This window comes from Pipistrellus hanaki (assembly GCF_964339955.1).
Source record: "Pipistrellus hanaki genome assembly, chromosome: X".
In the NCBI taxonomy this organism is placed as follows: Eukaryota; Metazoa; Chordata; class Mammalia; order Chiroptera; family Vespertilionidae; genus Pipistrellus; species Pipistrellus hanaki.
In genome coordinates this window covers 10,202,416-10,337,042 of record NC_140524.1, presented here as the reverse complement: position 1 = coordinate 10,337,042, position 134,627 = coordinate 10,202,416, and the positions used below count along the sequence as shown (strand labels likewise).

Sequence of the window (134,627 nt, the reverse complement as noted above, 5' to 3'; positions counted from 1 at the left end):
CCAATTAAGCCGACCAGGCCCTTTTCCCCATGGGGGCCTGGTGTGCAATGGCTGCAAACAGCAGCATCCTTGGTAGTGTACGCAACCTGTTGCTTAGTATGGGTTGCCCTAAGGGACCTTGGATACAGCCCTTTCTGGTGGGCATTCGTGTCTGAACTCACGCTGCCCTCCATCTAGGCTCCAAACGGGGATGCGGGGTGCCTTTGGAAAGCCCCAGGGCACAGTGGCCAGAGTCCACATTGGCCAAGTCATCATGTCCATCCGCACCAAGCTGCAGAACAAGGAGCATGTGATTGAGGCCCTGCGCAGAGCCAAGTTCAAGTTCCCTGGCCGCCAGAAGGTAAGAAGTGCAGCCACCTTTGGTCCCTCCTTCCCTTGCCCAGGACCCACCCCCCCAATATGTAGACTCAATTCTTTGTTTTTTCCCCCCCAGATCCACATCTCCAAGAAGTGGGGCTTCACGAAATTTAACGCGGATGAGTTTGAAGACATGGTGGCCGAGAAGCGCCTCATCCCCGATGGCTGTGGGGTCAAATATATCCCTAATCGTGGTCCCCTGGACAAATGGCGAGCCCTGCACTCCTGAGAGTCTCGGTGCTGCCCCCCACCTTACACCCACCAATAAATCAGTTTTCCATCCATGTCTTTGCGTTTGGATTCATGGGGGATGGGGGGCCTCTGGGAACCCTAGGGTCGCTGTCCTTGTCCTCCAGGGAACAAATCAGCGCAGCAGCAGGTACCCCAGTTTTCCCCCTTTGAAATGTGCCACAGGGCCTGGCAAGAGCTGACCTTTGGGCAAATAATGTGCAGCCCCAGACCATAAGCATGACCTCAACTTGAACTTGCCCCTAATGTCTTGCTAGCTGTTCTAAATTATTGACTTATTGAGAGGCATATCAATTGATTGCTCTACTGATCTAAGCGTTCACTGGTTGATTCTTAACAGGTCCCCTCGCCTGCTATCCAACCTACAATCTCATTGGGGTGGTACTCTAACCAGTTGGGCTCCTGACCAGGGCACTTTTTACTGCTCTGTTCTCTGGAGAACAGCAGTCCTGGAGTTAGGCCCCTCTCTGATGTGTGTCCTGTTTGTGGCCTCACGCTATCACAAAGGAAACATGCTTAAGTTCACAACTTATTACAGTTGCAACTATCCCATGAGAGCTGGCACATGCATTTTCTGCATCTGTATCCTTGGTAGCCACTCCCTGGGGCTACACACAGGATCTGCAGGACACTGGGAAGGCCAGCCCCACTGAATGCTAGCTGCCCTAGGAAGTTGTGTGTGTGTGTGGGGGGGGGGGGGGGAACACTGGCTGCTGAGGGCCAGAAGTGGCATGGTATGTTGATGGCCTGGGGACCTGGGAACCCTAGCTGGTTTGGCCAGCGTTGACCTGTAGCCTGAAGACTCCTGCATTTGATTCCAGTTAAAGGCACATGCCCAGGTTACTGGCTCTATCCCCAGTGGGTGTGCAGAAAGCAGCCAATCAGTGGTTCTCTTGATGTTTCTATCATTCTTCTGAAATCAATAAAAATAGATTTTTTAAAAACCCCTGGACCCTGGCTGGTTTGGTTCGGTGGATAGAACTTTGCTGAAAGGTCCCAGGTTCGATTCCCGGTCAAGTATGCATACCCGAGTTGTGGGCTCGATCCCCAGTGGGGGTGTGCAAGAGGCAGCTAATCAATGATTCTCATCAGTGATGTTTCTCCCTTCCTCTGAATCAAAAAACATATTCGAAAACAAAAAGACCTGGGAGAAAACGGTGCTGTCCCCACCCACACTACCCATTTCACAGAGGAAGAGTCTCAGGCCGATGATGGGAGGAACTTGCTCCATGTCTCTGCACCTGTGTCCCTCCATGTCCCCTTCTCTGGGACAGGCCTGGGCCAGGCAGGGCTGGGTGGGGCTGTGGCTCCTGGTCCTCAGAGAGCAGTTTCCCTACAGTGACCAACCTACCCGAACTAAGGGGTCCAGCACCTCCTCCCTGGCTACCTTGCCCAGCGTCAGCCTCTGGGCGTTGAAGGCACAGATGCGAAAGGCCTGGGCCACCCCCGCCAGGACCAGGAGCAGGAGCAGGAGCACAGCTGGGCAGCGCATGGCTGTGTGGGCCGGTGGCACCCTCTGCAGGAACCCAAGGTGGCGGCGTCCCAGCCGCGCCAGCGGTGGTTCCAGAAGGACCTGGGCTGTGGACAGAGAAAGGGATGCTCAGCCTGCTGCCCAGCGCCAGCCCCAGAGCTGCCAGCCCTGAAGATGGCTGCCTTTTCCCTCTGCGGGCACCTGATGTGGGCACACGGCGGGGCCTCACTCTCCTCATGGCGATAAAATACACAGGGCGTGGAACTGAGCTTCTTCACCAGGCGAGTGGCTTCAAACACATTCATATTGTGCAACCATCACCACCATCCAAACCCAGGACTTTCTCAGCTTCTAAATGGAAACTGTCCACATGAAACACTAACCCCGCCCCCCCCGCCCCCCGTTTCCCTCCAGAGCACATGTGTCAAACACAAGGCCCGCGGGCCAAATCCAGCCCGCCAGGCCTTGCAATGTGGCCCGCACCGCGCTGTCATCACTGCACTCCGCTGTCAGTTTATGACATTGTCAGTTTATGACTGTTCAGTAAACCATTCGGCCCGCGATTTAGGCTGGATTTTAGATTTTGGCCCCTTCTCTGATTGAGTTCGACACCCCTACTCCAGAGCCTTGGCACCAGCCACCCTCCTTCCTGTCTCTCTGAGCTTTGCTTCTCCAGGCACCTCACAGAATGGAATCAGTGTCCTTTTGTCTGGCTTATTTCACGTAGTATAATGTCCTCAAGGTTCATCCATGTTGTAATGTGTGTCAAAATGTCCCTCTTTTAAAAAAAAATATATATTTTATTGATTTTTTACAGAGAGGAAGGGAGAGGTATAGAGAGCTAGAAACATCGATGAGAGAGAAACATCAACCAGCTGCCTCTTGCACACCCCCTACTGGGGATGCGCCCGCAACCAACGTACATGCCCTTGACCAGAATCGAACCTGGGACCTGTCAGTCCGCAGACCGACGCTCTATCCACTGAGCCAAACCGGTTTCAGTGTGCCCCTCCTTTTTTTAAGAATATATTTTATTGATTTTTTATAGAGAGGAAAGGAGAGTGATAGTTAGAAACATCAATGAGAGAGAAACATCGAGGCAGCTGCCTCTTGCACACTCCCCACTGGGGATGTGCCCGCAACCAAAGTACATGCCCTTGACCAGAATCGAACCTGGGACCTTTCAGTCCGCAGGACGGTGCTCTATCCACTGAGCCAAACTAGTTAGGTCTTTCTCTCTTTTATTTTTTAACGCGTTAAGTGCCTAGTCAGGTGACTGACACTATACTTTCTGTCCGGAAGACAAAACAGGCTGGGCGCTTAACGTGTTAAGCCCACAGAACCCAGTATTCCCAGGTGGTCTCCCATCCAACTACTAACCAGGCCTGACCCTGCTTAGCTTAGACCCGTGGTCGGCAAACTGCGGCTCACAAGCCACATGTGGCTCTTTGGCCCCTTGAGTGTGGTTCTTCCACAAAATACCACGGCCTGGGTGAGTCTATTTTGAAGAAGTGGCGTTAGAAGAAGTTTAAGTTTAAACAATGTGGCTCTCCAAAGAAATTTCAATCGTTATACTGTTGGTATTTGGCTCTGTTGACTAATGAGTTTGCCGACCACTGGCTTAGAAGGTCAGAGGAGAGAGGAGTGCTCAGGGTGGTATGGTCATAGACAAAGTCTCCTTCCTCGTTAAGGCTGACCGATATTCCGCTGCATGGCTAGCCCCGTGCTGCTCGCCCATTCCTCTGTGAGTGGACACTGGGTGCGACCACGTTCTGGTACTGTGCGTGCTGCTGCCGTGAGCATGGAGAACAGGTATCTTTCAAGTTCCTCCTTTTGGTCCTTTTGGGTAAGAACCCAGAAGTGGAATTTCTGAGACTTATGGGAATGCTGCTTAGTTGGTGGAGGAAGTGGCCTACTGTCTTCCATAGCAGCTGCACGGCGTCCATTCCTGGCAGCTGTGCACAAGGTGCAATCTCAGGGGTGACCCCAGCTTTTCACCACCATTACAAGCACCGTCACAAACACCCTAGTCCACTCCTTTTTTTAAAAAATATATATATTTTTTTTTATTGATCTCAGAGAGGAAGGGAGAAATAGAAACATCAATGATGAGAGAGAACCATTGATTGGCTGCCTTCTGTACACCCCCTACTGGGGATGGAGCCCACAACCCAGGCTTGTGCCCTGACCGAGAATCGACCTCCTGGTCCATAGATTAAAGCTCACCCACTGTACCACACCAACTGGGGTGTTTTAAAAAAATTTTTTTATTGATTTTGGAGAGAGAGAAACCTTGATTTACTGTTCCACTTCTTTATGCATTCATTGGTTGGTTCCTGTATGTGCCCTGACTGGGGATCGAACCTGCAACCGTGGCCTATCAGGATGATGCTCTAACCAACTGCGCTACCTAGCCAGGGCACTAACTGCTTTTACTGAGCTCTGTTCCCTCTCTGACGTCATGTCCTCTGCAGGTCACCTGTGTACGCCCTCCCACATTGACTGAAGGACTGTCCTAACATACCCCAAGAAAACCTGGGTGTTCCATTTGTGGGCTTGTAACACAGGGACACAGTGATGTGTCCACAAAGCAAACATCATGCTTACAAAGCAGAATTTCTTACAGTGAATTTCTGTCATTACATGACAGCCGGTTCATATATGTTCTGTGCATCCGTAGCCTTGGTAACCACTCTGCTCGGGGCCACACCCTATGAATGTGCCAACGTGGGCTGCCTGCACCTCATGGGCTTTGCCACAGGCGTTGGGTGTGTTTGCAGAGTTCCAATGCATCTGCCATTGTTTTCGAGTGTGTGTGTGTGTGTGTGTGTGTGTGAACTGCGTATCTCCATTTTTGTATCTACTGGGATCTTCACGCTAATTCACGTGGATCCCATGTGCATACAGGTGCCCCAGTGACATATCTGTTCCACACATGTAGTGTCCTCCTATCTAGCTTTTTGTTCTCAGTTTGTGTTTCCTTTTTGTCATAATTGTTCATGTGTTGTGATTCCCTTTGCGAAGCCCCTTTCCCCTCCCCCAGCCTCGGGCCCCTGCCTTCCTCTTACACATCCTCACGCCAGGTACAGGCCCAGCAGAAGAACACAAGCCAAACCGAGGAAAGGCAGAGGGGTGCAGTCCAATAGGGCAGGGCTGGCTAGGACCAGGTTGGGCAAGACAGAGCAGGGCTGGGTTGGGCAGGACGGGGCAGGGCTGGGTTGGGTAGGACTGGGCAGGGCCCAGCTGGGCAGGACAGGGCAGGGCAGGACGGGACAGGGCAGGGCAGGATGGGACAGGGCAGGGCAGGACGGGGCAGGGCAGAGCAAGGCCGGGCAGGGCTGGGCAGGGCCAGGCTGGGCTGCAGTCGAAGCCCTTCAGGAGTCGCTTTGGCCCAGGGCACAGAGCCTGGAGAGGCAGGGGTTTGAGTCCTAAGGGCAGTGCTGTCAGTCATCACGTCTTGGGCAGCAGACACCAGGGTGGGTGAGGCTCAGGCCCCCAGGCCCAGCTGTGGGGACAGGAGCAGCAGGAGCAGCAGCTGGGACAGCAACAGAGCAGCCAGGCTGAGGGGCCGGGCCCCGTGCCCCGCCCGGCTCAGCTTCAGGTTCAGCTCCACCTCCACGGGGTAGTGGTCACTGACGTTGAGGGCCTGGGGTGGACAGAAAGACAGTGTCAGGGCCCAGGGACTTCCCCGCGGCCATTCCCGCTGCCTCACTTTACCTGCTCCTCGGTGAGCCGGAAGCTCCGGGGGAAATTGAAGGCAGAGGCCGCGTGCAGCAGCCTCCGGCAGCGCTCCCCGTGCAGCACGATGCGGTCGTAGGCGCAGTGGGTGCTGGCGCGCACCGTGGTGTCCTCGCCATCGGGGATCGCCCAGTAGAAACCGGCCTTAGTGCGCAGCATCAGCTCCCCCAGGCGCTTCTTGGCCAGGGAGCCGCAGTCAGCATTGAAGTCCCCCAGCAGGATGATGTCCTGGAGAGGGCGCGGCTGTTGTCAGGCCACATGCCAGCCATCCGGGTCCCCCTCTCTCCCATGCCACCTGCTAGGCCCTACCTCGCTCTGCCAGCGCCGGGAGGCATCCAGAAACACGTCATACAGGGCGTTCAGCTCCTGCTCCACGGTCTTCGGAGAGGTGTGTAGGGGGACCAACACCAAGCTGGGAAGGTCTGCAAGGCCCCAGGGGTAGAGGGCTCCCACCCGCTCCTGGCTCTTCTCCCCGCGGCCCCCTCTGGGTGACCCACCCCCCAGGGGAGCCAGCCAGCCCCCCCTTCCCGCTGCCCACAGCCTTCTTCCCCTCTCACCCTTGCTGGGCAGCGTGAACTTGGCCACAAAGGGCTCCCGGGTAAAGAGGTCATCATCCTGGTCATCGTACAGGTAGGAGTCCTGGATCTGCATCTTGTGGGGCCTGGGGGACCGAGGGATAGGAAGCAGCGTGCCCACATCACTGATTCTGGTTTGCAAGTGCCACATTGGAGCTGGCACTCAGGGAGGGGGCCTCTGCCAGCAGCTCTGTTCCATATGGGCACAGCCCCCCCCCCCAGCCTTTTTCCCCCCCCTCTCTTCCTAGCCTTTTTCCTAGAATTTTATTGAGAGAAAATTCAAACCATAAGCCCGGCCGGTGTGGCTCAGTGGTTGAGCGTTGACCTATGGCCCAGATCCTGGTTGGATTCTTGCTGGCCTCAATTCCCAGAAGGGGGCATGAAGGAGGCAGCCGATCAATGGCTCTCTCTCATGATTGATGTTTCTGTTTCTCCCTCTCCTTTCCTCTCTGAAATCAATAAAATATCTTTTAAAAAATTCACATACCGCCAAAACCGGTTTGGCTCAGTGGATAGAGCATAGGCCTGCGGACTGAAGGGTCCCAGGTTCGATTCTGGTCAAGGGCATGTACCTTGGTTGCGGGCACATCCCCAGCAGGGGGTGTGCAAGAGGCAGCTGGTCGATGATTCTCTCTCATCGATGTTTCTAACTCTCTATCCCTCTCTCTTCCTCTCTGTAAAAAAATAAAAATTAAAAAAAAAAATTCACATACCATAAAATTCCAGTGGCGTTTGTTACACTCACACTGTGGTAGAGCCCTCGCCACAATCAGTTTTAGAACAATACAGTTATCATCCTCAAAAGAAATTGTATCCATTAGCATCCACTTAACCACTCTTCTCCCCCCGGAACCCCTGGCAGCCAGCCACTCATCTCTTTTCTGTCTCTGGATTCAATCAACTCATATATGGTCTGGCCCTGGCCAGTGTGGCTCAGTGGTTGACCATCATCCCATGCACCAGGAGGTTGCTGGTTTGATTCCTGATCAGGGCCCATGCCTGGGTTTAGGGCTCAATTCCCAGTATGGGGTGTGCAGGAGGCAACTGATTGATCTTTCTCTTTGTCTCCTTCTCCCTTCCTCTCTCTCTAAAATCAATACAAAGATATTTTTAAAAACGTAATATGTGGCTCTAACCGGTTTGACTCGGTGGATAGAGCATCGGCCTGGGGACTCAAGGGTCCCAGGTTTGATTCCGGTCAAGGGCATGTACGTTGGTTGCGGGCACATCCCCAGTAGGGGGTGTGTGCAGGAGGCAGCCGGTCAATGTTTCTCTCTCATCGATGTTTCTAACTATCTATCCCTCTCCCTTCCTCTCTATAAAGAAATAAATAAAATATGTCTTAAAATAAATTAATAAATAATATGTGGTTTTCTGTATCTGGCTTCTTTCCCTTAGCATCAACTCCAATGTTCACCCATGTTGGAGCATGGGCCAGTATTTCATTCCCTCATATGGCTGAATCATATTCTTTTTTTAAAAAAAAATTTAAAAATATATTTTATTGATTTTTTATAGAGAGGAAGGGAGAGAGATAGAGAGCTAGAAACATCGATGGGAGAGAAACATCAATCAGCCGCCTCCTGCACACCCCTCACTGGGGAGGTGCCTACAACCAAGGCACATGCCCTTGACCGGAATCAAACCCGGGACCCTTCCGTCCGCAGGTGGATGCTCTATCCACTGAGCCAAACCGGTTCAGGCTGAATCATATTCTGTTGGAGAGAGAGACCGCCTTTTATTTGTCCAGCCATCAGCTGAGGGACACTTGGGTCATTTCCACTGAGGTGTTATGACTGATGCTGCTATGAGCATTCCTGTGTGGACATTGTTCCTCCATTATTATTACTTTAAAAAAATATTTTATTGCCCTAACTGGTTTGGCTCAGTGGATAGAGTGTGGGTTCCAGGTTCGATTCTGGTCAAGGGCATGTACCTTGGTTGCGGGCTCATCCCCAGTAGGGGGTGTGCAGGAGGCAGCTGATCGATGACTCTCTCTCATCAATGTTTCTAACTCTCTATCCCTCTCCCTTCTTCTCTGTAAAAAAACAATAATGTATATATTGATTTCAGAGAGGAAGAGAGAGGGAGAGAGAGAGAAACATCAATGATGAGAGAGAATCATTGATTGGCTGCCTCCTGTACACCCCACACTAGGGATTGAGCTCACAAGCAGGACATGTGCCCTGACTGGGAATCGAACTGTGGCTTCCTGGTTCATGGGTTGATGCTCAACTGCTGAGCCATGCCAGCCGGGCACCCCTTTTATTTTGGAGTGAATTCTAGACATTATATACTTCCATCTATATAAAGAAATAGGTGCTCCGCCGGTGTGGCTCAGTGGTTGAGCATCCACCTATGAACCATTAAGTCATGGTTCGATTCCCGGTCAGGGCACATGCCCAGGTTGTGGGCTCGATCCCCAGTGTGGGGCGTGCAAAAGGCAGCCAATGAATGATTCTCCTTATGGATGTTTCTCTCTCCCTCTCCCTTCCTCTCTCTGAAATCAATAAAAACATATAACAGCCCTGACTGGTTTGGCTCAATGGATAGAGCGTCGGCCTGTGGACTCAAGGGTCCCAGGTTCAATTCTGGTCAAGGGCATGTACCTTGGTTGCGGGCACATCCTCAGTACGGGGTGTGCAGAAGGCAGCTGATCTATGTTTTTCTCTCATTGATGTTTCTAACTATCTCTCTCCCTTCCTTTCTGTAAAAATTCAATAAAATATATTTTTAAAATATTGGGTCGGCAACTAAGTAATTGCGGGTTTCACACATATATGGCTTCAGTTGAATTTTTAGGTTTGCAGACGTAGTACAAATGTAAAACACATTTTGTTATTTGATAGTTGGCTATTCAGCTGTTAATCAGTAAAAAAAGTTTTTGATCTGTTATGTAGTTTTCGTTTGGCGTTCGTTAAAAAATGGAAAATCAAAAGGAACATTTTCGTCATATTTTGCTTTTTTATTTCCTCAAAAGGAAAAACGCATCGCAAGCTCATAAAAAGTTATGTGCTGTTTATGGTGACGAAGCCTTAAAAGAACGGCAGTGTCAAAATTGGTTTGCCAAATTTCGTTCTGGTGATTTTTCACTCAAAGATGAAAAACGCTCTGGTCGTCCAGTTGAAATTGATGACGCCCTAATCAAAGCAATAATCAATTCGGACTGTCACAGTACAACACGTGAGATTGCAGAGAAGCTTCATGTATCACATACATGCATTGAAAATCACTTAAAACAACTTGGCTATGTTTAAAAACTCGATACATGGGTTCCTCACGAACTGAAAGAATCACAGTTAACGCAACGCATTAGCAGCTGCGATTTGCTAAAGAAACATAATGAAAATGATCCATTTTTAAAACGACTGATAACTGGCAATGAAAAATGGGTTGTTTACAACAATATCAAGCGGAAAAGATCGTGGAGCAGGCCAGGTGAACCAACTCAAACAACATCAAAAGCTGATATTCATCAAAAGAAGGTTTTGTTATCAGTTTGGTGGGATTACAAAGGAATTGTCTACTTTGAACTCTTACCACCCAACCGAACGATCAATTCTGATGTCTACATTGAACAACTAACGAAATTAATGCAGTTGAAGAAAAGTGGCCCGAATTGACAAATCGAAAAGGTGTTGTATTCCATCATGACAATGCAAGGCCACACACATCTTTGGTCACTTGGCAAAAATTAATGGAGCTTGGTTGGGATGTTTTGCCACATCCACCATATAGTCCTGACCTTGCACCATCTGATTACTTTTTGTTTCGATCTTTACAAAACTCCTTGAATGGTAAAAATTTCAATAATGATGATGATGTCAAATCGTACCTGATTCAGTTTTTTGCTAATAAAAACCAGAAGTTTTTTGAACGTGGGATTATGATGCTGCCTGAAAGATGGCAAAAGGTCATTGATCAAAATGGGCAATACATTACAGAATAAAGTTATTTAGTTCCATGAAAAAATTGTCTTTGATTTTCTTTAAAAAATCCGCAATTACTTAGCTGCCGACCCAATATGTAACAATATTAAAAAAAAAAATAGGTCTCTTCCCTGGCAGTCCCCCTTGCCCTCTCGATCCTGACCCTGAGGCTGTCCTCCCAGGATCCGAGGGCTGTTTCTGGAACCCGTGTCAGAAGCTGCAGTCAGCCATCTCACAGCGGGCCAAGTGCCAAGTCCGCCCCGGCCACCGTGTGTACTTACCTGTAGATGTACACATACTTCTCCACGTATGTGCTGCGCCCCAGGAAGGGGCTGCTCAGGAATGTGTAGGGCCCGGAGTTATCAAATCTGCCAGGAAAGGGGAGCCCAGAGTCAGGGACCCCAAGGCTCAAGGGGGTCCCCGGGTTAGACCCCCAGAGCCCAGCTCACCGGTTGAGTTCTCGGATCAGAAGGGAGATGGCGCTGCCAGTAGAGTCCACCAGCTCCTGCAGCACCGTGATGTCGCAGCGAGCCAGGATCTGCAGGACACCAGCAAGGCCGGCCCACTCAGTGCCAGCTGCCCCAGGAGGGGGAAAGCCCCTGAGAAACTGGCACTGGCCACTGATGTGGGCCAGAGTGGCATGGTGTGCTGGCTGTGGCCCACAGAAGTGGGCCCAGAAAAGACCTGGGTGGGCCTGGCCAGCGTGCCTCAATGGCTCCATGGTGAAGCGTCGACCTATGAACCAGGAGGTCACTGTTCCATTCCCTGTCAGGGCACATACCCAGGTTGTGGGCTCGATCCTCAGTATGGGGCCTGCAGGAGGCAGCCAATCAGTGATTCTCTCTCATCGTTGATGTTTCTCTCTCCCTCTCCCTTCCTCTCTGAAATCAATAAAAATACACTGAGTGGTCAGATTATTATGATCTCTGAACACATAATAATCTGGCCACTCAGTGTGTGTGTGTGTGTGTGTGTGTGTGTGTGTGTGTGTGTGTGTGTTTGAGGCCCGGTGCATGAATTTATGCATGGATGGGGTCTGGCCAGCCTGGCCATGGTGAAGGGACATGGGTGGTTGGCCGGCCTGCCTGCTGGTCGAACTCCTGGTGGAGGGGACAATTTGCATATTAGCCTTTTATTATATAGGATATACACTGACTGGCCAATTATGAGTTCAGAGATCATAATAATGTGGCCACTCAGTGTACATGAAAGAAACAAAAAGACCTAGGAATGTGTTCCATGTCTCTGCACCCTTGTTTCTTGATGTCCCTTTAAAAAAAAAAATCTGTTTTTATTGACTTCAGAGTGGAAGAGAGAGGGAGAGAGAGACAGAAACATCAATGATGAATCATTGATTGGCATGACCTCCACCGGGGATCGAGCCCGCAACCCAGGCATGTGATCTGACCAGGAATCGAACCGTGACCTCCTGGTTCATAGGTCAACACTCAACCACAGAGCCACGCCAGCTGGGCTTTCTTGATGTCCCCTTCTCTGGGACAGGCCCTGGGTCAGGCAGGGCTGGGTGGGGCTGTGGCTCCTGGTCCTCAGAGAGCAGTTTCCCTAGTGACCAACCTACCCGAACTAAGGGGTCCAGCACCTCCTCCCTGGCCACCTTGCCCAGCGTCAGCCTCTGGGCGTTGAAGGCGCAGATGCGAAAGGCCTGGGCCACCCCCGCCAGGACCAGGAGCAGGAGCGGGAGCACAGCTGGGCAGCGCATGGCTGTGTGGGCCGGTGGCACCCTCTGCAGGAACCCAAGGTGGCGGCGTCCCAGCCGCGCCAGCGGTGGTTCCAGAAGGACCTGGGCTGTGGACAGAGAAAGGGATGCTCAGCCTGCTGCCCAGCGCCAGCCCCAGAGCTGCCAGCCCTGAAGATGGCTGCCTTTTCCCTCTGCGGGCACCTGATGTGGGCACACGGCTGGGCGTCACTCTCCTCATGGCGATAAAATACACAGGGCGTGGAACTGAGCTTCTTCACCAGGCGAGTGGCGTCAAACACGTTCATATTGTGCAACCATCACCACCATCCAAACCCAGGACTTTCTCAGCTTCTAAACCATGGTTCTCAACCTTCCTAATGCCTCAACCCTTTATTTATTTATTTATTTATTTATTTATTTATTATTATTTTTTAAATATATTTTATTGATTTTTCAGAGAGAGGGATAGCAAGTTAGAAACATTGATGAGAGAGAGAGTCTTCGATCAGCTGCCTCCTGCACACCCCTACTGGGGATGTGCCTGCAACCAAGGTACATGCTCTTGACCGGAACCGAACCCAGGACCTTTCAGTCCGCAGGCTGATGCTCTATCCACTGAGCCAAACCGGTTTCGGCCAGGTTCCTCCTTTCGGTCCTTTTGGGTAAGCACACAGAAGTGGAATTGCTGAGCCTCATGGGAACGCTGCTTAGTTGGTGGAGGAAGTGGCCTATTATCTTCCATAGCAGCTGCACGGCGTCAATTCCCGGCAGCTGTGCACAAGGTGCAACCTCAGGCTTTTCACCGCCATTACGAGCAGCATTTTCATGAACATCTCTCTCTCTCCACTTCTGAGCTTTTTTTTTTTAAGTGTATAGTTACCTTTATTATAATTTATAAATGCATTAGAGATGGATTTTTAAAATGACAATTAAGCTCTCTTGAGCTTCTGCTTTCTGTTCATTCAGCTATGCCCTAGCCGGTTTGGCTCAGTGTATAAAGCGTCGGCCTGCGGACTGAAGGGTCCCAGGTTCGATTCCTCATCAGGGCACATGCCAGGGTTGTGGGCTCCATCTCCAGTAGGGGGTGTGCAGGAGGCACCCGATCAATCATTGATGTTTCTATTTCTCCCTTCCTCTCCGAAATCAATAAGAACATATTAAATGGAGCCAAAACAGGTTTGGCTCAGTGGATAGAGCGTCGGTCTGTGGACTGAAAGGTCCCGGGTTAGATTCTGGTCAAGGGCAAGTACATGGGTTGCAGGCACATCCCCAGTGGGGGGTGTGTAGGAGGCAGCTTGTCGATGATTCTCTCTCATTGAAGTTTCTAGCTCTCTATCCCTCTCCCTTCCTCTTTGTAAAAAATCAATAAAATATATTTTTTCAAAAGAGCATATAAAACGTAAAATAAAATGATCTCAGATACACCAATCACCCCAATGCAGTGTGTGATGGCCCCTATCCCATTCCCTCACTGGTGAGCTCTCTTGTTCGTCTTATCAGCTCAGCCCTCTTCCTCCCGAGGGTCTCCGTGTATTTTTGTCCTAGACTCACCCAGACTTCGCTCTCTCGGGTTCAGCTCCTTGATCCACCCTGTTCATGTGGCTCTCACTCAGTGACATTGTAAGTCCTTCTACTTCTGTCTGCCTGCTCCCTTCTGTCACCTTCCCCCTGGTTCTTTCCAAAAATAGGGACTTTTTAAAAACTCCACGGGACGCGGGACAAATTGTTAAAAATCAGGACTGTCCCGCCCAAAGCGGGACGTCTGGTCACCTTACGCTTGGGGCTCACTTTCTGCCTCTCTCAGGCTCTTCCTGCTTCTGTTTTTCTTGGCCTCTCTGTTTTAAAAAAATTATTGATTTTTTTTTTTACAGAGAGGAAGGGAGAGGGAAAGAGTTAGAAACATCAAAGAGAGAGAAACATCCATCATCTGCCTATTAGGGATGTGCCCGCAACCAAGGTACATGCCCTTGACCGGAATCGAATCTGGGACCCTTGAGTCCACGCACACTCTATCCACTGAGCCAAACCGGTTAGGGCTTCTTGGTTTCTCTTGTTCGTTCATCTCTCATGGCTTCTCTGCATATCTCCACTCTCCTGGCTGGGCATGGTGCCTGTTCCTCCCTGTCACCTGCTCTGTCACTCATTCTAGTTTGGGTCTCCCGCCCTGGTGCCTATTCTGGGACGGATGTGTGTGGAAGGCAGCCCTGGGCTGGCAAGGGCAGGCTTGGAGGCTGTAGGGCCAGAGGCCCCCAGGAGGGTCCAGGACAGGAAGAACCAGAGTGACTGTACACCTGGCAACAGCCCAAAGCCCAGCCTGGGCTCCCAACACCTGGCGTTGGCCCCAGCCTTGGGGGTTCCCTTCCCCTCTCACAACCCTCCCCCTCGGGGGTAACATTGTCCCTCCCTCTGCCCAGAGGGCTTCCATACCTGCGCAGAACAGCTTGTCTACACACCTGCCTCAGCTGTAAGCGGATCGGGACGCCCCACGGAATCGCAGCAGCTGCCTCTCAGGGACCGGAGAGAAGAGGAACAGGATGTGGGTCCGCCCACTCATGCAGGCCCCGGCCGGCCGGTCCCTGCCCCGCCCGAGCGCCTGCAAGCAGGGCGGGCTCCTGGCCCGGGACAGCGGACCGCCCGCCCACTTTCCCACCAGGCCCCGCCTTCCCGCTGCGGGCGTGGGACCGAGCGGGGCGGAGGCCCCAGGCTGCGGGCAGATGTCACATCTGTGAGTCAGAGATCAAGCCACAGCAGCTCATTAACGAATGGTTGCCTGTGCCTTGGGCGGGGAAATGCTGGCGCCTGAGTGCAAACCCCTAGGTGCATTCTCCCAGGCCGGGCGCTCGGCCCCAGGGCTTTCCCAGGCGGCATCTGCGGAGGGAAGATGCAATGGCTGGAGCTGGTGCCCGACTGGGGGGGCGCGAGAGCTTTTTCTCCACGTCCTCCCGCCGGGTCCTCTGTGGCTGCACAGAGCGGGCTGAGGACCGTCCAGAGAGAAGGGGATGTGAGAGCTGCTAGCTCAGCACCGCGTGGGGGCCGGCCCTGTCCCTGTCGGAACAACTGGGGGACCCCGGCGGCGTCTAGGGTAGGAGGCGGGTCTGCCTTGGCTGGTTGTGGAGCGGTCATCAGGACAGTGTCGCCGTCGCCAGGATTGGGGGTGGTGATGAGCAGGCTGGAAAACAATTTTACATCAATAAAATGATTTAAAATAAGAGACAGACCGCTTGAGGGGTACAGGGCTTTCCTTTGGGGGTTATCATGTTTTGGAACTAGTTTGACGTGATGGTTGCCAACACTGTAAATGTATCAAGTGATATACTATGTATATATTGCTACATATGTTACATCACATGTTACATTGTATATCAGATACATGCATACAGGTATCTGTAATATTGTAATTATGTAGGAGCACATGTGTAACAACGTGTATGTTGTATATATAAAATATACAATTTAAAATATTATAGCCCTAATCGGTTTGGCTCAGTGAATAAAGCGTCGGCCTGCAGACTGAAGGGTCCCAGGTTTGATTCCAGTCAAGGGCATGTACCTTGGCTGCGGGCACATTCCCAGTATGGGGTGTGAGGAGGCAGCTGATCAATATTTCTAACTCTCTATCCCTGTCCCTTCCTCTCTGTAAAAAGTCAATAAAATATATTTTTAAAAATAAAATATTAGCCGAAACTGGTTTGGTTCAGTGGATAGAGCGTCGGTCTGCGGACTGAAAGGTCCCAGGTTCGATTCCGGGCAAGGGCATGTACATTGGTTGCGGGCACATCCCCGGTAAAGGGTGTGCAGGAGGCAGCTGGTCGATGCTTCTCTCTCATCGATGTTTCTAGCTCTCTATTCCTCTCCCTTCCTCTCTGTAAAAAATCAATAAAATCTATTTTTTAAAAATAAAATATTATAAAATACCATAGCCCTAGCTGGTTTTCGATTCCGTCCTAGGGCACATGCCCGGGTTGCGGGATCTACCCCCCGCCAGCAGGGGACGTGCGGAGGCGGCCAATCAATGATTCTCATGGATGTTTCTATCTATCTATCCCTCTCCCTTCCTCTCTGAAATAAAAAATAAAAAATAAAAAATAAATAATAAGGCTTTAAACATAATAAAAAATAAAATACCATAAAACGGTTTAATTGTATGTTGTATGAATTCTACCTCAATAAAAATAAAGGGGGGGGGGACACGAAAGTAGAAATGCTCCGCTAGCCCGGACCGTGAGCGGTGTCAGGTACTGCCGCGGTGCAGCCCACGATTTTCCTGGGGAGGAACTGAGACAAAAGGAGCGCAGCGGGCGGCGCCGGGCACTGAGGCTGCGCCGGGCTGGGCGGGGCCGGGGGCGGGGCCTGGGCCGGGCCCGGGGGCGGGGCGTCGCTGCCGTCAAGCGGCCCAGCGCGTTTGCGACAGGCAGCGGCGGTGGAACGTGGGGACTTGACCGCTTCGCTTTCCCCCGGGTGGGCGGGGGGCGCGTGGTTTCCAGCTCCCTGTCGTTCCTCGCCGCGATCCCCGACTCCTGATCACGGTGGGCTGGCCGGTGACGAGGGGGGCCGGCCGGCCTCTGGCCGCCCCGCGAGGTGACCTTGTTCGAGTCCCCTGTCGCGCTGAGACGCGGCGCGAGTTGCTGGCGTAGACCTGTTAGTCACCCGGCTGTGGGGCAGTTGAGGACACCCCAGCAGCTGCCCCGGGGCAGGGGAACGGCCGGGCCGCCGGGAGCGGTGGAGTGTGTGTGGGGGATGCCCCTTCATGTGAAATGGCCGTTCCCCGCCGTGCCGCCGGTCACCTGGACCCTGGCCAGCAGTGTCGTCATGGGCCTGGTGGGCACCTACAGCTGCTTCTGGACCAGTGAGTGGGCTTGGCTGGGGGGGAGCCCTGGGCCTCAGGAGAGGAGGAGGCCAAGACCCCCACGCTTTTCTCTCCCCGCCAGAGTGCATGAACCGCCTCACCGTCCACAACAAGGAAGTGCTGTATGAGCTCATCGAGAACCGCGGCCCGGCCACGCCCCTCATCACCGTCTCCAATCACCAGTCCTGCATGGATGACCCTCATCTCTGGGGTACACGGGCCAGTGTGCTGGGCACAGGGAGGCAGGGAGAGAACCCCGGCAAGGGCCAACCAGAAGCAGAACAAGCTCACTTCCCGCTGGGCTCTTCAGAGCTCCGGGACTAGTTTCGGGGAAATCCAGCCCCCGTGTGACCCCTCCAGCATCTTCTCAGGGAAGGTGATTTTTGGAGAGACCCTCAGAAGTTTGGAGGGAATGAGGAAGCGAGGAAATGGCCACAGGGCAAGGTCTGACCATTTGCTCTGTTGCAGCAGGCCTGGGGAGCCTGTTTTCTAAATCATGGAAGGTCCCACAGAGTCTTGGAACCTTGGGAACAAATCCGAGGACCCGTCAAGGAAACTCTGGGTTAGGGGCTGAGAGACCTGTATCCTGGTTCCAGGTTTGCCCCAGGCTGAGTTTGTACCCTTCAGCCAACCTTATTTGGGAGCCCCACCTACAAGTTCCTGCCCTGCTGACTTCACAGGGACTTGCTTTCACTGCTGAATGCAGGAGGTTAGACTCTCTTACAGCTCAGGGGCAACCACCTGGATAAATCAGCCTTTCAGAATTCATTCTGGCTGCTGCTAGGCAGAGAATGGTCTGAGTGCCACTGCCAGATTCCAGGAGGCTTTATATATATATATATACACACACACACACACACACACACACACACTGAGTGGCCAGATAATTATGATCTCTGAATGCATAATAATCTGGCCACTCAGTGTATATCCTATATAATAAAAGGCTAATATGCAAATTGTCCCCTCAACCAGGAGTTCGACCAGCAGGCAAGGCTGGCCAACCGCCCATGTCCCCTCCCCTTGGCCAGGCTGGCCGGACCCCACCCATGCACAAATTCATGCACCAGGCCTCTAGTATTATGATGTTCAGAGATCATAATAACCTGGCTACTCAGTGTATATTTGTATTTATTTCAGAGAGGACGAGAGAGAAAGAACATCAATGATGTGAGAGAATCATCAATCGGCTGCCTCCTGCATGCCTTACACAGCGGACTGAGCCTGCAACCTGAGCATGTGCCCTTGACTGGGAATCGAACCATGACCTCCTGGTTCACAGTTGATGCTCAACTCCTGAGACACTCCAGCTGGGCAGGAGGGAGGCGCAGTGGTTACCAACCGGTGCTCCATGGACCACTGGTGGTCTGTGCGGTCCGAAAGGTTGGCGACCGCTGGAGAGCATTCTAGTAGTCTGGACTATGGTGATGGTGGTGAAACTGGAGAGAGAAGGTATAGAATAGGCAGCATCAAAATATATTGGGGAGGTAGGCAGACCAGACATGGTGACTGATAAAACATGGGGAGTGGGACAGATCAAGGAGCCAGTGAGAACTTGGGAGTCCGGCCCAAGGTTCCATTTCAGGCCATCGGGAACTGGTAGTGACCCTTGTCCCTCCTTCCCCGAAGTGGGGTGACAGAACAAGGTGCTTCCAGGAACAAGGTAAGTGGAGGCATGAAAGCTTTCCTCTCCTCCTCCAGGGATCCTGAAACTCCGCCACATCTGGAATCTGAAGTTGATGCGTTGGTGAGAAGGAATGAGCCCCTCTCAATGGGCCCGGCAGGACCCACCCGGCTCTGCCCAGATTTGCCTTCCTCCTGCTCTGACCAGGAGGCGGCAGCCAGCAGCCCAGGCAGGGCATGGGGTGGGGCGCCGCAGGTCCTCTGTGCCTGCGGTTCACATCGCTGATGGTGCCAGGCAGCACGCGGGGGGCGGGGAGGGGCGGGAAGCAGGGCGCGGGGGAGGCGGACATGACTGTGTCTGTCCCCACCCCAGGACCCCCGCGGCTGCAGACATCTGCTTCACCAAGGAGCTGCATTCTCACTTTTTCAGCCTGGGCAAGTGCGTGCCTGTTTGCCGAGGTGAGTTACTCCTCCGGGAGGGCTGGTGGGCTGGTGGGGGCAGGGAGACGCTTCTGCGGGTTTCTCTGGCTTGGGCTTGGAGCAGGTAGCCTGGTGGCCAGTGACTCTGGCTTGGAAACACTGGGAGTGGAGGGATGCAGGTGAGACAGGCAGCCTGGGAGAGGGAGGCCAGGGAGCCAGCGAGTGCTGCCCGCTAGCCTGAGGCCCAGCTCCATCGCTGGAGGGGTGCCGGCTCCTCAGAGAGAGAGCTCCATTCTCTGCGCAGGCCTGAGGATTGTGCCAACCTGGGGCTCTGGCGTTAGAAGTCAGGGAGGCATGCCCTGGTCGGTTTGGCTCAGTGGATAGAGCCGTGGTCGGCAAACTGCGGCTCGAGAGCCACATGCGGCTCTTTGGCCCCTTGAGTGTGGCTCTTCCACAAAATACCACGACCTGGGCGATTCTGTGTTGAAGAAGTGGCGTTAGAAGAAGTTTAAGTTTAAAAAATGTGGCTCTCCAAAGAAATTTCAGTCATTGTCCTGTTGATATTTGGCTCTGTTGACTGATGAGTTTGCCGACCACTGGGATAGAGCATCGGCCCATCAAGGGCATGTACCTCTGTTGCAGGCTCGATCCTCGCCGCTGGTTGGGGCACGTGTGGGAGGCAACCAATCGATGTGTCTCTCTCACATCGATGTTTCTCTCTCTGTGTCACTCCCCCTCCCTTCCACTCTCTCTAAAAATCAATGGAAAAAAATATCCTCAGGTGAGGATTAACAAACAAACAAACAAAAAAAGGAGTCACTGGTGGCAGTGTGTTATCTGTGGTGCCGGTGGCTGGTGCTGCAGGCTGCAGGGAAAACGGACTTGTGGAGGGAGGTGTGTACCATTGAATGATTACTGGGCACCTCTGAAGAGCCTCGGGAGGTCGGGGCCATTCTGGTATCCATTCTCCACATACGGAAGGATTGAGCTGCTGGCCCAAGGTCATTGGCGAGATGTGGCAAAGCCAGGATTCAGATCCAGGGTGCTCTTTTCTCTGGGGAAATAGAATATTTCCCGACAGAGTGTGAAAGGAAAAGCATTCTAGTTGCATGTGCCAGGCGCTACAGAGGTCATCGATAAGGGTAGAAAATGCAGGCTGGCTCCCGCTGCAGGCCTGGCTCAGTGGTTGAGCATTGACCTATGAACCAGGAAAGTCACGGTTGGATTCCTGATCAGGGCTCGATCCCCAGTAGGGGGTGTGCAGGAGGCAGCTGATCAGTGTTTCTCTCATCATCATTGATGTTTCTCTCTCTCTCTCCCTTCCTCTCTGAAATCAATAAGAATAGCTGAGATCGGTTTGGCTCAATGGATAGAGCGTCGGCTTGGGGACTGAAGGGTCCCGGGTTCGATTCCGGTCAGGGGCATGTACCTTGGTTGCGGGCATATCCCCAGTAGGGGGTGTGCAAGAGGCAGCTTATCGATGACTCTCTCTCATCGATGTTTCTAACTCTCTACCTCTCTCCCTTCCTCTCTGTACAAAATCAATAAAATATATTAAAAAAAAAATGAAATCAATAAGAATATATACTTAAAAAAAAAAAAAAAAGAACAGTTGGGAATAAAGATACTGGAGACTCAACCACAAACTCACAAACATAGAGGCGAGATTGTGGAGGGGAAGAGACGGGAGAGAGCAGGGACCCAGGATAGCACCTCAGAGCACAGAAGGAAAGAGAGTCTGTGAGGCAGCAGGAAGCAGTGGCCACAGAGGAAGTTATTGTAGCAAAGCCGCAGGAGCTTCTGGGACTGGAGAGGGGGAAGGGAAACGGCAGTGGTGGCCACTTCTTCCAGAGCTTGGTGGTGAGGCAGAAAGAGGAAGAAGTAACCAATGGCCCTGGCCAGGAGGCTCAGTTAGTTGGAGCGTCATCCCATACACCAAAAGGTTGCAGGTTCGATTCCCAGTCACGCCACATACCTAGGTTGTGGGTTTGATCCCTGATCATTGCAGAAGGCAATCGATCAATGTTTCTGTCTTACACTGATGTTTCTCTCTCTCCCTTCCTCTCTCTCTCTCCCTTCCTCTCTCTCTCTCTCTTTCTCTCTCTCTCTCAATAAAAATGGCCCTAGCCAGTTTGGCTCAGTGGAGAGAGCGTTGGACTGTGGACTGAAGGGTCCCGGGTTCAATGCCAGTCAAGGGCACATGCCTGGGTTGTGGCATTGATTCCCAGTGGGGGGGCGTGAAGGAGGCAGCCCATCAATGATTCTCATCATTGATGCTTCTCTCTCTCCCTCCTTCCTTCCTCTCTGCAATCATTAAAAATTGATTTAAAAAAATAAAAGCAGCCGAAACCGGTTTGGCTTAGTGGTAGAGCGTCGGTCTGGGGACTGAAGGGTCCCGGGTTCGATTCCGGTCAAGGGCATGTACATTGGTTGCGGGCACATCCCCGGTGGGGGGTGTGCAAGAGGCAGCTAGTCGATGTTTCTCTCTCATCGACGTTTCTAGCTCTCTATCTCTCTCCCTTCCTCTCTGTAAAAATCAATAAAATATATTAAAAAAAGATAAATTCAATAAAAATGTATCCTTGGGTGAGTAAGTAAAAAAAGGCCTACCTGGTATGGCCAAGTGGTTGAGCATCAACCTGTGAACCAAGAGGTCACTGGTTTGATTCCTGGTTGGGGCACATGCCCAGGTTGCAGGCTTGATCCCCAGTAGGTAGGCATGTAGGAGGCAGCCAATGGATGGTGATTTTTTTCTCATCGATATTTCCATCTCTATCCCTCTCCCTTCCTCTCTCTCTGAAAAATCAATAAAAATAGTCTGGCTGGCGTGGCTCAGTGGTTGAGCAACAACCTACAATCCAAGAGGTCATGGTTCGATTCCTGGTCAAGGGCTCATTTCCGGGTTATGGACTCAATAAAAGGCAGATCAATGGTTCTCTGTCATCATTGATGTTTCTATTTCCCTCTCCCTTCTCTGAAATCAAGAAAAAATATTTTTTAAAGAAATAAAAAATAAAAATTTTAGAGAATTAATAACACATTTTTTTTTTTTTTTTTTTTTTTTTTTACAAAAAGAAGAACCAAAAGGTGTTAATGGTGTTAAGGGGGAGGTTTTATTTTATTTTATTTTTAATATATTTTTATTGATTTCAGAGAGGAAAGGAGAGAGAGAAAGAGATCGAAACAATCAATGATGAGAGAGAATTATTGATCGGCTGCTTCCTGCACGCCCCACACTGGGGATGGAGACTGCAACGCAGGCACATGCCCTTGCCTAGAATTGAACCCAGGACCCTTCAGTCCAAAGGCTGATGCTGTATCCACTAAGCCAAATCAGCTAGGGCAAGGGGTAGTTTTTTTTTTGTTTTAGTTTTTAAAAAAATATATTTTATTGATTTTTTTTTTAACAGAAAGGAAAGGAGAGGGATAGAGAGTTAGAAACATTGATGAGAGAGAACCATCGATCAGCTGCCTCTTGCACACCTCCTTCTGGGGATGTGCCCCCAACCAAGGTACGTGACCTTGACCAGAATCGAACCTGGGACCTTTCAGTCCACAGGCTGATGCTCTATCCACTGAGCCAAACTGGTTTCAGCAAGGAGTAGTTTTTTGTTTTTGTTTTTTTAATCATTATTTCTAGTTGGTCAAAAGAAAGCATGGTAAAGTCCAATAAAATACCTCAAATAATTGAAAATGAAAAGCTGCAGCACCCATGCCTCCAAATCCGCAGATGACTTATTCCCCAGAGACAGTGCCTATAATCCTTTCTCATTTGGCTGCTTTGGGCGGCTGTCTCTTTTCTCTAAGGCACAAGCAGACGCTACAGTGTCATGGCTGGTGACCATGGAGCTGTCTGTCATGCAGTTTTCAGATGGGGACTCTGCTCTAACACCCCGTCCCCGAGTCTCAGTTCCCTCCCTTCTCAACCTCAGACAGAAGCAGCCCGGGTCCACTTCCTGTCTCTTTGACCTGCATCTAAGAGATATTGCACAGTTGAAATCAGAAAGCAAAAAAACCCCTAAAAAACAGAAAGCAAAATCTTAATCCTCGCGGAAACCAGTTTGGCTCAGTGGATAGAACGTTGGCCTGCAGACTGAAAGGTTCCAGGTTCGATTCCGGTCAAGGGCACGTACCTTGGTTGCAGGCACATCCCCAGTGGGAGGTGTGCAGGAGGCAGGGAGAGGGATAGAGAGTTAGAAACATTGATGAGAGAGAAACATCGACCAGCTGCCTCCTGCACACCCCCTACTGGGGATGTGCCCGCAACCAAGGTACATGCCCTTGACCGGAATCGAACCTGGGACCTTTCAGTCTGCAGACTGATGCTCTACCACTGAGCCAAACCGGTTTCGGCTCGGCTAAAATATATTTTAAAAAATCTTAATCCTAAGCACCTTCAGTGAGAAAGTGGGCAGGGACAAGCCTTTCATCAAATGCATTTGATGGACAGCAGAGATGTAACGTGTTGAAGCAAAGGAACTATCTGGCATACCTTGCTTCTGTGTTCCAAAAAAATTCCCTTTTCCTCCAAGCATAGGCCTTGTGATATGCATGAAGTATCGGAGCGATCTTGCACAAGCTCTACAAGTGAGTAGAAAGACCATTTGCAAAAGCTAAACACTATGAAGAGTTGCACCCAACGCATAGCATTATTTTGTATTATTTTTTAAATATATTTGTATTGATTTCAGAGAGGAAGGGAGAAGGAGAGAGAGAGAGAGAGAATCATCAGTGATGAGAGAGAATCACCGATTGGCTGCTTCCTGCACATCCCGCACTGGGGACTGCGCCCGCAACCATGATCACAGAATCGAACCACGACTTCCCGGTTCCTAGGTTGATGCTCAGCCACCGAGCCACGGTCGCCTGGCTAGAGGAGATGCTTTAACAAGGGGTGTCAAGGACCGCGAAGTGGTGCAGTCGGGACTGAGCGGGCTTGGGAGAGAGTCATCGGAGGGTGTCTGTGTGGACCGTGCAGGGAGGAGGAGGGCTGTCCTGAGCTGCCGCTTCGTTCTGTTCCGCGGGAGAGGGGCCGACAGGCCCGGGAGAGTGGGGACTGATGGGGACAGGCCTTTCCTCGGCAGGAGACGGTGTCTACCAGAAGGGAATGGACTTCATTTTGGAGAAGCTCAACCATGGGGATTGGGTGCACATCTTCCCGGAAGGTCAGTGGGGCCGGCGGCGGGGCAGTGCTCCCGGGAATATGGACGAGGCCCCGCCCCCTCCAAAGCTTCCCCTCTGTCTCGTCCCTCCCAGGAAAAGTGAACATGAGCTCCGAGTTCCTGCGCTTCAAGTGGGGTAAGGGCTGCTGGCCCTCTGGGTAACAGCGGCCAGGGGCCAGGGGCTGAGCCAAGGGCTGGCCCAGGGGAGCCGGTGTGAACTGGGGCGGGCAGGGTGGCCCCCGCTGCAGGCCAGCCCTGAAAGCTTCGCCCAACATTCCTGTCTCCCTCCGGGCAGGAATCGGGCGCCTGATTGCCGAGTGTCATCTCGACCCCGTCATCCTGCCGCTGTGGCATGTGGGTAAGCGTCCCTCTGGGGCGGGCCTGGGCCTGGGGCTGGGGGCAGGGGGAGGGGCTTTCCGAGGGGCCAGGCTGGGGCCCGGGGCTTCCCCGCTACCCCCACGCCTGCTGCCAGCCTTTTGTTCCCTGTGCCACAGGAATGAACGATGTCCTTCCTAATAAACCACCATATGTTCCCCGGATCGGACAGGTAGGTAGGGGCTGCTGGCCTTTGTCTGTCTGTCTGTCTGCCTGCCACCTGGCCCTTGGCTGCCACTCAGCATTCCGGGAGCCAGGTTCAGGAGGAGCTGAGCTTGAGGCTGAGGCCCAAGTGGGACATGGACAGGGCCTTCCTATAGGGCACCAAGCCCCAGAGAGGGAGAGCGAAAGAAATCAGGCCGTGGCAGGGGTGGGCCCTGGGGTTAGTACAAGGCAGGACTCTAGAGCATGGACCCTGGGACTGAGATGGCTCTTGCAAGCCATTGAGCCCCGTCCTAAAGAGGGAGAGTGGCCCGGCCAGCATGGCTCAGTGGTTGAGCTTTGACCTATGAACCAGGAGGTCACGGTTCCATTCTTGGTCAGGGCACATGCCCTGGTTGTGGGCTCGATCCCCAGTAGGGGGTGTGCAGGAGGCAGCTGATCAATGATGCACTCTCATCATTGGTGTTTCTCTCTCTCTCCCTCTCCCTTCCTCTCTGAAATCAATTAAAATATCATTAAAAATAAATAAAAATGAAGAGGGAGAGTAGCCAGAGGGAGCACCTAGCAAGTTTAGGGGCAGGACTCCAGGTCCCCCAGGGCAGTTGGGCTGGGGCTGTGGGCGCTCCCCCTGTTCTGATCACCCCGTGGCCGGTGTCCCTGCAGAAAATCACTGTGCTGATAGGCAAGCCCTTCAGCGTCCTGCCTGTGCTCGAGCGGCTCCGGGCAGAGAATAAGTCCACGGTGAGTTTCCCAGCCTGCCCCTGGCTGGCCTTCGCCCCTCGGCTTCCCATGGCCTCTGGGCGCAGCTCCCGGAGGCCTCCCGCTCAGCCTGGTCCTTCCCCGCAGGTGGAGATGCGCAAAACCTTGACCGACTTCATCCAGCAGGAATTTCAGGGCCTGAAGACCCAGGCGGAGCATCTCCACAACCACCTGCAGCCTGACAGATAGGCCCTGCCCTGCGCAGATCCTGCCCGGCTGGCTCACAGTCCCATGAGGTCCCCCGAGGCCTGGGGAAGAGGCAGCCCCAGGACCTGGTCCCCAGCGGCCAGGTGCCCAGTGCACACGGCTGGGCTGGGCTGCACCGAAGCCTGGAGCTCAGATGGAGTTTTTAGACAGAGTTCATCACCCTTACACCCTTAAAGGGCACCCTCCCCTAGCTGGTGAGCGTTCCAGCTCATCTGTGGTTTTTGCAGTTGAACAGGGTTGCTTGGCCACCAAGGGAGGGAAAAGTGTAGGCAGTGGCTGGTGTCCGGAGGGAAAGCAGTTGAAGGGGGGATGGGCGAGTAGACTGGGGCTTACGGAGGGCCCACAAGGCCATTGGCCTTGAGCTGGTCACCACCTCATCAGGGACAGTCTTTGGCCAGTGCTTCCTTCTGCCCAGGCTTCCGACAGGCCCGGGAGCTTCGGGCAGCCACCCCCACTCCCACCCCCCACTGTAGCAGGAGAGCAGCCCACTGCCACAAGCGGGGCCTGCAGCAAGGGCCCCGGATCTGGCCAGTCGTCCCATGCTGGGGCCCACCAACTTATTCCTTCCTGTGTCCCGGACATCACTCAGGCCCCCTGAGGCTGGATTTCTATGTTTTATAAAAAATAAAGTATCTGTGTTGTGCTGTTTTACCCCTGGCCTCTCTGTACGGGTGGGGATGGGAGGTCAGCCGCTGGGCAGGGAGGGGGCGTGCAGGAGGCAGCTCATTAATGATTCTCTCTCATTACTGATGGAGCCTCAGAGCCCCGGGCGCAGCCAGAGCACGGGAACAGATGGTGTCGAGCTCCCCGTGTGCACCAGCCACTGACTCCAGTCATCCCCATGACAACCTTGTGGAAGTAGGAATTAATCTCCTTTTGCAAAGGAGGCGGAGCAAGGCTGAGCGAGTTGCTTCAAAGCCCATAGCAAAGTAGGGAGAAGCAAGGAGCAGCTCAGTCCTCCCCTCTGCTGCCCAGGAAGGAGGAGGCTGCTGGGGGGCCCAGCGGGCCTTCATTTGCAGCATGTGCTATGTTGAGACATGGGAAAGGGCCCAGCCAGTGTGGCTCAGTGGTTGAGTGTCAACGTATGAATCAGGTCATGCTTCGATTCCCGGTCAAGGCCCATACCCAATTGTGGGCTTGATCCCCAGTGTGGGGCATGCAGGAGGCAGCCGATCCACGATTCTCTCTCATCATTGATGTTACTCTCACTCCATCTCCCTTCCTCTCTGAAATCAGTAAGAATATATTAAGAGAGAGGTTGGGTGAGACCTGTTTGGCTCAGTGGATAGACCGTCAGCCTATGGACTGAAAGGTCCTGGTTTCAGTTCCGGTCAAGGGCATGTACCTTGGTTGCAGGCACATCCCCAGTAGGGGGTGTGCAAGAGGCAGCTGATCGATGATTCTCTCTCATCGATGTTTCTAACTCTCTATCCCTCTCTCTTCCTCTCTGTAAAAAATCAATAAAATATATATTTTTTTTAAAAATAAATAAAAGAGAGAGGTTGGGACCATGGGTGGGAATAGCCGATCCAGGGTGGTGGCACTCCTGGCAGAAGCAGAAAGCAAATCCTCTCTAGAGAAAAGCAAGCTCTGCCCTAGCTGGTTTGGCTCAGTGGATAGAGTGTCGGCCTGCAGACTCAAGGGTCCCAGGTTCGATTCTGGTCAAGGGCATGTACCTTGGTTGTGGGCACATCCCCAGGGAATGTGCAGGAGGCAGCTGATTGATGTTTCTCTCTCATTGATGTTTCTAACTCTATCCCTCTCCCTCTCTGTAAAAAAAAAAAAAAATCAATAAAAGCTGAAACCGGTTTGGCTCAGTGGACAGAGCGTCATCCTGCAGAATGAAGGGTCCCAGGCTTGATTCCAGTCAAGGGCATGTACCTTGGTTGTGGGCACTTGACCAGAATCAAACCTGGGACCCTTCAGTCCGAAGGTGGATGCTCTATCCACTGAGCCAAACTAGTTAGGGCAAGAAGAGAAGATTTAAAGATGGTCAGAACTGCAACTGTGTAGTTTTAAACAAAAAGCTTTTAAAATTACCAGAAGGGGAAAAAAATAACTTCAGTGTAAAAAAAGGAAACACTTGTAAATAAATATAGATAAAAACAGACAGTTGGTCAGTATGCATGTATACGTGCAAGTGTAACATATGCTGTGATAGCATGTTGCATATTTTCATCTTATGTTTCAACTACATACTAATTTCCATAATTTTGTTTTGCATGCTTTTATTTTTAATTTTATTTTTTAAAGAATTTACTTTCTTTTAAAAATATATATTTTTTTTTATTGATTTCAGAGACGAAGAGAGAGGGAGAGATAGGAACATCAATGATGAGAGAATCATCAATTGGCTTCCTCCGATATGGCCCCTACTGGAGACCCAGGCATGTGCCTTGACCCGGAATCAAACCGTGATCTCCTGGTTTATTTATTTTATTTATTTTATTTATTTATTTATTTAAAATATATTTTATTGATTTTTGTACAGAGTGGAAGGGAGAGAGATAGAGAGTTCGAAACATCAATGAGAGAGAGTCATCGATCAGCTGCCTCTTGCACACCCCCTACTGGGGATATGCCCGCAACCAAGGTATATGCCCTTGACCGGAATCGAACCCGGGGCCCTTCAGTCCCCAAGCCGACGCTCTATCCATTGAGCCAAACCGGTCCTGGCATCCTGGTTTATAGGTCAATGCTACATCACTGAGTCATGATGGCCAGCCCCAAGGAAGTTTTCTATCCTCATCTTACCTGCTTCCTGGCAGCAGTGGACACTGACTTTGTTCGTCATAGAGTCCTTGAAACCAAGCTTCTCCTTGGGTTTTCCCCTCCTCTTTGATGCTTCTCCCATTTCTCTTCTGGACCTTCCTCCCTGCTCATTGTACATGGAGCATGTCAAACTCGAAGGCTAACACGGGTCAAATAAACAAGGATGAAATGTATGCGGGCCACAAAAAAAAACACACAAAAGCTTTCATTTTCATAGAAACGTAGGTTTATTTTGATAGAGACATGCTGAATACAAAGGGCTGAAATAAACGAGTCATCACTGACATAAAATATCAGAACATTTTGCTGAAACCAGTTTGGCTCAATGGGTAGAGCTTCGGCTTGGGGACTGAAGGGTCCCGGGTTCGATTCCGGTCAAGGGCATGTACCTTGGTTGCGGGCATATCCCCAGTAGGGGGTGTGCAAGAGGCAGCTGATCGATGACTCTCTCTCATCGACGTTTCTAGCTCTCTATCTCTCTCCCTTCCTCTCTGTAAAAAATCAATAAAATATCTTTAAAAAATATCAGAATATTTTAACAAAAATTAATATTTTTTCTTGAACATTCACTTATCAGACACAGAATAACTGCACAAATTAAATAATGTCACACAAATAAACCTATTTTTCTTGTTCTCCGAAAGCGAAATATTTCCTATTGTGCACGCCAAACAAGTCAGTCCAAGACTAATGACGTGGCCATGGGCTGCTTAACTATTTGCTGCTGGTATGAGTGGAGAGAAAGGGAAATGAATGCAACACGATTATAGTTGCCTCTTGCACACCCGCTACTGGAAATGTGCCCGCAACCAAGGTACATGCCCCTGACCAGAATCGATCCTGGGACTTTCAGTCCACAGGCTGAAGCTCTATCCACTGAGCCACACCAGTTTCGGCTGCAATTTTTTTTTTCATAGAACAGACTTTATTACTCAGAGAACATTTTAGTGCTGGTAACCCTGCCCAAGTAGCAGGGATGCCCCCCAGGAGAGGAGCCCTGAAATTATGACACTGAGAACTCATGTAGCATTTCTGGCACATCTGCCATCCAAGATATATATGCACACACACCTCATCTTTACTCTGGAATTAAGCAAATCCTCCCCAGGGAGGGGGCAGGCATCTCTAGGTTTATTACCATAAATGTAAGCTAAAAGCAAATCTCTAGAAAGATGAAGGGAATTTTTAATGATTTTGGAAAGTCTCCAGGAAGGGAGGCTTATATTTATCATAGCTTATCAATTTTCTTTGCTAAGAAGGCCCTAGCCCTAGCCCTAGCCGGTTTTGCTCAGTGGATAGAGCCTCAGCCTGCAGATTGAAGGGTCCCAGATTTGATTCTGGTCAAGGGCACGTAATTTGGGTGCAAGGCTTGACCCCCATCCTAGGCCTGGTTGCCAGAGGCAACCAACTGAGATGCGTCTCTCACATCGATGTTTCTCTTTCTCTGTCTCTCCCCCTCCCTTTAAAAATCAATGAAAAAATAGCCTCAGATGAGGATTTAAAAAAAAAAAAAAGCCCTAGCTGGTTTGTTCTGGTGCTGGCCTATGGACTGAAGGGTCCTGGGTTTGATTCCTGTCAAGGGCACGTGCCTCGCTTGCAGGCTCCTCCCCAGCCCGGGCCCTGGTCTGGGCTCACGCAGGAGGCAACCGATTGATGTGTCTCTCTCACATCGATGTTTCTCTGTCTTTCCCTCTCCCTAAAGAACCAATGAAAAAATGTCCTCAGTTGAGGAAAAAAAATAAAAGCCCCAACGGTGCAGGGAACACCAAGAAAACCAGGGAGAATTGTCTCTTAACACATGGTAATATAAATAGGGGATATTTATTTTTTATTTATTATTTTTAAATATATATATATATATTTTATTGATTTTGTGCAGAGAGGAAGGGAGAGAGATAGTTAGAAACATCAATAAGAGAGAGTCATCGATCAGCTGCCTCTTACACACCCCCTACTGGTGATATGCCCGCAACCAAGGTACATGCCCTTGACCAGAATCGAACCCGGGACCTTTCAGTTCCCAAGCCGACGCTCTATCCACTGAGCCAAACCAGTTTCGGCTAAATAGGGGATATTTAATGTGAAAATTACTAAGTAATAATAAAAGAGTAACTTTATTTATTTTTATCTTTTCTAAAATCCTGTTTTTCATTTTTTCATTTTTTACTGATTAAGGCATATCTTCGTAGATAGCAGCCTAGGTTTGGCTCAGTGGATAGCGTGTCAGCCTGGGGACTGACAGGACCTGGGTTCAATTCTGGTCAAGGGCACATATCTTTTTAAAATATATATATATATATATATATATATATATATATATATATATATATATATATATATATATTTATATATATTATTGATTTTTTACAGAGAGGAAGGGAGAGAGATAGAGAGCCAGAAACGTCGATGAGAGAGAAACATCCACCAGCCACCTCCTGCACACCCCCCACCGGGGATGTGCCCGCACCCAACATACATGCCCTTGATCGGAATCGAACCCGGGATCTTTCAGTCCGCAGACCGACGCTCTACCACTGAGCCAAACCGGTTTCGGCAAGGGCACATATCTTGGTTACATGCAGGAGGCAGTCAATGAGATTCTCTCTCATCATTGATGTTTCTCTCTCCCTCTCCCTCTCTGAAATCAATATAAATATATATTTTAAAATGTACTTCCAGCCCTAACTGGTTTGGCTCAGTGGATAGAGCGCCTGCCTGCGGACTCAAAAGTCCCAGGTTCTATTCCTATCAAGGGCATGTACCAAGGGCAGCTGATTGATGTTTCTCTCTCATTGATGTTTCTAACTCTCTCCCTTCCTCTCTGTAAAAAAAAAAATCAATTAAAAATATTTTTAAAAAATGTACTTCCAGACCTTTGGTTGGTATAAGTTTAATGACTGGTTCACACAGTCACCAGACCTGCTGTGGTTGATGGGTGGGCACCCAGGCTGCTGGGCAGGCACCGCTGGAACTGGGAGCTGGAGAGGCCCTCTCCCGCTGGAACTCAGCACACTGCTGGGCACAGTTTGAGCCAGAGTGTCTTTGAGTGGCCAGAGTGGCTCTGGGTGGCCAGCCCCACAGGACCTTCGGCATGTGCGCTTCCAGGGCTGAGGGCTGAGGAGATGGCGACGGAAGCAGTGGCCTGCGCTGGGGTGCGGACTAGAGTTGTCTGGGACCCTTGTACTCCCAGCTGCTGTGTGAGCTGAAAGCTGAAGACAGTGTGGTGAAAACTCTGACTGGCAGGCTTGGCACTGAAGAAAATCATGCAGGTGAGCAGCAAAGAGAGCTTTTCCTTTCCTTTTCTTTCCTTTTTTTTTTTTTTTTTTAATATTTTTATTGATTTCAGAGAGGGAGAGGGAGAGATAGAAACATCAATGACGAGAAAGAATCATTGATCGGGTGCCTCCTGCATGCCCCGCACTAGGGATCGAGCCTGAAACCCAGGCATGTGCCCTTGACTAGAATCAAACCTGGGACCTTTCAGTCTACAGGCCGATGCTCTATCCACTGAGCCAAACCAGCTAGGGCAGAGCCTTTCCTTTTTAATGTTATCCCCTGTCCTCTGCAGAGCCCTGCCTTTTTAATGTTATCCCCTGTCCTCTGCAAACAAAGCTTGTATCACTCTTGCGGTGCAGAAGGAAAGTTTGAATGTGTACTAATAGTAATACAGTTGCCACTTTTTAGCAACTTTTGGAACTCCCGTGCTCGCAGATCATTCCAACAGCTCTGCTACATTGTTGCGTCTCCCTCAAAGAAAGTATCTCAAGGCTTCTCTCGGGCACATCTGAATGGCTGGCATCGCCCCTCTTGCACAACTCAGGAACGGCCTGATGGAAGCGATGCACAGGGCAAAGTATGGGGAAGGGGCGCGGCGCCCCCGAGCCCCTTCTCCCAGCCCCCCAGGCACCCCACTCTCCCTGGTCTCCACTGCCGCTTGCAATCTGAAGCAGAAGATGAAACCTGGGCCAAGCCTTGGGCGTGGGGACCTGTGGAGCGGAGCCCGCCTCGCTCAGCCTGTCCTATCCTGTCAGTGCCAGCTGTACCTACTGGGTGGCAGTGAAACTGACCGAGCTCCTCCAGGCTGTCCCAGCCCCGCAAGGAGCGTGCGCGCCGGAGAAGCGATTGGCCAATCAGGGCACAGGAGCGGCCGTGAGTGGCATGAGCTTCCTTCAATCTTTTGAAGCCCTGGCCCCGGGCCTGCTTCCTGGCCAATGGGCGCGCGGGGGCGGAGCCCGGGCGGGGGCGAAGATCACCTGATCTGCGGCGGCGGCGGTGGCCGAGGCCGTGGTGACTGAAGCTGTGATGGCGGCGACAGCGGCGGCTCCGGGCCTGGCGGGGACGCTCAGGGCCCCAGCGTTTTGTCAAATGAAGTGGCTGCCGGTGCTGCTGGCAGCGGCGGCGGCGGCGGTGGCGGAGCAGCAGGTGCCGCTGGTGCTCTGGTCAAGCGATCGGTGAGCGGGGCGATGGGCTGGGGCGGGCTGGGTGGCGGTTGGGGTGCCCTCGCTCTGCTCCTGGGTTGTTCTCGGCGAGAAGCTGCGAGGCCTAGAGGGGACTGATCCTTGCTTGGCGGCCTACGGCGAATCGGCCGGATCGGAACCTCCGGGACCCACACATCAAACTGGGAGCCCGTGGGTTTCGGATCGTAAACCTTGCGTCCCCACTTGACAGCACCTTTTCTGTCCACAGGGACTTGTGGGTTCCTGCGGCCGACACCCATGAGGGCCACATCACCAGCGACATGCAGCTCTCGACTTACTTAGACCCCGCCCTGGAGCTGGGCCCCCGCAACGTGCTGCTGTTCCTGCAGGACAAGGTGCGCCTGTCCCAGCCCTCTGTCCCTCAGTCATCAGGAGGCAGGCGGGCCCCTCCCCCCAGGATAAGGAAACCCCTTCCCCAAGGGAAGCTTCAGTGACCTTGTCCCAACTGCAGGGAGGTGTGGCTCTTCTCTTGGGAAGGCCCGTCGGAGAAGGCTCAGTGGGACTAGACTGAGGGCCCAGAAATGGCACCAGCTTGACTGGGGGGAGAAAGTGGTCAGAGGCTGGAAGTCTACAGAGTACCATGAACTTGTCTGACCTGCTCTATATGGTGGGGCTGATTGTTGGCGGATGAGAAGACAGATGCCCAAGGAGGGGAAGTGACTGGCTCAAGGTCACACAGCTAATGGGTGGCTGAGTTGTGATTCTAGTGGTAACGATCATAATAGAGAGAGAGAAAAAAATGACCACTTACTGAGTGCTTCGTGGGCACTGTGCTGAGCTGATGTCATTGTCTTGGTTTTACTACCAAGGAAACTAAGGCTTGCGGAGGTGCAGTGATTGGCTGGGTTGTGCACACCACAGTTGGTTCCAGCCTGAGTCTGTCAGACCCTACCTGCGCTCCCCCTCCTGCCCCAGGCCAGTTTGTGCTCATAACTGGGTTTGTGCTCCCTCCCTTCCAGATCTGTCTGCCTCCAACTAGGCACTCAGCCCATGAAAAGACTCGAGGGCCCTGTAGGTTTGACGTTTGGGAAGTGATTGAGCTTCTGCTTGTCCCTTCCTTGTATGGTTCATTCCCCTCATGGTCTTGTTCCATCATTGTGGGTAGCCTGTGGCGGGCATGCGCTCCTGTAGCCCTTCCAGGAGGCGGTAACTAATGTAGTCAGACTGGAACTCAATTCTAGTTCTACTACTTCCTGGCCTTTGGTCTGCAAATGCCTGTTTCTGCATCGGTAAAATTCAGATACTGCCTCATAAGAATGGTGAGGAGCAATTCTGAAAATCCACGGAACACACCTCGCTGGATCCCTGTCTGATGGCATTCACCCATGTAGCAAATATGAACTATCTACTCTGTGCCAGTTATTAAGTGTTGGGGACATAGCAATGAGCAGAATAACCCGAGCCCCTACCCTGAGGAAGCTGATAGTCATGGGAGCATGACAAGTCAATGCTGAGTTCTTACAATATGCCATCATGTCAGTGCTATTGTGTTTAGAGAAGAAAGAAATGGGCTAACCCTATTGTGGTGTGCACAAATGCAGCCAATCATTGCCAGAGGGACTGGCAAGCCTATTTAAGGGAAAGCTGACCAGGCAAGGCTCACTGAGCAGAGACCTGAATGGAGGTCCCTACTGGGCCAGGGAGCTATGCGGTGAAGGATGTTTCTGGAAGAAGGTATAGCATGTGCTAAGGCCCTGGGCAAGACGGAAGAGCTGCTGTCTCTGGAGTATACAGTAGTGAGTGAGAGTAAGGGGGAGGGGATGGTTAGGCAGGCAGCCAGGAGATGAGGAGGAAAAAGGTTGGTTGCAGTTCTAAATGAAGGTGACCAGACGTCCCGCTTTTGGCGGGACAGTCCCGATTTTTAAACAAAGATTCTTTCCAAAAATCGGGACTGTCCCGCCAAAAGCGGGACGCCTGATCACCTTATTCTAAATGAAGCCTCGGGTGACTTCAAAGCAGGAGGTGCCTCGAGGAGAAAGAGAGAGTGGTGGTTTCTGGGCTTTGCGAAGGAGAGCCCAGGTGTCCAAACAAGGTCAGGATTCCTGCCCAGGAGGGAGAGGAAGCTGGCCAAGTGTGTATACTAAACAGAAGCTGATTAAGATCGCCTCCGGCCCTGATGGGGAAAAGCCGGAGAAAGCCGGCGATGGGGTGGAGGGGAAGGAGTTGAAGGGCATCTCTAGGTTGGGGAGGAAAAGGGGTGTGCTTCCAGTTACTGTGGTCTGGAGGCCTCAGAAGACTTTCAGTGCTTTCTCCAGCATGTTCGAGATCTTCACCTGTTTCTCCCCTTCCACCAAAACCAGGTGAGGAGGGGGACTTCTCACACTCCTTTACAAAGGTGCCATCCATGCCCAGCCAGTATGGCTCAATGGGTGAGCATCCACCTATGAACCAGGAGGTCATGGTTCGATTGCTGGTCAGGGCACTTGCCCAGGTTGCGGGCTTGATCCCCAATGGGGGGGTGTGCAGGAGGCAGCCGATCGATGATTCTCATCATTGATGTTTCTCTCTCTCTCCCTCTCCCTTCCTCTGTGAAATGAAAAATATGTTTTAAAAAAGTCCTGTTGGTTCTAGCTGTTGCAACTGGTATGCAGGTTCTCCTTTTTTTTTTTTTTTTTTTTACTTTCCTTGAGGGGGGTGGGCATGCAGTAAATGCTTCTAACTGCCACAACCCCTCCCCTAGCTTCCCTTTTCCTTACCCAGTTCCTGTTGTCAAAGGCAGGCAGCTGACTCTTACTCCTGAAGTTACCACAAGTCAGCTGCCCGCACATATCCTCCCAGCCCCATGACTGCCTTCCATGTTTTCTCACCCTCACCCTGCCAGGAGGGTGCTACAGAAAAGAAAGAGCCCTATCCCACTTGTCGGCAAACTCATTAGTAACAGAGCCAAATATCAACAGTACGATTGAAATTTCTTTTATTTTTAATATATATTTTATTAATTTTTTACAGAGAGGAAAAGAGAGGGATAGAGAGTTAGAAACATCGATGAGAGAGAATCATCGACCAGCTGCCTCTTGCACACCCCCTACTGGGGATGTGCCTGCAACCAAGGTACATGCCCTTGACTGGAATCGAACCCAGGACCCTTCAGTCGGCAGGCCGACGCTCTATCCACTGAGCCAAACCGGTCTCAGCTGAAATTTCTTTTGAGAGCCACATTTTTAAAACTTAAACTTCTTCTAGAGCCCTAACCGGATGGGCTCGGTGGATAGAGTGTCAGCTTGTGGACTGAAGGGTCCCATGTTCGATTTTGGTCAAGGGCACGTAGTATGGTTGCAGGCTACTCCCCGGGCCAGGTCCAGGTCTGGGCGAATGTAGGAGGCAACCAATCGATATGTTTCTCACACATCGATGTTTCTCTCTGTCTTTTCCTCTCTCTTTCACTCTCTTTAAAAAAACACACAAAACTTGCTGAAACCGATTTGGCTCAATGGATAGACCGTTGGCCTGTGGACTGAAAGGTCCCAGGTTCGATTCCGGCCAAGGGCACGTACCTTGGTTGCCGGCACATCCCCAGTAGAGGTTATGCAAGAGGTAGATAATAGATGATTCTCCCTCATCGATGTTTCTAACTCTCTATCCCTCTCTCTTCCTCTCTTTAAAAAATCAATAAAATATATTTTAAAAAAACACACACACACTCAAAACTTGCCCTAGTTGATAGAGCATTGGCCTGCCCACTAAAGGGTCCCAGGTTCCATTCCTGCAAGGACACATGCCCTGGTTGCAGGCTCCATCCCCAGTAGGGGGTGTGCAGGAGGCAGCTGATCAGTGATTCTCTCATCATTGGTGTTTCTATCTCTCTCTCCTTCTCCCTTCTTCTCTGAAATCAATAAAATATATTTTTAAAAAAAACCTCAATGGAAAAATATCCTCGGTTGAGAATAAAAAATATACATATATATATCCTATATAATAAAAGCCTAATATGCAAATTGCCCCCTTGGATAGTCATTAGACCAGGAGTTGGACCAGGATACTGGGAGTTGGACTGCTCACTGTGATGTGTGCTGACCACCAGGGGGCAGCACAGAACATGGCCGGTGTAACAGGGACAGGGACAGGGACAGAGGAGGTATGGTGAGAATGCAGGGTATCCGCTGAGCTGGCTTTCACTCCGTGGGTGCCAGGGCTCGCACGCCCCAGGTGCCGGGCACCCATGAGGAGCCTGCTCTACACCTGTGCGGCCTCTTCCGGGTGAGCTGGGCTGCAGGCACTGGGACCATAGGGGCCTGTTGGGTTCCCCATGGGTTCGCACAGGAACTGGTCTGCGAGGCCAGCTGGGAGAGAGTGCACTGCCTGCTTGGCTTCCGTGAGAGGCCCACACTGTGCCCTGGCCCATGGCATCTTTGTATGGGGACTTGGGCACTGTGACTTAGGCAGAGGAGGACACATGGGGGCCTGAGGGCCCAGGTGCTGCCCAGGGCCCAGACGTCAGTGAGACCTGCCCTTCCACGCGAGACGCTTGCACTTTGATCGCTGTGGGGAGCGGGCCTAAGCTGGCAGTCGGACATCCCCCAAGGTTTCCCGGACTGAGGGCCCAGGCTGGACTGAGCGACTCCCACCAAGTGCACGAATTTTGTGCACTGGGCCTCTAATATATGAAAGAACCTTCTATCCTCATCCCCCACCCCCAAACTTGCCCTTGCTTGCTTTTCTGATCAGACCAAATCTGACTCCAAGTGAGATTTTGCTGGCCCTGCAAATGCACGGGGAAGGGGTCTGCCCCCTGCCCTGGCCACTTCTGAGGCTGTCTTCCTTGCTTCCCTACTAGCTGAGCATTGAGGACTTCACGGCATATGGTGGTGTGTTTGGAAACAAGCAGGACAGCACCTTTTCGAACCTGGAGGTAAGAGTCCCCTCCCAGCTGCGGGCACGGGGGCTGTCCCACCCCCACCCCATAGCACACTAAAGAACTGTTTCACCAACCTCAGGGTGGGGCGTGCTCGAGGCAGCTGGTCAGTGACCCTCTCTAATTGATGTTTCTATCTCTCTATCCCACTCCCTTCCTCTCTCTCTAAAAATAAAACAAACAAAAAACAGCCCTGGCTGGCATGGCTCAGTGGCTAGAGTGTCAGCCTGCACACCAGAGGGTTGCAGGTTCGATTCCCAGTTAAGGGCATGTACCTGGTTGCAGGTTCAGTCCCCACCCCATCAGGGTATGTGCGGGAAGCAATCAATTGATGTGTCTCTTTCTACATCTCTCTTTCTCTCCATCCCTACTCTCTCCCTTCCATTCTCTCTAAAAATCAATGGGAAAAAATATCCTCACTCCTCAGGTGAGGATTAAAAAAAAAGAGTAAAAAAATTTTTTAAAAAATCCTAGCTGGTTTGGCTCAATGGATAAAGTACTGGACCATGGACTGAAGGGTCCTGGGTTCGATTCTAGTCAAGGGCACATAACTTGGTTGCAGGTTCAATCCCTGACCCATGCGGGAGGCAACTAATCTATGTGTATCTCTCCCATCGATGTTTCTCTCTGTCTCTCCCAATCCTTTCCACTCTCTAAAAGTCAATGGAAAAATATTCTCGGGTGAGGGGTAAGCAAAAAACAAAATATATATATATAAAAGCACACACACAACCTGTTTCCTTAGGAACCAGAGCTGCTGGCTTTGGGGGTAGAAAGGCGTAAGTGTCAGGGGCCAGGGGTGCGGGGCATTTTCCTTCTGACCCTGAATGAGACTCAATCCTGTGGGTGTGGGTGCGGCTTGCAGGGGAGGGCTGCCAGAGCGGTGTGAGGGGCTGGCCCAGGCCAGGTCCCTTTTGCTAACTCATCCTCCACGTCTCCTTTGTGCCCAGAATGCCCTGGACTTGGCCCCGTCCTCTCTCGTGCTTCCTGCTGTTGACTGGTATGCAGTGAGCACTCTGACCACGTACCTGCAGGAGAAGCTGGGGGCCAGCCCCTTGCACGTGGACCTGGCGACCCTTCGGGAGCTGAAGCTCAATGCCAGCCTCCCGGCGCTGCTGCTCATCCGCTTGCCCTACACAGCCAGGTACGGCCCGGCTAGCAGCCCAGGGCTCTGGGCTCTGCGAGCACAACCCAGTCAACGATGACAGTCCTTCCGGTCAGAACCCTGAAGCCCTTCCGGAAGGCGCCCTGTATCTCCAGAAGAGACCGGAAGGGCCTCTGGCCGGGCTGTGATTCACTGAACTGGGCCTCCAGAGACAAGGTGGACGTAGGCACTGGTGGCAGGGACAGGAGAGGGACCGTGAAGTGGGGGGTGCAGGGAGGGGCAAGGGATTCCAGGCAGGGCCTTGAGGTGAGCAAAAATGTAGAGGGATCCCAGCCGGTGTGGCTCAGTGGTGGAGCGTCGACCTATGAACCAGGAGGTCACAGTTCCATTCCTGGTCAGGGCACATGCCCAGGTTGCGGGCTCCGTCCCCAGTGTGGGGATGTACTGTAGGCAGCTGTTCAATGATTCTCTCTCATCATTGATGTTTCTCTCTCTCCCTCTTCCTTCCTCTCTGAAATCAATAAAAGTATATATATTAAAAAAACCCCCAAGAGATATGGAGGGGGAGGCGGAGTGCTAGGCTCATGGGGCTCATGGGAGAGGACGCGGCATTGAGTGGAGGACACAGTGGGGGAGCTATTTGGACTGTGGGGCGCTAACGCTCTGTCTTTTCCGTAGCTCGGGTCTGATGGCACCACGGGAAGTCCTCACAGGCAATGGTGAGTGGCTCAGGGAGGGAGCACGTTCTCCAGTCCTCCCCATCCCTCCCTGCAGAGTGGTCCTCCGCTCCTTGGCTCCTCCTCCCCCCCAGCGTGGCTTCCTGCTTCTTGGAGCAGCTGGCAGCTGATCAGGGAAATGCTGGCCCTCGGGCCTCATCCGCTGGGCCTGCCTCGTGGAGATTTGGGGATGTCTAAGCGTCCTCTCTGCGGGAGCCTGGGAGCCAGTTTCCACGGAGGCAGCCTGAATCCTTTAGGGTGGGTTTAAGAGGCCAGCAGCATTTCAAAAATCAGTTCCGAATACTTGTCATCTTCTTTCTTAATCTTTCTGTATTGATTTCAGAGCGGAAGGGAGAGAGAGACAGAAACATCAGTGATGAGAGCGAATCATTGATCAGCTGCCTCCTGTACTCCCCACACTGGAGATCTAGCCTGCAACCCAGGCACATGCCCTGACTGGGAATCGAACCCTGACCTCCTGGTTCCTAGGTCGATGCCCAACCACTGAGCCACACTGGCCAGGCATCACTTGTCTTCTTTTTGCGATAACGGACAGTCATTCCCATTGGGAAGGTCACTGGAAACCTTCCACTGGGTGGGTTCGAAATTGCATATACCTTTGTGTTTTCTTGGTCCCTTTAGTTAGGCCTGGGCATCAGGGAGCTGACAGCGGAGGCCGCAGGTGGCCCAGGGGAGGCTGGGGGTGGGCAGGATGAACAGCAGCTGCTGCCAGGGACCATGAATGGAAATTTTAAACACTATTGAAGGCTGACGGGAGCCGACTGACTCATCAGGGGTCTCAGTTGGTTTCTGGGGGCGGGAAGACGTCACAGTGCAGACCCCTGGGGGTCGCCACCTCGGTGAGAGGGTCTCCCTGAGCTCCATTAGGAGGGCACTGATGGGTGTGCAAGGGCAGGCGGTGGGCAGCGTTGCTCTCGGTGTCCACCTGTGACCGGTTCTCTGCTCTCCCCGTTGCCCCTCAGATGAGGTCATCGGGCAGGTGCTGAGCATGCTCAAGTCGGAAGATGTCCCGTACACAGCGGCGCTCACAGCGGTCCGCCCCTCCAGGGTATGTGCCCTGCCGCAGGGGCCCTGGGAGGTGCGGGCAGAGGCCGCGTGGTGCATGGGCCTGGAGGGGGGTGTGGCTCCGATGGCCTCAGTGGGGGCCAGCTTCACCCCTGGGCCCACGTCAGGGGGGACGAATACAAACCTGCTTATTCCTGCCAGCTGCAGGTTTCTGAATGCCCTGCCAGTCTTCCGGGCTGGCAAATGCTCAATTGAGTCCAGATGTTCCCTAATTGGTGGGACTAGGACCATCCCTGAGGTTTAGGGGCCAGCCGTAGAGAGCTTCCCGGAGGAAAGGCCTCTGAGTACGACCGGTGGGACCACAGATGGGGGAGAGGGCCAGCGAGGGCAGGCCACTTGGTCTGGGCCCGCTCCCAGGGCTGCTGAGAGAAGGCTTGTGGGCTGTCTCTGCAGGTGGCCCGCGATGCAGCCCTGGTGGCCGGGGGGCTAGGCCGGCAGCTGCTACAGACGACGCCCAAACAGCCCGTGTCCGTTGTGGTCCACCCCCCTGTGAGCTATAACGACACTGCGCCCCGGATCCTGTTCTGGGCCCAGAACTTCTCAGTGGCTTATAGGGACAGCTGGGAAGACCTGACCGGCAGGACCTTTGACACCCCGTCTCTCAATATGACCGGCTCTTTCTGGAATGACTCCGTCGCCAGGTGAGGGCAAAGGACCTGTCACTTGGGATGGGTATATGTGCCGGTGGTGTGTGTTCACCATGGGAATGCTGGGGGGGGGGGGTGCTATTGGAGGGCCCTTGAAGTGGGGGTTGCTCAGAGTTCTGCTCCCCCATGCCTTCTAGTCCTTGACTGGGACCTTGTCAGCTAGGAACCTGACACCTCCCCCTTGAATGGCCTCAAGGCGATTGCACTATGGTGCATACCATGCCCGAGCAAGTTCTGGGGTTCCCATACCTTCCCTGTGCAGTGAGAGAGATCACCCTCACTCCCAAAACCCAACCTGGGCACCTCAACAACCCCAAGGGGAGGGTCTTAAAGGAGGAGGGGCAGTGGGTTCAGGGGAGCCAGAGGAAGGAGCCCTCAGCTGGAGGTGGGGGACCCGCATGCTGGTTCCTGACCTAGAATATGACAGGGCCTCAGTTTTCCCATCTGTCAAATGGGGGCATTGCCTCTTCAGGTGGCTGCAAGGACCCAGGCAGCTTCCGTAGGAGCAGACTTGAGCAACGTGGTCTAAGCTGCTCAAGGCCCTTTCAGAGCCTGACTTGCCTCTCACTCTGGCCCTACAGGCTTTCGCTGACCTATGAACAACTCTTTGGTGCCACGGTGACATTTAAGTGAGTCCGAGGGGCGGTGGAGGTGTGGGTGGACTGGTGTGGCTCTGGCTTCCTCAGCTACCTGACGCCCTTGTGGTCTTCCCCAGGTTCACTCTGGTGAACCGCTTCTATCCAGTGTCGGCCCGGCACTGGTTTACCATGGAGCGCCTGGAAATCCACAGCAATGGCTCTGTGGCCTACTTCAACGTCTCCCAGATCACAGGGCCCAGCATCTACTCTTTCCACTGCCAGTACGTCAGCAGTCTTAGCAGCCAGGGCAGCATCCTTGTGCCTGACACACAGCCCTTCCTCTGGCAGATGACGCTTGAGGATTTCCAGGTAGGAAGCAGGGAGGAGCCCAGCCTGGAAGTAGCAGGGTCTGGGTAGAGCGGAGGAAGCAGAGGCCTGAAGTCTTAAAAAAATAAATAAATAAATAAATAAATATATATATAGATATTTATAATCCTATATAATAAGAGGCTAATATGCAAATTGTCCCCTCAACTGGGAGTTTGACAGAGGGGTGGGGGGGGGTAGGGCCAGCCCACCAACCTCGAGGCCCCTCAGCTGGCCCAATCAGCTCTGATGGGGGCAGGCCAGCCAGACCCATGAATTCGTGCACTGGGCCTCTAATATTTATATAAAATATATTCTTTAAAAAAAAAAAAATATATATATATATATATATATATATATATATATATATATATTTAATTGATTTTTTACAGAGAGGAAGAGAGAGAGATAGAGATTTAGAAACATCAATGAGAGACATCATTGATCAGCTGCCTCCTGCACACCCCTTAATGGGGATGTGCCTACAACCAAGGTACATGCCCTTGACCAGAATCGAACCAGGGACCTTTCAGTCCACAGGCCGACGTTCCATCATCCACTGAGCCAAACCGGTTCAGGCTATAAAATATATTCTTATTGATTTCAATAGAGGAAGGGAGAGAAAGAGAGAAAAACATCAATGATGAGAGAGAATGATGAGAGAGAATCATTGATCGGCTGCCTCCCGCACATCCCTGGGGATCGAGCCCGCAACCTGGGCATGTGCCTTGACTGGGAATCGAACCATGACCTCCTGGTTCATAGGTCAATGCTCAACCACTGAGCCACGCCAGGTTGACACCCTTTGGGCTTGGGCTCAGGAATGTAGTCGAGAGCCCTGTCCCCATGAAGCTCCCTTCCCACTGACTTGGGAACCTCAGCTCTTACTGGGCCTCCCTCTCCGTGGGGCCACGTGGTCCTTTCTGTCCCCCAGATCCAGGCCTTCAACGTGACAGGCGAGCAGTTCTCCTACGCCACCGACTGCGCGGGCTTCTTCTCCCCGGCCATCTGGATGGGGCTGCTCACCTCCTTGTTCATGCTCTTCATCTTCACCTATGGCCTGCACATGATCCTCAGCCTCAAGACCATGGACCGCTTTGACGACCACAAGGGCCCCACCATCACTTTGACCCAGATTGTGTGATCCTGTGCCCGCGGGGGGTTATGGGTGTGATGGTGTCCAGGTTGTCACTTTCTCACCTCGAGGCATGCTGGACCGAAGGACTTCCTTCTCTTCCTACCGTAGCATGAACCCCCAACTCCCCTCAGTCTGTTTTGCTCCTATTCAACCCTGTGAGGGGCTTCCCTCAGGCTGCCCCCCCTCCGCCCCCCATCTTTATCAACAGGTGTACATATTCTGCGTAGATAGTAGACAAATCTCCCAGGATTGGTGATTATAAAGGGAGGGGACATGAATTCCAGAGCCTCTCTAACTTCCCCCCTTTCCTTATTTATTTTCATATCTCCACCTTCAGCCCTTGCTGTTTATAGTGCTTTTGTGTAGCCAGTGCTTTGTGGGGTTCCCTGCAGCAGCCAGGAGCTGGATATTCTCTGAGTTGGGGGGGTGGGGTGGGGTCAAAGTACCATTTAACCGTCCTGCTTGGCTAGTGTTGTTTTTAGTGATGTGCTTCCCGTACGCAGTGCACCGGTTTATTCTTTGTGGCCTGCGAAGGAAGGGACCTCCCCGGCAGGTGGGCTGGGCGCGCTCACTGGGTTTCTGGCAGGCTTGGTGGGTTTCCTTCCTAATAAAATAAAGATGGGTCACCGTGCTTCGGCCTCCTGTCGCTCATTTCTGCACTGGACACGCGGGATGTGCTTGGCTGAGGGCTTCCGGGGAGGCGCCCAGGTGTAGCTGTAGCCAAATGAGGTTGGGTTTTGGGGGGATGGGGGGCGGGCGGGAAGGGCTGCAGGAGCCCGGGAGGAAGATGCAGAGGGTCTTTAGCAAGCTGGACCCCTGAGTAGCAGTGCAGGGAGGGGGCTGCAGTGCACCTGCTGGAAGGGCCAGGGCGATCGGAGCCTGGAGATGACAGCTGTGACAATGGCAGCCCTCCAGTCCCCGGGGACCCGGGCTGCAGCAGGGGTGTGTGCTGGACCGCGCTGAGCATCCCACAGGGCGGGGCCGCGCCCCGGCTCCCGCGCACGGATCCCCATCCCCGGTCGCAGCACCGCCGCCGGCAGCCCCGCCCGCCCCGCCCCGCCCCGCTCCCCTCCCTCCGGGGCTTTCGGGGAGCGGCGCCGCCCGCGGAGCCCGCGCCGGTGCAGAGGCCAGGGCCCCGGCAGCCCTCCCGGGAGGGGCCCCGGGGAGGCGGGGGCCCCGCCGTGCGCGGCGGAGCGCGGGGAGGGACGGACTCTTTGACGCGGCGGAGGGATCGCGGGGGGGGGGGGGGCGGCCGCCGCGCCGCCATCTTTGGTCCAGTGCTGCGGCAGCGGCGGCGGCGGTGGTGAAGCAGGAGGAGGAGCCCCCGGCGCTGGCACCCAGGCCCGACCATGGATGAAGAATACGATGTGATCGTGCTGGGCACCGGCCTCACCGTAAGTGCGGCCCCGGGCGCCCCGAGCCCCGCATCGCCCCATCCATCCTCCCCGCAGTGCTGCCGCCCCCGACCCATCCTGTCACTGCCATCAGCGGCGCTGCCCGCCCCGGCTGGCTCTCTGGTCCCCGAAAAAAACAGCCCCGTGCCCATCCCCGCGATGTCGCCTCTACCCACTGCCGTGGCTCCGTCTCTAAGAAATGGCCCCCGTTTTCCCTGCCCCTTCAACTCCCCGGGTCCCGACAGCCGGCCCCTTCTGCCCTCCCCATCCCAGCCTACACCCCGACTCGACCCTATACTCCCCAGAGCCCCCGCCCTATACCCCCCACTCAGCCCTATACCCCCCAGAGCCCCTCGCCCCGACACCGGCCCGTTCAGCATCCTCTCTCATCTTGCGCTAATCCTGATGAGGATGAAATATAAGGACCTTGGTCAGGGGCCCTCGGCCAGGGTGGACCCTCATCTTGCCTTCTCAGCTTTTTAGGGGGCCTGGGGACCCAGGGAATGTTCCAGAAGGAGCAGTTGTGGGGGCAGTGGCCACATTCCCGCTACTCCTCCTATCCTCCCCTCCCCCCCCCCCCAGTTTCCCATGGATACCTCAGGCTGACTAGTGTCGGCAGCCTTTGTCTTTGGGTTAGTGACAGTGACAGTGAACGGTGGGGTGTTCATCTCCCCCCTTCCCCAAACCCCGTTGGGCTGCTCCTCAGAGAGACATTTCCCTCGGTGGTGGCGCAGGAGCCCCTCCCCTGGGGGGAAGACTCCAGGCCAGGGGCCACTCGGAGGACCCAGCAGCCCAGGGTGGGGTCTGCGATTCCTGGATCTTGCTAAGCCTTTCTTCCCTTCCCTTACGGGGGTCCATCCAGCTGGGTCTCCCCTGTGGCTCATGGTATCTCACCTGTCTTTTCTTGCAGCTCTGGGTAGAGAGCTGGTGTAGCTAGATGCGTCTCTCGGTGGGAGTTGCTGAATAGCCCATCTGTGTGCCTGCTGGCTCCCCTCTCCTGCTCTGCTCCCATTCTTTCTTTCTCTCTCTGCCCTGCAAGGTTATAAAGGAGACTGTGGTCAGATCAAACCATTGCCCCCTCATTTTAGGCCACTCGGCCAGCAGGGGGTGGTGGTGGTGGTGGTGGTGGTGATGGTGGTGGTGGTGGTGGTGGTGTTGATGGTGGTGGTGGTGGTGGTGGTGATGGTGATGGTGAAAGGAGCTGTCCATTGGTGCGGAGTCTTTCTAGCTTTGCCGTCCTCTCCCGTTTGGGGTGGGGAACCAGTAAGGGCTGCTGGTGGGAATGGGGGCAGGTGGGAGCACAGCCAATGCCACCCCTTCTGCAGGAATGCATCCTGTCGGGCATCATGTCTGTGAATGGGAAGAAGGTGCTGCATATGGACCGGAACCCCTACTATGGGGGCGAGAGCTCCTCCATCACACCCCTGGAGGAGGTGAGGCCACCGAGCCGGGCCCATCCCTTGCTACCCTCTTGCTTAGAGTGCTACGGCGGCTCCTTAGGGTTTCTGGGCAGGAGGGGCAGGGGCGGGAGGGGTGGTCTTAGAGGTGCCTCTCTTTCTCTCCTCCCTGCTTACAGCTGTATAAGCGTTTTCAGTTGCTGGAGGGGCCACCGGAGTCGATGGGCCGGGGCCGAGACTGGAATGTTGATCTGATCCCCAAATTCCTCATGGCCAATGGTGAGGGAGACGCAGGACGTATTGCGGGGGGTGGTGACTGGGACAACCAGAGAGGGCTCAGGCTCCAAAGGAGGGGCAGCCAGAGCTGCTGAGGGAGCCATGTTGATACTGTTGCCTTTCCTTCCGCACCCTGCAGGGCAGCTGGTAAAGATGTTACTGTACACAGAAGTGACTCGCTACTTGGACTTCAAGGTGGTGGAAGGCAGCTTCGTCTACAAGGGGGGCAAGATCTACAAAGTGCCGTCCACCGAGACCGAAGCCTTGGCTTCCAGTGAGTCCGGGTCCCCTGAGCCAGAGGATCTTGGGGGTGGGGGCAGCCATCCAGAACAGGGAGTCCCCCACCCAAGGTCACATTCCAGAAGTCCCTTGCTCTGTCTCTTCTCTCCCGCCCTGGGCTGACCCTCACACTGATTGCCAGGAGGGAAGTCCGTGTACACGGGGGATGTGGAGGGCGGACTCCATGAAAGATGTTAGCCTTTTAAAACAATGTCAGAGAGAGATAGAAATAGCAATGATGAGAGCGAATCATAATCATGGATTGGCTGCCTCCTGCACCTCCCCCCCCCCCAGGAGATCAAGCCCACAACCCGGGCATGTGCTCTGACCGGGATTCGAACCATGACCTCCTGGTTCACAGGTACATGCTCAGCCACACTGAGCCACACTGGCTGGGCAGACTTCAGCTTTTGTTAGGGGCTGCACCTGAACAGTGAAACATCTTCCAGTGTCAGAGCCAGGAGGGCCCTCACAGCCTTTCCGGATGGGAAACTGAGGCTGAGAAGGGCAGAGGGGTTCATCGAAGGTCACATGGCAGTGAGCAAGATAACTCAGCCGGGAGCTAGGGACCCTGCTTCCTTGGCCTGCCTGGCGGGAAGGAGAGCTTTATGTTCTGTGATGTGAAGGCTTTTCTCGCATCATCTCTGCAGATCTGATGGGGATGTTTGAGAAAAGGCGCTTCCGCAAGTTCCTGGTGTTTGTGGCAAACTTTGATGAGAACGACCCCAAGACCTTTGAGGGCGTCGACCCCCAGAGCACCAGCATGCGCGAAGTCTACCGGAAGTTTGACTTGGGCCAGGACGTCATTGACTTCACTGGCCACGCCCTGGCGCTCTACCGCACCGATGAGTGAGGAGAAGCTGTCATGGCGCCCTGCACCGCACCTGGCCTGAGCCCTGCTCCCCACCCCTGCCTACCGCTCCCTCGGTCCAGTGTGCACATCCCCCATCCTCAGCCTCACCCTCACCTGTTGCTTTTCCACTCCTTCCCCGTGTTTAACCCCTAAGTTTCCCCAGGCCAATGAGGGCAGGGGATGCTAGCCTGGCGCCTGGGTGGGGGTGAGCTGGGGGTTCTGTTGAGCCTCTTCTTCTGACCTTGTCCCCCTCCCCCCCAGCTACTTGGACCAGCCTTGTCTCGAGACCATCAACCGCATCAAGTTGTACAGCGAGTCCCTGGCCCGGTATGGCAAGAGCCCATATTTATACCCACTCTATGGCCTTGGAGAGCTGCCTCAGGGCTTTGCAAGGTGAGACCACAGCTTCTTTCCGTTGGCAGTACTGAACAGCACTAAGGCTAAGAATGGGAATGGCCCTTGAGCATTTTCCTGGCATCCTGTACTCTGCCCTCTTGGGCTTCACTTACTTTGCATCTTCCTCGGGTGCCAGGGTGCCAGGGTGCCACAGCAATGTGTGGAAGTGCAGAGTGGAAGGGGCAGGCCCCTGCAGCTGGGGCTTGCTCGGCTCCTGCCCGTCAGGTGGCGGGAGGACTGGGCCGGGGTCCTTGGAACCTTGAGTCAGGGCTTGCTCAGAGCCTTTAGACTTGTTCCTCAGACCAGCTATGCCCCCATGCCACCCTTAACACTAGCCGTTTACAGGATATTCTGGGTGGGTCCTCACTATGACTCTCCCCACCGTAGGTTGAGTGCCATCTATGGGGGGACATATATGCTGAACAAACCTGTGGATGACATCATCATGGAGAATGGCAAGGTGGTGGGTGTGAAGTCTGAGGGAGAGGTAAGCCTTTCCTGTGGCGCAGTCCTGATGGCGTGGGCGGAATCTGTTCTTCTTAGAGGTTCTCTTCCCCATGGCCCTGGCTCTGCTGGGTCTGCTGCTGCTCAGCTCTGGGGGCCTTGGGTTGGGCACTGGAGCTCCAGGAGTCTACATAGCCATCCTGTTGGCAAGAGGTATCTCTCCAGGCCCATGGGCTGTGCCAGTGGTCTGGGGAGTGTTCTTGATCAGTGTCAGCAAGGGGGGTCGCCCAGCTCGGCATCGCGGGCGTACTTACCTGAGACGCAGGATGAAGCTGTTTGCTACATACAGGAGGGGCAGTGGCTACATAGGAGCTGCCAGCCCTAGCCGTGGGCCCATCTCCATGACCACCGAGGGGAGTGTCGGGTAGGGACAAGGCCTTTCGGTGCTTTCACAGGTGGCCCGCTGCAAGCAGCTGATCTGTGACCCCAGCTACATTCCAGACCGTGTGCGGAAGGCTGGCCAGGTTATCCGAATCATCTGCATCCTCAGCCACCCCATCAAGAACACCAACGATGCCAACTCCTGCCAAATCATCATCCCCCAGAACCAGGTCAACAGGAAGTCAGGTGGGCGAAGCTCCACGTGACTTCCTCCAGGGTGTTGTCTTTGGGTGACTCTGCCTGATCCCTCCACGGAAGAATAGAGACCCGCATCACAGTCCCCATGACCTGGGGCCCTAGGGACCGGGGGACTTGGACTCTTCCCCTTCGTGAAGGTGGCAGCTTGGATGCTGCCTGCCGTGTGGAGCTGGGGAGGGTCAGGCGGGCCCAAAGTGAGCCAGCCCCCGAGCGCCCTTTGCGTGCTCACGTTAATGGAGCGTTTCCTGCGGACAGACATCTACGTGTGCATGATCTCCTACGCACACAACGTGGCTGCTCAGGGCAAGTACATCGCCATCGCCAGCACCACGGTGGAGACCTCGGAGCCCGAAAAGGAGGTTGAGCCGGCCCTGGAGCTACTGGAGCCCATTGACCAGAAGTGAGGGGCTGGGGCGGGGAGGACACGGAGCCGAGGGGCTGGGGGGCTAGGGGACGGGTACCGTGGAGGGCAGGGCTGTTGGTGAGACCTGTCCCCTCCCCTCCATCTGCCCTTCAGGTTTGTGGCCATCAGTGACTTGTACGAGCCCATCGACGATGGTTCTGAGAGCCAGGTGAGCAGCCTGTCCTGGCCCCAGCCCCTGGCTGCTTGCCCAGGGCCCCTACCCAACTCACCCTGGGCCCCGGCTCTGGCTGTTTTCAGGTGTTCTGTTCCTGCTCCTATGACGCCACCACACACTTTGAGACAACCTGCAACGACATCAAAGACATCTACAAGCGTATGGCAGGCTCCGCCTTTGACTTTGAGAACATGAAGCGCAAACAGAACGATGTCTTTGGAGAAGCTGACCAGTGATTGCTGACCCTCCCCCGGCCCCAGATGCCCCTCCCCTGTTCTCCTCCAGGGCTCGGGAGACGGGCATGGCTGGGCACCCCCCCCCCCCGTTTCCAGCATCCTCTGCTTCCCCCACCGCATTCCTGTCACCCACCTCATTGATTCACTGACCAAATCCTTAATCTTAGTGATGGTTTGGGAGATGGGCGGGGGGTGGCTAGCATCGTCTTTCTGGGCCCTTCCTTATCCTGGGAAAAGAGGGTTCCTCTCCTTGTCTGTGTTTCTTCCTCCCGACCCCGAATTCTTCTGTTCCGTCCGGGAAGAACACGGAGGGAAAGCTGACTTCTGCCCCCACTGCTCTTACTCCCACTGTAGTGGCCTTTGGAGACCCCCCTGCCTCCCCCCACCACCTCTTGTGTGTTGGAGAGAAGGGGCCCTCCGAGCACAAAGCTTCATCCTTCATCCCTCCCCTCCCCGTTAATTTATTCTAATTTATTAACTTCCGCCTCCCCTGTCTGAGAAGAGAGTTCTGTGTCCCCCCCCTCGCAGTCCTGGGGCGGCCTCGGGCTGTGGAGCAGCCCCGGCTCCCTGGGCGGCCTGGGATGGGGAAGGGCTTGGGCGTGGCCCCGTTGGAGGGTGACCGTGCTATTTTTGTTTGTGTCTTTGTATTTGTGTTCTTTGTTCCCGAGAGAAATGTGAGCAAAGCAGAAGGAGGTGGGAAAACGGATCTAGACCCCCAGTGTGCCCTGCCCCCACCCTTTCCCTTAGTGGTGGGAAACCCCTATCTTTCAAAGTGAATGTGTGCCCTTCCCCAACCTCTAGTGTATTTCACAGGAAACAAAACCTCCCAATAAAACTGTGTGGAAACCTGAGCCCAGGTCTTCGGCATCCTTTCCCCCAAACTGGGCACCGGGTAGGGCCTCGGCTTTCCTGGGTGGCATGCGGTCCCCGTGAGTTTGGGACTCTGGCTGAGGTTGGCTCCAGATGGCTACAAACAGGTCGCTGTCTTCATCAGGGAAGGAACCAGCTCCTGGACTGAAGGCACCTGCGCAGAGGAAACGGGTCACAGAAACCTTCCCTGGGGGTCAATGTGAAAGGACCTGGGACAGGGGTCTGGCCTGAGGCGGGGTTGGAGCAGGGTCCTTGCCTCCCAGTCAAGAAAGAGGAGGCAGACGGGACCCAGGTCTGGGGAAATGGGGGACTGGGGTCCAGTCTTGGGTGCCTGTCGAACAGGTGGAAGCACGGGAAATGGGCTGCCTGGGGCAGCAAGGGGGAGTCACCTTGGGCCAGATCATCAGAGAAGTGGGGTTCTCAGAGGGCTGGGGGTGGTGCTGAGCCTTGGGATAAACAGGAGGAAGTAGGACCGGGAAACCCAGCCTTGGGTCTGGGGTTCACGTCGAGGAACGGACTGGGAACCGCGGGGGTGGGCCTCCGGGGGTCACGTGGTGGGGTGGCTGGCGCTGCTGCTCTGGGCGTGGCGGGGCGCCCGTGCGTTCTGAGTTGGGCGACGTCACAGCGCGCAGGCGTCTGCTGATTGCCAGGCAGCCGGAGGCTTTGCCAGGCGACTGTCGCTGTCTTCGCTGCTGCCGCTGCCACAATGGCTCAGTACAAGGGCGCTGCGAGCGAGGCGGGCCGCGCCATGCACCTGATGAAAAAGCGGGAGAAGCAGCGGGAGCAGATGGAGCAGATGAAGCAGCGGATCACCGAGGTGCGGGCTGGGCGGGGCCGCCACAGAGCATGCGCGCTACGCACTGCCCCCCCCCCCCCCCCCCCGGCTCCCTGGGGCCCCTGGCGACCCCGGGAGGGAGACCCTTGCTTGCTGACCTCCGGCAAGGGTTAGAAGCTCATCTGTATAGTGCGCCCAGAAAGCTGAGACGACCTTGCTTGTGACAAGCCTCCAACAGGCAGTGGTTCATATTGGTCACATTGGGGAGCCCCTCGCAGGCACAGAGCATCCTGGCTCTGGCCCCTGTGCCCTGACAGTTAGGTCTGTGCCCTGAGCCAATGGATCCCAGGAAGGGCAGGCCCCGCAGGTCCAGGCCAACCCACCAGAGCCCTTTGCCCTGCAACCTTTGTCCAACTGATGCTGGGGTGCTAGCAGGTGCCAAAGGCCTTCAGGAGTGGGATGTCAGGAAGGAAGAAGTTGTTCTCCCCCCCCCCCCCCTTGGGCCTTTGCAGTAGACTCTTCCTTTGGAATTCAGGACATGAGGGGCAAGCAGGCTCCTACCTATGTACCATGGGAGCCGGGCCCAAGCAAAAACCCTTATGCTGAGGCCTCTGTTCACGCGCCACTCAGTGCTGACTCTGGCCAGCCAGAGGTACAGCATCTGGAGCTAAGAGAGAGCCATATTGCTCAGTGAGGGACTAGGTCTCTTGGCCACTCCTCACTCCTGTCACCCCTTGACTTGGGTCTCCAGAGCTTCTTCTTAAAAGCTGGGTATTGCCCGGGCAGTGTAGCTCAGTGGCTGAGCGTCGACCTATGAACCAGGAGGTCACGGTTCCATTCACGGTCAGGGCACATTCCAGGTTGCTTGATCCCCAGTGTGGGGAGTGTAGGAGGCAGCCAATCAATGATTCTCTCTCATCATTGATGTTTTTCTATTTCTACCCTGAAATCATTAAAATAAATATATATATATTCAAGCTGGGTATAGCCCTGGCTGGTGTGGCTCAGTTGGTTTGAGCATTGCCCTGTACACCAAAAGGTGGGGGGTTCGATTCCTGGACAGGGCACATACCTAGATTGAGGGTTTGACTCCTGGTCAGGGCACATGCAGCAGGCAACTAATCCATGTTTCTCTCTCTCTTTCCTTCCCTCTCTCTAAAATTAAAAAAAGGGCCGAAACTGGTTTGGCTCAGTGGTAGAGCATCAGTCTGCGGACTGGAAGGTCCCAGGTTCGATTCCAGTCAAGGGCATGTACCTTGGTTGCGGGCACATCCCCGGTAGGGGGTGTGCAGGAGGCAGCTGATCGGTGATTCTCTCTCATCGATGTTTCTAACTCTCTATCCCTCTCCCTTCCTCTCTGTAAAAAATCAATAAAATATATTTTAAAATAAAATTAAATAAAAAAAGGCAGGTAGAACCCATGGATCTAGGGTGCTGAGGAAACTCTGGGACCCAAGGGGAGGTCTGGAGGGGCCAGAGCAGCTCAGAGGTCACAGGAAAACAAGCCCATGTAACTCCCTCAGCACTGAGAGAGCCCCTCGCAGCCCTGTGGAAAGTTCCATCCACTGAGGAAAGGGGACCTGTTTCTGCCAAGAGCAGTATAGGCCAGGAGCAGATCTGGGGCTGGAACGCAGACCCAGGTCCCCACTTCCACTGTGGCTTGGTGGGCGGCCCTCACTGCCGCTCTCCCTCCCTTACAGGAGAACATCATGAAATCCAACATTGACAAGAAGTTCTCTGCGCACTACGATGCGGTGGAGGCAGAGCTCAAGTCTAGCACCGTGGGTAAGCAGCACACGCGTGTCACCCTCTCCTGGACCCAAAACCGTTGTTTTGCTGGCTCTGGGTGGCCGATCCTTAATCCTGTGTCTCCTGGCCTCGCAGGACTGGTGACCCTGAATGACATGAAGGCCAAGCAGGAGGCACTGGTGAAGGAACGCGAGAAGCAGCTGGCCAAGAAGGAGCAGTCAAAGGAGCTGCAGCTGTGAGTCCTCTGCGCTGGCAGCCCCCCGCCAAGGGGTAGCTAGTGCATGGAATTGGGTCATGCTGGCTCCTGCCTCTTGAACAGGGACCCTTGTGTCCTAATCAGAGCACTGCCCATGAACTTGAAGTGACCCATGGCAGTAGGACTCCTCAGGGTCTGTACCCCATGGGCCTACCCTGAGCCCATAAGTGGCTCTGGTCCATGGAGGGGGCCTCGGGTGAGGATGTGGTAATGATGGCTATCCATGCCTCGCAGGAAGCTGGAGAAGCTGCGAGAGAAGGAGCGCAAGAAGGAGGCCAAGAGGAAGATCTCCAGCCTGTCTTTCACCCTGGAGGAAGAGGAGGAATTGGAGGAAGAGGAGGAAGAGGAGACCATGGATGAGGAGGAGTTGGAAAGAGAAGGTGAGGGCAGGCTAGGGGCACCACTCTGTCCCAGGTTTCTAGCTCTAGAGGAGTGGTTGGCAAATTCATTAGTCAACAGAGTGGCAAACCGAGCCACAGTTTGCCGACCACTGCTCTCGAGTGAAGTAGCACATCCATCACCCAGCCTCCATTGCCCGCTGTGTTTATGGTCCCGAACTTTACATGTCAGGGCAGGAGAGAAAGAGCCAAGTCTGCACTGTGTATAGAGCCCTAGCTTGCTCGGTTCAGTGGGTAGAGCATCAACTTGCGGACTGAAGGGTCCCAGGTTCAATTCCAATCAAGGGCACATGCCTGGGATATAGGCCTGAGAGAGGCAGCTGGTCAGTGATTCTCATCATTGATGTTTCTCTCTCTCTCCCTCTCCCTTCTTCTCGGAAATCAATTTAAAAAATATATTTTATTTTATTGTTATTTTTTAAAAAATATATATTTCATTGATTTTTTTTACAGAGAGGAAAAGAGAGGGATAGAGAGAAACATCGATGAGAGAGAAACATTGACCAGCTGCCTCTTGCACACCCCTACTGGGGATGTGCCCGAAACCAAGGTACATGCCCTTGACTGGAATCAAACCTGGGGACCTTTCAGTCCACAGACCGACTCTCTATCCGCTGAGCCAAACCGGTTTCGGCAGAACCACCATTTTAGTTCACGTACCAGTTGGGGAGTCTAAGTCCCAGCATCCAGGACATTGGCAAAGCTGGACTTTCCTTCCCTTCTCCCAGTTGGCCGTGAATGGGAAAATAGAATATCATGCACTTTGGGGGCTGTTGTGAGGATTAGATGAGACAGCAGATATGTGGCTGTGGGACCTGGCCAGGTAGCTCAGTTGGTGAGAGTGACATCTCAATACACCAAGCTTGTGGGCTCAGTGCCCTATCAGGGCACATACAGGAATCAACCAATGGCCCAGCTGGCATGGCTCAGTGGTTGAGTGTCGACCTATGAACGAGGAGGTCACACTTTGATTGCTGGTCAGGGCATATGCCCAGGTTTCAGGCTCGATCATCAATGTGGGGCATGCAGGAGGCAGTCGATCCGTGATTCTCTTTCATCATTGATGTTTCTGTCTCTCCCTTCCTCTCTGAAATCAATAAATATATATTTTTATTTTTAAAAAATATATATTTTATTGATTTTGTACAGAGAAGAAGGGAGAGAGATAGAGAGTTAGAAACATCGATGAGAGAGTCATCGATCAGCTGCCCTTGCACACCCCCTACTGGGGATATGCCCGCAACCAATGTACATGCCCTTGACCGGAATCGAACCCGGGACCTTTCAGTCCCCAAGCCATTGAGCCAAACCGGTTTCTGCCAAATATATTTTTAAAAAGAATCAACTAATGAATGCATAAATAAGTGGAACAAATCAATGTTTCTCTCTCTTTCTCTCTTTTTCCCTCTCCCTTCCTCTCTCTCATTTTCTCAAAAAATCAATAAAAAAGAAAAAAAGAAAAGATGTGTGGCTCAGTGGATAGAGCGTTGGCCTGCAGACTGAAGGGTCCCAGGTTCGATTCCAGTCAAGGGCCTGTGCCTTGGTTGCAGGCACATCCCCAGTAGGGGGTGTGCAGGAGGCAGCTGATCCATGTTTCTCTCTCATCGATGTTTCTAGCTTTCTATTTCTCTCTCTTCCTTTCTGTAAAAACTCAATAAAATATATTTTAAAAATATAATAAAATAAAATAAAGATGTGTGACTGTGATGAGCGCAGCTCCTGGAACAGAGAGGGCCCTCACCCAAGCACCCACTCCTCTGGACGCCCTACCCATCCAATGCAATGGATCCTTTGCTCCCTCAGACACTGGCCCGAATGCCAGCAGGTCACAGCTGATGGAACAAGAACACAGTACATGTATATGTGCATGCGCATGTGTGTGCATGTGCATGTGGAACCTGTAGACCCAGTGCAGGCTGCTGTGCTTGGGAGCAGAGGGCCATGGATCCCAGCCAGAGTAGTCCAGGAAGACTCCAAGGAGGTGGCGTTTGAGCTGGGCCCCGAGCGACAAAGGTCCAGGACCCATCGTGCAGCTGACCTCTGTGTTTACTTTCTGCCTCCAGAGATCCCCACAAAGAAGAGGAAATTGGGGAAGAACCCAGATGTGGACACAAGCTTTTTGCCTGACCGCGACCGCGAGGTACATGCAGCCTGACCCCAGCCCTGGCCCTGACCTTGGCAGAGGGGCCCTGCATGCCCTCTGAGCATCCCTGGTATCCTCCCTGTATCCCTTTCCTCTCCCAGGAGGAGGAGAATCGTCTCCGGGAAGAGCTTCGGCAAGAGTGGGAAGCCAAGCAGGAGAAGATCAAGAGTGAGTGCCCATGCTCTACTGGTTTGGCTCAGTGGATCGAGCATCAGCCCAGGAAGTGAAGGATTGTGGGGTCATTTCCAGTTAAAGGCATGTACTTCGGTTCAGGCTCAATCCCCAACCCCTAGCCCCGGTGAGGGCGCATGTGGGCGGCAACCAATCGATGTGTGTCTCTCACATTGATGTTTCCCTCTGTGCCTCTCCCCCTCCCTTCCGCTCTCTAAAAACCAATGGAAAATATCCTCAGTTGAGGATTAACAAACAGAGTGAGTGCTCACCAAGTGGGACCTGGGGTGCTGGGCCAGTGAGAGGCCTGGGCTGGAGGCTAAGCCCCAGGGAGCTTGCAGGGGCTGGAAACGCGTGGTTCTGGAGACTAAGTGGCAATTCTGCTTTGTAGGTGAGGAAATTGAAATCACCTTCAGTTACTGGGATGGCTCTGGGCACCGGCGGACAGTCAAGGTGGGCAGTGTGGGGCCTGTGCTCCTCAGACTCTGAGGAGGAGCTACAATCCTGGTTTTGGACCCTGCAGGGCCCTTCCGGTGGGGGCCCCTGGGTGTCCTGGGGGGAGCAGGGAAGAAGGCCTGGCCACCTGGGATCCCATCTCTGGGGTCCCATCTCTCCCTTCCAACTCTCTGGCTCGGACCTCATGCAGATGAAAAAAGGCAACACTATGCAGCAGTTCCTGCAGAAGGCGCTTGAGATCCTCCGCAAAGACTTCAGTGAGCTCAGGTAGGGTGTATGTGCAGGTGTGAGCACGTGTGGACATGTGTATGTGTGTGCATGTGTGAATAGGTATGTGCATGTGGAACCTGCTATCCCAGCTCTGGTACCAGAAGCCCCAAGTGGTGTCTGCTGCTTGTGGCTCACCAGGATGACTGCCCCCTGTGTACAAAAGTGGCGTGCGGCACTGACTGTGCTACTGAAAAGAGGGTCAGGATTCTTTTTATATATATACTAGAGGTCCGGTGCACGGATTTGTGCACCACTGGGGTCCCTCAGTGTGGCCTGTAGGGATCGGGCCAAAACCAGCAGTCCAAGACTGCCTGCCCTTCATGCCGCCTCATTGGCACTTGCCTGGCGCTCACCAGCCCTGCATTTGGTGCCCCTCTGTCAGCTGAGCAGTGCTCTTGCTGTGGGAGTGCACTGATCACCAGGGGGCAGCTCCTGTGTTGAGCATCTGCCCCCTGGTGGTCAGTATACGTCATAACAACCTGTTGTTTGGTGGTTCAGTCTTTACTGAGGTCAGTCGCTTAAGCTTTTATATATATAGATATTTAAAATTTTAAATTTATTTTGAATATATTTTAATTGATTTTAAAGAAGAAGGGAGAGGGAGAGAGAAACATCAATGATGAGAAAGAATCATTGATCAGCTGCCTCCTGCACACCCCCCACTGGGGATCGAGCCCACAACCCAGGCATGTGCCCTGACTAGGAATTGAACCGTGACTTCCTGGTTCATAGGTCAACGCTCAACCACTGAGCCACACTGGCCGGGCAGGATTCTCTTTCCATCCCTTTCACCACACATAGCTTAGGGGGGAGCATGGGCCTTTGCTCTTTAGCCCAGATGTGGGGAATGAATAGTGGGTGCTACTCCTGGGCTCACCAAACCTAGTAGCCGGCCTCCAAGCAGTCAGATTGTGTCCCAGCTCCAGCACTGGTCTCCTTGGCTGCTGCTTCATCCATCATGCTCTCCTGCCTTTCTCCTCAGGTCAGCAGGAGTGGAGCAGCTCATGTACATCAAGGAGGACCTCATCATACCCCACGTGAGTCCCTTCTCTTCCCACAGCCCTGGCATGGGGAGGGGTGGCGGGCATTGGCCTGCCTGGGGGCTTCTTAGGACAGTCTGCTCTGCTCTGGGCTTTGGCTCGGGCTGGGAGCGCAGTGTGGATAGCTGTGCCTGCATCCAGCCTGCACGTGGGAGAGGCTGGGGTCATCAGCCACGTCTTTCCTGTCCTTGGCTCCTAGCACCACAGCTTCTACGATTTCATCGTCACCAAGGCCCGAGGGAAGAGTGGTGAGTGCACCCGGCCCAGCCCCTCACCTTCCCCAGCATCTCGCCCGAACATCTCAGGGCAGCAGCCTGAAGGTGGGCTGGCTGCTTCTCCCCGTAGGCCCGCTCTTCAACTTCGATGTTCACGATGATGTGCGGCTGCTCAGCGATGCCACTGTGGAGAAGGATGAGGTACAGGGATGCAGGGGCGCTGGGCCAGGGGAGGGAGGAGCAGTGGATGGAAGAGAAGTAGAGAAGACAGGCCCTGGAGAGTATCACGCTAAGCGAAATAAGCCAGTCCGAGAAAGACAAGTATCACATGATCTCACTCATATGTGGAATCTAATGTACAAAATAAACTGATGAATGGAGTGGATCCAGAGACATGGAAGCATAGAACATACTTCAGAATATCGGAGGGCAGGTGGGGGAGGGTGAGTGGGTGGAAAGAGATCAGCCAAAGAACTGTGTGCATATATGAATGACCCATGGACACACACAATAGGGTGGTGAAGGCCTGGGGCGGGGGGTGGGGTGGGCTAGAAGGGGTCAGTGGGGAAAAAATAGGGGCTATATGTAATACTTTCAATAATAAAGATTAGAGCCGAAACCAGTTTGGCTCAGTGGATAGAGCGTCGACCTGCGGACTGAAAGGTCTCAGGTTCGATTCCGGTCAAGGGCATGTACCTTGGTTGCGGGCACATCCCCAGTGGGGGGTGTGCAAGAGGCAGCTGGTCGATGATTCTCTCATCGATGTTTCTAACTCTCTCTTCCTCTGTGTAAAAAATCAATAAAATATATTTTAAAAAATAATAAAGATGAGAGAGAGAGAGAAGAGAGAAGAAGGGTGACCCTGAGCACAAGGCCTGGCTGGCCCTTCTCCCTTCCTCAGTCACATGCGGGCAAGGTGGTGCTGAGGAGCTGGTACGAGAAAAACAAGCACATCTTCCCCGCCAGCCGCTGGGAACCCTACGACCCTGAGAAGAAGTGGGACAAATACACAGTAAGAAGGCCCCGCCTAGGTGGCCTGGCGCTGGGCTGGCCAGTGGGAGCTGGGGCTGGGCGCTGGCCTGCTGGGGGCCACCGCGATAGGCCAGCCCGCCCCACTCAGCTTGGCTTCCCTTCTCTGTCCCTTTGTCCCCACACCAGATCCGCTGAATGCAGAGGTGGAGCAGGCTTGCTCTCCCAATCCCCTCCAGTCTCCCCACTGCCCAGGTCTCCAGGACTCCAGAAGCCCAGCTCCCCCATCCTGTGACGTCACCGATTATCCCCTGCCCCTGATGCTGTCAGTTACTGCTTTTTTCTGTGCAATAAAGAAGTTGTGCCCAGCCGGTATGGCTCAGTGGTTGAACGTCGACCTATGAACCAGGAGGTCACAATTCCATCCCTGGTCAGGGCACGTACCCGGGTTGTGGACTCCATCCCTAATGTGGGGCATGCAGGAAGCAGCCCATCAGTGATTCTCTCTCATCATTGGTGTTTCTATCTCTCTCTCCTCCTCCCCTTCCTCTCTGAAATCAATAAAAAAAAATATTAAAAAAAAGAAAAAGAAAAAAAGAAATGCACATGTTAGAATCAGAGCACCTATATTGTGTTTTATTTAAAAAACACTTTTTTTTTTTTTTTGCCCAGGCCGGTTTGGCTCAGTGGATATAGCACTGGCCTCCAGACTGAAGGGTCATGCGTTCGATTCTGGTCAAGGGCACATGCCTTGGTTGCAGGCCCTGGTTGCTCGATCCCGGCCCTGGTTGGGCCATGTGCAGAAGGCAACCAATCAATGTGTCTCTCTCACATTGATGTTTTTCTCTCTGTCTGTCCCCTCTCCCTCTCACTGTGTCTAAAAATCGATGGAGGGATATCCTCTGGTGAGGATTTAAAAACCAAAACAGCCGAAACCGGTTTGGCTCAATGGATAGAGTGTTGGCTTGGGGACTGAAGGGTCCCGGGTTCGATTCCTGTCAAGGGCATGTACCTTGATTGCGGGCATATCCCCAGTAGGGGGTGTGCAAGAGGCAGCTGATCGATGACTCTCTCTCATCGATGTTTCTAACTCTCTATCTCTCTCCCTTCCTCTCTGTACAAAATCAATAAAATATATTAAAATAAAATAAAAAATAAAAAACAAAAACAAAAGAAAAACAATACATTGTTGAGCTAAAATTCACAATAACATAAAGTTCACCATTTTAGCCATTTGCAAGTGTGCAATGGAAGGGTATTTCATACACTGACAATGTTATACAACCATCACCTCTATCTAGTTCCAGAATATTCCCAGCACCCCAAAAGGGGACCCCATGTCCATTAGCGGTCTCTTTCCCCAGCCCCTGGCAACCCTACTTTGCTTCCTGTCTGAGTGGATTTTCTATTCTGGAAATTTCACATAAATGGAACCATACAGTATTTGTGGTCTTTGTGTCTGGCAAGAGAGTGTGTTTGGTGGGGGTGGGAGGGTGGAAGAGGGTTGGGCAGGAATGTGGGCCTGTGGCGGGAGAAGGGGAGCATTTACAAGCCACAGGGGCCTGGGCAGGCCCAGCTGTCCCTGCGGCCAGCCCGTCCTCCCCAAGGCACCAACGTGGCATTGTGGTTCTTCACAGTGATGGGAGGGGTGTTCCTCTCCAGGCCTCCCTCCCAGGCCCTGGGGCTTCTTTTGTGTCTCTAAGTTGCTTGTTCTATAGGAGACAGAGCTGTTCTGTGGCTGCTAGCTACCCTACATCACTACCACAGCCGTGCAAACCCACCCTGGCCTTCCTTGCTCTGGGCCCTTCCCAGTATCTCTCCTGAATCCAGACATGAGAAGGCTGTTATGAGACTGGCTGGCGTGGCTCAGAGGTTGAGCATCAACCTATGAACCAGGAGGTCACAGTTCAATGCCCAGTCAGGGCACATGCCTGGGTTGTGGCCTCGATCCCCAGTGTGGGGGGTGTAGGAGGCAGTTGATCAATGGTTCTCTCTGATCATTGATGTTTCTCTCTCTCCCTCTCCCCTCCTCTCTGAAATCAATTTAAATATACACTGAGTGGCCAGATTATTCTGATCTCTGAACACATAATAATCTGGCCACTCATTGTGTGTGTGTGTGTGTATATATATGTATATGTATATGTATATGTGTATATATATATATATATATGTATATGTGTATATATATATATATATATATATATATATATATATATATATATATATATTAGTGGCCCGGTGCATGAATTCATGCATGGTGGGGTCTGGCCAGCCTGGCCAGGGGAAGGGAGGGGACATGGGCGGTTGGCCGGCCTGCCTGCTGGTGGAACTCCTGGTGGAGGGGGACAATTTGCATATTAGCCTTTTATTATGTAGGATATACACTGATTGGCCAGATTATTATGTGTTCATAGATCATCATAATCTGGCCACTCAGTGTACATATTAAAGAGAGAAGGCTGCTATGAGTGTCCTGCTTAGACTGATCTGCCCTGGGGCGGGTGGCTTTCATGGCTCCAAGGTGGGAATCTGGCTTAGAGATGGCTGCTCCCCCATTCCCCTTGGGTAAACTGAGGCATACATACCCGGCTCTAGGACGCTGAGGAAAGCAAATTGACCACTTCTTGCTCCTGCCCTTATTCCTCTTGCCTGACACCAAGAGAGGGGACAGGAGCCCTACCAGCATGGCTCAGTGGTTGAGCTTTGACCTATGAACCAGGAGGTCTTGGTTTGATTCCTGATCAGGGCACATGCCCAGGTTGCAGACTTGATCCCCAGCAGGGGGCATGCAGGAGGCAGCCAATCCATGATTCTCATCATTGACGTTTCTACCTCTCCCTCTCTCTTCCTCTCTGAAATCAATAAAAATATATTTTTAAAAAGAGAGAGGGGAGGAGACAGCGGCTGGCTGGAAGGGAGCTTCTCAGCTCTCGCCTCCCTGAGGGCTTTGCTGTGCGCAGAGACCGCTATGCGCTTCTCCTGCGGGCAGGACCCTGTGTTCTGTTCAGCCACAGCCCAAGGAGACCTGGCTGGTAGCTGGCGGCTCTCCCTCCAGCTTCCAGGCCCTGGGTTTGGGATGTGGCCATCTGGGGTCACTGGGAGGAGGAAGGAGGGTGAAATAGACCAGGGCACCTCGGGCACAACCGGGAGGGGGTGGCCAGGCCTGACCTCAGGTCATGAACAAGTCTGGGCAACCTCAATGGGACCTTTTGTTTGGTTCCGGGAACCCTAGAGAGGGGATTGTGTGGCCTTCTGCACCACCCCCCTCCTGCATTCTTTGAGAAGCAACCAGAAGAGCAGGCTTCCTGGGGAAATGAGCCCCTCTCAGCCCTCATCCAATGGTGGACGTTTCCACCTTCAGCCTCGTACCTTCAGAAAACAAGCTCCTGGAGACCCAATGTTGGGCCCTGGCAGAGAAGGAGCTGGTTTCTGGAAGGCCCTCTTAGGTTCCTGGGAGGTTGGGCTGAGGCAGAAGGGAGCCCTTGGGGGTCAGGATCAAGGGGCAGGAGGACCGTCAGGGAAGACCTACTTCCTTGTGGCCAGTGAAGAGATGGGAAGGGCTGTGCACAGTGTGTGTGTGTGTGTGGGGGGGGGGGCAGGACCCCCTGTCCTAAGTGAGGACTGTGGCAGCAGCCCAGAAGGCCAAACTGGAAGAGCATTGGCAAAGCAGGCTTCTTTTAAGAAATACATATTTTTATTGATTTCAGAAAGGAAGGGAGAGAGAGAGAAACATCAATGATGGGAGAGAATCATTGATCAGCTGTCTCCTGCGCGTTCCACATTGGGGATCAAACCTACAATCTAGGCATGTGCCCTGACCGGGAACCGAACCGTGACCTCTTGGTTCATAGGTTGATGTTCAACCACTGAGCCACGCCTACCCGGCAAGAGCAAGCTTCTTGCAGCTGTCCCCTGAGTTTCTGCCAGGAGAGGGGACTGTCTAGCCCAGGGTTCTCTCCTTGGGATCGTGGATTCTTATGAATGTGAGGCTCAGAGGCAAGGTTGGGCGGTGGCAGAGAGCAGTTGTGGAGCTGCTGTCTGATGCTCTAACTTCATGAGGTCACTGGAGTCAGTAAGTGATCAAAACAACATTTCTAGGGACCAAAGCCAGTGATGAGCTAGATCCCAAAGACACAAGGGAGAGATGAAGGCCAGCTGTACCTTGCTTGCCCAGGCTTCATTCAGTGTGTGTGTGTGTGTGTGTGTGTGTGTGTGTGTAAACAACCAATAGGGCCCTAACTGGTTTGGCTCAGTGGATAGAGCGTTGGCCTGTGGACTTAAGGGTTCCAGGTTCGATTCCGGTCAAGGACATGTGCCTTGGTTGCAGGCACATCCCCAGTAGGGGGTGTGCAGGAGGCAGCTGATCGGTGTTTCTCATTGATGTTTCTAACTCTCTCTCCCTCTCCCTTCCTCTCTGTAAAAAATCAATAAAATATATATTAAAAAAATAAACAACCAATAGGGAACTAGAAAATGTACCAGCAAGATGACATCGAAGCTGACAAGAATGACACGTCAGCCATTCTAAAACTGGGTAGGGAGTGATCCACTTGCAAAGACATGAGGTGAGCAGGGACTGGAATGGAGGGAAGGAAGGAGGTAAAGGAGAGGCAGGGAGGAAACATCAGAAATATCAGAGAGATGGCTGAGCAAAAGGGGGGATGCTGATCTTTTCTTGTTTACCTTGATCTGTTCTGCGGAGGCCAGAAATCCATCTGGTCTACACACCAGCATGAAAGGGTGGACCTGCTGGTGCCTCACCTTTGCCCAGCTCTCTGGCCCAGTTCTCCTAATGCCCCCAACAAAGAAGTGTTTGTACTGGTCACTTAATATATTTGAATCTCCTACATGTCTCTCTCTCTACGTGCATGCAGAGCCTCTTCATTCTTTTTTTTTTTTTAAGCCGCATAATTAATTTTTCAGATATTGGCAAATTCTTTTCCCTGGGGCCTGACCCACTTTGCAGCCCCACCAGCAGGTGAGAGAATCATGGCTCTCCGGAGCTTTACCTAGCAGGGGTCCTCAAACTTTTTATAGTGGGGGCCAGATCACGGTCCTTCAGAGAGCTGGAGGGCCGGACTATATGAACTACTAATTCCTACTGTAACACCTTGGCTGCACTCACTGCCCAAAAAACCTGGCGGGCAGGATCAGACTCCACTGCGGGCCGCATGTGGCCCGCGGGCCGTAGTTTGAAGACCCCTGACCTATAGGATACTGTTACTTCCCACCAGAGAATATAGGCAACCTGATATGGGACATGTGGTCTCTCATTTTCCAACCGAGGAAAAATTCATAGAACAAAACTAACCAGTCACCATTTCAAAATGCACATTGAGTGGCATTTTGTACATTCACAATGCAATGCAACCATCACCTTCGTCTAATTCCAGGACATTTTCGTCACTTCTAAAGGAAACTGATATGCATTAAACAGCCCCTGGCAGCCATCTACTTTCTACCTGTATAAATTTTCTTGTTCTGGAAGTTTCACATAAATGAAATTATACAATTAAAGATCTATATAGGCCCTAACTGGTTTGGCTTAGTGGATAGAGCGTTGGCCTGCGGACTCAAGGGTCCCAGGTTCGATTCCAGTCAAGGGCATGTACTTTGGTTGCAGGCACATCCCCAGTAGGGGGTGTGCAGGAGGCAGCTGATTTATATTTCTCTCTCATCAATGTTTCTTTCTTTCTTTTTTTTTTAAATATATTTTATTGATTTTGTACAGAGAGGAAGGGAGAGAGATAGAGAGTCAGAAACATCGATGAGAGAGAGTCACCGATCAGCCGCCTCTTGCACACCCCCCACTGGGGATACACCCGCAACCAAGGTACACGCCCTTGACCGGAATCGAACCCGGGACCCCTCAGTCCCCAAGCCGACGCTCTATCCATTGAGCCAAACCGGTTTCGGCTCTCATCAATGTTTCTAACTCTCTCTCCCTCTCCCTTCCTCTCTGTAAAAAATCAATAAAATATATTTTTAAAAAAGAAGGAGGAGGAGGAGGAGGAGGAGGGAGGGCGGGGAGGAGACAGGAGACACACAGAGAGAATGCCACTTGACAAGAGAGATGGCGTGAGGCATCTACAAGCCAAGGAATGCTAAGGATTGCCAGCCGCTCAGAAGCTGGAAGAGACAATAAGGGGCTCCCCTAGAGCCGATGGAGGGAGCGTGGGCTGGCCCACTCCTCAATTTCATTTATTTTTTTTTAATTGATTTCAGAGAGGAAGGGAGGGAGAGACAGCAACATCAATGATGAGAATCACTGAATGGCTGTCTTCTGCATGCCCCCTACTGGGGATCGAGCCAGCAAACCGGGCTTGTGCCCTTGGCCAGAATTGAACATGGGCCCCTTCAGTCTACAGGTCGATGCTCTATCCACTGAGCCAAACCAGCTAGGGCCCATGCCTGGATTTCAGACTTCTGGCCTTCAGAACTAGGAGAGAAGAAATGTCCTTTGTTTTAGCTACTCAGTTTGTAGGATTATGGCAGTAACAAAAAACACACACCATCCAGAAAAACGAACTTCACATGGGCTATAGACCTGAAAGTAATAGCTAAAACTAAATAACATCTAAATAAAACATGGGAGCCCAGCTGGTGTGGCTCAGTGGTTGAGCGTCGACCTATGAACTGGGAGGTCACAGTTCCATTCCTGGTCAGGGCACATGCCCATGGGTTGTGGGCTCAATTCCCGGTGTGGAGCATGCAGGGGGCAGTCAATCAATGATTCTCTCTCAGCATTGATGTTTCTATCTCTCTCTCTCTCCCTCTCCCTTCCTAAATTTTTTTTTTTATTAAAAAAAAGGATACATCTACAGACAGCTTATACAACTAAATAAAAGGAAGATGAATGATCCAATTAAAAAATGGGCAATGGACCTAAATAGAATATTTTCAAAAGAAGACAGAAGGAAGGCCAAAAGGCACATGAAAACATGCTCAAAGTCACTAATTATCTGAGAGATGCAAATCAAAACGACAATGCGGTACCATCTCACACCTGTCAGAACGGCCAACATCAACAAATCGACAAACGACAAGTGTTGGCGAGGTTGTGGAGAAAAAGGAACCCTCGTGCACTGCTGGTGGGAATGCAGACTGGTGCAGCCACTGTGGAGAACAGTGTGGAGTTTCCTCAAAACACTGAAAATGGAACTCCCATTTGATCCAGTAATCCCACTCCTAGGAATATATCCCAAGAATCTATTGTAGAAACACCAATCAGAAAGGATATATGCACCCCTATGTTCATAGCAGCACAATCTACAATAGCTAGGATTTGGAAACAGCCTAGGTGCCCATCAGCAGATGATTGGATCCAAAAACTATGGTACATCTACACAATGGAATACTAAGCTGCCATAAAAAAAGAAGAAATTCTCATCATTTGCAGCAACCTGGATGGAATTGGAGAACATCATGCTGAGTGAAATAAGCCAGTCAATGAAAGAGAAACACCACATGACCTCACTCATTTATGGATAATAAAGAATATGATAAACTGATGAACCAAAAGATAGATATAGAGACAGTAAAGCAACAAGCAGACTGTCAAGTTATAGCGGGGATGGTAGGGAGATCTGGGGGAGATAATAGATCAACCGAAGGACTTGTATACATGCATATAAGTACAACCAATGGACATAAAACTCTGGGGGGGAGGGTATGTATGGGAGGTGGGGGGCAACGTTAAAATATGTACACAGATGATAATTTAATAAAAAAATAAAAAAAATAGTACATGGGAGCTATTTCTACTATTCTTACAGCTTTTCTGTAAGTTTGAAATAATTTCAAATTATAAAATTAAAAAGAAAGTAACCAATTCTATCCAACATCTAGCCAGGGCAATTGGGCAATAAAATGAAATAAAAGTCATCCAGATTGGAAAGGAAGAGTAAAACTATCTCTTTTCTCAAATGACATAATCTTGTGTATGCAAAATCCTAAGAAATCCACTAAAAAAAACTATTAGAGTTAATAAATGAGTTCATTAAGGATAAAAGATCATTCATCACCCAAAAGCAATTGCATTTCTGTACCCTAGCAATGAAAAATCCAAAATGAAATCAAAAAAGCAATTCCATTGACAAACAGCATCAAAAAGGATAAAATACTTAGGAATAAATTTAACAAAAGAAGTATACTGACAACTACAAAATATCACTGAAAGAAATGAAAGAAACCCAAAATAAATAGGAAGACTTCTGCTTAAGTCAGTTCTCCGGAGAAATAGAACAGAGTACACACACACACACACACACACACACACACACACACACCATGTATTTTGAGGAATTTGCTCATGTGATTGTGGGGGTGGCGAGTTGGGAAGTCCCAAATTTGTAGGGTGGGCCAGCAGGCTGGAGACTCGGCCAAGCTTTCTATGTCACAGTCTTGAGGCAGAATTTCTACTTCTTCAATTTTGGTTGTTAAGGGCTCCAGCTGAGTGGACGAGACCCACCCATGTCATGGAGGGTAATTTTTACTTAAAGTTGATGTTGATCATATCTACAAAATGCCTCCACAGCAACACCAAGGCAATGGTTTGATTAAATCACCAGGGATTACAGATGAGCCAAATTAAAATTAATAAACGCGACATTAATCATCAGAACATCTCAAGTTCATGGATGGAAAGACTTAATCTTGTTAAGATAGCAGCCTTCCCCACATTGATCTAGGAGATTCAATTCAATCCGTATTAAACTCGCACTGCCTTTTTTTTTTTTTTTTTTTTCCTGCAGAAACTGTCAAGCTTGTCCTAAAATTCACATGGAACTGCTAGGGACCCTGAATAACAAAAGCACTCTTGAAAAAGAACAAATTTGGAGGACTCACACCTCGTGATTTCAAAACTACAGTGATGAAAACACTGTAGGATGGTCCCAGATGGTTTGGCTCTGTAAATAGAACCTCGGGCCCCAGACTGGAGGGTCACAGGTTCAATTCTGGTCAAGCACACATACCTGGACTGTAGGCTCAATCGCCTCGTTAGGGCATGTGCCAGAGGCAACCAGTCAAAATCTCTCTCTCTCTTTCTCTCCCTGTTCCTTCCACTCTCTCTAAAAATCAATGGAAAAATATCCTTGGGTGAGGATTAAGAAAAGACAGTGTAGGACTGGCATAAAGATGAACATATATATCAATGGAACAGAATTGAGAATCTAGCCAGTTTGAGTGTCAACCTATGAACCAGGAGGTCAGGGTTCGATTCCTGGTCAGAGCATATGCCTGGATTGTGGGCTCGATCCCCAGTGTGGGGCATGCAGGAGGCAGGCGATCCATGATTCTCTCTCATCATTGATGTTTCTATCTCTCCCTCTCCCTCTCCCTCCTCTCTGAAATTAACAAAAATATCTATAATAATAAAAATGTAATATGCCAATTAGACCAGGCGGCCTTTTGGACAAAGCCAGGGCTGGGAGGGAAGCCCAGGTCCCGGGTGCCAAAGGGAAGCTAGTGCCGGCACTGGGGGAAGGAAGGCCAATTTTGCATGGATTTTGTGCATCGGGCCTCTAGTATTTTAAAAAAAGAAGAATTGAGAGTCCAGCAATAAACCCATACATTTATTGTCAATTGATTTTTTGAAATATGTTTTTTATTGATTTCAGAGAGGAAGGGAGAGGGAGAGCTAGAAACATCAATGATAAGAGAAACTCAGGGATCGACTGCCTTCTGCATGCCTCCCACTGAGGATCAAGCCCACAAGCCAGGCATATGCTCTGACCAGGAATCGAACCCTGACCTCCTGGTTCATAGGTTGATGCTCAACCACTGAGCCACACTGACCAGGCTACACTTTTATTTTAAAAACTAGTAGCCCTGAGCACAAATTCGTGCACCAATAGCTCTCTACCTACTGCCCCACCCTCCTGTAGCTGCCCCCTCATAGCTTGCTGCCATGCCCCCTCCTTCACTGCCCTCTTGTAGTTCGCTGCCCCACCCTCCTGCAGATCTGTGATCTGGTCATTATGCGGTTGGTATTATGCCTCAAGGCAAAGGGATAATTATCATATTCCTCTCTTATTATATAGGACTAGGGACCTGTTGCAGGAATATTCCTGCAAGACTTCTGGTGGGCTTCCCTCCCGCCACCACCACCTCTCCCACCCCCCCACTTCTCCCACTGTGGTGGAGGGCCCTGCCCACCCATCCTGCTGGGCCCGCCCTGCCCCACCCTGCACACACTGCCTGTGCTTTCCCTCCAGTAACTGCAGCTGCCTTGCTTTCCACTTTCCCTCCCTCTTCCTTCTATGCTGTCTTCGGTCTTCACTCCTCCCTCCCTCCCCGTATGCAAATTAACAGCCATCTTTGTTGGATTAATTTGCATACTCGTTCTGATTGGCTGGTAGGTGTGGCAGAGTGATGGTTAATTTGCATATTAATCTATTATTAGGTAGGATGATATGAGTAAGTTTGTCTTCATGGTCCCTGACATCTGCTGAACTATAGAGCCAGACTTCATCAGTAGGGCTGTGTGGTGCCTTGTATCTGCCTCCTGACATCCTGTTTACCATCTCTAGAAGGCTCAGCTTGTACAGAAGCTGGACATATTTTTTGAAGGGTATGTCCCCAGAAAGAGTGAGAGAAATTCGGAACCCAGGCCGATGGCATCAAATGCACTGATTTGTCTCTTGGTCCATTCTATTCTGGCTTCAGAGAAATAAGACAGTTGCTAATGAGATCTGTCCCATGGTGTGTAGTTTCTGTACCTTGAACTCTCTCATTTCAGAGATCTTGTTCCTGGTCTTGTTTCTGTTCTAAAGGCTCATCAGGTTCTTCCCCCTCCCCCTCCTGGACATTGAATCTATCTCTTCAGTTTTGGTTTGTTGGTGTTTTTTTTCGTTTTCATCCCAGAAATGCTCACATTTTCATGTCACAGATACTCCTTCCTATTAGCTTCCTGTGGAAGCAATACAGGAAACACTAGATAATTAGGAGTCAAAACACTTTATTAATAGTTGCACAGACCTGATGCAGTGCTGGTAAAAGCCTGAGTTCCTCTGGTGAACAATTATGCAGCAAAAGCACACCAGGAGACCCACGTGCTGAGGGTCTCCTGGTGTGCCAGACAGTTTGTCTGATACAATGGAACCAAATCAGACATATGGAGCGGGGTCAGGGAAGGAGACAGTCAGAAACAAACCCTAGCTGGTTTGGCTCAGTGGATAGAGTGTTGGCCTGCAGACTGAAGGGTCCTGGGTTCAATTCCAGTCAGGGCACGTGCCTGGATTGCAGGCTTGATCCCCAGTGGGGGGCGTGCAGGACTCAGTCGATCAATGATTCTCTCTCATCATTGCTGTTTCTTTCTCTCTCTCCCACTCTGAAATCAATAAAAATATATGTATATTTTTTTTAAAAAAACATCACATAACCCCGACTCGGTGACTCAGTGGTGAAATGTTGGCCTATGAACCCAGAGGCCACGGTTCAATTCCTGGTCAGGGCACATGCCCGGGTTGTGAGCTCGGTCCCTAGTGTGGGGCGTGCAGGAGGCAGCTGATCCATGATTCTCTCTCATCATTGATGTTTCTATCTCTCTCTCCTTCCATCCTCTCTGAAATAAATATATATTAAAAAAAACACCATCATATAAATAAGTGGTTGCTTTATGTGAAATTACAAAGGAGTTGTTGGGAATATGTAGATAAGAAGGGATTTTTTTTTTCTTGTTTAGAGATGCCAAGGAAGCCTTCTAGAGTAATTCATGCTTAAATTGAAATTTTAAAAATGAATAGGCATTACCTACGTACAAATGTTTTTGTTTTTTTAAAAATATATTTTATTGATTTTTCACAGAGAGGAAGAGAGAGGGATAGAGAGTTAGAAACATCGATGAGAGAGAATCATCGATCAGCTGCCTCTTGCACACCCCCTACTGGGGATGTGCCCACAACCAAGGTACATGCCCTTGACCGGAATCGAACCCGGGACCCTTGAGTCTGCTGGCTGACGCTCTATCCACTGAGCCAAACCAGTCCCGGCTACCTACGTACAAATGTATGGTAGAGAAAATGGCTGAGCAAAGGCCCTATGACAAGAAGGAATAGGGCAAATGTACAGACCTAGAAATGTGGCTGGCGTATAAATAATAAGGGACGGTATAGCATGAGATGAAGATAGAGAGCTAGGGGTTGGATCATGTGGGTCTTTATGAGTCATCCCCAGGATTTTTTTTTCCTACCCCAGATATTTGATTTTGAAACCAAATTTGGACTCTTGATGCTGGAACCCCAACTTCCTCAGCAAGTTGTAGGAATCCATCCCAGGACACAGGTTGCTGGCAGTGCCGTGCTGAGGGTGTGTAATTGGGAGAAAGTGTAGCTGGTTGACACTGTCTACCTTCTCTCCTCTGAGTCTCTTTAAAAATATATATTTTATTGATTTAAAAAATATATTTTATTGATTTTGTACAGAGAGGAAGGGAGAGAGATAGAGAGTTAGAAACATCGATGAGAAAGAGTCATCGATCAGCTGCCTCTTGCACACCCCCTACTGGGGATATGCCCGCAACCAAGGTACATGCCCTTGACTGGAATCGAACCTGGGTCCCTTCAGTCCCCAAGCCAACGCTCTATCCATTGAGCCAAACCGGTTTCGGCTTTTATTGATTTTTTTATTGAGAGGAAGAGAGAGGGAAAGAGAGTTAGAAACATCAACCAGCTGCTTCCAGCACACCCCCTACTAGGGATGTGCCTGAAACCAAGGTACATTCCCTTGATTGGGATCAAACCCGGGACCTTTCAGTCCGCAGGCCGACACTTTATCCACTGAGCCAAACTGGTTTCAGCTCTGCTGTCCTTTGAGTCTTGCTTCTAAGTCCTCCTCAGGTTGTGATCTTCTCTGGATTCGGTGCCTAGCTCGATTCTAAAACCAAATCTGGATTCTAGACTCTTCAGTGTTGATTTCTAAAGCAAGCTGGGTAAGGTTTTTGGTTGAATGCTTTGATGAGGATTATATATATATTTTTCAGAGAGGAAGGGAGGGGAGGGAGGAGAGAGAGAGAGAGAGAGAGAGAGAGAGAGAGAGAGAGAGAGAGAGAGAGAGAGAGAGAACCACTGGTAGGCTGCCTCCTGGACTCCCCACACTGGGGATCCAGCCCACAACCCGGGCATGTGCCTTGACTGGGAATAGAACTGTGACTGGCAATAGAACAGTGATCTCCTGGTTCATAGGTCCACGCTCAACCACTGAGCCACGCCCTTGGGGCTTTGATGCGAATTTTCAATTGATCTCCTGTGGATTCAGTGTGGCTTCATGTACCATTCATTGTCTTTGGAGACTTGTCTTGAGCCATGTTGGAAGAGAGAAATCTCAACCTTTGACCAGGAGATCGTCACATTTTTAATGTGTGACTTACATGATAGATGAATTATACCTCAAATCTGTTTTTTTTAAAAAAAGGGGGGGGGGGGCGTAAGGGAATGAAATCCCCAGTGTGTCGTGTGTCGTGTGTGTGTGTGTGTGTGTGTGTGTGTGTGTGTCCCGTCTCTGGCTGGGGAAGGGGCCAAGTATAAAAGGTGACAGCTCTCGAGTCCTTGTGCTGGCCTTTTGCACATTATTAGTCCCGGGCCCTCCAGGTTATGGACCGTTGCGGGGAGCGTGTCCTAAGCCAGGGTGCACCTGAGGGGTCAGGGAGCAGGTGAGGCAGCAGGTGACCCCGGTGCGTCTGGGCGCCGGGGCGGGGCGGGGCGGGGCCGGCGCGCCCCCGAGTCCGCCGTGCGCAGCCCCGGGCCCGAGGGGGTGTGGCGTGGGCGCGAGCGGGTCCCAGGGTTGCCCGAGGCAGCGGGTGGGGAGGGGGGGAGAGGCGCGCGCTGCGGACGCGGCCATTGTGCGAGTGTGGGGGGGTCAGCTCGTCGGGCGGGGATCCCTGCGGCTGCCGAGGCCCGGGCTGTGCGCTGAGCCTCCCCCCAGACCCCGGAGAGGAGCGGCCCCGGCCCCTGCGCCCCGCCGCCCGGCCCTCCGCGGGCGCCCCCGCCCAGCGCGGTGGTACGGTCCGGGTTTAAAAGGCCCCGACGGCCGGGGGCCTGCCCAGTGTGTGGGCGGCGGCGGCGGGTTCGGTGGTCGGGACCCGGGCAGAGGGCGGCGGCGGGGGCGCGCCATCGGAGCCGGTGTGGGGCTCGGGGACGCGTCCACGTGGCTGGTGGGCGGCCACCCGGAGCCAGAGGCGGCGGCGGAGGGGCAGGTAGGTGGCCGCCATCCCCCGCCGCCCGCGGGGGGCAGCCTGTTCTGGGGTTCGGGCAGCCCGAGGGTTCCGTGGGCCTTGCGGGGGTGGGGCCCCACCTTCCCTCCTGCTCCTCGGGCGCAGGCCTGACGGATCCCCCATGCCCCGCTCCGGCAGGGACCTCCACGCCGAGCCCAGCCCCCCTACCCAACCGGGACCCTTTGTGGCGGAGGAGCGGCCTCTCCGAGGACTGCTGTGGCGCCTCCATCCACTAGGGTCCCCGTGGGTCGGGCGAGCGGTGCCCCTGGTGGGGGCAGGGCGAGCCTGGCGAACACCACGGTGGGGGCATCGCGGGCACTGGGAGCACTGGGGAAGGGGCGCTGGAGCCATGTCCCTGCGAGGGGCGGTCTCCTCCTCGGGCTCCGCCGCCTGGGCTGTAGCGGAGGGGTGTGCGTGCGTGCGACGCCCCAGGCTCCCAGTTACAGGTGGAAGTTGGCATGGGGTGCTTGGGATACAAATCCTGCCTCCCCAGGTCTTCCCCCTGACCTGTCCCGGCCCCCCTTCCTCTGCTTGTGTCCCCGCGGGGTGCGGAGGAGGTGAGGGTGCGCTGCGGCCTCGCTTCCCTCTCGCCTTTCTTTCTTCTCTGGCTGTTGCGTTCGGGGTCTCGGATGCCGATCTGACAAAAGAGCCCCTGAAAGGTGATCGGGCTGAGCTGAAACTTTGCCGTTTCCAGCTGGGCCTGCTCCTTGTTCTAGCAAATGCATTTTTTTTTTTTCTGTTCTCTCTTCTGCACCTCCCTGGTTTGGCTCCTGGCACACACACACACCCCCGGCCCTCCCCCTCCCTGAAGCTGGGTACCTGGCGTCTCCCTTGGGCTTGGGCACTGAGAGGGCAGCGCTAAGCCCTGCCTTGGTGGCTGCCCCGGTGGCTTCTAGGACACTGCCGTGCTGTCTGCCACCTGGATGTGGCAGGAGAGCTGGGTGTGGCCTGGGGGGTGAAGACTCAGGCAAGCTGGGTGCTGTCCTTACAGCCCGGACCCCATTTCCCCAAAGACTCTATTTGAGGACTGTGATCCCCTTTCAGTAGGGTTCCGTGGGCCCCCCCTGGCACCTCTCCTCCTTCAGCCAACCTCTGGATCTGGACGGAGAGCCGCACAGGGCTGCCCGGGCCATCTGGCTGTGCCTGAGCAGAGCCTGACTTATGTCTGTCTCGGTGGTGCCTGGTTGGGGAGTGGGGGGCGGGGGGGAGAGCAGGCGAGACTTGGCTTTGTGTTGGATCGGTAGGCCAGACAGCAGGCTCCTGGACAGCCGGCCGAGGGAGGCCCTCGGGCTGAGGAGGCAGCTGGGGCCAGCAGTAGGAGTGTGGTGGTGGCACAGGGTCCAGTCTTAGGCCTTGATGCCCCAAACCTCTGTCCTGAGGCCCCTGGTGGCAATGCCACTCTGGAGTGGTGTCCCCCCCCCACTCCCTCCCCTCCCCCGCTGGTGATTGTTCTCTCCCCGCCTTCCCCCTTCTCCCAACTTGGGCGTGGGGCGTCTCTGTGGCCTGGGGTTTGCCGACTGTGGCTCTTGTGTGCGGCCAGCCCTCGGCTCTGGGATCTGGTGTCCGGGGCTCATTCCAGGATGCCTCTCCCAGCATCTGGCTCTGCTGCCCCCTTGGGTGTGGCCCAGTTGAGGCGAGGCCTCCTGGCTCCTTTCCAGGGCTGGGGGGGTTGGGGGGGTGGGGGATGATTGATGGCCCCCAAGCCTGCCTGCGCTCACTGCTCACTCCCTCGCCCTGCTGGAGGCCCCTCCTCTCTCTCCCAGCCGAGGTCACCATCTGGGGCTCCGGCTCCGGCATGGTGGTGGGTGAACGAGTGACTCGCACCCACTGTGGCACGGAGCTCACCCTGCTGGGGGTCCCGGGGCAGAGAGAGAGTTTGCAGCCTGGGCCAGGGGCCTCTCACTGGGCACTCCCCATCTCTCCTCAGGCTCTTCCCGGGAGCGCAGCCGCCGGCCATGCCCACTGTGTGCCTCCTCCCGCTGCTCCTCCTTGCCATGGGGGGGGCCCTGGGTGGCAGCAGGCCCTTCACCGCCTTCTCAGTGACAGACACCACCCTCACCCACCTGGCTGTGCACCGGGTGACCGGGGAGGTGTTTGTGGGGGCAGTGAACCGGGTCTTCAAGCTGGCCCCCAACTTGACAGAGCTGCGGGCCCACGTCACGGGCCCCGTCGAGGACAACGCTCGCTGCTACCCGCCCCCCAGTATGCGCGTGTGCACCCACCGCCTGGCGCCCGTGGACAATGTGAACAAGCTGCTGCTCATAGACTACGCGGCCCGCCGCTTGGTGGCCTGCGGCAGCATCTGGCAAGGCATCTGCCAGTTCCTGCGCCTGGACGACCTTTTCAAGCTGGGCGAGCCCCACCACCGCAAGGAGCACTACCTGTCGGGGGCCCAGGAGCCCGACTCCATGGCCGGGGTCATCGTGGAGCAGGGTCAGGGGCCCAGCAAGCTGTTCGTGGGCACCGCCGTGGACGGCAAGTCGGAGTACTTCCCCACCCTGAGCTCCCGCAAGCTCATCAGCGACGAGGACAGCGCCGACATGTTCAGTCTGGTGGGTGAGCCTGCCTGTCCGTTCCCCCTCCTCCCCTCGCCTCTCCTCCAGCCCCTGGAGAGCCAGCACCTGGGTCCCTCCCGCCTGCACTCTGTCCTGGCTCCACCTCCAGGAGAGCCCAGGTCCTAGAGGGGACAAGCTCCTAAAGACAGGAGGATGGGCCGTAACCGGTGTGGCTCAGTGGATAGAGCGATGGCCTGCGGACTGAAGGGTCCCGGGTTTGATTCCGGTCAAGGGCACTTACCTTGGTTGTGGGCACATCCCAGTGGGGGTGTGTAGGAGGCAGCTGATCGATGTTTCTCTCTCATCGATGCTTCTAACTTTTTATCCCTCTCCCTCTCTGTAAAAATAATAATAAATAAAAAAGACAGGAGGCTGGGCTGAGGCCCAGGATGGGGCTGGTCTGGGGGAACCATGTTGGGGGGCTGAGAGGCCCAAGTTTGGGAGGTAGGTGACAGAGCCAGGTCTCACCCCTGCCTTCTCCTCGCCCCGCCCTCCAGGTGTACCAGGATGAGTTTGTCTCCTCGCAGATCAAGATCCCCTCCGACACCCTGTCCCTGTACCCTGCCTTTGACATCTATTACATCTACGGCTTCGTAAGCGCCTCCTTCGTGTACTTCCTGACGCTGCAGCTGGACACGCAGCAGACGCTGCTGGACACGGCGGGCGAGAAGTTCTTCACGTCCAAGATCGTGCGCATGTGCGCCGGGGACTCGGAGTTCTACTCCTACGTGGAGTTCCCCATCGGCTGCTCCTGGCGCGGCGTGGAGTACCGCCTGGTGCAGAGCGCGCACCTGGCCAAGCCCGGCCTGCTGCTGGCCCAGGCCCTGGGCGTGCCCGCTGATGAGGACGTCCTGTTCACCATCTTCTCCCAGGGCCAGAAGAACCGGGCCAGCCCGCCCCGGCAGACCGTGCTCTGCCTCTTCACCCTGAGCACCATCAACGCTCACATCCGGCGCCGCATCCAGTCGTGCTATCGGGGGGAGGGCACGCTGGCCCTGCCCTGGCTGCTCAACAAGGAACTGCCCTGCATCAACACCGTGAGCGCAGCGGGCTTCAGCCCTGGCACCTCCACTTCTCCCGCTCAGGGACGCTTGTCCCTTCTCATCCTCTCCCTGCGTCTGCTGCTGCTCCTCCTCCTCCCCTTGCCTGCCTTCTCACCAGCTCTCTTGGCAGCCACTCTCTGTTTGTGGATCATGCCTCTCTCTCTCCCTCTTCCTGCCCCTCCATCCATCCCCAGTTTGCTGCTTCTTGTTCCATCTCCCGAGTGTCCCTCAATGAGTTAGCGAACATCTGTCATTTTTAAAAATATATATATATATTATTGATTTTTTTACAGAGAGGAAGAGAGAGGGATAGAGAGTTAGAAACATCCATGAGAGAGAAACATCGATCAGCTGCCTCCTGCACACCCCCCATTGGGGATGTGCCCGCAACCAAGGTACATGCCCTTGACCAGAATCGAACCCGGGACCCTTCAGTCCGTAGGCCAGCGCTCTATCCACTGAGCCAAACCGGTTTCGGCCTGCCATTTTTATTGATTTCAGACAGGAAGGGAGAGGGAGAGAGAGAGACAGAAACATCAATGATGAGAGAGAATTATTGATTGGCTGCCTCCTATATACCCTACCCTGGAGATCAAGCCTGAAATCCGGGTATATGTCCTAACCCGGAATTGAACCATGACCTCCTGGTTCCTAGGGCGATGCTCAACCACTTGCAGGCCCAGGCCTCGCTCTCCTTTCCCGCTCCCGCACCCACTCCCTCCACCTCCCTCCGCCATCTCCTTCCTGCATCTGCCTCCTCAGTCCCCAATTTCCCATGGGGTCCAGGGCAAGGGCCTGGTCTTAGCTGGTGGGGAACAACTTGCAGATCCTGCTTCCTCCCCTAATGTGGGGTCTCGTGGCCTCTGTCCAATTGCTGGCCCCCCTCTCCCCCCAAGCTTCGACTCTCACACGCATTCCCGCTATCTTCCCAGCCCATGCAGATAAATGGGAACTTCTGCGGGCTGGTGCTGAACCAGCCGCTGGGTGGCCTGCACGTGATCGAGGGGCTTCCCCTGCTGGCGGACAGCACTGACGGCATGGCGAGTGTGGCCGCCTACACCTACCACCAGCACTCCGTGGTCTTCATTGGCACGCGCAGTGGCAGTCTGAAGAAGGTACGCCCTGGCCCCCTTGGCATGTACATGTGGGGGCAGACTGAGACATGGCATGAGGGGTAGGGACAAGAATGTGCAGAAGAGCCCTGTGAGAGCCCGGACAGTACACAGCCCGTAGGGCAGGGGTCCTCAAACTTTTTAAAGTGGGGGCCAGATCACGGTCCCTCAGAGAGCTGGAGGGCCGGACTATATGAACTACTAATTCCTACTGTAACACCTCGGCTGCGCTCACTGCCCAAAAAACCTGGCGGGCCGGATCAGACTCCTCTGCGGGCCGCATGTGGCCCGCGGGCCGTAGTTTGAAGACCCCTGCCGTAGGGGAAGGGGGACTTCCCAGGCTGGGCCCCAGGAACAGCCCCCACGGCCATCCACCCCTCCCAGCACCCATGCTGGCTTTGGGTCCCGGGTTCGATTGCTATGGCTGTGGGAACAGAGACCAGACCTGTCTCGGGGCGTCCCTGCAGGAGAGCAGATGGCCGTGGTTCGCCATCGTTGCTAGATCCTTAGTCAAATGGATGCGGACATAACCGGCTTTGCCCTCCTGTCCGTTCCTGTGCAGTGGGGCCTCGGTTGCTGCTGATCCGGGACCCGGGCTGGTGGGACATGGGGAGACGGGTCCCTGGGACCTCTGGCGTGTCCTCAAGGGACAGGAGTCAGGGCGGCTTCCGCTCCTCATCCTGTTTGCCAGGCGATGGCAGAGCTATCCCCAGAGGGGCGGGGGAGGTGTGGGTGGCTGAGGTCTCGGGCCGAGCCCGCTCCCTTAGGGTATAATTCCCACCCCATACGCTTCCCCTGCTTACAGCATACATTCCAGGGCTTTTAGTAAGTTCGCAGAGTTGTGCAACCCTAACCACCCCTCACCACCGTCTCATTCCAAGACATTGTCATCACCCTGAAAACCTCTTCCCCTCTGGAGGTCAGCCCTGCAACCCAGCCCTGGACACCAATATCTCTGTCTCTATCTCCTGGGAGTGCTTTCTGGCTGGCTGAGTCACCTCGGAGGACCTCCAGGGGCTGCCAGCCTTTGAGCCCTCCGTCCCCAGCCCCTGGGGACCGCGGGGTCAGGGGAAGTTCAAGTGCTGAGCCAGGCCCTGGCTTCGGCTCAGCCACAACTTGGGAAGTCGCCTGTCGTCCCTCTTCCCTGGTCTTGTGGCCCCAGGTCCGAGTTGATGGCTCCCAGGACGCCCACCTGTACGAGACGGTGCCCGTGGTGGACGGCAGCCCCATACTCCGGGACCTGCTCTTCAGCCCCGACCACCGGCACATCTACCTCCTGAGTGAGAAGCAGGTGGGCCCGAGGCGGTGGCGGCGGGCGGCTGCGGGGCGGCGGGGCGGGTGCTGACGAGGCTGTCCCCAGGTGAGCCAGCTCCCGGTGGAGACCTGCGAGCAATACTCGAGCTGCGCGGCCTGCCTGGGCTCCAGGGACCCGCACTGCGGCTGGTGCGTGCTGCAGCACAGGTGAGAGACCAGGCGGGCCGGGAGGTGACAATGGCTCAGGGACACTGCTCCCAGGAGGAGCCACCAGGCCTGTCGGCTAGGGAGGGCGGCACCTGCCCTCGCCCGCATGCTCACGCCTCCCAGCCCGGCCCTTGCGGCCTCCCCCTCCCTCCCCTCCCGCAGTCTCCAGCTGGCAAGCAGACCCTCCACCCCGTGGGCCAAGGCGCTGTGGGCTGGGCCCGCTGTCCCCCTCCCCCCAGGCTCCCAGTGAGCCTTGGACAGACCCTCCCGGGCAGATGCGGGATGGGCTCTGGCTGACCCCACGCAGATGCTGCCGAGAAGGGGCCTGCCCAGGCGCCTCGGCCCCGCACGGCTTTGCGGAGGAGCTGAGCAAGTGTGTCCAGGTGCGGGTCCGGCCCAACAACGTGTCCGTGACCTCGCCCGGGGTGCAGGTGAGTGGGGTGGCTTGCAAGCAGGGCGCGGGGGCAGGCGTGTGCTGAGGGATGCCTCCCGCTGAGCCCCCTGCCTCCCGCAGCTGACCGTGACCATGCACAACGTGCCAGACCTCAGCGCGGGCGTGAGCTGTGCCTTCGAGGAGGCGGCGGAGAACGAGGCCGTCCTGCTGCCCTCCGGGGAGCTGCGCTGCCCCTCGCCCTCTCTCCAGGAGCTCCGGGCTCTCACCAGGGGGCACGGTCAGTGGCTGGGCTGCTCGGGAGGGGGCGCTCTCCGTCCCCGGCTGCCTCACGGCTGCCCTTGGCCTTGCTGCAGGGGCCACGCGCACTGTGCGGCTGCAGCTGCTCTCCAAGGAGACGGGCGTGCGTTTCGCCGGGACCGACTTTGTCTTCTACAACTGCAGCGTCCATCAGTCGTGAGTAGCGGCCTTGCTGACCTCTGCCCCCATGTCACCGTGCAGGCCTCACATGGGCCCTGGCGCCTTCTTCCTTTGTTTCCCCTTTGTCCCCCGGGAGGGGTGGCGAGGGGGCAGCCTGGCCTTCTGTGTTGTTTCTGATGCCTTTCTCCCCCCCGCCCCCCAGGTGCATGTCCTGCGTTGGCAGCCCCTACCCCTGCCACTGGTGTAAGTACCGCCACGTGTGTACCAGCCACCCCCACGAGTGCTCCTTCCAGGAGGGAAGGGTCTACAGCCCCGAGGTGAGGCGGGTGCCGTGGGGGGAAAGGGGGTGTGGGGGGGGGGCTGGCCTCTGGCTTCTCTGCCTTTGATTCTCCTTTGGTTCCTTTGAATCTCAATGCGGAACCGGCGCCCCGCTGGGCCAGGATGGCAGCAGCTGGTGCGTGGCTGACGGGTGCTCTCCCTCCTCCCCAAGGGCTGCCCTGAGATCCTGCCCAGCGGGGACCTCCTGATCCCGGTGGGCGTCATGCAGCCCCTCACCCTGCGGGCCAAGAACCTGCCGCAGCCGCAGTCGGGCCAGAAGAACTACGAGTGCGTGGTGCGGGTCCAGGGCCGGCAGCAGCGCGTGCCCGCCGTGCGGTTCAACAGCAGCAGCGTGCAGTGCCAGAACGCCTCGGTGCGGCCCCACACCCCTGCCCCCGCCTGTGCCCCGCACCCTCACCTGTGCCCCACTCCCCCGGCCTGTGCACCCCATCTCCCTGGCCTGTGCCCAGCTCAGGACACCTTCTGAGGGGTCGTGGTCCCTCTCCCCCAGTACTCCTACGAAGGTGACGAGTATGGTGACATCGAGCTGGACTTCTCTGTGGTCTGGGATGGAGACTTCCCTATTGACAAGCCTGCCACCTTCCGAGGTGAGGGGCAAGATGGGGCAGAGGTTCCTGGCCAGCGTGGCTCAGTGGTTGAGCGTCGACCTATGAACCAGGAGGTCACGGTTCGATTCCCGGTCCAGGGCACATACCCGGGTTTCGGGCTTGATCCCCAGTGGGGGGTGTGCAGGAGGCAACCGATCAATGCTTCTCTCTCATCATTGATGTTTCTATCTCTCTCCCTCTCCCTTCCTCTCTGAAATCAATAAAAATGTATTTAAAAAAAAAAAAAAAAAAAAGAGGGGGCGGAGGTGCTTGCCTCCTGGGGCAGAGTTGGCACGAGCGGGGGCCAGGTCTAACGGGGACCTTTAGTGGCCCTGGCTCCCCACGGCCTCCCCCAGCAGCGCCCCCTGTGTCCGCAGCTATCCTGTATAAATGCTGGGCACAGCGCCCCAGCTGCGGCCTCTGCCTCAAGGCCGACCCCCGCTTCAGCTGTGGCTGGTGCGTCTCGGAGCACAGGTGCCAGCTGCGTGCCCACTGCCCAGCGCCCAAAACCAACTGGATGCACCCGAGCCAGAAGGGCACGCGCTGTAGCCACCCCCGCATCACCCAGGTGAGCCCCCGCCCCTCCCGCATCCGAGGCACCCAGCGGTCTGGCTCCGCCCTCTCACCCTCTGTCCTGCTCCTCAGATCCACCCGCTCATGGGGCCCAAGGAGGGGGGCACACGAGTCACCATCGAGGGAGAGAACCTGGGCCTCACCTACCGGGAGGTGGGCCTCCGGGTGGCCGGCGTGCGTTGCAACTCCATCCCCGCTGAGTACATCAGCGCCGAGAGGTGAGTGCGGCTGCGCGGGGGCCCAGGCTGCTGCTCCGAGGCTGGCCCTGACCTTGGCTGTCCCCTGGCCCCTAGGATCGTGTGTGAGATGGAGGAGTCGCTGGTGCCCAGCCCGCCGCCGGGGCCCGTGGAGCTGTGTGTAGGCGACTGTTATGCTGACTTCCGCACGCAATCCGAGCAGCTCTACAGCTTTGTGGTGCGTGATCCGCCCCGCCCTTCCCGCACCCACCCCTTCTTTTTTTTCCTTTTTTCTTTTTATAAAAAAATATTTTATTTTTTTACAAAGAGGAAGGGAGAGGGATAGAGAGTTAGAAACACAGATGAGAGAGAAACATCGACCAGCTGCCTCCTGCACCCCCCTCCCCCACCGGGGATGTGCCCGCAATCAAGGTACATGCCCTTGACTGGAATCAAACCTGGGACCCTTCAGTCCACAGACCAACGCTCTATCCACCGAGCCACACCGGCCTCAGCCACCCACCCCTTCTGAGGGCGCAGGACCCGCACTGGGCTGCCCCCTCCCTCCCCTCAGGGTCGCTTCTCCCACAGACCCCAACATTCGACCGCGTGCAGCCCATCCGGGGCCCGGCCTCCGGGGGCACAAGGCTCACCATCTCGGGAAGTTCTCTGGACGCCGGCAGCACTGTCACGGTGATCGTGAGGGATGGCGAGTGCCAGTTTGTGAGGTGGGTAGGGCCCTGCCGGTCTTGGGATGGGCATCTGGCTGCCCGGCGAGGGCCCCGGGCCACCTGCTCAAAGCTCTCCACTTGCCATGTAGGAGGGATGCCGAAGCAATTGTGTGTATCTCGCCCGTTTCCACCCTGGGCCCCAGCCAGGCCCCCATCACCCTGGCCATCGACCGTGCCAACATCTCCAGCCCCGGAGTTCTTTACACCTACACCCAGGACCCTACCGTCACTCGCCTGGAGCCCACCTGGAGTATAATCAAGTAAGACCCTGGGCCCTTGGACATCAGATTACACCTCCTCTAAGCTGGAGCCCTTAGCCCGGCCGGTGTTGCTCAGTGGTTGGGCATCGACCTATGAACCAGGAGGTCACAGTTTGATTCCCAGTCAGAGCACATGTCTGGATTGTGGGCTTGGTCCCCAGTAAAGGACACGCAGGAGGCAGCCAATCAATGATTCCCTCTCATCATTAATGTTTCTCTTTCTCCCTCTTCCTCCTCTCTGAAATCAATAATAAAACTATAGTAAACCTGAGCCCTGCCGAAACCGGTTTGGCTCAGTGGATAGAGCGTCGGTCTGCGGACTGAAGGGTCCCAGGTTCGATTCCGGTCAAGGGCATGTACCTTGGTTGCGGGCACATCTCCAGTAGGGGGAGTGCAGGAGGCAGCTAATTGATGTCTCTTTCTCATCGATGTTTCTAACTATCTCTCTCCCTTCCTCTCTGTAAAAAATCAATAAAATATATTTAAAAAACAAACAAACAAAAAAACACAAAAACCTGAGCCCTTGTTGGCAGAGGGGGCAGGGTCCTCCTGACAGAGCACCTGGCACCCACCCAGCGACCTGAGGTGTGCGAGGTCCCAGGCTCCACTGCAGCCTTCATAGCTCTCCCAGGCTGGGCTGGGGGCACTGGGGGACAGAGGCTGAGGCCCCTCCTCCCTGTCCCCAGCGGAAGCACTGCCATCACTGTCAGCGGGACCCACCTGCTGACAGTCCAGGAGCCCCGGGTCCGGGCCAAGTACCGAGGCATCGAGACCACCAATGTGAGTGCCAGCTGCCCTCGCCCCGCCCCCGCCCCTGCCATGCCTGGTCTCGTGTGCTGGACTGCCTGCCTTTGTCCACACAGACGTGCCAGGTTATCAACGACACCGCCATGCTGTGCAAGGCCCCTGGCATCTTCCCGGGGCGGCCCCAGCCACGGGCCCAGGGCGAGCACCCTGATGAGTTTGGCTTCCTGCTGGACCACGTGCAGACAGCCCGCTCCCTCAACCGGTCCTCCTTCACCTACTACCCTGACCCCAGCTTCGAGCCGCTTGGGCCCTCCGGCGTCCTGGATGTCAAACCTGGCTCCCACGTGGTGTTGAAGGTGCTGGTGGGGCGCAGGGGCTGGGGGAGGGGGGGCGGAGCAGGGGCTAGGGGGATCCCTGGCTGACTGTGCCCTCCACACACAGGGCAAGAACCTGATCCCTGCGGCAGCGGGCAGCTCCCGCCTCAACTACACCGTGCTGATCGGGGGCCAGCCATGTGCGCTCACCGTCTCGGACACGCAGCTTCTGTGTGACTCCCCCAGCCAGACGGGCCGGCAGCCTGTCATGGTGGGTAGGGCGTGGGAAGGCCGCCGGGGGCCTGTGGGGGCGGGCGCGGGGGCCAGCTCATGGTGAGCCTCTTCCCCAGGTGCTGGTGGGCGGCCTGGAGTTCTGGCTGGGCACCCTGCACATCACCGCCGAGCGGGCGCTCACCCTGCCGGCCATGGTGGGGCTGGCGGCCGGGGGCGGGCTCCTGCTGCTGGCCATCACCGCCGTGCTGGTCGCCTACAAGCGCAAGACCCAGGACGCGGACCGCACGCTCAAGCGGCTCCAGCTCCAGATGGACAACCTGGAGTCCCGCGTGGCTCTGGAATGCAAGGAAGGTGCCTGCAGCGGGGGTGCGGGGCGGGGCGGGGGTGCGGGGTCCCGGCCTCCTCTTGGTCTGCTCACTCTGCCTCCCGGCCCCGCCCAGCCTTCGCCGAGCTGCAGACGGACATCAATGAGCTGACAAACCACATGGACGTGGTGCAGATCCCGTTCCTGGACTACCGCACCTACGCCGTGCGCGTGCTCTTCCCGGGCATCGAGGCCCACCCGGTGCTCAAGGAGCTGGACGTGAGCCCCCGCCCGGCCTGCCCGCGCCCTGCCACCCCCAGGGCTGCCGCACCACCATCTGACGCCCCCCCTGTCCCTCACAGACGCCCCCTAACGTCGAGAAGGCCCTGCGCCTGTTCGGGCAGCTCCTGCACAGCCGTGCCTTCGTGCTCACCTTCATCCACACGCTGGAGGCCCAGAGCAGCTTCTCCATGCGGGACCGTGGCACCGTGGCCTCGCTCACCATGGTGGCCCTGCAGAGCCGCCTCGACTACGCCACGGGGCTGCTCAAGCAGCTGCTGGCGGACCTCATCGAGAAGAACCTGGAGAGCAAGAACCATCCGAAGCTGTTGCTGCGCAGGTACGACCCGACCCCAGCCCCGTCCTCCGCCAGCCTGCCCCCCCAAGCCGCCCCACCCCCTGCCCGGCCAGGGCCCCAGTAACCTTTGCGCCCTAGGACGGAGTCGGTGGCCGAGAAGATGCTGACCAACTGGTTCACGTTCCTGCTGCATAAGTTTCTGAAGGTGCGCCGGGCAGGGGGGCTGTGGGCAGGGGGGGCGGGGAGGCAGCTGGCCACGGGACAGGCAGCCACATGCCCGCTGTCCCTGCAGGAGTGCGCAGGGGAACCCCTCTTCCTGCTCTACTGCGCCATCAAGCAGCAGATGGAGAAGGGCCCCATCGACGCCATCACGGGCGAGGCGCGCTACTCCCTGAGCGAGGATAAGCTCATTCGGCAGCAGATTGACTACAAGACGCTGGTGAGTGGGGGCCCGGTGGGAGGGGCTCTGGTTGTGGCCAGGGTGGGGGGGGAGGGGGCTGGCCCAGGACCGGCCCTGCACGTCTCCTCGCCCGCAGACCCTGTACTGTGTGTGCCCAGAGAGCGAGGGCAGCGCCCAGGTCCCCGTGAAGGTTCTCAACTGCGACAGCATCACCCAGGCCAAAGACAAGCTGCTGGACGCCGTGTACAAGGGCATCCCCTACTCCCAGCGCCCCAAGGCCGAGGACATGGACCTGGGTGAGGCCTCCCCTCTCCTCCCTCCCTGGACCCTGTCCTCCGGGGTCTCCGGGGACACCAGGCAGGATCTCACGGGCTTTCTGTGGCCCGCAGAGTGGCGCCAGGGCCGCATGGCCCGCATCATCCTCCAGGATGAGGACGTCACCACCAAGATCGAGTGTGACTGGAAGAGGGTCAACTCACTGGCCCACTACCAGGTGAGGGGCCGGGACCCCGCCCACCCCCAGGACCCCCTGGGAGCTGTGGGCCTGCCCTGGTGACACAGGAGCAGGGTCCCTGCTCCCTCCCCCGTCGGGGAGCCTCGGGAGCCATTCTGTACACCCCGCAGGGTCTGGCCAGGGGGTGACCTGGGCCCCCAGGCTCCTCGGCTGCCTGCACTGCCCCCTTTCTCTCTGGGGTCTCCAGGTGACAGATGGTTCCTTGGTGGCACTGGTGCCCAAACAAGTGTCCGCCTATAACATGGCCAACTCCTTCACCTTTACCCGCTCCCTCAGCCGCTACGGTAGGTGTCCTGTGTGGTGGCCTCCCTGTGTCCTGTGAGGCTGTGACCGAGGTCACAGGGAGCCCCTGTCGGAGCAGCCAGCTTGGCTCTGGTGGCTTCCCTGGGCCTTGGCATTGGAAGGTCTGCCATTCCTTAGAGCTTAGTAGTGGGTGGACCAGCAAGAGCATACGGGTCCCCTCAGCCTGCTGGGCCCCCATGACACAGAGGGACAAGCGTGCCCAGCAGTGGCTGGTGGGGCCCCGATGCCTAAGGGGCCGACTGGTCCTCTGCCCCAGAGAGCCTGCTTCGCACAGCCAGCAGCCCCGACAGCCTCCGCTCGCGGGCACCCATGATCACGCCTGACCAGGAGACGGGCACCAAGCTGTGGCACCTGGTGAAGAACCACGACCACGCAGACCACCGCGAGGGGGACCGTGGCAGCAAGATGGTCTCCGAGATCTACCTGACGCGGCTGCTGGCCACCAAGGTGCGGGCCTGCCCCGTGCCACCCTGCTCACTGCCAAGCCTCCGTCCCCCTCTATCCCGCTGTGGGGACACCCCGACCGGCCTCCCTCATGGCCCTATGTTTGCTGGCCCCCTGCAGGGCACGCTGCAGAAGTTTGTGGACGACCTCTTTGAGACGGTGTTCAGCACGGCGCACCGGGGCTCGGCCCTGCCCCTGGCCATCAAGTACATGTTCGACTTCCTCGACGAGCAGGCCGACCAGCGCCAGATCAGCGACCCTGACGTGCGCCACACCTGGAAGAGCAACTGGTACTGCCCCGTTCCCTCCTGCTGCTGGCCCCTCTAGGGGTGGGTGGTCTGAAGAGGCTGCTGGCTTTGCCAAGACTCAGCCTGGGCAACCGATGGGAGCTGGAGTGGTTGTCCAGGCAGGAGAGGACCAGCATCCAAGGTGGCAGCAAGCAAAGAGGGCGAGTGAGCGCAATTCGGAGGTGGGCGCTGTAGGGCATGTGGCTGGGGTGGTGGGGCCAGTACCCAGCAGTGGCTCTCAGCCCTCGGGGCCGTGCCTGGGGCAGAGATGCTGCTAGCTCAGCCCATGGGGTAGCTCTTTTTTAAAGAAATATATTTTTAGCCCTAGCCGGTTTGGCTCAGTGGATAGAGCATCGGCTTTCGGACTGAAGTGTTCCGGGTTTGATTCCAGTCAAGGGCACATGCCCAGGGTGCGGGCTCAATCCCCAGTAGGGGGCATGCAGGACGCAGCCAATCCATGATTCTCTCATGGATGTTTCTATATCTCTTTCCCTCTCCTTCCCTCTCTAAAATCAATTAAAATATATACCTATATATTTTTTAAAATATTTTATTGATTTTTTACAAAGAGGAAGAGAGAGGGATAGAGAGTTAGAAACATTGATCAGCTGTCTCCTACACCTCCCGCACTGGGGATGTGCCCACAACCAAGGTACATGCCCTTGACCGGAATCAAACCTGGGAATCTTTGAGTCTGCAGGCCAACGCTCTATCCACTGAGCCAAACCAGTTAGGGCAATAAAAAAAATATTTAAAAAATATATATATTTTTATTGATTTCAGAGAGGAAGGGAGAGGGAGATCGAGATATAAACATCAACGATGAGAGAGAATCACTGATCAGCCACCTCCTGCACTCCCCCTACTGGGGATCGAACCCGCAACCTGGGCATGTGCCCTGACCTGGATTCAAACCATTACCTCCAGGTTCATAGGTTGATGCTCAGCCACTGAGCCAAGCCTGCCGGGCCCCGTGTGGTAACTCTTTATGTCTCTGGGAGAAACTTAAAGAAAAGGCTGTTAACCCTAAATGGGTCGCTCTTGCTGCTCTGGGCAAGACGTAGGCTGGCCAGCCAGGAACCGTGAAGGGAAAGGGGAAGGGTTAGGGTTAGGGTTGGGGTTAGGGTTAGGGTTAGGGTTAGAGTGGAAAGGCATTGGGAGGGTGCTTCTGGGAGACGATGGAGCTGCGGATGTGTCCGTCCACGCAGCCTGCCCCTGCGCTTCTGGGTGAACGTGATCAAGAATCCGCAGTTCGTGTTCGACATCCACAAGAGCAGCATCACGGACGCCTGCCTGTCGGTGGTGGCCCAGACCTTCATGGATTCCTGCTCCACGTCCGAGCACCGCCTGGGCAAGGACTCGCCCTCCAACAAGCTGCTCTACGCCAAGGACATCCCCAACTACAAGAGCTGGGTGGAGAGGTGGGCCCTGCCCTGGGGCCCCGGGTTGTGGGGAGGTGGGACCGAGCAGTCCAGGGGAGCTTCTCTGAGGTGGGCCAACTACAGGGAAAAGGCCCAGAGGCTGGCCTGGCAGCCAGGGCGGGGCCTTTGGCGTTTGTGCCACCTGCCCGCGTGTGTGACCTCAGGGTCCCAACAGGTACTACCGGGACATTGCAAAGATGGCATCCATCAGTGACCAGGACATGGACGCCTACCTCGTGGAGCAGTCCCGCCTCCATGCCAGCGACTTCAGTGTCCTAAGCGCACTCAGCGAGCTCTACTTCTATGTCACCAAGTACCACCAGGAGGTGTGTGCTGCCCCCAGGGCGACAGAGGCTTGGTGGGAGTCGAGGAGTGCCACTAGGACGTGGAGGGGACAGAAGGGATACGCAGCCCATCTTTTATTTATGTTTTAATACTAGAGGCCCAGTGCATAAAATTCTTGCAGGGTAGGGGGTTCATCATCCCAGCCTGTGCCCTTTTGTAATCTGGGACCACTCACCCTAACTGCTAGCCTGCCTGCCTATTTGCCCGCTCACCCCTAACTGCTCACCAGCCTGCCCACCCCTAACCACTCACCTGACTGCCTGCTCAGTATGCGTCACTGAGACCACTCATTCTGCCGTAACGGTTGATTAGGCATATATATATATATATATATATATATATATATATATATATATATCATTATTGATTTCAGAGAGGAAGGGAAAGGGAGAAATAGAAACTTCAAAGATGAGAGAGAATCATTGATGGGCTGCCTCCTGCACTCCCCACATTGGGGATGGAGCTCGCAACCCAGGCATGTGCCCTGACCAGGAATCGAACCTAGGACTTCCTGGTTCATAGATTGATGCTCAACCACTGAGCCACACCGGCCAGGCAGGAGCTCATCTGTTAGATTGCTCATGATCATTCCCCCAAGCAGGCCCCTAGACCCAGCACACATGACACCCCCCTTGATGCTGGGATTTAAAGGACCCAGAAGAGAAGCCACCGGCTAGAGTACAAAGTTCTGGTTGGGCAAATTCTGGTGAGGGCCGGGGCATTGGGAGGGACAGGCTGAGGGGGGTGGGGCCAGAAGGTGGGCATGGACAGCCCTGTCTAGGGCTTGTGGGATTTGTGACTGGAGGTGGCAGGAGGCAAGGGACATGGAGGTGTGGACCTCAGGATGTATTCTTGGCTGAAGATCCGGATTTGTGAGCCAGGGCATGGCCCTGAAGGCTGGGCCTGGATGAGCTCAGCCAGGGTGGCCAGGATTGGGTGCAGAGGGCGAGGCGACCCAAACACTGAGCTCCGGGGCCTGGGACACTCAGAGGTGGCAGAGGAGAAAGGGAGTAGGCAGCGGAGACAGAAGGGGGGGTGGCCAGCGGGTGGGACGGACCCCAACAGTACAGAGATGATCCTGGAACATGTCTGAGGAACCCGGCCCCCCATGGAGGAGGGTGAGGGAGGAGCGAGCGCTCAGCTGTCAGGTGCTGCTGATAGTCAAGGAGCGAGGGCCTGAGCATGTTGGCTGGCTTCGGTGACAAGATCATGGAGACCTGAACAAGAGAGGTTTTTTTTGGGGGGGGGGGGGCGGGAATGAATTAAGAGGGGATGAGAAAGGGAGACCGGGAACCATAAGTCCAGACCACTTGTGGGAGGGCCGCATTCTGGCTGTGGAGAGAGAGGAGGAGGGATACAACCCAGCTGAGGTGGATCTGGGGTGGGGGAGATGAGGGTGTGCTCAGAGGTGAGAGATTGGAGCCTTTCCCACGGGTCTAGGGCCACAGGTGAGGAGGGACGTGCTGAGGCAGGGGGGAGAGGAGAGGTGAGGAGGGATGGGCTAAGGCAGGGGGGAGGGGAGAGGTGAGGAGGGACGTGCTGAGGCAGGGGGGAGAGGAGAGGTGAGGAGGGATGGGCTAAGGCAGGGGGCAGGAGAGAGGTAAGGAGGGACGGGCTAAGGCAGGGGGCAGGGGAGAGGTGAGGAGGGAGGGAAGAGGTGAGGAGGGAGGGAAGAGCTCAAGGCTTTGCCCGGGATCAACCCGCCTCCCACATGGAACCCAGCTCCGGCCTCCCTCCCGCAGGTGCTCACCGCCCTGGACAGAGACGCCTCCTGTCGGAAGCATAAACTGCGCCAGAAGCTGGAGCAGATCATCAGCCTCATGTCCAGCAACAGCTAAGGGTGGTGGAGCCGGTGAGGAGGGGGCTTCCCGGTCCTGGGTCGTCGTCCTGTCGAGGGGGGGGGCTCACGCCTGGGGCTCAGGGCTGAGCCCGGGATTGGGTGGCACAGGCCAGGTCACCGGGCCAAGGTGCCCCCGAACCCCCTTCATTAGTGCCTTGCTTTGGGCCCTGCAGGCGGGGAGGGGGTGACAGGACCTAGCCCCCCACCCCAGCAGCAGCAATACCCCCAGCCTCCTGCCCTTGTGCCCAGGTGTGTGACAGCCCCTGCCCCCCTTACTATTTATACCCCCAACCACCTATTTATTTAATTTATCTCCGCCTCACCGCCTCCACCTGTAAATACCCCCCCCCCCCCCCCGGGATGTTGCCAACCTCATTCTCTTCCTTGAGTTGTCCCGACCCTGTGACACCATCAGCCTTGGCATCTCGCCCTTGCCATGGCCTCGGCACCAGCAGCGCTTGGGGTGATGCACCCTAAGCTGCCCTCGGACTGTGGCTGTGCCAAGGGGGCCCCGCAGCCGGACCACAGCGTCCCTCTCCAAACCTCTCGGGACTTGGACTGCGCATCCTCACGGGGCCCCGTCCTCTCCAAGCCCCCGAGAGCTGTAACTAGACGTTCCGGGGCCTGACCTGGGCCTGGGGCTCCAGAACTTTCTCCCGGCCCTACTGCCAAACCTCCTCAGTGTTGTCTCACTTGCCTTGGACCCTCATCCTCAGCTGCCCAGTTCTGCGCCCGCCCCGAGGGGCCGAGGCGGCAGTGCCTTACTCCTTTGTGTTTTTGCCTCTTTGGAGGAATCTGGCCCCATCTCGAGGTCCCGGAACCCCCACCCTCTCCTCTTTTGTTGCATGAGTTTTCCTTTGTTCATGTACATTTTTTTTTCCTAATTAAACATTGGGAAAATGGAGTCCGTGTGGTTCTTCTCTCGGCGCAGGTGGGTGGGCGGGGAGCACGAGGAGCAGGTGGGGAGCACGGGGAGCAGGTGGGGGGCTGCAGGATGCCTTTGTGGGAGAAGGGTAACGCACTGCACCATTCCTGGGGATTTAAGGAGATCCAGGGCCATGCCCAGCTCTTCAGCAAGTGCTGGTGGCTCTGCCTTCAAGAGTAACGTGACCAGACGTCCCGCTTTTGGCAGGACAGTCCCGATTTTTAACAATTTGTCCTGCATCCCGTGGCGTTTTTAAAAAGTCCCGATTTTAGCCCTGGCCGGTTTGGCTCAGTGGATAGAGCGTTGGCCTGCAGACTGAAGGGTCCCAGGTTTGATTCTGGTTAAGGGCATGTACATTAATTGTGGGCACATCCCCAGTAAGGGGTGTGCAAAAGGCAGCTGGTCAATGTTTCTCTCTCATCGACGTTTCTAGCTCTCTATCCCTCTCTCCTCCTCTCTGTAAAAAATCAATAAAATATATTTAAAAAATAATAAAATAAAATAAAGACAAGCCGAAACCGGTTTGGCTCAGTGGATAGAGCGTTGGACTGCAGACTGAAAGGTCCCGGGTTCGATTCCGGTCAAGGGCATGTGGTACCTTGGTTGCAGGCACATCCCCAGTAGGGGGTGTGCAAGAGGCAGCTGGTCGATGTTTCTCTCTCATTGAAGTTTCTAACTCTAGCTCTCTCCCTTCCTCTCTGTAAAAAATCAATAAAATATATTTTTTTTAAAATAAATTTAAAAAATAAAAAATAAATAAAATAAGACACGGCTTGTAGTCCACAGTGCTGCTGGGTCCCTATCAGGGAAACAGCGTCCCACTGAGACCCAGCTTTCATTCTCTTGTCTGTCTTTTCTCAATCCTTCACCACCCCCACCGAATCTGGCTGAGCTGGTGCGGCACATAAGGCGCCCTGGGGTTGAGTATGCCATGGCTGTGCCAGCTTGCCACAAGTGTTGGCCTAAGAACCAGGAGATCATGGTTTGATTCCCAGTCAGGGCACATGCCTGGGTTGCGGGCTCAATCCCAAGTGGGGGGAGTGCAGGAGGCAGCTGATGATGCATCATCAATGTTTCTAGTTCTCTCCCTTCCTCTCTAAAATCAACAAAAATGTACCTATTTTTAAAATCACCATTGTGAAATTGCAGAAACTAAGCCAATGAGGTGATTTTTAACCTCAGGCGGAAAAAAGAAACCCCAAGAATTGAACAAAATCATTTGGGGAAAAGGGTGAGGAGAGCACAGTAGATAGTGGTGTCAAAGAGCTAAATTCTCATCTATGCATCAATAAGGTCTTAAGAATGATTAAAAAAAAAAAAGAATTTCTTTAAAAAAAAAAAAAAAAAGGTAAAGAGAAAGTGACCATCCCTGCCCTAGCTGGTTTGGCTCAGTGGATAGAGCATCAGCCTATGGACCGAAGGGTTTTGGGTTCGATTCCCACCAAGGGCACATGCCCCGGTTGCAGGCTCGGTCCCCAGTGTGGGGCCTGCAGGAGGCAGCAGCCAATCAATGATTCTTTCTCATCATAGTAGTTTCTATTTCTTCCTCTCCCTTCCTCTCTGAAATAAATAAAAATTTAAAAAGAAAATCTGATTTAAAAAAAAAGACACCCTCCCTGTAGCCACTACAGCAGCTGCACGCTGTCCGGTGAGATGCTTCACTGTTGTCATGACCACCAGCAGTATCCCCATCGACATACCTCTCTCCCTCCAGCTCACAATGTGCCCCCAGCTCTCAGTGGCAGACTGTTCACACCGGTGGAGTAACAGGGACTGCCCTGGCCCTGCCACTTCCTTGAAAGAACCTCCAAACCAGACACAATATGTGAAGCACAGGCTGTAAAGAAAAGGGGCGTCAGACAATGAAGGACCGAGCTGTCTGGGAGAAACAGGAGGTGTGCCTGCCTCTGCCCCAGGACGGTGTGGGGAGGGGCTTCCTGGCAGAGGCCAGAGGCCACCCCGCATTCAGGAGAAGGAACTGGAGTTCTCACACCCGGAGTTTGGGGGGGGAGGCCCAGAGGGAAGAGTGGCAGAGGGCGGGACCCCCGCATGTCCACAGAGGGTCCCCCGGAGTATCCCGCTGACCACTGACCAGCACACGTGCGTGAGGGACTGCGTGGGGCTGGGCAGTAGCCACCGCAGGATGAAAGGCGCTGCTGCCCAGCGCTCACGCAGGACAGGGACTGGGGGTGGCTGTCCCCGGCGGCCAGGATGGCAGACCTCAGGATTCGGGAGGCACCGGGCAGGGCGGGCGCTCAGAAGGGTCTTGCCTCAGTAGTGTGGGGACAATGAGTCCTACACAGAAAGGGCCCACATAGAGAATCTCTAAAGTATTCAGCTATTTCTAAGCCACTTAGCATCCAGAGCAAAGCTCAAAAAAGCATGTCTAGGACTACATAGATATCCAGCACTGCCCTAGCTGGTTTGGCTCAGTGGATAGAGGGTCAGCTTGCAGACTGAAGTGTCCTAAGTTCTATTCTGGGCAAGGACACATGCCTGGGTTGCAGGCTCCATCGCCAGTAGGGGGCGTGCAGGAGGCAGCAGATCAGTGATTCTCTCTCATTGATGTTTCCCTTTCTCTTCCTCTCCCTTCCTTTCTGGAACCAATAAAAATGTATTTTAGCCGAAACCAGTTTGGTTCAGTGGTAGAGCGTCGGTCTGCGGACTGAAAGGTCCCAGGTTCGATTCCGGTCAAGGGCATGTACGTTGGTTGCGGGCACATCCCCGGTGGGGGGTGTGCAGGAGGCGGCTGGTCGATGTTTCTCTCTCATCGACATTTCTGGCTCTCTATCTCTCTCCCTTCCTCTCTGTAAAAAATCAATAAAATATATATATATATATATATATATATATATATATATATATATATATATATATATATATATTTAAAAGTATTTTAAAAAGAGATAGCCAGCACTCCAGGGGAAATCATGTCTGGCATCCAATCTAAAATTACCAGGCACGCAGAGAAGCACCAAAATACAACCTCATAACGAGAAAGGAAATTAGCCAATTGAATGGCATCCGACTTGAAAAAAGAAGCAAGCCACCTTTATTCTAAGAAAATATGCTCATCTTGCAGACAATCCGATGGCATCTATAAAAAGAGCTGCTAAAATAAGTACGTTTAGCAAGAGCTGCGAGATGATTTACAGGGAGCTCATTCTTTCCAATGAAAGGCTTACACCAACTGCGCCAGCACTTTGCTTCATTGACATGGGTCAAGGCCAGTCAGCCCACAAAGCTCTGCTTTTCGTATTTTGGGGTTGTTTGCTCTTTTCATGCAAACTAGATTTCAAACAAATTTTTGCCAAGGAGACAAAACAGTGACAAGGCTGTGGAAAATCAGCATTCTGGCTTCATCCGAGGATTTTTTCTCCATTGATTTTCAGAGAGAGTGCAGGGGGTGGGGGGGTGGGGGACAGAGAGAGAAAGAGAGATGTGAGAGACACATCAATTGGTTGCCTCCCGCACGTGCCTTGACCTGGGCCAGGGATGAAGCCTGCAACTGAGGTACATGCTCGTAACCAGAATCAAACCTGGGACCCTACAAGCCGAGGGGCCAATGCTCTATCTCTTGAGCCAAACCGGCTAGAACTTCCGTAGTGCAATTTTGCACTGTAGCATGAGAGCTTTATACAATAATTCATAAATATTTAACTCAGTAAGTCTACCTCTTGGAATCTATCTTTTTTTAAAGTATATTTTATCTATTTTCCTACAAAGAGGAAGGAAGAGGGATAGACAGCTAGAAACATCAATGAGGGAGAAACATCCATCAGCTGCCTCCTGCACACCCCCTACCGGGGATGTGCCCACAACCAAGGTACATGCCCTTGACCGGAATCGAACCTGGGACCTTTCAGTCCACAGGCTGACGCTCTATCCACTGAGCCAAACTGGTCAGGGCTGGAATCTATCTTAAGGAAACAATCATTCATGCAATGATTTATATACAAGAATTCCAGCCTGACTAGTGTGGCTTAGTTATTTGAATGTTGTCTCATGCACCAGGAAGGCACTGGTTTGATTCCGGCTTGATCCCCAGTGGGAGGCCTTCAGGAGCCAGCTGATCAATGATTCTCTCTCATCATTGATGTTTCTATCCCTTGTTCCCTCTCCCTTCCTCTAAAACCAACAACAACACTTTTTATTTTTTTATTTTTATTTTTTAAAAATATATTTTATTGATTTTTAAAAGAGAGAGGGATAGAGAGTTAGAAACATCTTTAAAAGAGAATCATCAATCTGCACACCCCCTACTGGAGATGTGTCCGCAATCAAGGTACATGCCCTTGACTGGAATCGAACCCGGGACCTTTCAGTCCGCAGGCCGACGCTCTACCGCTGAGCCAAACCGGTTTCGGCCAACAACACTTTTTAAAAGAATCCATTGCACCTGGCTAGCATGGCTCAGTGGTAGAATGTTGACCTATGAACCAGGAGGTCACATTTCGATTTCTGGAGGCAGCCTATCAATGATTCTCTCTCATCATTAATGTTTCTGTCTCTCTCTTCCTCTCTGGAATCAATAAAAATATATTTAAAAATAAAATAAAAATTCAATTGAATCATTACCTATAGTAGGACAGACATTGAAAATACTTTAGTCAATAATGACATTATAATATATGTGTTATGCCTCCATTCAATAATGCTTTTGAAGAATTTTTAGAAAGAGGAAAAGTTCAGCCCTAGCTGGTTTGGCTCAGTGGATAGAGCATCAGCCTGTATACAAAAGGGTTCTGGGCATATATTATACCTCCCCAGCCCAGGCCCTGGTTGGGGCATGTGCAGGAGGCAACCAATTGATGTGTTTCTCTGGCATCAATATTTATCTGTCTTTCCCTCTCTTCCACTCTAAAAACCAATGAGAAAATATCCTAGGGTGAGTCTTTAAAAAGAGGAAAAGTTCATGTTAGATGAAAAATATTAGTAAAGCTTGGCCAGGTAGCTCAGTTGGTTAGAGCATTGTCCCACTATGCCAAGGTTGTGGGTTTGATCCTTGGTCAGGGCACGTACAAGAAGCAAACAATGAATGCATAAATAAGTGGAACAATAAATGGATGTGTCACACACAAAACAATAAAAAACAAAAAAGAAAAATATTAGTAAAAATGCTAACCTTGCCCTGGCCAGTTTGGCTCAGTGGATAGCACATGGGCCTGCGGACTGCAGGGTCCCAGGTTCAATTCCCTTCAATTCCCAGGTTGCGGGTTTGATCACCCCCAGTAGGGGGCGTGCAGGAGGCAGCCGATCAATGATTCTCATCATTGATGTTTCTATCTTTCTCTCCCTCTCCTTTCCTCTGAAATCAATAAAAATATTTTTTTTATTTTTTAAAGCACAGTCTATTTTTTCTTTTTTTATTAAGATATTATATGTGTACATACCTTACCAATCCCCACACCCCCATTCCCAAACATGCCCTCCCTCCCCATAGAAAAATATTTTTTTAAATGCTAACCTTGCAAAATTTTATAATTATATTATTGTTATGTTTACTATATAAATACAGCTAGGAAAAGAAGGAAAGATTCCAAAATGTTCTCAGTAGTTGTCTTTAGCTTCCTTGTAGTGTTGGAATATCTGATCCCCAGACCTCCCCTCCAGCGCTGGGACAAAGACAAGACTATTAGGAGGTGCTGTAGTTGAAAAGAAACTCAGACAGGGAAGAGAAGCTCATTTTTATTTGCTGTAGTGACAAACACTTAAGCACCAAACACCACAATTATCCAAGGGCCAATACAAAGAAAAGATGAGGGCCTGGATACAAGGCTGGGCCTCAGCCCCCCCTTTTCCCAGCCCAGGCTCAGCGGGGAAGAGGGGGCCCGAAGCGCTGCATGGTCCGTATCACCAGGGAAAGCTGGTCAAGAAAATTCACGATGGAAGTTCGAAGGAGGCGAGAATCTTCAGCTCTCCAGTGGCTGAAAGTGAGGGGGGGAAAAGAAAATCAGCCAGGCCCCTGTGGCTCAGTGGTTGAGCACCAACCTATGAACCAGGAGGTCACGGTTTGATTCCGGGTCAGGGCACATAGGGGGGGTTGCCTGGTAGATTCCCAGTGTGGGGCGTGCAGGAGGCAGCTGATCATCATTGACATCATCTGTCTTCGGGACCATTTCTCCCTCCCTCTCTGAAATCAATAGGAATATATTTAAAAAAAAAGAAAGAAATTCAAGTTAGAGATGATGACTCCTCCCTTCCTTGCTCTGCCCCTCAGGCACTGCACTAAATCTTTTGCTGTCCCCATGGCAACACCCCTTAGAATGCACCAAACCTAACAATTGAGTGTTTCCGCGGTGACTGGCCCTGCCACCTGCTGCCCCGCCTCCCGCCCCTTTTGTAGAGCTTACACCACTAAGATGCTGCCGTCCACAGCTAATTCCTTCTGAACCAGTTCTCCGTGAGGTTCCACATCTGGGGCCAGGGATGCACGGGCGATCTCTGCCTCCAAGGGGGACGGGAACGGCACACTGAGGGCGCTGGTGGGGATCCGTTAAGGCACCATCCACATCGACTTTGTGTCCCAGGTCCCCTCCCAGGCCACCCTGGCTAATCTAACCCCCTCCAGGCCACCCCTGGGCCTAATTCCCACCAGCCACCCCGTTACTCCCCTGCTCTCATTTCTTCCCCTCCAGACTGCCCCTGGCCCATCTCTGCCCCCCTTTCGGCCCGCTCAGTGTGTCCCCAAGACAGCCCGCGGCGTATTTCCGCTGTGCCCCCGTGGTAGGATACAACGTATGCTCATTTCCAAGCCTTCGGGCGAGGACTGCGGCGTCTCCCCCGCTCCCTGAGATGTGTTGTGCTCGCGCAACGCGTGGATCTGAGCTGCGTGTATCGCCCGCGGGGCCCGCACCTTCCCGGACCCGGGCTCGGGCTCGGTCTGAAGCCGCCGCGTGCATGTCGTCTGACTCCGCCTGGCTCCGCCTAGCTCCGCCTTCGACCCCGCCCCTAGAGCGGCGTTCTAACAAGGCCCCGCCCCTTTACGTTGACCCCGCCCCTCGCGCTGACTCCGCCCCTCAGGCCTGCGTAACGAGGCCCTAGTGAGGCCCCCAGTTGTGGGGTCAAGTCCACCACGCTGGCCCTGCCACCCGCGAGTCCCGGAGACCCCGTGGCGGACTCCCTCACGAAGCTCCGCCCTGAAGAGCGAAGTTAAACGGGATTTCCAGGGCTCCGGCACAGACGCCCCGCCCGCCCGCGATTCGGTTGGGCGGGAGATTGGTTCCCACCCAGCCAGCCCTGCCGCTGCCGGGAGATGTGTCATTGGTTGCCTAGCCTGCGCGCGCTTCCTCATAATGCCCCGCCCCTTAGTGACGTGTGACCTCAGTGCGCCTGCGCAAACCGTCCCCACTCTCCCCCCCCCCCCCCACCTCGTGCGAGGCCACCAGGCACGGGGGTAGTTTCCCACCCAGTCCCTTCTCTGGGCCCAATGTTCCCAAGAAATGTGGCTCAACGTTTTTGTAGTGATTTGTGGAGGGAGGTGGGGTCGGATAGCCCACAGGGCTACTGCTCTGCACTCTGCCCCCGTTGCCCATTTAGAAGGAGAAACCAAAAGTGGCTTTACAGGGGGCTATGAGTCAATCATATTTGCCTTTCAGAGAGACCACTAAGTAGGCAAGTGTGAAGATCTAGCCTGCCAGCAGGGAGGCCCGCACAGAGGCAAGGAAGGAAAGGATAGGGACCTGACATGAAGTATTGGCAGTGGGAACAGGGCTAATGTCATGTGAAAAATCAGAATGCAAATCTAAAATCACTAAAATCCCAATTTAGTAAACTACTCAATACATACATTGAAATCCTAGAGCAATACACCAAGGAGTAAATGCTTCTTATCTCTGTTTGATAGCATTGTGGGTGATAGTTTCCTTTTTGTGTTTTCCCAAACATTTCTGACAGTGACCTTATATGAATTTTTATTTTTAAAAATATATGTTATTGATATTTTAAAGAGAGGAAGGGAGAGGGATAGAGAACTAGAAACATCGATGAGAGAGAAACATGGATCAGTTGTCTCCTGCACACCTCCTACTGGGGATGTGCCCACAACCAAGGTACATGCCCTTGACCAGAATAGAACCTGGGACCCTTCAGTCCGCAGGCTGACGCTCTATCCACTGAGCCAAACTGGTCAGGGCTTATATGAATTTTTAATCAACAATAAGTTTTTAAAGTAATGAGCATGCTAGTTTTCTATTTTCCTCCTTGTAATCATAAGGAAGGACAAAAGGCTGAACAGTATCCTTAAATCCTGTTGTATTTCAACAGAGCCTAAGCAGCCCACTTCTCTCCCTCTTCATTGCTAGTCTCCAGTGGGAGCTACCACCTGCCTGAACTCCTTCCACAGCTTTCTACCTGGTTTTCTCTACACCTGCTCCCCTAGAGCCTGTTCTCCGCACAGCAGAACCAGGTCTTCATTAAAAAAATATATATTTTTCTTGATTTCAGAGAGGAAGAGGGAGGGAGATAGAAACATCGATGATGAGGGAATCATTGATCGGCTGCTTCTGGCGCGCCTCCTACTGGAGATCGAGCCTGCGACCCAGGCATGTGCCCTTGGCTGGAATCAAACCTGGGACCCTTCAGTCTGCAGGCCAATGCACCATCTACTGAGCCAAACCAGCTAGGTCTTAATTTTTAATATAAACCACATCATATCAAATTTCTGCTTAAAATATTTTTTATTGCCCAGCCAGGCATGGCTCAGTGGTTGCACCTTGAACTGTGAACCATGAAGTCATGGTTTGATTCCCTGTCAGGGCACATGCCCAAGTTGTGGGCTTAATCCCCAGTGTGGGACATGCAGGAGGCAGCTGATCCATGATTCTCTCTCATCACTGATGTTCCTCTCTCTCTCTCTCTCTCTCTCTCTCTCTCTCTCTCTCTCTCTCTCTCTCCCTTCCTCTCTGAAATCAATTTAAAAAAATTTTTTACCCCAAAAAAGGGGTACATGGGAACAATCCGGCACGTGCCCTGACTGGGAATCAAACCGTGACCTCCTGGTTCATAGGTGGTTACTGAGCAACATTGACAGGGCTTTGCTTAAAATCTTAAAATTATTTCACATTTCCCTTGGAATCAAATCCAAAGTCTTCGTTGTAGCTTATAAAAAGCCCTGGGTGCTCTGGCTCCCAACCCTTTCATCCTCTCCCCCCACCTTCTCTCTGTAAAAAATCAATAAAAAATACTTTTAAGCCGAAACCGGTTTGGCTCAGTGGTAGAGCGTCGGTCTGCGGACTGAAAGGTCCCAGGTTCGATTCCGGTCAAGGGCATGTACCTTGGTTGCGGGCACATCCCCGGTAGGGGGTGTGCAAGAGGCAGCTGGTCGATGTTTCTCTCTCAACGACATTTCTAGCTCTCTATCTCTCCCTTTCTCTCTGTTAAAAATCAATAAAATATATTTTAAAAAATACTTTTAAAAAAGCAAAGTGCAAAGGACACACACACACACACACACACACACACACTTATTGGGGAAAAAAGACATAGGAAGGAGAAATTCAAAACTGATGAAAATAGTCACCTATGGAGGTTGGCATGGGTATAGGGTTTCTTAGAATGTACTGTTGACTTTGAAGCATTGTAAACTCTTTTTTTAAAAAACATATTTTATTGATTTTTTTACATAGAGGAAGGGAAAGGGATAGAGAGCTAGAAACATCGATGAGAGAGAAACATCAACCAGCTGCCTCCTGCACAGCCCCCACAGGGGATGTGCCCGCAACCAAGGTACATGCCCTTGACTGGAATCGAACCTGGGACCTTCCAGTCCACAGGCTGACGCTCTATCCACTGAACCAAATTGGTTCCGGCAAAGCATTGTAAAATCTTTAAAATATATTTTATTGATTTCAGAGAGGTAGAGGAAGAGATAGAAACATCAATGATGAGAGAGAATCATTGATCAGCTGCCTCCTAAACACCTCCTACTGGGGACAGAGACCACAACCCGGGCATGTGCCCTGACCAGGAATCAAACTGTGACCTCCTGGTTCATAGGTTGACGCTCAACCACTGAGCAACACCGGCCAGGCTGTAAGTATTTTAAACGCCCAAAAATACATTTGAAAGAGTGAGAAAATCACATGCTGAAGTTGAATTTAAAAAAATGAGTCTAACTGCTTATCCAATTTATAACAAAACCACACAGCGACAAGGATTCAAGTGCCTTTTAAACTCAGCTGTCTGGCTGTGCTCCCTTCAGGGGATATATTCTCAGGACCAAAGGCACTGGCTTCACTCTGAGGGTGTTTGCTGTCAGCAATGGCAGCGATGAGGTGACTGTGAAGCTATTTTGGGTGTGCTTTAAGACACACTCTAGCTGGCAGAGCCAATGAGTAAATATATCTATGCTTCCGGGAATGAAAATTCTCACTTTGGAATAAGGGAAGGTGGCAAAGAACTGTGATGTTGGATTGAAATTGGGGATGGCAATATAAGCTTTTTGAAAAAATTGATTTCAGAGAGGAAGGGAGAGGGAAAGAGAGATAGAAACACCAATGATAAGAGAGAATCAAGTCCGCAACCTGGGCATGTGCCCTGACCGGGAATCGAACCGTAACCTTAGGTTGATGTTCAACCACTGAGCCACACTGGCCAGGCTGCAGTAAACATTTTGACACCTATTGAAGGATCTCAGCATTGGGGCCTGCAGGTGTCCATGGGGCCATCCCCTGCTCTAGGGGCAAATGCAGAGTGCGGCCTGTGGCTGCTCCATCCTCACATGCAGTCCCGTATCTTCTCATGACAGCTTGAGGCCTGGACCAGAGCCTCCTGGTCCCTTCCTTTCTGGTCCCTTCCCATCACTCATTGCTGTAGCATTTTCTCCTTTCCTGCCTGCTCTTCCCCAACCTGCCCATCTCTGTCTTGCCACACACAAGCTTCTAAAATGAGGGGTCCCCACTTACTGTCACCGTCTCCTCCCTTCCCCATACAGTAGTTGCTTCTTGCCCCCATCCCCCCCCAAAAAAAAATCACCAATGACCTAAAAAAAGAAAGAAAGAAAGAAAGAAAGAAAGAAAGAAAGAAAGAAAGAAAGAACGCCAAAATGGGTTTAGCTCAGTGGATAGAGCGTCAGCCTTCGGACTGAAAGGTCCTGGGTTCGATTCCGGTTAAGGCATGTACCTTGGTTACGGGCACATCCCCAGTAGGGGGTGTGCAGGAGGCAGCTGTTTGATGTTTCTCTCTCAACGATGTTTCTAGCTCTCTATCCCTTTCCCTTCCTCTCTGTAAAAAAAAAAAAAAATCAATAAAATATATTTTTTTAAAAAAAAAGAAAAGAAAAAAAAACCTCATCCGAGGAGCTAGGACATTTTCTTTCTTTCTTTTTTTTTTTAAATATATTTTATTGATTTTGTACAGAGAGGAAGTGAGAGAGACAGAGAGCCAGAAACATTGATGAGAGAGAGTCATCGATCAGCTGCCTCTTGCACACCCCCCACTGGGGATATGCCCGCAACCAAGGTACATGCCACTGACCGGAATCGAACCCGGGTCCCTTCAGTCCCCAAGCCGACGCTCTATCCATTGAGCCAAACCAGTCTCGGCGCTAGGACATTTTCTCCATTGATTTTAGAGAATGAAAAGGAGGGGGGAGGAGGAGGAAGAGGAGGAGGAGGAGGATAGGAGAAACTTTGACGTGACACAGACATATCGTTTGGTTGTCTCCCGCATGTGCCCCTGAAATCCAGGCATATGCCCTTGACTAGGAATAGAACCCAGGACCCTCTGGTGCACAGGCTGACACTAACCACTTAGCAACACTGGCCAATGACCTTCTGGTTACTGATGCAGCGGAGGCTCTGGCCTGCCCTCACTTTGCCTCTTGGCAGCCCTCTGGAAGGGCATTCTTGGCGTCTGACACTGAGCTGGCTCTCCCTGTGGCCTTGCATCTGGGGTTGCATCTCCAGTTGGTGATGTTCCTCAAGGCCCAGTCCTCTCCCCTTTTCACGCCACCCGCTCTGGAAAGCCACCTCATCCGTCTTCACAGCTTCTAGGGTGTCCTGTCACAGGTAACCCAGATCACAGAGGGCTGCAGAAGGCTCTAGAATCAGACTGGGCCTGGCTCCATCAGCTCTCCCTTGACAGAGGCTCCATCACACGCCCAGGACTCCACTCCTGTCTCTACATCTTGCCTGCTCGCCCTGCTGAGTTCCCCACCCCCGTGTCCAACTGCCCAGATGTCTCCTAACCCCCAGATGGCTGTCACCCCCAACCTAGGAGAAATGTCACAAAGAACTTAAAGACCACCTCGAGGGTCTGTCTGAAACGTGCATCTGCGTGTCACTCCCCTGCAGCGACAGTTGCCAGTTGGGGCCCCCATTTCCCCTTCCCGAGGACCTGGCTTTTTAAAAAATATATATTTTATTGATATTTTACAGAGAGGAAGAGAGAGGGATAGAGAGTTAGAAACATCGATGAGAGAGAACCATCGACCAGCTGCCTCTTGCACACCCCCTACTGGGAATGTGCCCACAACCAAGGTACATGCCTTTGACCGGAATCGAACCTGGGACCCTTCAGCCCGCAGGCTGATGCTCTATCCACTGAGCCACACCGGTTTTGGCGGACCTGGCTTTTGTTGAGAATTCCGCTCCCATCCACAGCACATGCGCGCCCAGGGGGCTGGCCTCCCACTTACCCACCGCAACCCGCCCCCGGAAAAATGATTGGAGGCACGACCCAGTTCTGACCAATAAAAATGAGTTTATTTGCTGGAGGCAAGTGAGAAAGAAGCTATGCTACGGGGTGGGCGAGAAGGTGCTGGCTATGGAGGAGGGGTCCGTGGAAGCGGCAGGCAGCCATCTTTGCTCCTGAGGCGGCGGCCTGGGGTGAAGCAGACAGTGCAGAGCGCAGAGGGGAGGTAGGAAGAAATCGGGTATTTGGTGAAATTGTTCATCTGCTGCCAATACCCCTGGACTTCTCAGTTTTGTAAACCGGTGCAGTTTCCTTTTATTGTTTAAACCAATTTCCTTTATGGTTAAACCAACGATTGGAAACCAAAAGCAGCCTGGCTGAAAGAGTTCTTTTTTTGGATCAAAGTCTCACATTCACCTTTAGTGCTATTGAAAATGTCAACAGAAGAATTCCTGACTCAGAATAAAGGAGGGCGTTGGCAAGTCTGTCACGTGAGCGGCCAGATCACGCGGGCTCCCACACAGGCCCTGCTGGTGGATAGTCCCGGCTCTCAGGTGGGGCCGGGGGCTTCCATCCGCTCTTCAAATCCTTGGCCCAGAGGCCTCCGTCCGTCTTCCCAGCCCAGGGCCTCAGGCAGGGAGGGCGGCAGGGCTGGGTCTCCATCCTCCTGTGCACACGGCTTCCTTCCGGCCTCAGGCGCCCTGGGTGACCTCCTCCAAGGAGCAGGCGCCTGGGTGAACGCTAGTGCCCACATACCAGGCAGGTGGGAGGACCGGTGCCACCAGGCTGTGCTTCTGCCCACTCCCTGGCACTCTGAGGTTTCCTTTTGGGCAGTGGGGGGAGTGCAAAGTGAAAGCCCTTGTGCACACGTGGTGGGGGAGGGTCCGCTTCCGGTCTGGGGGGTGAGCACATGGCATGGGGGCTCGGCTGAGGCCTGGCTCTGGCGCTGCCTTGCCGAGTCACCTCAAGCCAGTCACCTGTCATCCTGAAGGAGCAGGAATTACCCGTGGCCAGCGGGGGTCAAGTATATAGGGTGCCCACGGAAGAGCTTGACAGGAAGGGCCAGGACACCCCATCTCTGGGCCACGCTTGGCTATTGCTTGGCTTCTGGCCTCAGTTTATGGGACATAAAGGGGAGGGCCGCTGCAGACACCCACCCCGCCCCGCCCCGGGTCTGGAGTCAGGATGCAGGAAACTGAGTGAGGCTTAAGGAGTGGCCTTCACTGGGCAGAGTCAATGGCTGGGGACCAACATGGCACAGGGAGGTCACACCACAGAGCTGGGCCATGTTCACCCCCGACTCCCCAAGCTGCTTTTCCTTCATCGCGTGCACACTGGCTGCAGCAGCTGGGGGCGCCCAGGACTGGCTGGCACTCGGCCCCCCCACCCAGGCCGGACCGGCCAGAGGTCTGCAAAGGAATCGCCTGAGGGTTTAGTCTCAGTGGGCTCAACATCAGATGCCCAAGCCCAGCCCTCGGCATCTTCCAGACAGCCCCTCTCTCTTTCTCCTCCGGAGGCACTTAGAGAAGTTGGCTGGACTTGGGTTGGAGCTCCAAGGAGTCTCGGCCGTCCCACCTTTTGTTCAAGGTGGAGGAGCCAACCCAGGTCAAGTGCATTCAGCGGTGCCTGGCACCTCGCAAGAGCCGGGTACAAGTTCCTGGGTACCCACCAGCTAGGATTATAAGCCAAATCGCAACATCAGAACACATTTAATGCTACATGCAGCTGGCAGCCTGGCCGGGCTCATTCCCACACTCCGGGAATCTTATTTAGAGAACCCCTTCTCCTTAACTTCCGTGGCTTCGGGGTGCAGGAAGCGACTGGCTAAACGTTCGATGTCATCCAGGGTCAGGCGGCTCAGGGACTTCTCGTAATCCTGAGGAGAGAAGGCCAGGGGGATTCAGGGGGGTGCCCATGGGGGTACACCAGGCCAGAGGCAGGTGGGAGCAGCCGGGACAGGAGCGGATGTCTGGGGCTACCCTTCTCACCCTCTGTAGCTGATCTAGGACCCTGTTGGCATCGGCGGCACTGAAGTGGCGGGCCAAGACTTTGGCGATGAGCTGCCAGGCGGGTGGGCGCAGGGGCGGGGCCTCGGCCACTTTCTGCGTGGCGCTTTCCTCCACTAACACCTTCTCCAGAGGTTTGACCACGAGGTTGAGCTTGGAATTGGGCCCGATGCTGTAATCGGAGAGTCTTTTCCCATCTGCCAAAAAGAGATCGATGAAGTCACGACCAAGGGCGGTGGGGGCGGCCTCGGGGATTGCTGTGGCATCTGGCTGAGGAGGGGTCAGCCACCGCCCCGAGAGTCCAGTGGCCGATGCCCCAGCCCTAGCTCGGCCTGGACACCCGACAGCGATCTCATGCAGGGGCTTCCCGTTCACCCCCTCTCACCTCCTCTCCCCCGTTACCTGCCAGGGCCTTGCCCTTGAACAGCAGCCGCTGCTGGCGCACAGGGACGTTCAGCTTCTCGGAGACCAGATGTTTCAGCGTGGACACCAGCTCATCCTCCGCCACCTGGCCGGGCCGAGGGCGGGAACGGGGTTTGAGCCCGCGGCCCCCGATGTAGGCGGCTCTCCCGGCCTCCCCAGCGCGGCTGCCCGCCCGCCCGCCCGCCCGCCCGCCCGCTCCCCACCCTCAGCCCAGCCCGGAGCCCCGGACACGGAGGGGATCGCGGGCCTGGGGACGCTACCTGCAGGCTGCACTCACGGCCCTGGAGCGCCTTCACCGTCAACTGCATGGCGGCCGCGGCGGCGTCCATCCAGGCCGACACGCACCCCGCAGCCCCCTGCCGCGCGCCGCCGCCCCGGGCGCGCGCCGGAACCGCCCGCCGCCGCCGGAAGCCGCGAGAGGGCGCGCCCGCCGCCTGGCGCCGCCCTGGCCCCGCCCCCGGCCCGCCCTGCCCGCGTGGCTCCGGGAGGAGGCGTCCCTCCGGAGTCCCGCTTCCTCCCCGCCCAGGGGCCGCCCCGGGTGGCAACCCCCACCCTGCGATCGGGCAGGGTCTGCCAGGACGGGGAGGTCCGAGCTGGGCCCGGTGGGCTCCGTGGAGAGCTGGGGGTGGGCAGGAGGGAGGGCCAGAGCCCGCTCGCCCCGCCTTGCGAACGGCCCGGCTCGCCCCGCATGAGTAGCTGGTCGCCGTGCCATCACCCAGTCTGCCTCGCTGATCCACACAGGGCCCCGCCCTGGCAAGCTTGCCACACCGGCCACTGGCTCTCTGCCTCCTCCATCCCAGCCTGGCGGCCGGAAGCCAAGTGAACTTGGCAGCAGGCGGGGAGCCAGCCTCCGCTCTCATTCTCCCACGGCTCCTTCGAGAGCAGAGGGCCACGTCTCACCGAAGGGCAGCGTGGGGAGGAGAGGCTGAGAAAGTCTGAGCAGAGGTCACCGTGCCACCCGAGCCAGCCCTCCACCCTGGCCCACACCTACTCAGTCAACACCCTTCTGCCCCGCACCCTCAGGCCCCAAAGGGCAGAGACTGGAAGAGACCCGAGCTTGCTTCTGTCTTTTATTGAAATATATTTTCTGGGCAGTGCCTGCCTATGGAACTCAGCATGGCCTCTTTGGCACTGAAAGCTGGAGAATAAAAAAATCAGTAACAAAAATAAGCCTGGATTTTTTCTGAGTGCATAGTGCATGAGAACTAAAGGCCTTTGGTACACAAGAACGGTGGGGGCGGTGGGGGTCGCCGGGGAGGGGCAGGAGAGGAGGGAGGGTGGCAAAAGCATGGACCCCCCCCAGGGGGCCTCAGGGAACCGGGCACAGGCTGCTATAGATGAAGTGCCCAATAACCAAGGCCAGCATCTCCGAGGTGCCACTCAGCGCCACAATGAAGGGGGCCTGCGAGGCGTAGTCGGCTTGCAGGCGGCGGAGGGACAGCTGCAGCATGGCCAAGGCCAGCACGCTGTTCTGCACCCCCACCTCGATGCTGACCGTCCGCCGCTGGGCCACGGGCAGCTTCAGGCACATGGCCAGGCAGTAGCCCACCAGGAGGCCCACCAGGGGCACCGTGAGGCCCACCAGCACGATGGGCAGCCTGACGCCCGCCAGGATGAAGACCCCCATGCGGTAGGCCAGGAAGAGGCCGCCCAGGAGCAGCACGAAGCTGAACGGCTTGATGACCTGCAGCAGCAGCTGCGAGAACTTGGGGAGCTTGGACTTGATCAGCACGCCCACCACGATGGGGATGGCGATGAACAGCAGGCTGCCCAGGATCTTGGAGATGGGCACGTGGAGTGTCTCGTGGATGCTGAGCAGGCGGCTGTACACGGCGGAGGACAGGGGCAGGAAACCGGTGGCGGCCACCGTGGAGATGAAAGTCATGGAGATGGCCAGGGTGACATCCCCTCCGAGGAGGAGGCTGAAGAGGTAGCTCCCCCCGCCACCGGGTGACGAGCAGGTGATGATGAGGCCCAGAGCCAGGGCCTGCGGCAGCATGAAGACCTTGGCCATGAGGAAAGCGTAGAAGGGCATCACCAGGAACTGGCCCAGCAGGCCGAGCAGCATGGGCTGGGGGCTGTGCAGGAGCCCCCTCAGGACCTCCAGCTCCACTTTGCACCCGAACGAACACTTGTTGACGAAGATGAGGGGCAGCAGCAAGTAGAGGATCGGGTTCTCGGAGAAGTGCACCAGGCCGGTGCCAACGGTGGCGGGGGCATCCTCGGCGGGTGCCACCTTGATACAGAAATCTTTCCGCTCCTCGATCAGCGTGGGGGGGGCTTCGCTGGGGTCCAGAAGCTGGATGTGGAGTGGAGCTAGCCCCGGCAGGCCCGAGTGGATGCCCACCACGAAGCCGCCCCCACTGCCCCAGGTTATGGCACTCACGTTTTGGATGGTCAGCACCTCCGTGGCCAAGGAGGTAACTCTCAGCGTGGCGGGGGGCCCTAGCCCGTTGCCCTGGCCTGGGTACTGGCTCGAGATGACGATGATGCCCTCACTATCCTCTGGGAACTCGAATTCCACCACGGAGCCGTCCCCGATGCTCAAGTAGGGGCCCCCCAGCAGGGGCCCGGGGTGGCCCAGAGCTGTGCTGAGGTTGGCAATGGCCGTTCCCTGTGCCCCCCAAGACAGGCTGGCAAGCAGAAGGGCAGCCCTGAGCATGCCTAGGGGGCCTTGGCAGCCACTGCCCCCTCCTGGGCCAGACCTCAGCTGGGAGCTGCTCCTTGTCAATGCCATGGCTCCTGGCAGAGGATGGGGAGCCCAGGCGCTCTGTGGCTTAGGAGAGCAGCCTCGCTGTTGCCTTTGTGTTGTCCTGAGAAGGGTCCATGGGCGGGGCCTTCCTTGAAGACAGAGCTCTTCCTAAGGAGAGAAGGGACACAGGGAAGGGCTGGTGAGGGCGAGCACTGGTGATCCTAGGAGCATGGGGACCTGGAAGTCCACTGCTGAGAGACTCAGCGGGCCCCCTGCCCCAAACCTTGGAACAGAAAGGCAATGTCTAGTTCTGGCTCTTGAGTGCCATTCGGCTGCCCCATCGCAGTGGTCGGCAAACTGCGGCTCGCGAGCCACATGCGGCGAGAGCCCCGGTTTGCCGCTCTGTTGACTAATGAGTTTGCCCACCACTGGCCTAGGGGCTTAATCACAAGGAACAACAAGAGCCTGTAATGACTGGAATCGAGAGTCTAGGTCAATGGTCAGCAAACTCATTAGTCAACAGAGCAGCAAACTGAGGCTCGCGAGCCGCAGTTTGCCGACCACTGCCCTAGTGCAACTGCCTCAAGCTTGCCATCCCTAACCAGAGGGGCCCCCTACAGATGGGGAGTTCCCAGTCAGCCTGCCCATACCTGCTGGCTTCCCTGGGCTTGCCCCCAGAGGTGCCCTGATATCAAGGGATTCGGAAGAACCTCCCAATCCTGTCACCACTAGTCTGATTTCCACCCGCTTCAAGACACAGCTAGAGCCCGGCTGCCATGGCTCAGCGGTTGAGCGTTGACCAAGGAACCAAGGTTGTGGGCTCGATCCCCAGTGGGGGCTCTCCTCTCTCATCGATGTTTCTAGCTCTGGCTCAGGCCGGGTCCAAGAGGCCAGCAGAGAGCAGGTTAGGGCGCCTGAGCGCCAATTACCAGGCAGAAAGCAATCGGCAAAGTGGTGTGGACAACAGGTGACCATCAGGACAGAGGCCCCAAGAGCTGATGTCCGCCGCCGACATGCAGTTGTAAATGGGGTTGCCATGGCTTTCTGGCCTCTCCTACCTGCTGACAGTGCTGTGATGGAGGGTCTGGAAGGGTGCAGGTCCCTTCTCCTCATGGAAGTTGCTGGAAGGAGAAGCAGGAGGGGCTCAGAGAGGGCCACATAGCCGCCTGGGGGGGTCTTTTCCTCCCAGCAGTTTCCACTCGCTGGCAGTCCTAGAATTCAAGCCACTGGGCCATGTCTGAGGGGCTCTGCTCGGACTCTTTCGGGCGCCCACAAGCAATCCTACCTGAGCTTGGAACTCCCAGTTGGACTTGAGTGTTTCTAGGGAGTGGGTGCCTCAAGGTGAAAGGAGGAGGTACCCCTCCTTTCATTTCTTTATCTGGGCGGCCCCACCCTATTGTCAAATCGCCTGCTGGAACTGGGGCAACCAGGATGGGGACACAGCTGTTTTTCATCACTACCGTTGGTTGCCTCATGCCCTGCAGTGTCCCAGGCCTGGAAGACACACCTGGCCCTCTAGGTCCTATGAGTCTTTGGCCCTGGTCTCCCTCATGTGAGACCAGGGAGCAGGGGAGTTCGTGGGTGGAAGGCAGGTTAAGCCAAGACTCACCCGTGGGAAAGTCTCTACCCCAGTGCCCTGGGATGCCATGGCCTCTGCTGAAGTTTGGGCCACTTACCTCGGAGGCTTTGGTCCAGCCTGGTGTCCCGCCGCTGAAGAGAGAGGCAGGAGAACCAGAGTGGGTATGTGAGGAGGAAAGTGGAGGGGAGCCACAAGGAACAGATGGAGACACCCGGGACTGAGATCACGGGGGTGGCAGGAATCAGCTCAGAAGGGAGAGGAGGCTACGGGCCATTGACCCGGTCCTTCCAGGACGGCGGGCGGCTCTGAGTCACTGCTAGAAGGGTCTGGCCCAGGTCCCACGCCATTTCTGCTCGAAGGGTCGGAGGAGTTTGTGCAGAGTTCCCCGAGGCAGGGAAGGGAACCCCGAGGCCCGCAGCTTTGCCCGCACCGGCCGAGGATTTGGTGTTAGAGCAGATGACAGCGCTGACCCAGGGCTTCTCCCTACCTGGGAGTCTAGAAAGTTGTCGCACTGGGCACGGGCAGAACTCAGGAGCCAAGAGGGGAGGGAGGGAGGGACGGAAGGAGAGGCGCGCCCGCAGCTGACAGCTCCGCGATCTGCCAGAGGGTTCCAGGTTCGCGGCGGGGGCAGAGGGGGCCTCACGCCATTCTGAGGCCCCGCAGCCGCGCCAGACCTCATGAACGCGGAGCGGCGGCCCTTCCCCGTCCGGCCGGGGCTAGAGGTCGCCTCCTTTCCGCCCTTTCCGGCCCGAGGCTCTCATCTGAAGCCACAAGCCCGGAGCTCAGCGTGGGCGCCAGACCCTGCCGGGCCTGGCGGACGCTGGCGAGCTCGGGGCCCGCAGGGGCCAGCCCCGCCCCCGAAGCCCCGCCCCGCCCCGAGGCCCCGCCCCCAGCGGCGCCTGCTCAATGCTCTAGGCTGGGGCCTTCCCACCGGATGTGACGTATATGGGAGCGACGCACTGGCGCAGGAGTGTGGATCAGGCCATCTTCTTGGTCACAGTTGGTAGCTGCTGGGTGCGGTCTTAGGAGGCGCGGGAACTGCGTGTGAGTCGTCCATTATCGTGGGTCGAACTCTGGAGTCAAAATAAGACCACCAGAGGTTGCTAATTGATTGAAAAAGCAGGCAAGGCCAAAACCGGTTTGGTTCCGTGGATAGAGCTTCGGCCTGTGGACTGAAAGGTCCCAGGTTGATTCTGGTCAAGGGCATGTACATTGGTGGCAGGCACATCTCCAGTAGGGGGCGTGCAGGAGGCAGCTGATAGGTGTTTCTCTCTCATAGATGTTTCTAACTCTCTGTTCCTCTCCCTTCCACTCTGTAAAAAATCAGTAAAATATATTTTTTTAAAAAAGAAAAAGAAAAGAAAAAGCAGGCAAGGATTTATTGAACTGGCCAGCGACAGCCAAGAGAGCACCACACACAGGTGGAGTCCAACCTCACAACCATGCTTTTCCAGGTGTAGGCAGTCCTTTTAAAGGTCTAAACCACAAAAATTTCCCTTTGTTCTAAATTCTAAATGCTGGGAACAGCCTGCAGGGTCATTCCCAGGCAGATCCTGCTGGATGTTGGAATGTGGACCTATCTTGTGAAAGCAGATAGTACAGAAGCAGAACTGAGCAAAGTTCATCTCTAAAGGTTATCAGCAGTTTCAACTCCTGGAGCTACTGAGTCCGTGGGAATCAATCTCCTGTGGTTCTGGTCCACAGGCATGGGAAGATCTGGAAGCTGAGGTAATTACCCTATTGTTGAAGCAAGTAAGTGAGCGCAGAAGCCAGAATAGCAGGGTTAAAATTCAAGCAGCAGTTTTTACCTAAGTATGGTTGCTACCATACTTCACTCTGGGGGCTGGGGGCCACAGGCTTAGCTGTTAGCACAGCGGGGATGCCTCAGGTCTGGGTTCGGACCATGTTCCTTCTCCCGGCGCCCAGCCTTGTAGCTTTAGGGCCGAGGCTTAGCCTAGTTCCACCTTCCTCCTGACTGCATTTTTAAAAATATATATATTTTATTGATTTTTTTACAGAGAGGAAGAGAGAGGGATAGAGAATTAGAAACATCAATGAGAGAGAAACATCGATCAGCTGCCTCTTGCACACCCCCTACTGGGGATGTGCCTGCAACCAAGGTATATGCCTTTGACCAGAATCGAACCCGGGACCTTTCAGTCTGCAGGCGACGCTCTATCCACTGAGCCAAACCGGTTTCTGCTCTCCTGACTGCGTTCGCTCTCCCTGTCCCCTGGCACCAGTGGACTTGTCCACTTTTCAACACTATCTGGGCCACCAGCAAGGTCCAGAGGATTCACAGAGAAGAAATGCAAATCGATGGCATAAGGTTGGGCAAAATGGTGATGAGGCTGGACTCGGGAAGACAGTGAACAGCTGCAGAGTCGAAGAGGATGTGCATGTTCCCAAAGGCCGCATGCAGGGCAATTGCATTCAGTGGCCAGTGGGTCAATGGCAACCCACTGCTCTGGAAGAACCTTGCCACAGCTGTGATGGAGGCCAAGGCCCTAAAGTTGCAGGTATTTTCCCTGAGAGGCACACAAGCACATTGTTGAGAATGTCTAAAAACCCCACATCACCTCTACTTTCATTTGCATTTTCAAATAAATGATTATAATGCTTTTAATATAAATGTATTAAATACATTTTATTTTCAAATTTCACATTTGTTTTCTAAAGTTCAGATTAGTACGTGCATATGATACGTATGTATATATACCCAGTGTGGGGTTGCATGCTCCAGAGGGTTGGATGGATGTGGGTGATCAAAAATATTCAGAGGCCATAGCTCTCAGCTGTTCTTTAGTCTCAGAGGACCAGTAAGTCGTAAGCTATTTGCGTGTGGACTTGGTGTCTGGGAACGCTTGCAACTGCCAGTCTCAAGTGGAGTTCAGGGGTCCTGCTGGAAGCAGGCTGGCACACGTGAAAGGGCTTGGCTTGGCACATGCTGTATTGAGGACGGCAGCTTGCCAAAGTGTGGTGGGTTGAGGGCTGTCTGAGGACGGTGTAAAGCTGGCCAGAGGGATAAGGGGACGAGATCTGGTGCAAGAGCAGGGTAAAAGATGTGTCCTTCCTGGAGGAAAACTGGTTTTTGGTTTATTTTTGTTTTTTTCCTCGCTCGAAGATATGTTTATTGATTTTGAGAGAGAGAGAGGGAGAGAGAGAAAGAGAGAGAGAGAGAGGAACATGGATGTGAGAGAGAAACACCAATCCGTTGCCTCCCATAAGAACCCTGACCAGCGCCCTGGCTGGTTTGGCTCAGTGGATAGAGCATCGGCCTGTAGATTGAGGGAGGTCCCAGGTTTGATTCCAGTCAAGGGTACATGCCCGGGTTGCAGACTCAATCCCCAGTGCGGGGTGTGCAGGAGGCAGCCAATCAATGATTCTCATCAATGATGTTTCCATCTCCTTCCCTCTCCCTTCCTTTCTGGAATCAATAATAAATATATATTTTTAAAAACCCTGACCAGCCAAAATCGGTTTGGCTCAGTGGTAGAGCGTTGGTCTGCGGACTGAAAGGTCCCAGGTTCGATTCTGGTCAAGGGCATGTACATTGGTTGCGGGCACATCCCCAGTGGGGGTTGTGCAGGAGGCGGCTGGTTGATGTTTCTCTCTCATCGACGTTTCTGGCTCTCTATCTCCCTTCCTCTCTGTAAAAAAAAAAAAAAAAAAAAAAAATCAATAAAATATATTAAGAACAAAACAAAACAAAACAAAACAAAAAACCCTGACCAGGGATTGAACCCACAACCTATTGGTGTATGGGATGACACTCCAACCAACTGAGCCATGGACCAGGGCAAAACCTATGTGCTATTTTTATTATTATTGATTTCAGAGAGGAAGGGGGAGGGAGAGATAGAAACTCAATGATGAGAGAGAATAATTGATTGGCTGCCTCCTGCATGTCCCCTACTGGGGTCTGAGCTTACAACCCAGGCATGTGCCCTGACTGGGCATCAAACTGTGACCTCCTGGTTCATGGGTTGACTCAATCATTAATCCCCAGCACTGGATGAAACCTGTGTTTTTATATTCCAACTGAATAGGAATTGGTGCCAGGGTCAAGGACAGCAAATGCAGCCAGAGGCTTGCTCCCCATTACCATCAGTGACGTCAGCCTTCCCTGAAAAGCTAGAGTGGGCTGCTGGGGTGTCTGACAGGAGGCGATGTGGAGGCTTTCTCTACAGGACAAAGGGAGGGCTAGATTAAAGGCAAGATCATGTTTGCAGTTAATATAACAGATTAATAATTTACTCCAGAAGAGGAGGAAGGGCTCAAGATATTTAGTTTCAAAAGAGAAGTCGTCTGGACTGAGAACAGAGAACAAATTATAACAGCCGAACCAATACAAACGCACCTCAGATGGGAGACCTGCTACCTTATTAATAGGCTCACAATGATGATCCTGAGAGCAGTTCCTACCTTTTTCTCTCCAGGCAGGGGCCGCCCGGAATGCTCTATACAAGCACAAGGAGGGGAGGTATTTGATCTTTTCAAAAATATATTATGTAAAAAAAAATAAAAAATATATGTTATTGATTTCAGAGAGAAAAGGAGAGGGAGAGATAGGAACACCAATGATGAGAGAGAATCATTGATCGGCTGCCTCCTGCACACCCCCTACTGGGGATCGAGCCTGCAACCCGGGCTTGTGCCCTGACCAGGAATTGAACCATGACCTCCAGGTTCATAGGTCAATGCTCAACCAGTGAGCCACGCTGGTTGGGCCCTGGATATATTTGATCTTTACAGGGAAGTGTAGTGCCTACCTAGCATCAGGTCACAGTATCTCAGTTTCCTTTTGGGGGAGCCATCTCTCCTTTACTCTCAGTATACAAGGCTTGCATGTGGATGACCCCAGTGCTGGACTCTGGAGTAGGCATATGCCCAGGGATAGCCAAGCAGAGCCACACAGACTGATGCAAGGATAAGCCTATAACCCAGTCTGGACCAATGAGACTCAGTCCCCAGGGACTAGAGGAACTATTGGGAAGGTGAGAGCTGTTTTTTTTGGCTGGGGTTGCCTCCCCCTACCTGGGGGAAACATATGTTTGAAAAGGAATAAAATACAGAGAAAAGCAGAGCCAAGAGATGGAGAGAGCCCATGTCCTGGTGACATTTTTTAAAAAATATTTTTATTTTTATTGATTTCAGAGAGGGAGATGGAGAGAGATAGAAACATCATCGATGAGAATCATGAATTGACCGCCTCCTGCACGCCCCCTAGTGGTTGATCAAGCCTGAGACCCAGGCATGTGCCCTTGACTGGAATTGAACCTGGGACCCTTCAGTCCTTAGGTGGCCACTCTATCCACTGAGCCAACCCAGCCATGGCCTGGTGACTTTATTAGAGCTGGTATCACCTGTGGGCTTTGGGTACATTACAGGAATAATAAGTCCCCCTTCTATTATTACTTAAAATTTTTTTTATTGATTTTAAAGATATATTTGTTGTTCCACTTATTTATACACTGAGTAGCCAGATTATTATGATCTCTGAACGAATAATAATCTGGTCACTCAGTGTATATCCTATATAATAAAAGGCTAATATGCAAATTGCCCCCTTAACCAGTTCAACCAGCAGGAAGGCTGGCCAACCACCCATGTTCCTTCCCCTGGCCAGACTGGCCAGACCCCACCCATGCACAAATTCATGCACTGGGCCTCTAATATATATCTCTAATACACACACACACACACACACTGAATGGCCATTTTATTATATTTTCAGAGATCATAATAATCTGGCCACTCAGTGTATCAGTATATATTTATTGGTTATTGGTTGATTCTTGTGTGTGCCCCCCCCCACACACACACACTGAGTGGCCAGATTATTATGCATTCAGATATCACACATAATAATCTGGCCACTCAGTGTATATTTGTAAAACCCACAGACTACCACCCAAGAGGGAACCTTAATGTCAACTGTGGGCTTTGGGTGATGATGATGTATGTGGTACTGTATATATATATATATATATATATTTTTTGTTAATCCTCACCTGAGTATATTTTTTCCATTGCTTTTCAGAGAGAGTGGGAAGAGGGGGAGAGAGAAACAGTGCTTGCCTCCCACATCACCCCAACCAGGGCTGGGGATCGAACCTATAATACAGGTATATGCTCTTGACCAGGAATCGAACCTGTGACCCTTCAGTGCCTTGGCCAGTGCTCTTCCACTGAGCCACACATACCTGAGTTCACCATACCTTTTGCTCAACTTTGCTGTGAACCTAAAACTCTAAATAGGAAAGTCTCGCCCTGGCTTGTTTAGCTCAGTGGTTAGAACGTTGACCCATGGACTGAAGGGTCATGGGTTTGGTTGCTGGTCAAGGGCACGTACCTAGGTTGCAGGTTCGATCCCCAGCCCCAGCTGGGAGACAACCAGTTGATATGTTTCTCTCACATCAATGTTTTTTTATCTCCCCCCTTCCCCACTTCTTCCCTCCCTTCTACTATCCCTAAAAAAGAAAAAAGAAAAAAATATTCTCAGGCCAGAATTGGGAGAAAAAAAAAAAAAAAGGAAAAAAAAGTCTATGAAAAAATGGATACATGTACAGTGTCAGCTTCCATGATCAGCATCTTCTGGGCAAGCAATCTGGGCCCTCCTCGGGTCTCCACTTCCCTGGCCCTCCAAGTCCTGGCATCGCAACCAAGGCCTCTCCTTCATGCCTCCTCACTTCTCTTCAGCCTACTTTTTAAATCTTTTGTTTCTTAACAACTCGCTCCCACTCTGACCACACTGAACTCCTAGAAGGCAGAGGCTTGGGAAGCCCACCTCCAGAATAGGACTCGAAATTCCATCACCCCTACCCTGGACCCCTCGAGGCTGCCTGGCTGGTGCCCCATCTCCTCCCGTCTAGAAAGTCTAACCTGCCTTCTTTTCTTTCTTTCTTTCTTTCTTTTCTTTTCTTTTCTTTTTGTTTATCATCACCCGAGGATATTTTCCCATTGATATTTAGAGAGAGTGGAAGGGAGGGGGAGAGACAGAGAGAAACATTGATGTGAGAGAGACACATCCATTGAGACACATTGATTGGTTGCCTCCTGCATGCGCCCTGACCAGGACCAGGGATTGTGCCCACAACCGAGATACATGCCTTTGACCAGAATCGAACCCATGACCTTTCAGTCCACAGGCCAATGCTCTATCCATTGAGGCAAACTGGCTAGGGCAGTGACCTCTCTTCCTTTTCTGACTCCATACCATAGTATCACCCCCCTCCAGCAATGTGGTATTCCAGCAAAACTGTTATATTGTAGTTTCTTGCTGGTTCACACTCAATGAAGGGAAATAGAACTAATCTGTGAGAAATGATAAATAGTCCACGTGACTCTGCCCTTTGCAGTCCTGATTTCAAAGGCATCCAAGCGGAGTGCTGTGGGGAGACAGTGGGTTTCCTGCCCAGAGAGCAGAATAGTCTCTCGGGCAAGGATACGGGCTACCAGCTGGTGAGCTGCTCAGCTTGCTACCTGAGTCACAGCTCAGCGACAGCAGGACACGTCTGTGGCAGAGTCCTGGAGACAACAGCAGTCTGCTAAGGCTGTGGGGTGGGTTGGCTGAGCCTCCAGGCCACGTCCCTCCCCCAAGGACAATACCATCCGACTCCATGTTGAATACACGCAGTCCACTGAGGCACCGATTTATTAAGAGGTCATCTAGAAGCCGGGTCCTGTGACAAACTGCAGGAGCTGTCACCCACTGCACCAGGGCCCGTGACCAGGCTCACTACTCTCCTACCCTGGCCAGCCGGGCTCTAAGGCGGCCCCTTCCTACGGAGAGCGGGGCAGGAGGCAGCCAGGTGGATCCCTGCTATGAGCCACCAGATGTGGCTCACCGGAAGGAAACCCGTGGGAAACAGGACTAGCCCGCAGAGCAGTGAGCGGCTCTGGGCAGAGAGGTTCCGGAAGTTGCCCAACCAGGCGGCTGTGCAGCCAGGGGGTGAGCACCCAGGGCCTTAGGAAGTGGGTGGGGGCTGACTAGGGAAAGCAGCCTTAGGAAAAGAAGGAGATGGGTACCTGGGTACCCCTGCCAAAGTACAATGAGGCTGGCCATCGCAGTCCCCACCACCAGTCACGCACATGGGCCACCGCGCACCGCCTCGGAGCCCTGATGTGTTGAACAAGGGAGCACTCCTGGCCGGTGTGGGGTCGGGACTCAGCCCTGCGCTGGCACCACTGCTGCCTCCTCCTGGGCCAGGCACACGCAGCCTCCTTAGCCCAGTCCTTGCTTGGCTGGCTAGCTGGCCGTGCTTCTCCTCGGGATGCAGCCTTCCATCTCCAGTGCCTCGGGCCAGCCTTCATACTTGTTGGTGTGCCGGCTGTTCTTCATATGCTGCGGGGTCAGGGGAGGGGGGAGTCAGCCTCAGCTCTCAGGCACCCCAGAAAGAACTGGCAGTGCCCCTAGGCCGGTGTCAGCCTACCGTGCACTCTCAGGGCACCCGCCCCCTCTGTCTGTCCTGGCACCTTGATCTTTCTCGTGGAGAAATGGCCCTGGCTGCACGGGAAGCCCTCCGCAGGGGCAGGGAGAGGTCAGCTTCTCTGCACCTCTGTGGGCCTGGCACACGCTGGGGAGGGAGGGCAGGGGTCTGTCTGTCCGCCTGGTCTGTCTGTCCGCCTGTCTCTGCCCAGCCCACGCAGAGCTGCTGGAAGTTATAGAAGAGCAAGCTCAGAGGGAGTGTTTCTTCTCTGGGCGGGGGTGGGGGGTGGAGGTGGGGTGTTAAGCTGCTCTTTTGGTAACCAGAACCTTCCAGAAATCAGCGGAGGCTATTTCTTTTGTCCCGCTGTGGGGACACCACAGCTTTCACAGAACAGGGAGCCTCCCAACAATGAGGAGGGCACCGGGGGCTTCCCAGCCCCTCGCATGGGGCATGACACGGGTGGCCCCAGAGGAGCCTCCAGACAGCCAGCAGCCAGGCTGGTGGAGAACGGCATGCAGCGTGACTCTGGGTATTGGGTTTTGGGAGGATGGGGAGCACCAAGCATCTTTTTTTTAAAATATATTTTATTGATTTTGTACAGAGAGGAAGGGAGAGAGATAGAGAGTTAGAAACATCGATGAGAGAGAGTCATCGATCAGCTGCCTCCGGCACACCCCCTACTGGGGATGTGCCCGCAACCAAGGTACATGCCCTGGACCGGAATCGAACCCGGGACCCTTCAGTCCCCAAGCTGACGCTCTATCCATTGAGCCAAACCGGTTTCGGCGAGCACTAAGCATCTTGAAGATGTTTAGGAGGCGAGTTGCCAGTGGGCAACACTCAGAGTCCCTTTGGGGCCTGGCCGGCAGGCTCAGTGGTTGAGCATCGACCTATGAACCAGGAAGTCATGGTCGATTCCCGGTCAGGGCACATGCCCAGGTTGTGGGCTCAGTTCCAGGTGGGGGGTGTGCAGGAGGCAACCCATCAGTGATTCTCTCTCATCGTTGATGTTTCTCTCTCCCTCTCCCTTCCTCTAGGACAGGGGTCTTCAAACTACGGCCCGCGGGCCACATGCAGCCCCCAGGGGAGTCTGATCCTGCCCGCCAGGTTTTTTGGGCAGTGAGCGCAGCCAAGGTGTTACAGTAAGGATTAGTAGTTCATATAGTCCGGCACTCCAGCTCTCTGAGGGACCGTGATCTGGCCCCCACTTTAAAAAGTTTGAGGACCCCTGCTCTAGGAAATAAATAAAAAGAAAAATAAACTTAAAAGAAATTCTTGTAAAAATAAAAATAAAGCTGAAACCGGTTTGGCTCAGCGGTGGAGCGTCAGTCTGCGGACTGAAAGGTCCCAGGTTCAATTATGGCCAAGGGCATGTACATTGGTTGCAGGCACATCCCCGGTAGGGGGTGTGCAAGAGGCAGCTGGTCGATATTTCTCTGTCATCGATATTTCTAGCTCTCTATCTCTCTCCCTTCCTTTCTGTAAGAAAATCAATAAAATATATATTTTTAAAAAATAAATAAAGACACTTGCCAAAACCGGTTTGGCTCAGTGGATAGAGTGTGGCCTGTGGACTGAAAGGTCCCAGGTTCGATTCCGATCAAGGGCATGTACCTTGGTTGCGGGCACATCCCCAGTGGGAGGTGTGCAGGAGGCAGCTGATCGATGTTTCTCTCTCATCGATGTTTCTAACTCTCTATCCCTCTCCCTTCCTCTCTGTAAAAAATCAATAAAATATATTTTAAAAAAATAAAAAAATAAAGACGCTTTGGGATGAAATCCATCCAGGACAGACCGGGAGAGGCCAGGGCTGCCTCAGAGGGGGGTAGGGGAGGGTTTGGGGAAGACTGCAGTATGAACAGAAGGGGACCTCATGAGATGCAGGCAGGAAGCCTGGGCTCGCTGCCCTGGGCTGGGAAACGGAGTTGCCAGCCTCCCCCGCACCCTGTACCTGCTCAAAGGGGCTCTTGTTCTGCACACCCTTGGCCCCCACAAACACCCAGCTGTCCCGGAAGGCGAGCTCCTTGACGTTCTTGCTGCCCAAATCGCTGAAAAGCTTCCTGGTCTCTTCGTTCATCCTGCCGCACAGAAGGAGAAGGTGTGAGCGGTCGCCATAGGAGGGCGAGGCTGAGGCTGGCCCGGGCAAGCACTTACTTGGTGGCTGGGTCGTCGTAAGATGCCACAAACACCAGGGTGCCTTCATGCAGTGGCCGGATAAACTTCAGTAGATCGTTGACATCTGGGGGCACAGGTCCCATGGGACACGGAGCATCAGGCACCACTGGGTTTCCCTCCCCCACCAGCCCCCATTCTCCAAACGAGGACACTTAAGAGTAGGGATTAGGGCAGGGACATACCCCATTGTGTGTCACAGGAGCAAACTGGTATAAGAAGCCAGGGCACTCCCCATGGCCACACACCTGTCCCTGCCCCTGCCTTTTCCAAACCCAAGGAAGTGCCCCGAGAAGCCCCCAGCGAATGGCCAGAGGAAGGGCAGTGTTTAGGGGAGGGAAACCCAGTCGTTCTGCTGCACAGTCAAAATTGGGGCGCCAGGCGGCCACTCACCTCCTGCCCACATGTCGAAGGCCCGGGCCTCGATGAGCTCACCGCTGACCCCTGGATTAACAGGGAGGATGGGGTGTTCCTGGGCAAGCCACCAGGGCAAACCCACCCTGCCACCTCGGTCCTCCCACACTGGGTGCAGCCCTTCTGGAACCTTTTCAACTGCCCCCCCACCCCCATATCAGCCTGGCTGGTGTGGCTCAGCGGTTGAATGTTGACCGATGAACCAGGAGGTCATGGTTTGATTGAGATTCTCGGTGAGGGCGCATGCCTGGGTTGTGGGCCCGATCCCCAGTAGGAGGTGTGTAGGAGGCAGCCAGTCAATGATGTTTCTATCTCTCTCCCTTTCTCTCTCTCTAAAAATCAATAAAGGGCCGAAACCGGTTTGGCTCTGTGGATAGAGCGTCGGCCTGCAGAATGAAGGGTCCCAGGTTCGATTCCGGTCAAGGGCATGTACCTTGGTTGCGGGCACATCCCTAATAGGGGGTGTGCAGGAGGCAGCTGATCGATGTTTCTCTCATCGATGTTTCTAACTCTCCCTCTCTCTTCCTCTCTGTAAAAAAATCAACAAAATATATTTTAAAAAAATCAATAAAGGGAAATTTTTTTAAAAAAAGCAAATATATATAATATATATATATACACACACACCCCATATTCCTGCCAACTATGCCCCTTATTCAGACAGCTGTGGCCCATCCAAGGCTGCAGAGCTTCTGCCTGGCATTTGAGACCTTCCAGGTGTGCCCTTCAAATTCCTGGAAACTCCTAATTCTTTCCTACTATCATCCTTTTAAAAAATATGTATATATTTTTTTATTTCAGAGAGGGAGAGATAGAAACATCAATGATGGGAGAGAATCAATGATCAGCTGCCTCCTGCACACCCCACACTGGCGATCGAGCCCGCAACCCGGGCATGTGCCCTGACTGGGAATCGAGCTGTGACCTCCTGGTTCGTGGGTTGACTATGCAACCCCTGAGCCACACCGGCCGGGCTCTCCTGCTGCCATGCTTTTGTTCACCGAGTCACTTCTGTGGACCTTTCAGCGAGCACAAACCCCTTCCCCACCTCCTGGGGAATTCTGAGGGGAGGGGAGGGGAGGAGAGGAGGGCTAAGAGAAACACTCAGATGCCTCCTCCTTGTGGGGAAGGGGTGGGGAGGTCACAGCACAACAGGGTTCCACTTTCCTCAACCAAACGCTGACCCCGCATCAGAGGGAACTTACCATTCACCAGGGCGATGTTCAGTCCTCGACCCACGTTGTCCTTGACACTGCTCATGAGCCTAGCAAGGGGACAGGCCTCAAGTGGCACGTCTGCTCCACGCTTCTGCTTCTGATCACCCATTCCTCCCCCAGCCCCCGCTCCAAGGAACTCACATCTTGTCCTCCAGGCAGATCTTGGGCCCGATGACATTGGCAGCCCCGCTGACCACGCGGAAGGCCAGGTGCTCCTCAGGACACGGCTGGGGCAGGCCGCACTTGTACTTCCTGGCCCGTGGCTCTGGGCGGGGACAGTAGGGGTGACCCATGGGCCTGGCCCTGGGTCACCCGAAGTCTGAGAGAGGGAGGTCGGGACCGGCCCACAGGGAGGAGTGACTGATGCCTGAGCCGGGGGCCAGTGCAGGGAGAGGGCATGGCTCAGGCCAGGAACACCTCCAGACACTCTATCCCCTGGGCTGCAGGGCGAGGTGACAGGGACCCCTAGGGAGGCTTTTCTGCCACTGATCGGAGAGCAGTAACTAAGAAAGCACCTGGCCCAACCGGTGTGGCTCAGTGGTTGAACATCGACCTATGAACCAGGGAGTCACAGTTTGATTCTTGGTCAGGGCTCATGCTCAGGTTTTGGGCTCCATCCCCAAAGGGGGCGTGCAGGAGGCAACCTGTCAATGATTCTCATCGCTGATGTTTCTATGTCTCTCTCCCTCTCCCTTCGTCTCTGAAATCAATTAAAATTTTTTAACTGATTTCAGAGACGAAGGGAGAGGGAGAGAGATGAGAGATACCATATTTTTCGGACCATAAGACACACTTTTCCCCCCCCAGAAGTGGGGGGAAAAAGTCCCTGCGTCTTATGGTCCAAATATAGCCTACACATATACTGTAAAAAAAAGTTTTTTTACTTGCCCGGCTCTGTGTGGTCTCTGTGTGCTTGCCCGGCTCTAAAATGGTTCTAAATGCTGCTATTTTCTTTACAGGGTTGATTACATGTGTTTATGACTGTGATGTTGGGTTTTAATGCACATAAAATATTTTAGGACACTATTTGTTTCAGAATCTTTTTTTCTTCATTTCCCTTCTCTAAAAACTGGTGCGTCTTATGGTCCGGTGCGTCTTATGGTCCGAAAAATACAGTAATCATTGACCAACTGCCTCCTGCACGCCCCCTACTGGGGATTGAGCCTGCAACCCAGGCGTGGGCCCGAATTGAACCTGGGACCTTTCAGTCCACAGGCAGATGCTCTAGCCATTGAGCCAAACCAGCTAGGGCAAAATATATATATATATATATTTTTTTCTATGTGGCAAAATATATTTTTTTAACAGAGAGACAGCACCTGATTTCCACGGGGCACAGGTAGAAGGACAGAAGGACAGCCTCTGTCACAGGCTATATTGCGTCCCCACAAAAGATATTTAAAAAATACATTTTTAATAAAGCAGCAGAATATTAACAAAAGGTGAAGCTGGGTACAATATTCTTTATCCTATTTTCCCCCCCAATTTTCTATAGATTTGAAATTATTTCCAAGTAAATGAGTAAGAATCATTTTTTAAAGAATGTGTGCAATCATTTTATTAAACTGATAATTTTATTTTCCTGGATTGGTTTTATACCTTGCCAATAAACACATTTATGTCCCCCTCCCCTCAAATTTTTATTTATTGATTTCACAGAGGAAGGGAGAGTGTGAGAGAGATAGAAATATCAATGATGAGAGAGAATCATTGATCGGCTGCCTCTTGCACGCCCCCTACTGGGGATAGATCCCTGATGCGAATGGAACTGTGACCTCCTGGTATATAGGTCAATGCTCAACCACTGAGCAACACCGGCTGGGCTGGAATGGAAATTCCTATCCTATGCCTGTCCCACCAGTGTATTCTGGAAGCAGAGAACTTGTTTCCTAGGTTCACGGCGTGCAAGCGGCTCAGCGGGCTGTGCTGGCCAGTTTGCGGAGAGATTAGTGGAGACCAGAAACCCTGGAGAGCTGGAGGCGGGCAGGGGTATTACGTAAATAGGAGGAGGGGCAGGCCCAGAAGGGCAGGGAGGTCACGGAGCCTTACCTGCCGTCACTGAGTTCTCTGGGCCTGTGGGTAGAGAGTTGTTTCTGTCAGTTGTTTCAGGACAGCCTGGCCCTATACCATGCAGTCAAGGTGATGGAGCAGCTGGCTCAGAGGCCAAGGGTTAACCAGGCTGATCTTGGCATGCTCTTACTCAAGTCTAAATGATGCTCATATGCAAAGCTCCCTGCCCCAGGAAAATTGTAAGTTGGAATTGCACAAAGTACTTAGGTCACCAGAGCCAAGGTGTAGAGTCCCCTGCTCATGTCAGAGCTCAGCAGAATGTCCACAGGGAGCAACCAGGGAGTCATCCCCAATGTTCGGCGGAAGTCCCTCTGCCCCTCACTCAGGCCCCGCCCACTCCAATTGGGCTCAGAACGAATCAGCAAATCAGCGGGGATTTGCTGCTCAGCCAAAGCAACCTCCTAACCAGAAGGCTGTGCTGGATGCCAGGAGTCAGATGAGGAAGAGAAAGGAAATCCAGGCCACTCCCACCCCCAGCCTGAGCCTCAGCCCAGGGGCCCAGGTGGCCACCATGGGGACCTCTGTACCAGACAAGGGAACGTCGCACACTCACTGATGAAGAGTTGCTGGATGCGAGAGAAGCCAGTGCCAGGCCCACCCAGGAAGATGCTGACTATGATCCAGGTGAGAGCCACAGTCACAACCAGGGCCACGATGCGGAGCGGGCCTGGAGGCAGGACAGACAAGGCAAGGCCACCTCAGATGCCAGTGAGCTCCCAGTGATCCCAGGGCCTCTTTCGACCAGACCTCCCCATCCACTTGGGATGAGGTGACTGGAGGACAGGAAGGTGGAGACCTGTGGCCGGCCACCAGCCGGAGGGGGGCAGTTCCAGGGCTTAGCTTGGTTTCCCCAGGCAGGTGTGGGGGCCTTTCAGAACTCACTGCTCAAACGGGCTCTCGTACTCCCCCAGGAGCACCCAACCAACTACGCGAGGCTGCCCAGGTTTGTGATCCACCCACCACACCCTCTTCTGTTGTGATGGAGGAGGTCCCTAGTCCTTTTTTTTTTTTAATTTTTAAACATATTTTATTGATTTCTTAACAGAGAGAGGAAGAAAGAGGGATAGAGTTAGAAACATCCATGAGAGAGAATCATCGATCAGCTGCCTCTTGCACACCCCCCACTGGGGATGTGCCTGCAACCAAGGTACATGCCCTTGAGCCGAATCAAACCCGGGACCCTTCAGTCTGCAGGCCAACGCTCTATCCACTGAGCCAAACCGGTTTCAGCCCTAGTCCTTTGGATCCCTAGCTCTCCTTCCTGCTCAGGTTTCTCGCTGTGTTTTTTTTTTTTTTTTTTTTTTGTGTGTGTGTATGTGTTTTAATTTTTTAAAAATTGATTTCAGAGATGAAGGGAGAGGGAAAGATACAACCATCCGTAATGCGAGAGAATCATAGATTGGCCGCCTCCTGCACGCCCCCACTAGGGATTGAGCCTGCAACCTGGGCATGTGCCCTTGACCAGAATCAAACCCGGGACCTTTCAGTCCACAGGCCGATGCTCTGTCCACTGAGCCAAACAGGCTAGGACCCTGCTCAGTTTCTTGTAACAGCAATCATCCCATCTTTGTCTTTCCTATTGTCAACATCTCTCCTCCTGCCCCAGCTGGTTTTTCTTAGTAGTTAGAGCGTCGGCCCGCAGACAGAAGGGTCCTGGGTTCGATTCCAATCAAGAGTGTGTGCCTTGCCGAAGCCGGTTTGGCTCAGTGGATAGAGCGTCGGTCTGCGGACTGAAAGGTCCCGGGTTCGATTCCGGTCAAGGGCATGTACCTTGGTTGCGGGCACATCCCCGGTATGGGGTGTGCAAGAGGCAGCTGATTGATGTTTCTCTCTCATCGATGTTTCTAACTCTCTATCCCTCTCCCTTCCTCTCTGTAAAAAAATCAATAAAATATATTAAAAAAAAGAGAGTGTGCCTCGGTTGCAGGCTTGATCCCTGGCCCTGGTTGGGGTGCCTGGGGGAGAAAGGCAACCAACTGAAGTTTCTCCCCCCCCTACTCTAAAAATCAATGAAAAATATCCTTGGGTGAGGATTAACAAGAACAAAAACAAAAACGAAAGCTCGGCTGGCGGGGCTCAGTGATTGAGCATCCACCTATGAACCAGGAAGTCGTGGTTCAATTCCCCGTCAGAGCACACGCCCTGGTTGTGGACTCCATCCCCAGTGTGGGGTGTACAGGAGGCAGCTGATCAATGACACCTTCTGGTCATGGATGTTTCTCTCTCTCTCTCTCTCTCCCTTCCTCTCTCTTAAGTCAATAAAAATATATTTAGCCCTAACCGGTGTGGCTCAGTGGATAGAGCGTTGGCCTGCACTGAAGGGTCCCAGGTTCGATTCCAGTCAAGGGCATGTACCTGGGCTGTGGGCACAACCCCAGTAGGAGGTGTGCAGGAGGCAGCTGATCGATGTTTCTCTCTCGTGGATGTTTCTAACTCTCTATCCCTCTCCCTTCCTCTCTGTAAAAAAAATCAATTAAAAATATATTTTAAAAACAAAAAACAAAAACACCTTCTTTCCAAGGCCACCTATGATCTTCTTGGTGTCACCTCTGATCTCTCTTGACTTCTGTCTTCTGCCCCAGGCCCTCCTGCTGAAAACTATTCCCCGCTGGGTTCCAGAGCAACACAAGCTGGCCCATCCTCCTGGCTTTATCCCCCTCCTTAATCCTCCCCGGAAAATCTAAACTTTCCCAGGCTGTCTTCTCTGCCTACTCTACTTTTCTTCCTCCACCCTCCTCATACGTGCTCTCACCTACTCCCCGCCTTGAATCAACCCCCAGGGAACCGTGGCAATCTATGTTTTTGCCCCAGCCTTGAGCCTACCCCCTTTCTGGCCAGTTCCCCACTGGCTCGCTCCGCTGGAATGCATTAATAATGTGGCAACCTTACCAGGTACACAACTCTTGAGTTCTGTTTTCCATCCCCCAAGCTGTCCCTCCCTAATCCACATTCATCCTTCCTTACCCAGCCCACAGCTGGGCTAGCGCTAGACTCATATTCAACCCCGGAGCCACTTGGGTCAGCTTCTCCTTTAAGACCACTACTCTCCACCCAGTCTGGTTGCTCCCCTCCCACAACCTGTTTTCCAAACAGCGACCAGTTGCCCGAGATGGTAGAAACTCACTATCCTGATCCTCATCACACAGTTTGGGGAGCTGAAATGCTCGCGAGTGGAAGGGTTTGTTCAAGGTCCTGGAATGAATGCTTGTGCATAGTCCTCCGTTTCCAAAAGCATCGGGACCCCTCCAGCTGCAGACCCCTGGACACCTGGGCCGGCCAGGTCTCCTTTCCAACTTCCTCCTGTTCGCTGTGGAAGCCACCCACCTGCCAACCTCATGTCCACGTCTCCCGCTGGGCTGGGGCCGCCGGCAGGTGAACTGTTTGGGGACCGTGCGGTCTGGAGGTAACAAAGCAGAAGAGCAGGTTTGGGCGGGGGTCAGGGCTGAGCCAGAGCGGGCCGGGCGCGATCGGTGCACCGACTGGTTCATTCACCTGGCCAGGCTCCGGGGAACGCGAAGAGAAGCCCTGTGGGGACAAGAGGGGTCTCGGAAACGCGTTGGCTCCAGGTCGATCGCGCGTACGGAGCCTCTGGGTCTGGGAAATGGAAGTGGTTCTCAGACGCAGGCCCCTCCCATGGGAGGCCCGGAGCTCCGGCTGCCCCTCCGGGCCCGGGGGCCTGCGACGCGGGCTAGGCCGGCCGGAGATGCGATCTCAGTCGGGGGCAACCCTGGCAGGCCGGCCGCGCTGCCCTGCTCAGCGGAGGAAGGAGAGAGCGAGAGCAGAGGACACACAGCCCCGAAAGGCCTGGCAATGGCGGCCCGGGGCGGGGCCACAGCCCGCAGGCACCACCCCCGCCTGCGGTGAGGCCAGGTGGAGGGTGGGTGTGGAAAGCAGCGGAGGCCCCGCCCCTGTCCTGGGAAGTCCCGCCCACAGGCCTCCTCCTCCATTTGCTGCAGCCGCCGGGTGAGAATGGCCCGCCTCTGACGTGTGCTTGAGAAGAGCTGATTGGTCGTACAATGGGAGGAGCCCCATCCGGCCCCGCCCCTGTCCCACGTATGCCCCGCCCCAGAACTCTCCCGTCAGAGGGCACTTTGCTAGGAGAGTCCAGTTTCTCAGGCTTGGTGTGCTGGGGTTACGCTGGTGCCCTCCGGTCGGATTTCTGAGGCAGAGAGAGAGGCGGATGGATCTGGGGGCGTAATTAGAGATTGTTTTAAAGTGGATATATGTGCCTTTTATTTTTTTATTTTATTTTATTTTTTAAAAAAATATATTTTAGCCGAAACCGGCTTGGCTCAGTGGATAGTGTCAGCCTGCAGACTGAAAGGTCCCAGGTTCGATTCCGGTCAGGGGCATGTACGTTGGTTGCGGGCACATCCCCAGTAGGGGGTGTGCAAGAGGCAGCTGGTCAATGTTTCTCTCTCATGGGTGTTTCTATCTCTATATCTCTCCCTTCCTCTCTGTAAAAAATCAATAAAATATATATAGAGTGGGAGGCATATGCATGCATGTCCTGTTCTCTTCCCCCTCTCCCTCCCTCTCTCTCTAAAAATCCATTTTTAAAATCTTTAGAAATAAATGTTAAAAATCTAAAAAAAAAATAATAAAAAAATAAAAAAAATATATATTTTTAAATATATTTTATTGATTTTTCACAGAGAGGAAGGGAGAGGGATAGAGAGTTAGAAACATCGATGAGAGAGAATCATCCCTCAGCTGCCTCCTGCACACCCCCTACTGGGGATGTGCCCTCCACCCAGGCACATGCCCTTGACCGGAATCGAACCTGGGACCTTTCAGTCCGCAGGCTGATGCTCTATCCACTGAGCCAAACCAGTTTTGGCTGTATGTGCCTTTTAGAAACACGGAGGTACAGAAGAGGGTGCAGGAGAAAACACCAGAATGCGATGAACCAGAGACCAGGAGGCGCAGGCTCCGGATGCCTTTCCTTGCACTCTGATTTCTAGATGGCAGCGCGTTCACACTGTCTTCCACGTCATTCTGATGGTGGGAGGGGAGAATACCTGCTCCTCTAGCCTCTCTCAGGAGGGAGTCCCTGACACACCACTCAGTGCACCTGATCACCCACTGCACTGGGAGAGCTGGGCCCACCCCTGCCAGCGGGACTCCTTCTGGAGGGCAGCAGCTGGGTGGCATAGCGACCACAGAAATATCCGTGCCCTTTGACCCCATGACCTCACTACGGGGAGCCTGACATTCCAAAATGCAGAGAAAGCTTATACAGCTGGGCGGTGCCAGATCTCTGGTTAGAATCCAGTAGCTTCTACACTGACATACACAAGACTCTCTTTCTCTCTAACTAGATCAAGGTAGTCAGTTTCAGGGCCCTGCGGCTGCAGTTGGGGGTTAGTATTTGGATTTTGTTATGGAGTTTGGTCTTAGAGATGGTGATCACGTGCCAAACCCTCACATATTTGTGGGCACTGAACCTCATGGTCTCTCCTGAAATGCTCATAGTTGTAATGTCCCCTAGAGGTAGCTCTCAGTTACACTCCCGGGCTTTCGGCCAGGCTTGGGCATCTGCCAGATGGTTGTTCTGAGAGGACAGTGTAGAGAGGGTTGGACCCTCATGCCACAGGCACTTATGTCCCAGACCCCAGTACAGGCACTCGCATGAGGTGGCAGAAAGTGTCTCCTCTGGGCCCTTTTGCTTGTGTCCCAGTGTAGTTCTCAGCTGAGGTGCCAGTTGACTCTTTTGCCTTGGGTCCTCATGTGCCACTTGATACCACCAACAGATCCCTCTTTCCCTCTCAGTGTGGACACCGATGGTTCCGTTGTCAGTTGATGACGTCATGTGTGCTTGTGTGCTTCTGCCTCGGTGCAGGTACCTCCTGCCTCTGCCCCAGGCTTGGCATCCAAAGCTGAAGTGGCAATCGAATCACCTCAATGGTCCCTCATTCCCCTCTGCCGTGTGGGTGACAAAATTTGTGCCCTCAGTTGACTGTCTTCACCCAGGCCCTCATATGTGAGCACCCAGTGTGAACTGATAGTTGGTGATCCATTGGGACCTTATGTCTCTATCTAGTCCCTCCATTCTCCTTTCTGGCATAAATATCAGTATCTGGGCTTTTTGTTGATGCTCTCACCTGGCCCCTAATAACTCTGACTTGTGTAGCTACACAGAGCTGACGTGACATTTGAATGCCCCTGTCTGCTCCCAGTGTAGCTCTCATCACTGAATTGTGTTGTGTCTTGGATCCTCATGCTGTGCCTCAGGGTAGGGACTCAGATCTGAGGTAACATTGAATACCCTCATCTATCCCTCATGCCTCTACCAGAGGTTGGGCATCAAGAGCTGGTGTGAGCCCAGCCAGTGTGGCTCAGTAGTTGAGCATCTACCTATGAACCAGAGGGTCAAGGTTCAGTTCCTGGTCAGGGCACATGCCTGGGTTAGGGGCTTGATCCAAGTGGGGGGTGTGCAAGGGCAGCTGATCAATGTTCTGCCTCATCATTGATGTTTCTCTCCTTCCTTCCTCTCTAAAATAAAAAAACAAAATTTTTTTTAAGAACACATAAAAAAGAGCTGCTGAAACAGGTTTGGCTCAGTGGTAGAGCGTTGCTCTGCGGACTGAGGGGTCCCGGGTTCGATTCCAGTCAGGGGCATGTACATTGGTTGCAGGCACATCCCCAGTAGGGGGTGTGCAGGAGGCAGCTGGTCGATGTTTCTCTCTCATTGACGTTTCTAGCTCTCTATCCCTCTCTCCTCCTCTCTGTAAAAAAAATCAATAAAATATATTAAAAAAAAAAAAAAAGAGCTGATGTGAGCCCTGGCCGGGTACCTTGGTTGGTTAGAGGGCCTTCCCAATATGCCAAGGTTGTGGGTTCAATCTCCAGTTAGGCCACATACAAGAAGCAACCGATGAGTGCATAAATGGGTGGAATATCAAATGTTTCCTCATCCCTCCGTCCCTCCCTCTCTCTCAATTAACCCCCCCCCCCAAAACAAAAACCCTGATGTGAAAGGGGACTCCACTGGTGAGCCCTTAAGTCCCACTATACACTGAGTGGCCAGATTATTATGATCTCTGAACGTGTGTGCATGTATGTATATAGATTAGAGGCCTGGAGCATGAATTTGCGCATGGGTGGGGTCTGGCCAGCTTGACCAGGATGAGGGGACATGGATGGTTGGCTGGCTTACATGCTGGACGAACTCCTGGTGGAGGGGACAACTTGCATATTAGCCTTTTATTATATAGGCTATACACCAACTGGCCAGATTACTATGCATTCAGAGATCATCATAATTTGGCCACTCAGTGTAGTCTAGGCATCTAGAAATTAAATGTTGACCCAATCAATGCCATGCCTCTACGCCAGTGCAGGCCCCCGAGCTGAGGGAGCTGTTGGCTGTCCTCACATGGCCCTTCTGCTTGGTCCCAGTCGAAAGCCTTATACCTCAGCACCAATGTCACCACCCAGAGCTGAGGTGACGGGCGTCTTTCCTCACCCGAGGCCTGTCACATCTGTCCCAGTGTAAGCGCACAGACGTGCCAGACTCTCCTCACCAGGTCTGTCACCTCTGTTCCACAATGTGGGGCCCCAGAGCTGAGGTGACATTTGACTCGGTTCAGGGAGGCCCTAAGGTCTGTGTCGGAATGGATTGACCCAGAGATGAGGTGACAAGTGACTGTCTTCACCGGATCCCTCATTGTAGGTACTCGGACCTCATGCCTCTCCCCATTGCAGGCTTCCACAGCGGACATGACAGCTGGCTGTCCCCATCAGCGCTTTCACCTAGTTCTCCCTCATAGGCACCCAGGGATCAGGTGACAGTTGAGTGTCCTTACATCTATGCCCCAGTGTAGCACCCAGATCTGTGTCACAGCGGATACACCCAGAGCAGGATCAGATGGCCCCCGAGTCCCTCCTCCCTGCTCACACACGGTCACCATGTGCTGGGGGCCTGGCAGGAGCTGGGGGCACCCGTCCATGGCCCCTGCTGCTGCCCTATTTGGAGCTTCCCACACTTCTTGGAGGGGCCCCCTTGATGATGCCATGCTGGCACCTTCCCCTGGAAAACACTATCCCTAGTACCCAGATCTGCTAGCCCCCCTAAAGTATGTCAAGTTGGGGGGCGGGGAGGGTTCTGTGAAAGGACTCTGAGCATGAAGACCCCTGCGGGGTTAGTGAGGGCCCCTGTACCTTAGTTTATCTGCTTTCGCCCCCAAGGCTGAGGTCCTCTTCAGGCTGCATTTTGAGATTGGGTTTCAGGAGTGCAGGCCAGGTGGGTGGGGATTTAGCTGAGCCTACTCTGCCAGCCGGCAGGGTTGACACTGCCCTCTGGTGGTAAGCAGGGGGAAGGCGTGGCTGGGCCTTCAGAGACTGGCTCTGCACTATTCAGGTCACCATCTGGGGGTTCATTGCTCTTTGTGCCATCCTGGGCCTTTTGCAAAGCTGCCTCTACCCCATTGCTGCCACGTGACTGCACCTAAGATCCTCTGTAGCCACACCGGAGCCAAAGGCTTACAGGGAGCCTGAGTCCCTAGACTGGTCCACTGCCCCTTCTCCAGGGCACAGGGGTGAGGACCAAGGCCATGGCCAAGGCCTGGCCTCCAATCCTGTCCACATGGAGCCTTCTCAGGTGCTCTGCGTGGACCTGGACACAGTCCACACTCAGCTTTGAAAAGCCACCTTACTTAAGGGTCTATGACCTGTCCCTGTCCCATAAAGCTCCTCTTTCCCTATTCAATGGGGTCCAGGTGAAGTTGATCTCCCTCCTCCCACATCCTGGAGGTGCCGCCTCCCATGGCGAGATGGGGGAGATGGGGAGAGAAGGAATGGTGCCCAGAGATGGTTCGTATATGCTGTGTATGTGTGGGGTGACATGCCATCCTCGCTTATGGGATGGCAATAGGCTGATGCGCAATTTGAATTTCTTCCTCTATATATTGCTTCTGCAGACACCTAAGCAGAGCCTCAGCTCATCCTTCCTGCCTGGTGCTCCACCTGTCAAACCGAACTGAACTCCCTACTGCTGCCATCCCAGCCCAGGGGGACTGTGCAGGAGTAAGAAGTTGGCTTCCAATGGCAGACCAAGGATGGTGGGAGGAAAGAGCCCCAGGCAATTGCTTTCCAAGCAGAGGTGGGGACAGAGGGAGCACAGGCCAAGCTGGAGAAAGGATTTGTGGTGATCAAGCTCTTGCCAACAGCTTGAGGGCCTTCCCCATCCTGGCACCCAGCCATGGCAGTGGCAGGGCCCCAGGACGTGTTCTCACCTCCTAGATTGCTGGTTTCTTCCCTCCAGAAAATGTACTACCCACCATCTGATTATTCTGTCGTTGCTAGTCCTCACTGGAGGACATATTTTCCATTGATTTTTAGAGTGGAAGGGAGAGG

The 134,627-nt window shown here is 53.8% G+C and overlaps 11 protein-coding genes across 19 annotated transcripts in view; 6 read left to right on the top strand and 5 right to left on the bottom strand.

Moving 5' to 3' along the window:
- Positions 1–643, top strand: part of RPL10 (ribosomal protein L10) — a 2,608-nt gene extending 1,965 nt beyond the window's left edge. For both annotated transcript variants that reach the window (XM_084870054.1, XM_084870053.1), the window contains 2 exons: positions 178–340; positions 434–643. In XM_084870054.1, the coding sequence (XP_084726180.1) occupies positions 178–340; positions 434–586 (316 nt within the window). In that variant the 3' untranslated portion in view covers positions 587–643. The remainder of the gene's footprint in view (positions 1–177; positions 341–433) is intronic.
- Positions 644–4,320: 3,677 nt separating this feature from the next.
- On the bottom strand, positions 4,321–14,690 carry DNASE1L1 (deoxyribonuclease 1 like 1). Of its 3 annotated transcripts, none has more exons than XM_084871136.1 (8): positions 14,446–14,690; positions 11,899–12,125; positions 10,769–10,857; positions 10,601–10,687; positions 6,373–6,476; positions 6,125–6,237; positions 5,795–6,043; positions 4,321–5,723 (listed from the first exon to the last, which is right to left on the bottom strand). In XM_084871136.1, exons 2-8 carry the CDS (start codon positions 12,037–12,039, stop codon positions 5,565–5,567), a joined length of 942 nt encoding a protein of 313 aa, XP_084727262.1. In that variant the 5' UTR covers positions 12,040–12,125; positions 14,446–14,690; the 3' UTR covers positions 4,321–5,564. The 3 variants fall into 3 exon arrangements, with proteins under 3 accessions (XP_084727262.1, XP_084727264.1, XP_084727263.1); XM_084871138.1 differs by having other exon boundaries at positions 5,799–6,043; positions 14,446–14,622; XM_084871137.1 differs by having other exon boundaries at positions 14,472–14,620.
- A 1,709-nt stretch (positions 14,691–16,399) lies between these two features.
- TAFAZZIN (tafazzin, phospholipid-lysophospholipid transacylase) lies at positions 16,400–26,223 on the top strand. Its single transcript, XM_084870424.1, has 10 exons — positions 16,400–16,864; positions 16,947–17,075; positions 18,566–18,611; positions 18,861–18,946; positions 23,992–24,072; positions 24,164–24,205; positions 24,365–24,427; positions 24,564–24,616; positions 25,270–25,347; positions 25,453–26,223. Exons 1-10 carry the CDS (start codon positions 16,756–16,758, stop codon positions 25,552–25,554), a joined length of 789 nt encoding a protein of 262 aa, XP_084726550.1. The 5' UTR covers positions 16,400–16,755; the 3' UTR covers positions 25,555–26,223.
- A 6,362-nt stretch (positions 26,224–32,585) lies between these two features.
- ATP6AP1 (ATPase H+ transporting accessory protein 1) lies at positions 32,586–43,941 on the top strand. Its single transcript, XM_084871103.1, has 10 exons — positions 32,586–32,795; positions 33,031–33,157; positions 37,597–37,671; positions 38,625–38,818; positions 39,458–39,498; positions 40,479–40,564; positions 40,975–41,222; positions 41,810–41,857; positions 41,944–42,175; positions 43,107–43,941. Exons 1-10 carry the CDS (start codon positions 32,647–32,649, stop codon positions 43,314–43,316), a joined length of 1,410 nt encoding a protein of 469 aa, XP_084727229.1. The 5' UTR covers positions 32,586–32,646; the 3' UTR covers positions 43,317–43,941.
- Positions 43,942–44,552: 611 nt separating this feature from the next.
- GDI1 (GDP dissociation inhibitor 1) lies at positions 44,553–50,653 on the top strand. Of its 3 annotated transcripts, XM_084870047.1 has the most exons (11): positions 44,553–44,704; positions 46,030–46,137; positions 46,281–46,380; positions 46,517–46,651; positions 47,307–47,505; positions 47,771–47,902; positions 48,293–48,392; positions 48,805–48,976; positions 49,244–49,388; positions 49,506–49,560; positions 49,650–50,653. In XM_084870047.1, the coding sequence occupies exons 1-11, from the start codon at positions 44,660–44,662 to the stop codon at positions 49,800–49,802; spliced, it is 1,344 nt and encodes a 447-aa protein (XP_084726173.1). In that variant the 5' UTR covers positions 44,553–44,659; the 3' UTR covers positions 49,803–50,653. The 3 variants fall into 3 exon arrangements, with proteins under 3 accessions (XP_084726173.1, XP_084726174.1, XP_084726175.1); XM_084870048.1 differs by lacking the exon at positions 46,281–46,380 and having other exon boundaries at positions 44,567–44,704; XM_084870049.1 differs by lacking the exons at positions 46,030–46,137; positions 46,281–46,380 and having other exon boundaries at positions 44,574–44,704.
- A 626-nt stretch (positions 50,654–51,279) lies between these two features.
- On the top strand, positions 51,280–59,485 carry FAM50A (family with sequence similarity 50 member A). The gene is made up of 13 exons (XM_084870660.1): positions 51,280–51,489; positions 53,148–53,232; positions 53,332–53,431; positions 53,687–53,832; positions 55,914–55,990; positions 56,095–56,161; positions 56,556–56,617; positions 56,811–56,887; positions 57,873–57,927; positions 58,130–58,178; positions 58,276–58,346; positions 59,047–59,157; positions 59,304–59,485. Exons 1-13 carry the CDS (start codon positions 51,379–51,381, stop codon positions 59,310–59,312), a joined length of 1,020 nt encoding a protein of 339 aa, XP_084726786.1. The 5' UTR covers positions 51,280–51,378; the 3' UTR covers positions 59,313–59,485.
- A 13,553-nt stretch (positions 59,486–73,038) lies between these two features.
- PLXNA3 (plexin A3) lies at positions 73,039–91,611 on the top strand. Its single transcript, XM_084870995.1, has 33 exons — positions 73,039–73,311; positions 75,257–75,881; positions 76,382–76,921; positions 77,860–78,042; positions 79,202–79,330; positions 79,400–79,500; positions 79,808–79,931; positions 80,015–80,171; positions 80,248–80,347; positions 80,514–80,628; positions 80,802–81,002; positions 81,141–81,237; positions 81,615–81,805; positions 81,883–82,028; positions 82,104–82,224; positions 82,578–82,714; positions 82,807–82,977; positions 83,664–83,757; positions 83,841–84,080; positions 84,166–84,309; positions 84,389–84,623; positions 84,713–84,855; positions 84,939–85,195; positions 85,292–85,358; positions 85,446–85,592; positions 85,690–85,849; positions 85,943–86,046; positions 86,255–86,351; positions 86,627–86,817; positions 86,935–87,104; positions 88,310–88,522; positions 88,698–88,848; positions 90,610–91,611. The coding sequence occupies exons 2-33, from the start codon at positions 75,285–75,287 to the stop codon at positions 90,703–90,705; spliced, it is 5,619 nt and encodes a 1,872-aa protein (XP_084727121.1). The 5' UTR covers positions 73,039–73,311; positions 75,257–75,284; the 3' UTR covers positions 90,706–91,611.
- A 5,691-nt stretch (positions 91,612–97,302) lies between these two features.
- LAGE3 (L antigen family member 3) lies at positions 97,303–98,898 on the bottom strand. The gene is made up of 3 exons (XM_084871177.1): positions 98,368–98,898; positions 97,986–98,114; positions 97,303–97,559 (listed from the first exon to the last, which is right to left on the bottom strand). The coding sequence occupies exons 1-3, from the start codon at positions 98,532–98,534 to the stop codon at positions 97,445–97,447; spliced, it is 411 nt and encodes a 136-aa protein (XP_084727303.1). The 5' UTR covers positions 98,535–98,898; the 3' UTR covers positions 97,303–97,444.
- A 5,416-nt stretch (positions 98,899–104,314) lies between these two features.
- On the bottom strand, positions 104,315–107,118 carry UBL4A (ubiquitin like 4A). The gene is made up of 4 exons (XM_084870811.1): positions 106,955–107,118; positions 106,674–106,779; positions 106,254–106,468; positions 104,315–106,141 (listed from the first exon to the last, which is right to left on the bottom strand). The coding sequence occupies exons 1-4, from the start codon at positions 107,021–107,023 to the stop codon at positions 106,031–106,033; spliced, it is 501 nt and encodes a 166-aa protein (XP_084726937.1). The 5' UTR covers positions 107,024–107,118; the 3' UTR covers positions 104,315–106,030.
- A 633-nt stretch (positions 107,119–107,751) lies between these two features.
- On the bottom strand, positions 107,752–111,831 carry SLC10A3 (solute carrier family 10 member 3). Of its 2 annotated transcripts, XM_084870809.1 has the most exons (4): positions 111,453–111,831; positions 111,063–111,096; positions 110,445–110,507; positions 107,752–109,554 (listed from the first exon to the last, which is right to left on the bottom strand). In XM_084870809.1, the coding sequence occupies exon 4, from the start codon at positions 109,429–109,431 to the stop codon at positions 108,004–108,006; it is 1,428 nt and encodes a 475-aa protein (XP_084726935.1). In that variant the 5' UTR covers positions 109,432–109,554; positions 110,445–110,507; positions 111,063–111,096; positions 111,453–111,831; the 3' UTR covers positions 107,752–108,003. The 2 variants fall into 2 exon arrangements, with proteins under 2 accessions (XP_084726935.1, XP_084726936.1); XM_084870810.1 differs by lacking the exon at positions 111,063–111,096 and having other exon boundaries at positions 111,453–111,777.
- A 6,759-nt stretch (positions 111,832–118,590) lies between these two features.
- On the bottom strand, positions 118,591–129,129 carry FAM3A (FAM3 metabolism regulating signaling molecule A). Of its 3 annotated transcripts, none has more exons than XM_084871140.1 (10): positions 128,763–129,127; positions 128,595–128,667; positions 125,824–125,937; positions 125,250–125,273; positions 123,342–123,465; positions 123,189–123,247; positions 121,963–122,013; positions 121,552–121,636; positions 121,349–121,475; positions 118,591–119,312 (listed from the first exon to the last, which is right to left on the bottom strand). In XM_084871140.1, the coding sequence occupies exons 2-10, from the start codon at positions 128,605–128,607 to the stop codon at positions 119,217–119,219; spliced, it is 693 nt and encodes a 230-aa protein (XP_084727266.1). In that variant the 5' UTR covers positions 128,608–128,667; positions 128,763–129,127; the 3' UTR covers positions 118,591–119,216. The 3 variants fall into 3 exon arrangements, with proteins under 3 accessions (XP_084727266.1, XP_084727267.1, XP_084727265.1); XM_084871141.1 differs by having other exon boundaries at positions 123,342–123,503; positions 128,763–129,126; XM_084871139.1 differs by having other exon boundaries at positions 123,342–123,503; positions 128,595–129,129.
- Positions 129,130–134,627: the final 5,498 nt, after the last annotated feature.

Excerpts from the sequence above, each read along its gene's own strand:
- DNASE1L1 (XM_084871136.1), bottom strand. The coding sequence starts at position 12,039 with ATGCGCTGCCCAGCTGTGCTCCCGCTCCTGCTCCTGGTCCTGGCGGGG. Across the intron at positions 6,238-6,372 it reads GTTCACGCTGCCCAGCAAGG|ACCTTCCCAGCTTGGTGTTG; the intron begins GTGAGAGGGGAA and ends GGGGCCTTGCAG. Across the intron at positions 6,044-6,124 it reads CCCGGCGCTGGCAGAGCGAG|GACATCATCCTGCTGGGGGA; the intron begins GTAGGGCCTAGC and ends CGCCCTCTCCAG.
- FAM50A (XM_084870660.1), top strand. The coding sequence starts at position 51,379 with ATGGCTCAGTACAAGGGCGCTGCGAGCGAGGCGGGCCGCGCCATGCAC. Across the intron at positions 56,618-56,810 it reads GGCACCGGCGGACAGTCAAG|ATGAAAAAAGGCAACACTAT; the intron begins GTGGGCAGTGTG and ends GACCTCATGCAG. Across the intron at positions 57,928-58,129 it reads AGGACCTCATCATACCCCAC|CACCACAGCTTCTACGATTT; the intron begins GTGAGTCCCTTC and ends CTTGGCTCCTAG.
- FAM3A (XM_084871139.1), bottom strand. The coding sequence starts at position 128,758 with ATGAACCAGTCGGTGCACCGATCGCGCCCGGCCCGCTCTGGCTCAGCC. Across the intron at positions 123,504-125,249 it reads AGAGAACTCAGTGACGGCAG|GGCCAGGCCCATGGGTCACC; the intron begins GTAAGGCTCCGT and ends CGGGTGACCCAG. Across the intron at positions 121,637-121,962 it reads CTTCGACATGTGGGCAGGAG|ATGTCAACGATCTACTGAAG; the intron begins GTGAGTGGCCGC and ends CTGTGCCCCCAG.
- PLXNA3 (XM_084870995.1), top strand. The coding sequence starts at position 75,285 with ATGCCCACTGTGTGCCTCCTCCCGCTGCTCCTCCTTGCCATGGGGGGG. Across the intron at positions 76,922-77,859 it reads AACTGCCCTGCATCAACACC|CCCATGCAGATAAATGGGAA; the intron begins GTGAGCGCAGCG and ends CTATCTTCCCAG. Across the intron at positions 79,932-80,014 it reads TGACCTCGCCCGGGGTGCAG|CTGACCGTGACCATGCACAA; the intron begins GTGAGTGGGGTG and ends TGCCTCCCGCAG.
- LAGE3 (XM_084871177.1), bottom strand. The coding sequence starts at position 98,534 with ATGCACGCGGCGGCTTCAGACCGAGCCCGAGCCCGGGTCCGGGAAGGT. Across the intron at positions 98,115-98,367 it reads CTTGGAAATGAGCATACGTT|CGCCCTCAGTGTGCCGTTCC; the intron begins GTATCCTACCAC and ends GATCCCCACCAG. Across the intron at positions 97,560-97,985 it reads GACGGCAGCATCTTAGTGGT|CCACTGGAGAGCTGAAGATT; the intron begins GTAAGCTCTACA and ends CCTCACTTTCAG.
- SLC10A3 (XM_084870809.1), bottom strand. The coding sequence starts at position 109,431 with ATGGCATTGACAAGGAGCAGCTCCCAGCTGAGGTCTGGCCCAGGAGGG.
- UBL4A (XM_084870811.1), bottom strand. The coding sequence starts at position 107,023 with ATGGACGCCGCCGCGGCCGCCATGCAGTTGACGGTGAAGGCGCTCCAG. Across the intron at positions 106,780-106,954 it reads GCCGTGAGTGCAGCCTGCAG|GTGGCGGAGGATGAGCTGGT; the intron begins GTAGCGTCCCCA and ends CGGCCCGGCCAG. Across the intron at positions 106,142-106,253 it reads TCCTAGATCAGCTACAGAGG|GATTACGAGAAGTCCCTGAG; the intron begins GTGAGAAGGGTA and ends TTCTCTCCTCAG.
- TAFAZZIN (XM_084870424.1), top strand. The coding sequence starts at position 16,756 with ATGCCCCTTCATGTGAAATGGCCGTTCCCCGCCGTGCCGCCGGTCACC. Across the intron at positions 16,865-16,946 it reads CTACAGCTGCTTCTGGACCA|AGTGCATGAACCGCCTCACC; the intron begins GTGAGTGGGCTT and ends TCTCCCCGCCAG. Across the intron at positions 17,076-18,565 it reads GGATGACCCTCATCTCTGGG|GGATCCTGAAACTCCGCCAC; the intron begins GTACACGGGCCA and ends CTCCTCCTCCAG.
- ATP6AP1 (XM_084871103.1), top strand. The coding sequence starts at position 32,647 with ATGGCGGCGACAGCGGCGGCTCCGGGCCTGGCGGGGACGCTCAGGGCC. Across the intron at positions 39,499-40,478 it reads GGAAGTCCTCACAGGCAATG|ATGAGGTCATCGGGCAGGTG; the intron begins GTGAGTGGCTCA and ends GTTGCCCCTCAG. Across the intron at positions 40,565-40,974 it reads CAGCGGTCCGCCCCTCCAGG|GTGGCCCGCGATGCAGCCCT; the intron begins GTATGTGCCCTG and ends CTGTCTCTGCAG.
- GDI1 (XM_084870047.1), top strand. The coding sequence starts at position 44,660 with ATGGATGAAGAATACGATGTGATCGTGCTGGGCACCGGCCTCACC. Across the intron at positions 46,138-46,280 it reads CCATCACACCCCTGGAGGAG|CTGTATAAGCGTTTTCAGTT; the intron begins GTGAGGCCACCG and ends CCCTGCTTACAG. Across the intron at positions 49,389-49,505 it reads CTGGAGCCCATTGACCAGAA|GTTTGTGGCCATCAGTGACT; the intron begins GTGAGGGGCTGG and ends TCTGCCCTTCAG.